This window comes from Oncorhynchus gorbuscha, linkage group LG01 (assembly GCF_021184085.1).
Source record: "Oncorhynchus gorbuscha isolate QuinsamMale2020 ecotype Even-year linkage group LG01, OgorEven_v1.0, whole genome shotgun sequence".
Lineage (NCBI taxonomy): Eukaryota > Metazoa > Chordata > Actinopteri > Salmoniformes > Salmonidae > Oncorhynchus > Oncorhynchus gorbuscha.
This window is the reverse complement of record NC_060173.1, coordinates 997,500-1,101,238: the sequence shown is the minus strand read 5'-3', so window position 1 is coordinate 1,101,238 and position 103,739 is coordinate 997,500. Positions and strand designations below refer to the sequence as shown.

The 103,739-nt window shown below is 46.2% G+C and overlaps 1 protein-coding gene across 1 annotated transcript; it reads left to right on the top strand.

Annotated features, from left to right (window-relative positions):
- Positions 1 to 31,377: 31,377 nt before the first annotated feature.
- hexa (hexosaminidase A (alpha polypeptide)) lies at positions 31,378 to 91,984 on the top strand. Its single transcript, XM_046342797.1, has 15 exons — positions 31,378 to 31,763; positions 32,217 to 32,324; positions 42,495 to 42,560; positions 42,647 to 42,693; positions 43,582 to 43,692; positions 45,650 to 45,751; positions 56,698 to 56,830; positions 65,344 to 65,362; positions 65,580 to 65,741; positions 69,244 to 69,330; positions 69,511 to 69,583; positions 79,763 to 79,943; positions 84,964 to 85,054; positions 85,805 to 85,912; positions 91,680 to 91,984. The coding sequence occupies exons 1-15, from the start codon at positions 31,496 to 31,498 to the stop codon at positions 91,741 to 91,743; spliced, it is 1,620 nt and encodes a 539-aa protein (XP_046198753.1). The 5' UTR covers positions 31,378 to 31,495; the 3' UTR covers positions 91,744 to 91,984.
- Positions 91,985 to 103,739: the final 11,755 nt, after the last annotated feature.

Sequence of the window (103,739 nt, the reverse complement as noted above, 5' to 3'; positions counted from 1 at the left end):
CCTATCCCCGTACCTATCCCCCCCTAGCTAACACCACCCCTAACCCTGCACCTATCCCCCCTACCTAACCCCGTACCTATCCCCCTACCTAACACCACCCCTAACCCTGCACCTATCCCCCTACCTAACACTATCCCTAACCCCATACCTAACACCATCCCTAACCCCGTACCTATCCCCCCTACCTAACCATCCCTAACCCCGTACCTAACACCACCCCTAACACCATGCCTATTCCACCACCATGCCTATTCCCCCACCATGCCTATTCCCCCACCATGCCTATTCCCCCACCATGCCTATTCCCCCACCATGCCTATTCCCCCACCATGCCTATTCCCCCACCATGCCTATTCCCCCACCATGCCTATTCCACCACCATGCCTATTCCACCACCATGCCTATTCACCCACCATGCCTATTCCCCCACCATGCTCTACCACAGTTTCCAGCACCCAGCTTTGACCTACTACTGGAGCTATGTTGGTATTGTTCTTCAGACTATGTGTAGGCAGGTTGCTAGGGATTCAAACCTTCTCAAACAGCCTCATTCATACTGTTAGAGGGGCTTCCACAATAATGTGATTTGTACCACATACAAGGTAAAGTATTGGGTTCTTCACACACCACAGTAAGACATCATCCCATTACCTTTTTCAAGGTGTTTTATTAAATGCAATCCAGCTTTGCTTTTATATTTACAAGACCATCAGACTTGATTGAGATGTTTTGTAGTAATGTGTTTGGCTGCCTGTATTATAAGGTCCTTTGTTGGTCAGTACGTACCAACATAACAGCAGGTGGGGGTGTGTTGGGACACAGCAGCTCCGAGCCCGTCTGCATTCATGATTTCTATAACTGGTAGCCAACCGGTGAAATGTTGAATTAAACTCAGAACCACTTGTGTTTCAAACATGGTCCTGTTTTATCAATTGCTATGCTGATCAATGGGCAGTTCTTGACTTCCTGTCAAAATAATGTGTACCGGTAGCTTAAAGTTAAGTTTGTACATGTGCTGACTTTTTTTTTTTTGCAATGAAGATGTTGACTTACCAATATTACACATTTACAAATTATTTACTTACCTCATTTTAATAGCAGGACACTGTAAAATCTATTATTCCTCTAAAGAGTATGAATCGAGCTGTTTGAGAAGGTTTGAATCCTAAGCAACCTGCCTACACATAGTCTGAAGAACAATACCAACATCATACTTTCGGAATGCACGGTATAGTTTAAAACCCCTTGACTTTTTCGACATGTAGGTATGTTACAGCCTTATTCTAAAATGGATTCAATAAAACATGTTCCTCATCAATCTATACACAATAAATACCCTGTAAACCAGTCAGGATTGAGGGGGAGATGAATGGAGCAAAGTACAGAGAGCTCCTTGATGAAAACCTGCTCCAAAGCGCTCAGGACCTCAAACTGGGGGCGAATGTTCACCTTCCAACAGGACAACGACCCTAAGCACACAGCCAAGACAATGCAGGAGTGGCTTCGGGACAAGTCTGAATGTCCTTGAGTGGCACAGCCAGATTACGGATTCTCTGGAGAGACCTGAAAATAGCTGTACAGCAACGCTCCCCATCCAACCTGACAAGAGATTGGGAGGATCTGCAGAGAAGAATGGGAGAAACTCCCCTAATACAGGTGTGCCAAGCTTGTAGCGTCATACCCAAGAAGACTCAAGGCTGTAATCGCTGCCAAAGGTGCTTCAACAAAGTTCTGAGTAAAGGGTCTGAATACTTATGTAAATGTGATTTATTTTTATTTTTTGCAAACATTTCTCAACCTGTTTTTGCTTTGTCATTATGGGGTATTGTGTGTAGATTGAGGAATAAAAATAATTTCATCAATTTTAGAACAAGGTTGTAACAAAATGTGGAAAAAGTCAAGGGGTCTGAATACTTCCCGAATGCACTCTATATACAAAAGTACATGGACACCCCTTCAAATTAGTGGATCTGGCTAACACTGGAGAGATCCGTGACTCCCTGACAATGCCCCTGTGCACCAAACGAGGTTCATACAGAAATGTTTTGTCGAGATCGGTGTGGAAGAACTTGACTGGCCTGCACAGTCAACCCCGTCGAACACCTTTGGGATGAATTGAAAAGCTGAACACGAGCCAGGCCTACTCGCCCAACATTAGTACCCGACCTCACTAATGTTCTTGTGGCTGAATGGAAGCAAGTCCACTGCAATAATCCAACATCTAGTGGAAAGCCTTCCCAGAAGAGTGGAGGCTGTTATAGCAGCAATGTTCCATCATCTAGTGGAAAGCCTTCCCAGAAGAGTGGAGGCTGTTATAGCAGCAATGTTCCAACATCTAGTGGAAAGCCTTCCCAGAAGAGTGGAGGCTGTTATAGCAGCAATGTTCCATCATCTAGTGGAAAGCCTTCCCAGAAGAATGGAGGCTGTTATAGCAGCAAAGGGAGGACCAACTCCATATGAATGATTTTGGAATGAGATGTAGTGTAGCTAACCTAACATTACCTAAAAATGTAACGAAAGCAATCCAATGTTATTTGTTGCCTAGACTTTACTGCAAATGAGAAAGAACAATACACTAATATTGCAGTTAGTCATGACAGCCTTGATAATAGAACGCTTGTGACCACATAAATATTGCATTTGGGGGGGAAAAAAAACGTCTTAATGTAGAAATAGAATTAAACAAACAGGCCTTCTATTGTTGCTCTATTATAGTGGCCACTATAGTAGGCATCAATCAAGTGCACAAGGCTTCATGTGTGCAAAGATAACGTTCACTGAGTTAAAATATTTACATTTACATTTAAGTCATTTAGCAGACGCTCTTATCCAGAGCGACTTACAAATTGGTGCATTCACCTTATGACATCCAGTGGAACAGCCACTTTACAATAGTGCATCTAAATCTTTTAAGGGGGGTGAGAAGGATTACTTTATCCTATCCTAGGTATTCCTTAAAGAGGTGGGGTTTCAGGTGTCTCCGGAAGGTGGTGATTGACTCCGCTGTCCTGGCGTCGTGAGGGAGTTTGTTCCATCATTGGGGGGCCAGAGCAGCGAACAGTTTTGACTGGGCTGAGCGGGAACTGTACTTCCTCAGTGGTAGGGAGGCGAGCAGGCCAGAGGTGGATGAACGCAGTGCCCTTGTTTGGGTGTAGGGCCTGATCAGAGCCTGGAGGTACTGAGGTGCCGTTCCCCTCACAGCTCCGTAGGCAAGCACCATGGTCTTGTAGCGGATGCGAGCTTCAACTGGAAGCCAGTGGAGAGAGCGGAGGAACGGGGTGACGTGAGAGAACTTGGGAAGGTTGAACACCAGACGGGCTGCGGCGTTCTGGATGAGTTGTAGGGGTTTAATGGCACAGGCAGGGAGCCCAGCCAACAGCGAGTTGCAGTAATCCAGACGGGAGATGACAAGTGCCTGGATTAGGACCTGCGCCGCTTCCTGTGTGAGGCAGGGTCGTACTCTGCGGATGTTGTAGAGCATGAACCTACAGGAACGGGCCACCGCCTTGATGTTAGTTGAGAACGACAGAGTGTTGTCAAGGATCACGCCAAGGTTCTTAGCGCTCTGGGAGGAGGACACAATGGAGTTGTCAACCGTGATGGCGAGGTCATGGAACGGGCAGTCCTTCCCCGGGAGGAAGAGCAGCTCCGTCTTGCCGAGGTTCAGCTTGAGGTATGTATATATATATATATATAATCCCCCCCTCACTCACTCACACACACAGGTGTTATTGTCAAGTTCAACACAACAAAAACAATATCTTAGGGCTACACTGCACATTATACACTTTCTGCCTGTGGACATCTGTTCTACAATGTGCCAGCAAAGGTGAGAAAGAGGGAAAGTGTGTGGTGTTTTTTTCACCTCTATAGTGGCATCCAGTTTAAACCAGGTCCAGGTCCAGCTACAGCTACACTTAAACCCTCAATCCACTTGTTTAACAAGCAATGCCTCATTTTCACCTCATTCTGAAAATTAACCACATACTGTAGAGGGAAACAGATAGTGGTTAGTTTGTTAGCTAGTTAACATTTCACACAGGTCCAGTAAGCAACTAACTCGTTATTACTTGAACGGCTAAGGAGTCGTAATACCAGTTAATACTATAGCGAATTGGTGAGGTTACTAATGTTAGCTAGCTAGCGTTACAACATCAGATGAGCTAACGTTAACTCTGACTTTATTAGCCAGCTAATTTTCACACCATAAACTGCTTACAGCCAGTAGGGATCTTTTCTCATCGGATCCACACGAATCACGTAGGTCATCTATTTTGGATTCAAAACGGCAAATTTCGCCAAAAGGTGAAGTTTGCATCCCTGAACAGGATAATGACCCAACACACCTCCAGGCTGTGTAAGGGCTATTTGACCAAGAAGGAGAGTGATGAATCTGATGCTGCATCAGATGATTTGGCCACAATCACCCGACTTCAACCCAATTGAGACGGTTTGGTTTGAGTTGGACTCCTTCAAGACTGTTGGAAAAGCATTCCAGGTGAAGCTGGTTGAGAGAATGCCAAGAGTGTGCAAAGCTGTCATCAAGTCAAATGGAGGCTACATAGAATAATCTCAAATAGATTTGGATTTGTTTAACACTTTTTTTGGTTACTACATGATTCCATATGTGTTATTTCATAGTTTGATGTCTTTGATTCTACAATGTAGAAAATAGTGAAACATAAAGGAAAAACCCTTGAATGAGTAGATGTGTCCAAACTTTTGACTGGTTCTGTAAGTATTCGACCCTTTACTCAGTACTTTGTTGAGGCGCCTTTACCAGCGATTACAGCCTTCTTGGGTATGACGGTACAAGCTTGGCCCAAGTCCTACTATATGTAGTAGGTCTGGTTCCAAGTCCTGCCACAAACAACTAAACTTGTCCACATTATATACTATGTAAATAAGACATAAACTATATGTAGAAAACTATTAAAGGGCCAACGTCGTCAAATGTGATATTCCTGTGTTTTTATATGTTTTCACACTGAGGATGGAATAATACCGTGAAAATGATAATGCCCCATTGAACAGTAAGGTACTTAATTGTTACCCAGAAAACCACTGCATTGGACACTTTAAAAGTTTCAACCAAATGTTTTTAATATTTTTTTTTATTTCACCTTTATTTAACCAGGTAGGCTAGTTGAGAACAGGTTCTCATTTGCAACTGCGACCTGGCCAAGATAAAGCATAGCAGTGTGAACAGACAACACAGAGTTACACATGGAGTAAACAATTAACAAGTCAATAACACAGAGAAAAAAAGGAGTCTATATACAATGTGTGCAAAAGGAATGAGGAGGTAGGCGAATAATTACAATATTGCAGATTAACACTGGAGTGATAAATGATCAGATGATCATGTACAGGTAGAGATATTGGTGTGCAAAAGAGCAGAAAAGTAAATAAATAAAAACTGTGGGGATGAGGTAGGTGAAAATGGGTGTGCTATTTACCAATAGATTATGTACAGCTGCAGCGATCGGTTAGCTGCTCAGCTAGCTGATGTTTGAAGTTGGTGAGGGAGATAAAAGTCTCCAACTTCAGCGATTTTGCAATTGTTCCAGTCACAGGCAGCAGAGTACTGGAACGAAAGGCGGCCGAATGAGGTGTTGGCTTTAGGGATGATCAATGAGATACACCTACTGGAGCGCGTGCTACGGATGGGTGTTGCCATCGTGACCAGTGAGCTGAGATAAGGCGGAGCTTTGCCTAGCATGGCCTTGTAGATGACCTGAAGCCAGTGGGTCTGGTGACGAATATGTAGCTAGGGCCAGCCGACTAGAGCATACAAGTCGCAGTGGTGGGTAGTATAAGGTGCTTTAGTGACAAAACGGATGGCACTGTGATAAACTGCATCCAGTTTGCTGAGTAGAGTGTTGGAAGCAATTTTGTAGATGACGTCGCCGAAGTCGAGGATCGGTAGGATAGTCAGTTTTACTAGGGTAAGCTTGGCAGCGTGAGTGAAGGAGGCTTTGTTGCGGAATAGAAAGCCGATTCTTGATTTGATTTTCGACTGGAGATGTTTGATATGGGTCTGGAAGGAGAGTTTGCAGTCTAGCCAGACACCTAGGTACTTATAGGTGTCCACATATTCAAGGTCGGAGCCATCCAGTGTGGTGATCCTAGTCGGGCATGCGGGTGCAGGTAGCGATCGGTTGAAAAGCATGCATTTGGTTTTACTAGCGTTTAAGAGCAGTTGGAGGCCATGGAAGGAGTGTTGTATGGCATTGAAGCTCGATTGGAGGTTAGATAGCACAGTGTCCAATGACGGGCCGAAAGTGTATACAATGGTGTCGTCTGCGTAGAGGTGGATCAGGGAATCGCCCGCAGCAAGAGCAACATCATTGATATATACAGAGAAAAGAGTCGGCCCGAGAATTGAACCCTGTGGCACTCCCATAGAGACTGCCAGAGGACCGGACAACATGCCCTCCGATTTGACACACTGAACTCTGTCTGCAAAGTAATTGGTGAACCAGGCAAGGCAGTCATCCGAAAAACCGAGGCTACTGAGTCTGCCGATAAGAATATGGTGATTGACAGAGTCGAAAGCCTTGGCAAGGTCGATGAAGACTGCTGCACAGTACTGTCTTTTATCGATGTCGTTTAGTACCTTGAGTGTGGCTGAGGTGCACCCGTGACCGGCTCGGAAACCGGATTGCATAGCGGAGAAGGTACGGTGGGATTCGAGATGGTCAGTCACCTGTTTGTTGACTTGGCTTTCGAAGACCTTAGATAGGCAGGGCAGGATGGATATAGGTCTGTAACAGTTTGGGTCCAGGGTGTCACCCCCTTTGAAGAGGGGGATGACTGCGGCAGCTTTCCAGTCCTTGGGGATCTAAGACGATATGAAAGAGAGGTTGAACAGGCTGGTAATAGGGGTTGCGACAATGGCGGCGGATAGTTTCAGAAATAGAGGGTCCAGATTGTCAAGCCCAGCTGATTTATACGGGTCCAGGTTTTGCAGCTCTTTCAGAACATCTGCTATCTGGATTTGGGTAAAGGAGAACCTGGAGAGGCTTGGGCGAGGAGCTGCGGGGGGGCCGGGCTGTTGGCCGAGGTAGGAGTAGCCAGGCGGAAGGCATGGCCAGCCGTTGAGAAATGCTTGTTGAAGTTTTCGATAATCATGGATTTGTCGGTGGTGACCGTGTTCCCTAGCCTCAGTGCAGTGGGCAGCTGGGAGGAGGTGCTCTTGTTCTCCATGGACTTCACAGTGTCCCAGAACTTTTGGAGTTGGAGCTACAGGATGCAAACTTCTGCCTGAAGAAGCTGGCCTTAGCTTTCCTGACTGACTGCGTGTATTGGTTCCTGACTTCCCTGAACAGTTGCATATCGCGGGGACTGTTCGATGCTATTGCAGTCCGCCACAGGATGTTTTTGTGCTGGTCGAGGGCAGTCAGATCTGGAGTGAACCAAGGGCTGTATCTGTTCTTAGTTCTGCCTTTTTTGAACGGAGCATGCTTATATAAAATGGTGAGGAAGTTACTCTTAAAGAATGACCAGGCATCCTCAACTGACGGGATGAGGTCAATGTCCTTCCAGGATACCCGGACCAGGTCGATTAGAAAGGCCTGCTCACAGAAGTGTTTTAGGGAGCGTTTGACAGTGATGAGGGGTGGTCGTTTTACTGCGGCACCGTAGCGGATACAGGCAATGAGGCAGTGGTCGCTGAGATCCTGGTTGAAGACAGCGGAGGTGTATTTGGAGGGCCAGTTGGTCAGGATGACGTCTATGAGGGTGCCCTTGCTTACAGAGTTAGGGTTGTACCTGGTGGGTTCTTTGATGATTTGTGTGAGATTGAGGGCATCTAGCTTAGATTGTAGGACTGCCGGGGTGTTAAGCATATCCCAGTTTAGGTCACCTAGCAGAACAAACTCTGAAGCTAGATGGGGGGCAATCAATTCACAAATGGTGTCCAGGGCACAGCTGGGAGCTGAGGGGGGTCGGTAGCAGGCGGCAACAGTGAGAGACTTATTTCTGGAGAGAGTGATTTTCAGAATTAGTAGTTCGAACTGTTTGGGTATGGACCTGGAAAATATGACATTACTTTGCAGGCTATCTCTGCAGTAGACTGCAACTCCTCCCCCTTTAGCAGTTCTATCTTGACGGAAGATGTTGAATGTAGCTGCATTACGGTCACTGAATGTAAAGTTGAAATGTTGACAAGTAGCCAGCATACAGACATGGTTCCCTATCTAGTGCCCTAGCTCTGGTCTAAAGTAGTGCAGCACCCTATCCCCTATCTAGTGCCCTAGCTCTGGTCTAGTAGTGTAGCACCCTATTCCCTATCTAGTGCCCTAGCTCTGGTCTAAAGTAGTGCAGCACCCTATTCCCTATCTAGTGCCCTACCTCTGGTCTAAAGTAGTGCAGCACCCTATTCCCTATCTAGTGCCCTAGCTCTGGTCTAAAGTAGTGCAGCACCCTATTACCTATCTAGTGCCCTAGCTCTGGTCTAAAGTAGTGCAGCACCCTAGCTCTGGTCTAAAGTAGTGCACCTGTAATGGGTGCGTGCCGGTGGCAGGGAAGTTAGGCGTAAGAGAGTGAACTTGGTATAAACAGAGCAGTTTAATGAATATACAAAAACTCAGAAAATCTAAATATACAAAATCAAGTAAGTGTGCAAAACCCATCGCACACCAGAACATAACTAGCACCAATACATACAACCAACAAGGACATGAGGGGAAACAGAGGGTTAAACACACATGTAATTGATGGGATTGGAACCAGGTGTGATAGAAAACAAGACAAAACCAATGGAAAATGAAAATGGATCAATGATGGCTAGAAGGTCGGTGACGTCGACCGCCGAACAAGGAGAGGGACCGACTTTGGCGGAAGTTGTGACTGCAGCACCCTATTCCCTATCTAGTGCCCTAGCTCTGGTCTTAGTGCAGCACCCTATTCCCAATATAGTGCCCTAGCTCTGGTCTAAAGTAGTGCAGCACCCTATTCCCAATATAGTGCCCTAGCTCTGGTCTAAAGTAGTGCAGCACCCTATTCCCAATATAGTGCCCTAGCTCTGGTCTAAAGTAGTGCAGCACCCTATTCCCTATATAGTGCCCTAGCTCTGGTCTAAAGTAGTGTAGCACCCTATTCCCTATCTAGTGCCCTAGCGCTGGTCTAAAGTAGTGCACTACATAAGGGATAGGGTTCCATTTGGGAACTAACCCTAACCCTGCTGCTCCAGTTTCAACTGTTCTCCCTGCGGCTATGGAACCCTGACCTGTTCATCGGATGTGCTACCTGTCCCAGACCCGCTGTTTCCAACTCTCTAGAGACAGCAGGAGCGGTAGAGATACTCTGAATGATCGGCTATGAAAAGCCAACTGACATTTACTCCTGAGGTGCTGACTTGCTGCGTCCTCTACAACCACTGTGATTATTATTATTTGACCATGCTGGTCATTTATGAACATTTGAACATCTTGGCCATGTTCTGTTATAATCTCCACCCGGCACAGCCAGAAGAGGACTGGCCACCCCTCATAGCCTGGTTCCTCTCTAGGTTTCTTCCTAGGTTCTGGCCTTTCTAGGGAGTTTTTCCTAGCCACCGTGCTTCTACACCTGCATTGCTTGCTGTTTGTGGTTTTAGGCTGGGTTTTTGTACAGCACTTTGAGATATCAGCTGATGTAAGAAGGGCTATATAAATATATTTAATTTGAAGAGCCTGTAGGCTAGAGCACATTGGCCTTATGATCAGTCTCATAGACCGCTATAGTCGCAGACACAGTGCTGCAAGACAGCCTTAACAAAATGGCACTTCTTAGTGAAGAGAAATCCATTCAAATCCAAAAATCACCAGTTTGCCACATGGGCAGGGGAACAAAAGAAGCCATTGAAAACACCTTACATTCAATTCAAGTCACAACTACACTGAACAAAAATATAAATTATTGCATGTTGAGTTTTATAAGATTTTACTGAGTTGCAGTTCATATAAGGATATCAGTCAATTTAAAAAAAAATCAATTAGGACCTAATCTATAGATTTCACATAACTGGGAATACAGACATGCATCTGTTGGTCACAAATACCTTGAAAAAAAATAATTGGGGAGTGGATCAGAAAACCAGTCAGTATCTGGTGTGACCACCATTTGCCTCATGCAGCGTGACACATCTCCTTCGTATAGAGTTGATCAGGCTGTTGATTGTGGCCTGTGGAATGTTGTCCCACTTCTCTTCAATGGCTGTGCGAAGGTGATGGATATTGGCAGGAACTGGAACACGCTGTCATACACGTCGATCCAGAGCATTCCAAACATGTCTGGTGAGTATGCAGGCCATGGCAGAATTGGCACATTTTCAGCTTCCAGGAACTTTGTACAGATCTCTGCGATATGGGTCCGTGCATTATCATGCTGAAACATGAGGTGATGGTGGTGGATGACTGGCACGATAATCAGGATCTCATCACGGTATCTCTATGCATTCAAATTGCCATCAATAAAACACAATTGTGTTTGTTGCCCATAGCTTATTCCTGCCCATACCATAACCCCACTGCTTCATGGGGCACTCTGTTCACAAAGTTGACATCAGCAAACCGCCCCCACTCAACGCCATACACGTGGTCTGCGGTTGTGAGGCCAGTTGGATGTACTGCCAAATTCTCTAAAATGATGTTTGAGGCGATTTATGGTAATGAAATTAATATGAAATTATCTGGGAGCAGCTCTGGTGGACATTCCTACAGTCAGAATGATAATTGCACGCTCCCTCAAAGCTTGAGACATCTGTGGCATTGTGTTGTGTGACAAAACTGCACATTTTAGAGTGGCCATTTATTGTACCAAGCAGAAGGTGCATCTGTGTAATGATCATGCTGTTTAATCAGCTTCTTGCTATGACACACCTGTCAGGTGGATGGATTATCTTGTCAAGGAGAAATGATTACTAACAGGGATGTCAACTAATTAACACTTGAGAGACAGAAGCTTTTTGTGCGTGTGGATCTTTATTCTAGCTCATGAGACAATTAGGAGCGTGTTTCACATCTCCATATGCTAGACTAGTATTTATACATTTATTCATTATTTCGACAAATAATAAGTATTTTGGGTTGAGGTCCTATCAACTCCAACTGTCTGGGGAAAAAAATAATCAATTTGGTGTCTTCTGACTCTTGACTGAAGATGTTCTGGCTCTATGTCTAGCAGCTGATCTAAATGTTCTGGCTCTATATGCAGCAGCTGATCTAGATGTTCTGGCCCTGTGTCTAGCAGCTGATCTATATATTCTGTCCCTGTGTCTAGCAGCTGATCTAGATGTTATGTCCCTGTGTCTAGCAGCTGATCTATATGTTCTGTCCCTGTGTCTAGCAGCTGATCTAGATGTTCTGACTCTATGTCTAGCAGCTGATCTAGATGTTCTGTCCCTGTGTCTAGCAGCTGATCTAGATGTTCTGGCTCTATGTCTAGCAGCTGATCTAGATGTTCTGGCCCTGTGTCTAGCAGCTGATCTAGATGTTCTGGCTCTATGTCTAGCAGCTGATCTAGATGTTCTGGCCCTGTGTCTAGCAGCTGATCTAGATGTTCTGTCCCTGTGTCTAGCAGCTGAGCTATATGTTCTGTCCCTGTGTCTAGCAGCTGATCTAGATGTTCTGTCCCTGTGTCTAGCAGCTGATCTAGATGTTCTGTCCCTGTGTCTAGCAGCTGATCTAGATGTTCTGGCTCTATGTCTAGCAGCTGATCTAGATGTTCTGGCTCTATGTCTAGCAGCTGATCTAGATGTTCTGGCCCTGTGTCTAGCAGCTGATCTAGATGTTCTGGCTCTATGTCTAGCAGCTGATCTAGATGTTCTGGCCCTGTGTCTAGCAGCTGATCTAGCTGTTCTGGCTCTATGTCTAGCAGCTGATCTAGATGTTCTGGCTCTATGTGCAGCAGCTGATCTAGATGTTCTGGCCCTGTGTCTAGCAGCTGATCTAGATGTTCTGTCCCTGTGTCTAGCAGCTGATCTAGATGTTCTGTCCCTGTGTCTAGCAGCTGATCTAGATGTTCTGTCCCTGTGTCTAGCAGCTGATCTAGATGTTCTGTCCCTGTGTCTAGCAGCTGATCTAGATGTTCTGGCTCTATGTCTAGCAGTTGATCTAGATGTTCTGGCTCTATGTCTAGCAGCTGATCTAGATGTTCTGTCCCTGTGTCTAGCAGCTGATCTAGATGTTCTGTCCCTGTGTCTAGCAGTTGATCTAGATGTTCTGGCTCTATGTGCAGCAGCTGATCTAGATGTTCTGGCCCTGTGTCTAGCAGCTGATCTAGATGTTCTGGCTCTATGTCTAGCAGCTGATCTAGATGTTCTGTCCCTGTGTCTAGCAGCTGATCTAGATGTTCTGTCCCTGTGTCTAGCAGCTGATCTAGGTGCTCCATGGCTCCAGTCAGTCAGACTGTCAGTCAGTCTTATGAAGGCTTCAGACTGTTGTGGTTCAGAAACGCAGGCCTAGCCTGGTCCATCAGTTTGTGCTGTCTTGTGAACTCCTATGGTCAATGTCGTGTGCACAACCAGATCTGCCACCAGGCTAACATGGGCCAGGGTTGACAGGCACCAGGCTAACACGGGCCAGGGTTGACAGGCACCAGGCTAACACGGGCCAGGGTTGACAGGCACCAGGCTAACACGGGCCAGGGTTGACAGGCACCAGGCTAACACGGGCCAGGGTTGACAAGCACCAGGCTAACACGGGCCAGGGTTGACAGGAACCAGGCTAACACTGGCCAGGGTTGACAAGCAGACAGCCACATCCAGGGCCCTTACACAGGAATAAACCGTGCAAACTTTTGACCAGAGCCCAATGGGGAATTAGGTGCCATTTTGGATGCGGACATGTATTCTCCTTCAGCCAGAGTGATGGTAACGCCCTGACCCTGTTGCACAGGAAGTGGTCTGTGCAGTCAGGACGTTCTATCACCAAGGTGTTGAATTCAGGCGGACCACCAAATCCTCCAAGCCAGGTCAGGGAAGAGCAAGACAACACAACAAGATGGCTGAATGTCACTCAATCAGTAGTGTGGTTAAACATCTCTAAAAACAACTTAAGGGTCGGGGACAGAGAGAGAGAGAGAGAAAGAGAGAACGTTTAAAAAGGTCATGTTCCTGTGTTGGCGGACACCACATTCACAGTAAACGCTGATGGCTAAATCAGAAATGACCATTAAATGGCGTATTGTCCAAATACAAAGTCTTAAGACTAAAGGGTCCATTATCAGAAGCCAGTATGTTAGGGTCCATTATCAGAAGCCAGTATGTTAGGGTCCATTATCAGAAGCCAGTATGTTAGGGTCCATTATCAGAAGCCAGTATGTTAGGGTCCATTATCAGAAGCCAGTATGTTAGGGTCCATTATCAGAAGCCAGTATGTTAGGGTCCATTATCAGAAGCCAGTATGTTAGGGTCCATTATCAGAAGCCAGTATGTTAGGGTCCATTATCAGAAGCCAGTATGTTAGGGTCCATTATCAGAAGCCAGTATGTTAGGGTCCATTATCAGAAGCCAGTATGTTAGGGTCCATTATCAGAAGCCAGTATGTTAGGGTCCATTATCAGAAGCCAGTATGTTAGGGTCCATTATCAGAAGCCAGTATGTTAGGGTCCATTATCAGAAGCCAGTATGTTAGGGTCCATTATCAGAAGCCAGTATGTTAGCCAGTATGTTAGGGTCCATTATCAGAAGCCAGTATGTTAGGGTCCATTATCAGAAGCCAGTATGTTAGGGTCCATTATCAGAAGCCAGTATGTTAGGGTCCATTATCAGAAGCCAGTATGTTACGGTCCATCCCCCCATAACTCACTAGAGAGGCAGGGAACAACATATCACTACTCCATCCCCCCATAACTCACTAGAGAGGCAGGAAACAACAGATCACTACTCCATCCCCCCATAACTCACTAGAGAGGCAGGAAACAACAGATCACTACTCCATCCCCCCATAACTCACTAGAGAGGCAGGAAACAACAGATCACTACTCCATCCCCCATAACTCACTAGAGAGGCAGGGAACAATAGATCACTACTCCATCCCCCATAACTCACTAGAGAGGCAGGGAACAATAGATCACTACTCCATCCCCCATAACTCACTAGAGAGGCAGGGAACCACATATCACTACTCCATCCCCCATAACTCACTAGAGAGGCAGGGAACAACAGATCACTACTCCATCCCCCATAACTCACTAGAGAGGCAGGAAACAACAGATCACTACTCCATCCCCCCATAACTCACTAGAGAGGCAGGGAACAACATATCACTACTCCATCCCCCATAACTCACTAGAGAGGCAGGGAACAACAGATCACTACTCCATCCCCCATAACTCACTAGAGAGGCAGGGAACAACAGATCACTACTCCATCCCCCCATAACTCACTAGAGAGGCAGGGAACAACAGATCACTACTCCATCCCCCCATAACTCACTAGAGAGGCAGGGAACAACAGATCACTACTCCATCCCCCCATAACTCACTAGAGAGGCAGGGAACAATAGATCACTACTCCATCCCCTGTGACGACCCTCCCACTCTGTCTACCGTATTCTCTCTGTTATTTCCTTATTAGGATGCTGGTGGGCGGAGTTGGGAGGATCGTCAGCTGCATGGGAAACACCTGGGCCCGGTGTCTCCCAGGATAAATACACCACTTCCCCATTCATGGAGGAGACTCTCTCCATGCAGACACCCGTTGTAGATTCTGTTGTGGTTCTTGGTGGCCTTTTGTTTGTTTGCTTTGGCACCTTTCATCACCCTGCATTATCACATTCATGCAAAACACTCACTTACACTACTGATTACTGATTACACACACCATTGTATATTATACTTAGTTACTTATTTAATAAATATATATTTTGCTAATCCTTATCTCCACGTTGTCTCCCTTTGTTACGGGCTTTGAGCCGGTTCGTGACACCCCCCATAACTCACTAGAGAGGCAGGGAACAATATATAACTACTCCATCCACCCATAACTCACTAGAGAGGCAGGGAACAACAGATCACTACTCCATCCCCCCATAAGTCACGAGAGGCAGGGAACGCACCCCTCCTAGGGACGGCATGAAAGAGCACCAGTAAGCCAGTGACTCAGCCCCTGTAATAGGGTTAGAGGCAGAGAATGCGAGAGATGAGTCTTCAGTAAAGACTTAAATGTTGAGACAGAGTCTGCGTCTCTCACATGGGTAGGCAGACCATTCCATAATAATAATAATAATAATATATGCCATTTAAAAATGGAGCTCTATAGGAGAAAGCCCTGCCTCCAGCTGTTTGCTTAGAAATTCTAGGGACAATTAGGAGGCCTGCGTCTTGTGACCGTAGCGTATGTGTAGGTATGTACGGCAGGACCAAATCAGAGAGAGAGGTAGGACCAAGCCCATGTAATGCTTTATAGGTTAACAGTGAAACCTTGTAATCAGGCCATGCCTTGACAGGAAGCCACTGTAGGGAGGCTAGCACTGGAGTAATATGATCAATTTTTGGGGTTCTAGCAGCTGTATTTAGCACTAACGGAAGTTTATTTAGTGCTTTATCCGGGTAGCTGGAAAGTAGAGCATTGCAGTAGTCTAACCTAGAAGTAACAAAAGCATGGATACATTTTTCTGCATCATTTTTGGACAGAAAGTTTCTGATTTTTGCAATGTTACGTAGATGGAAATAATCTGTCCTTGAAACAGTCTTGATATGTTCGTCAAAAGAGAGATCAGGGTCCAGAGTAACACCAAGGTTCTTCAGTTTTATTTGAGACAACTGTACGACTACAACTATTAATTGTCAGATTCAAAAGAATATCTCTTTGTTTCTTGGGACCTAGAACAAGCATCTCTGTTTTGTCCGAGTTTAAAAGTAGAAAGTTTGCAGCCATCCACTTCCTTTTGTCTGAAACACATGCTTCTAGCGAGGGCAATTTTGGGGCTTCACCATGTTTCATTGAAATGTACAGCTGTGTGTCATCCGCATAGCAGTGAAAGTTAACATTATGTTTTCGAATGACATCCCCAAGAGGTAAAATATATCGTGAAAACAATAGTGGTCCTAAAACGGAACCTTGAGGAACACTGGAATTTACAGTTGATTTGTCAGAGGACAAACCATTCACAGAGACAAACTGATATCTTTCCGACAGATAAGAACTTGTCTGTGTAGACCAATTTGGGTTTCCAATCTCTCCAAAAGAATGTGGTGATCGATGGTATCAAAAGCAGCACTAAGGTCTAGGAGCATGAGGACAGATGCAGAGCCTCGGTCTGATGCCATTAAAAGGTCATTTACCACCTTCACAAGTGCAGTCTCAGTGCTATGATGGGGTCTAAAACCAGACTGAAGCATTTCGTATACATTGTTTGTCTTCTGGAAGGCAGTGAGTTGCTGCGCAACAGCCTTTTCTAAAACTTGAGAGAAATGGGATATTCGATATAGGCCGATGGTTTTATATATTTTCTGGGTCAAGGTTTGGCTTTTTCAAGAGAGGCTTTATTACTGCCACTTTTAGTGAGTTTGGTACACATCCGGTGGATAGAGAGTCTATTATGTTCAACATAGGAGGGCCAAGGACAGGAAGCAGCTCTTTCAGTAGTTTAGTTGGAATAGGGTCCAGTATGCAGCTTGAAGGTTTAGAGGCCATGATTATTTTCATCATTGTGTCAAGAGATATAGTACTAAAACACTTGAGCGTCTCTCTTGATCCTAGGTCCTGGCAGAGTTGTGCAGACTCAGGACAACTGAACTGTTAAGGAATACGCAGATTTAAAGAGGAGTCCGTAATTTGCTTTCTAATAATCATGATCTTTTCCTCAGAGGTCCCTGAATGTATTACTGCTGAAGTGAAAGCCATCCTCACTTGGGGAATGCTGCTTTTTATTTAGCTTTGCGATAGTATCAAAAATACATTTAGGATTGTTCTTATTTTCCTCAATTAAGTTGGAAAAATAGGATGATCGAGCAGCAGTGAAGGCTCTTCAATACTGCACAGTACTGTCTTTCCAAGCTAGTCGGAAGACTTCTAGTTTGGTGTGGTGCCATTTCCGTTCCAATTTTCTGGAAGCTTGCTTCAGAGCTCGGGTATTTTCTATTTACCAGGGAGCTAATTTCTTATGAGAATTGTTTTTAGTTTTTAGGGGTGCAACTGCATCTAGGGTATTGCACAAGGTTAAATTGAGTTCCTCAGTTAGGTGGTTAACTGATTTTTGTCCTCTGACGTCCTTGGGTAGACAGAGGGAGTCTGGAAGGGCATCAAGGAATCTTTGTGTTGTCTGTGAATTTATAGCACGACTTTTGATGCTCCTTGGTTGGGGTCTGAGCAGATTATTTGTTGCAAATGTAATAAAATGGTTGTCCGATAGTCCATGATTATGAGGAAAAACATTAAAGATCCACAACATTTATTCCATGGGACAAAACTAGGTCCAGAGTATGACTGACAGTGAGTAGGTCCAGAGACATGTTGGACAAAACCCACTGAGTCGATGATGGCTCCGAAAATCTTTTGGAGTGGGTCTGTGGACTTTTCCATGTGAATATTAAAGTCATCAAACATGTGAATATTATCTGCTATGACTACAAGGTCCGATAGGAATTCAGGGAACTCAATGAGGAACACTGTATATGGCCCAGGAGGCCTGTAAACAGTAGCTGCATAGTAGGCTGCATAGATTTCATGACTAGAAGCTAAAAAGACAAACATTTAATTTCCTTTATTGTAAATTTAAATTTGCTATCGTAAATGTTAGCAACACCTCCGCCTTTGCGGGATGCACAGGGGATATGGTCACTAGTGTAGCCAGGAGGTGAGGCCTCATTTAAAACAGTAAATTCATCAAGCTTAAGCCATGTTTCAGTCAGGCCAATCGCATCAAGATTAAGATCAGTGATTAGTTCATTGACTATAACTGCCTTGGAAGTAAGGGATCTAACATTAAGTAGCCCTATTTTGAGATGTGAGGTATCACCATCTCTTTCAAAAATGGTAGGAATGGAGGAGGTCTTTATTCCAGTGAGATTGCTAAGGTGAACACCGCCATGTTTAGTTTTGCCCAACCTAGATCGAGGCAAAGAGACGGTCTGAATAGCTGAGCTGACTACACTGACTGTGCTAGTGGCAGACTTCACTAAGCTGGCAGGCTGCCTGGCCTGCACCCTATTTCATTGTGGAGCTATAGAAGTTAGAGCCCTGTCTATGTTGGTAGATAAGAGGAGAGCACCTCTCCAGCTAGGATGGAGTCCGTCCTGTTTGTGGGTGAGTCCCAGAAAGAGGGCCAATTATCTACAAATTCTATCTTCTGGGAGGGGCAGAAAACAGTTTTCAACCAGCGATTGAGTTGTGAGGCTCTGCTGTAGAGCTCATCACTCCCCCTAACTGGGAGGGGGCCAGAGACAAATACTCGATGCGACACGTCTTTCTAGCTGATTTAGATGCTGAAGCTATGTTGCGCTTGGTGATCTCTGACTGTTTCATCCTAACATCGTTGGTGCCAACGTGGATAACAATATCTCTATACTCGCCAGTTTTAGCTTTAGCCAGCACCATCTTCAGATTAGCCTTAATGTCGGTAGCCCTGCCCCCTGGTAAACAGTGTATGATCGCTGGATGATCAGGCCCTACACCCAAACAAGGGCACTGCGTTCATCCACCTCTGGCCTGCTCGCCTCCCTACCACTGAGGAAGTACAGCTCCCGCTTAGCCCAGTCAAAACTGTTCGCTGCTCTGGCCCCCCAATGGTGGAACAAACTCCCTCACGACGCCAGGACAGCGGAGTCAATCACCACCTTCCGGAGACACCTGAAACCCCACCTCTTTAAGGAATACCTAGGATAGGATAAGTATTCCCTCTCCCCTCCCCCCTTTAAGATTTAGATGCACTATTGTAAAGTGACTGTTCCACTGGATGTCATAAGGTGAATGCACCAATTTGTAAGTCGCTCTGGATAAGAGCGTCTGCTAAATGACTTAAATGTAAATGTAAATGGATGATTCGTTTTAAGCCTAATACTGCAGGTAATGGAGTCGCCAATGACTAGAGTTTTCAATTTGTCAGAGCTAATGGTGGGAAGCTTCGGTGAGTGACACCGGTTGAGCATTCCTACAGCATTTCCCTCCAGAAACCATGAGAAAAATGTCCGGCTGCGGGGACCATGCGAGGGGATTTATACTAACGTTATTATCTGTACTTACTGGTGGCACAGACGTTGTTTCATCCTTTCCTACACTGAAATTACCCTTGCCTAACGATTGCGTCTGAAGCTGGACTTGCAACACAGCTATCCTCTCCGCAAGGCGATCGTTCTCCTGTATATTATAACAATGTTAATGTTACTACTTAGCTTCGGCTGTTGGAGGTCCTGACAAACCACGTCCAGATAAAGCGTCCGGAGTGAAAAAGTTGAAGGAAGAAAGGTTGAGTGAGGGAAAAACCAAAAATATAAACAGTAATTAAAAAGTAAAAACTGTCACTCTGGGAGAGCTCCAGAGTTCCTCTGTGGTGATGGGAGAACTTTCCAGAAGGACAACCATCTCTGCAGCACTCCACCAATCATGTCTTTATGGTAGAGTGGCCAAATAGAAGCCACTTCTCAGTAAAAGGCACAACAGCTCACTTGGAGTTTACCAAAAGGAACCTGAGGGACTCTCAGACCATGAGAAACAAGATTCTCTGGTCTGATGAAACCAAGATTGGCCTGAATTGGCCTGAAATCTTTGAACTGAATGCCAAGCGTCACGTCTGGAGGAAACCTGGCGTCACCCCTATGGGGAAGCATGCTGGTGGCAGCATCATGCTGTGCGGAAGACTAGTCAGGATCGAGGGAAAGATAAACGGAACAAAGTACAGATAGATCCTTGATGAAAACCTGCTGCAGAGCGCTCAGGGCCTCAGACTGGGGCAAAGGTTCACTTGAACCCAATCGAACATCTCTGGAGAGACCTGAAAATAGCTTTGCAGTGACCATCCCCATCCAGCCTGACAGAAATGGAGAGGATCTGCAGAGAAGAATGGGAGAAGATCCCCAAATACAGGTGTGCCAAGCTTGCAGCGTCATACCCAAGAAGACTCGAGGCTGTAATCGCTGCCAAAGTTGCTTCAGCAAAGTACTGAGTAAAGGTTCTGAATACTTATGTAAATGTCATATTTTAAAAAAAAATTGTGGGTGGAACAGTTCTCTTTGTCACTATGGGGTATTGGGGGTAGATTGATGAGGGTGAAAAAGCAATGTAATCCGTTTTAGAATAAGGCTGTAACATAACAAAATGTGGAATAAGTCAAGGGGTCTGATTACTTTCTGAAATCACTTTATGTATTTGTCGTTTTACATGGATTTGTTGGTCTGTTGTACAGTTAATATTCTACCTGCTGTATTGAAATAGGATGTAAATTTAGAAGTGAGGGAGGAGAGGATGAAACAGTGGCTGGTGCCAGAGGCAGGTAGCCTAGTGGTTAGAGCAGGGTAGCCTAGTGGTTAGAGCAGGGTAGCCTAGTGGTTAGAGCAGGGTAGCCTAGTGATAGAGCGTTGGACTAGTAACCAGCAGGTAGCCTAGTGGTTAGAGCAGGGTAGCCTAGTGGTTAGAGCCTTGAAATTTCTGTCTGCCTTGAAATTTCAAGGCAGACAGGGATTTTCAGATGGGCTGTCCAAGCTCATAGGGTTGGTGATGTTGAAGTGACGTGGCCCGGGCCTTGCTGAACACCTCCCGGAGGTCCTGGTGCTCCGCGGGAATGGCAGAAATGTCCGGGGCACCTTCCGAGCCCCCGGAAGACGTCCCGGGGCAGGTTGTTCTGACTTCAGGCAATGGGCATTGCAGAACGGGCCCCAGCCTGTGATGGCACCAGTAGACCAGTTAATGAGGGGATTGTGTCGTTGGAACCAGGAGAATCCCAATACCACAGGAATCAGGGTAGTGTCCAAAAAGCTCTCATCGGCCCCAGAGTCAATGAGAACCTGGAGAGATTTGTACTGGTCTCCCCACAGCAGAATGACATGAAAAGGGGTGCGAGCAGGGGAAGCAGGAACGTTCGGGCCATCTTCGGCAGCCCTCGGGCAGGTCGGGAAGCCTCGGGTTCTCTCGGCAAATGTACATTATACCAGGGGCATCAGTAGACACAATATAAGTAACCTGAATGCCTCTACCTCTAGCTTTCATCAAGCTGCCCACTCAAGAAAACGCTTCAAACTGTAATCAGAACCTGCAACCTGGTTCAGGTTATCAGTCAACCTACCAGGGTAGTTACGAACAGCACAGGAATGATATCATCAAAATGTATTGATCATATCTTTACTGATGATGCAGATATTTGCTTTAAAGCAGTATCCAGATCCATAGAATGTAGTGATCACAATATAAAAGCCATATCTAGGAAAACCAAAGTTCCAAAGGCTGGGTCTAATATAGTGTATAAGAGGTCAGGTTGGGCCTAATATAGTGTATAAGAGGTCAGGCTGGGCCTAATATAGTGTATAAGAGGTCAGGATGGGCCTAATATAGTGTATAAGAGGTCAGGATGGGCCTAATATAGTGTATAAGAGGTCAGGATGGGCCTAATATAGTGTATAAGAGGTCAGGCTGGGCCTAATATAGTGTATAAGAGGTCAGGCTGGGCCTAATATAGTGTATAAGAGGTCAGGCTGGGCCTAATATAGTGTATAAGAGGTCAGGCTGGGCCTAATATAGTGTATAAGAGGTCAGGCTGGGCCTAATATAGTGTATAAGAGGTCAGGCTGGGCCTAATATAGTGTATAAGAGGTCAGGCTGGGCCTAATATAGTGTATAAGAGGTCAAGCTGGGCCTAATATAGTGTATAAGAGGTCAGGTTGGGCCTAATATAGTGTATAAGAGGTCAGGCTGGGCCTAATATAGTGTATAAGAGGTCAGGCTGGGTCTAATATAGTGTATAAGAGGTCAGGCTGGGTCTAATATAGTGTATAAGAGGTCAGGCTGGGCCTAATATAGTGTATAAGAGGTCATTCAATAAGTTTTGTAGTGAATCATATGTTGATGATGTAAAGAATATCTGTTGGTCCGTGGTGTGTAATGAGGAGCAACCAGACGCTGCTGGTCTGTGGTGTGTAATGAGGAGCAACCAGACTCTGCTGGTCTGTGGTGTGTAATGAGGAGCAACCAGACGCTGCTGGTCTGTGGTGTGTAATGAGGAGCAACCAGATGCTGTTGGTCTGTGGTGTGTAATGAGGAGCAACCAGACGCTGCTGGTCTGTGATGTGTAATGAGGAGCAACCAGGCGCTGTTGGTCTGTGGTGTGTAATGAGGAGCAACCAGGCGCTGCTGGTCTGTAGTGTGTATTGAGGAGCAACCAGATGCTGCTGGTCTGTGATGTGTAATGAGGAGCAACCAGACGCTGCTGGTCTGTGGTGTGTAATGAGGAGCAACCAGATGCTGCTGGTCTGTGATGTGTAATGAGGAGCAACCAGACGCTGTTGGTCTGTGGTGTGTAATGAGGAGCAACCAGATGCTGCTGGTCTGTGATGTGTAATGAGGAGCAACTAGACGCTGCTGGTCTGTGATGTGTAATGAGGAGCAACCAGACGCTGCTGGTCTGTGGTGTGTAATGAGGAGCAACCAGACGCTGCTGGTCTGTGATGTGTAATGAGGAGCAACCAGACGCTGCTGGTCTGTGGTGTGTAATGAGGAGCAACCAGACGATGCTGGTCTGTGATGTGTAATGAGGAGCAACCAGACGCTGCTGGTCTGTGGTGTGTAATGAGGAGCAACCAGACGCTGCTGGTCTGTGGTGTGTAATGAGGAGCAACCAGACGCTGCTTGTCTGTGGTGTGTAATGAGGAGCAACCAGACACTGCTGGTCTGTGGTGTGTAATGAGGAGCAACCAGACACTGCTGGTCTGTGGTGTGTAATGAGGAGCAACCAGACACTGCTGGTCTGTGGTGTGTAATGAGGAGCAACCAGACGCTGCTGGTCTGTGGTGTGTAATGAGGAGAAATCAGATGCTGCACTTGACACATTTATGAAATTGCATATTCCAGTTGCTAATAAGCATTTACACATTAATAAAATCAACTAAAAACTGTTAAATCCCTGTGGATTGATGAGGAATTTAGAAGTTGTACAGTTGAGGGGGATGATGCAAAAGGATTGGCAAATAAGTGTGGATGCACAACCGATTGGCAAACTTATTGCAAATTGAGAAATCATGTGACTAAACTTAATAAAAAGATGAAACTACACTATGAAAGAAAGTTACGCGAAATAAAGAATGATAGTAAAAAGATTTGGAGCACATACAATTAAATTCTGGGAAAAATGGCAAACTCAAGTCCATCATTCATTGAAACAGATTGATAATTCATCACAAAACCAACTGATATTGCCAACTACTTTTTTTTCATTGGCAAGGTTAGAAAATGTTGGCATAACATGCCAGCAACAAACACAGACACTACACATCCAAGTATATCTGACCAAATTGTGAAAGACAAGCATTGAAATTGTGGAAGAGATTAAAAAATTGTCTATCAGCAATGACAAGCCACCGGGGTCTGACAACTTGGATGGAAAATGACTGAGAATAATAGCAGACGATATTGCCACTCCTATTTGCCACATCTTCAACTTAAGCCTACTAGAAAGTGTGTGCCCTCACGATTGGACGGAAGTAAAAGTCGTTCTGTTACTTAAGAATAGTAAGGCCCCCTTTACTGGCTCAAATAGCCGACCAACCAGCCTGTTACCAACCCTTAGTAAACTTCTGGAAAACATTGTGGGGCTCACATTGCCATTTTACAGTCAACAAATTGACAAAAGTTCAGCATGCATAGAGGACATTCAACAAGCACAGCACTTACACAAATGACTGATGATTGGCTGAGAGAAAATTATAAGATTGTGGGGGCTGTTAGACTTCAGTGCGGCTGAAGTAACTTTCGATTTGCCTGATATAGTAGGATGGCTAACATGTCTGCGAATGCGTCGTCTTCTAGCCAAGATATGAAAAGCATCATAATTGACTGTAGCGTGCACACACAACAGTCCCATGATGACTGAAAACACGAACGTGGGATGAACTAGTGACAAATTTCCAGGCAAAAGAGGTCCATTTAAAATGAATTCATTCTTCCCTTGCCCTGCAAGTGTCAACTCATCTGACATTATCAAAAGGGAGAGGGTGTGTCTTTTAAGTGTTTGGAATGCAGCCTATGACCCTAGTTTGCAACACAATCTATAGATAACATTGATTTTACTCCCAAGCATATATTATCATTGTCTGTTTTTGTACTTCTTGTATGTATACTGTTTTTTTACAATAAAAAATGTAATTGGATACCTATTTTTTTTTAAAGTTCAATACATCATACGCAATTCAACTGACATATGCAATACAATAAAGTGAAATAATTCAAAATAAAACATTTATTTTAGTGTTGGCAAGTGGGAATGACCCTCAAATTGGCTTAGTCTCGTAGTGAGGTGCTATAAAACGTAGCTAGCGTCATAGCTAAATGTATGTTTTGGGTATATTCTGACATGGAATACATGATGTGACGACCCTCCCACTCTGTCTGCCGTATTCTGTCTTTGTTCTTGTTTTCTTATTAGGATGCCGGTGGGCGGAGTTGAGAGGGTCGTCAGCTACATGGGAAACACCTGGGCCAGGTGTCTCCCAGGATAAATAGACCTCTTCAACATTCATGGAGAGAGTCTCCTCCATGAATGTTGAAGAGGTCTATTTATCCTGGGAGACACCTGGCCCAGGTGTTTCCCATGTAGCTGACGACCCTCTCAACTCCGCCCACCGGCATCCTAATAAGAAAACAAGAACAAAGACAGAATACGGCAGACAGAGTGGGAGGGTCGTCACATTCCCCCCATAAAACCGGGGACCAACAAGGACCCCGGAACAACATACCAGCCTCCCGCGTCCCAAATTGACACAGGCCTCTGCGTCCCAAATTGACACAGGCCTCTGCGTCCCAAATTGACACAGGCCTCTGCGTCCCAAATTGACACAGGCCTCTGCGTCCCAAATTGACACAGGCCTCTGCGTCCCAAATTGACACAGGCCTCTGCGCCCCAAATTGACACAGGCCTCTGCGCCCAAATTGACACAGGCCTCTGCGCCCCAAATTGACACAGGCCTCTGTGCCCCAAATTGATGAGGGTTTACGTGTTCACACTTACAATTTGCCCCAGCCAACCTCCTCCCCAGACCTCAGCAACCTTCGCACAGGAAGCAACATTTAAGAGGAAAGAAAACAAGACCAGGAGGGAGCAGACAGGACAGAGAGAACATGACAATACGAAACAATGGTTAGTCACGTAAACATTAGGAACAGGGCGCACGAGAGAGCGCATCAGCAATCACGTTTTCAGTCCCCCGGATGTGCCTCACATCGAGATGGAATGATTGTAAAAATAAACACCATCGCATTATCCTCTGGTTTGGACACATCATGGACCTCAAAAAAGTGAGGGGTTATGGTCGGTGTAGACCACAATAGGTACTACCCCGACCCGACATACACTTCGAAGTGTTGTAGCGCCCAAATGAGTGCTAGCGCTTCCTTTTCAATAACCGAATAGTTCAACTGATAATCGTTAAACTTTTTAGAAAAGAAACTAACAGGCTTCTCAATCCCAGACACATCTGCTTGCAGCAAAACTGCACCTGCCCCCACATGACTAGCATCCACCTGCAAGGTAAATGACAAATCCATGCGAGGAGCAGCCAGCACTGGAGTTGAGGTAAGCAACCTCTTTGAATCTTCAAAAGCGTGTTGACAACGAGTAGACCAAACGTAAACAGCCTTAGCTTTCAGCATATCTGTCAAGGGAGCGACCACAGTAGAGAAGTTATTACAAAAACTACGGTAATAACCAATCATGCCCAAGAAACGCATCAGTTCCTTTTTAGTAGTTGGTGGTGGAAAAGCATCAATAGCCACCACTTTAGCCCGAACAGGACGCACTTCACCCTGCCCAACCACTTTTCCAAGGTATGTAACGGTCGCCTGAGCAAACTCACATTTTGCCAGATTGATTGTGAGGCGACCTGCAGCCAGACGTTCAAACAAGGCTTGAATACGGGACAGATGTTCTTCCCAAGTATCTGCATAGATCACTACATCGTCCAAATAAACAGCGCACCCGGTCAGACCGGCGACAACCCTGTTCATAAGTCGCTGAAAAGTGGCAGGTGCATTGCGCAGACCGAAACTCATAACTGAATACGAGTACAGACCAAAGGGTGTAATAAAGGCAGAGATTTCACGTGCCCTACTCGTCAGTGGCACCTGCCAATAGCCTTTTAACAGGTCAAATTTGCTCACAAACTTAGCTGCACCGACTTGATCAACACAGTCCTCCATCCGAGGAAGAGGAAATGAATCTGGCTTTGTGACACTGTTTACCTTACGGTAGTCCGTACAAAACGGTTTGTTCCATCCGGTTTACTGACCAAGATACAGGGAGAAGCCCAACTGGAGAAAGAAGGCTCTGCTATCTTACTCTCCAGCATGTACTTGACCTCAGCATCCAGACAACGTAGTTTCTCTGAAGAAACTCTATAGAACCGCTGACGAATGGGGTCAGCACCTCCAATGTCAATATCATGTTCTATTAAGTTTGTACGTGTAGGTGTATCAGAAAATAAACCTGGAAATCTCTGAATCAGACCAACCATCTCTTTCCGCTCATCAACAGGTAGGTGAGTGAGAAGACTGTCTAAAATATCCAGTGTTTCTGAATTTTTCAATCTACCCTGCAATATACAATCGTCAGGACCAGGAACATCTTCCTCCTCATGCACAGATCTAGCACGACAAGAACCCAAGGAAACAACGGTATCAGCCAAAAGAACAGGTTTACCGTCCTCTGTAGAATCCCACTGTTCAGTCTCAGAGGAACGTGCATAATAGGGTTTTAACAGATTTACATGGCACAGCTGGTGTGCTTTCCTCCGTTCTGGAGTGGCAACTAGATAATTTTGCTCAGTGTACTGGCGCACCACTGTATATGGACCTTGAAACTTGGCTTGAAAAGGAGAACCAACAATTGGCAGCAGAGCAAGAACCTGGTCACCTGGACTAAAGTGACGAGGCTCAGTTCGGCGATCAAATATGCCCTTCATCCTATCCTGTGAAGATGATAACTTCTCTTTAGCCATTTCACCAGCGGCATACAGCCGTCGCCGGAAATCACACACATACGAACACAGGGACTGAGGAGGCTCGGGAGACTTCCAGTCATCCTGGAGAACAGATAAAAGTCCACGCACCCTATGTCCAAACACAAGGTCATTTGGACTGAAACCTGTGCTCTCCTGTGAAACTTCCCTAGCGGCTAACAGTAACCAAGGCAACCCCTCCTCCCAATCCTTATCCATCTCAGTACAATAAGCTCTCAACAAAGACTTAAGTGTTTGATGGAAACGTTCCAGTGCTCCTTGACTTTGCGCGTGATAGGCGCTAGACACATTGTGTTTAATATGAAGCTGTTGAAGAACCTGACCAAACAGATTAGAGGTAAAATTAGATCCTTGATCACTCTGAATGACCTTAGGGATTCCAAACAATGAGAGAAACTGAGTCAAAGCTTTTAACACCGATTTAGTCGTGATAGATCGGAGAGGATAGGCAGCAGGAAACCTAGTGGTCTGACACATCACAGTGAACAGGTAACTGCTACCCTTTTTAGAATGAGGCAGAGGACCCACACAGTCAATAATTAGATACTCAAAAGGTTGGCTGAGTACAGGAATAGGAAACAATGGTACTGGTTTAATAGCTTGATTAGGCTTACCAGTTAATTGACAGGTGTGACAAGTTTTGATAAAATCAGAAACATCCCTCTTTAATCTAGGCCAAAAGAAATGTCTTAATATGCGATTGTAGGTTTTCCTCACCCCCATATGTCCAGCAACGTCACTGTGAGAAGTTTCCAACACCAACTCACGAAGCTTAACTGGTACAACAACCTGACTAATTGCCTCCCCCAGAAAAACACTATCATGAGACACCCACTTTCTCATCAGGACATCCTCTTGGAGAAAATAGCCATGGGCGACATCTCCCAACTGTTCTATAGGCACAATTTGATCACGCAACTCTTCCAACGTGGGGTCATCCCGTTGAGCATTGATTAGATCTGAGCGGGTTACAGATAACGGGATAACAGGGAAAACAGTGACATACTTTGTATTATTATCATTAGTCGGCGCAGTGACTAGTTCGCCACGGCTCATAGAACGTGTCACTGCACACGCAGAGAACACCTCTGGGAAACTCTGTACACTCTCATCAGGAATCCCAACAAATGACGGCTTAGTGGAAACCACTAGAGATGGAAACACAACTGGCCATACCCGCTCACCTGCTAAGTTATTCCCAAGGATAACGTCGATACCCTCAATAGGCAATGAAGGACGCACCCCCACAACAACTTCACCCTTCACCAGCCCACAATCCAACATCAGTTTATGCAATGGAACTGACAGAGTGTTCAAACCTATTCCCCTAATTAGAACACTATTCCCCGAATCAGTCTCAGCAGAAAAGGGTAACACAGACTCCAACACAAATGATTCAGAGGCACCTGTGTCTCTCAGGATCTTCACTGGCACTAGGTCTTTACTTCCTAACATAGACACAAAACCTTCTGTAATGAAAGGTAAATAGTCTGGATCAATATGGACTTTCACATTCTCCTGGGCCTGAGGAAATGAGTCAAGAATGAACTGATGTGGAACAGGTGCAGCTAACGCAGCAGGCTTAGATTTAGCGTAAGCACCCTTTGACCTGAGAAGTGGACATTCGTTTTTCCAATGACCTGAACCTTGACAGTAGTGACACTCCTGCCCAAAGTCAGCCTTACCATGGGAGTCAGGTTCAACCCTAGTTGAATAGAACTCTGCCCGAGAATCAAAGTATCTCGGTGAGCGAAGCCCAAATCTATCCGAACACCCCCACTCTTTCCGAATACGGGGTTTTGCAAAGACACTTTTGTGAGTCAACACATACTCGTCCGCCAAAACCGCAGCTTCAGCAACATTCTTTACTTTCTGTTCATTAATATAAGTGGCAATACGATCAGGAATTGTGTCCTTAAATTGCTCTAACATAATCAGATCACACAGCCCTTGGAAAGTCACAACTGCAGAGGCAGAACACCAGCGATTAAACTGTAAAGATAACTGTCGCGCAAACTCAACATGAGTCTGGTTATCGTCCCTTTTTAAAGTTCTAAATCGTTGGCGGTAAGCCTCAGGGACCAATTCATAAATCTGTAACACAGCTGTTTTAACTTTATCATAACTGGCACTGTCGTGTACACTAAGAGCTGAATATGCTTCCTGCGCTTTACCAGTCAGCACACACTGCAACATTAAAGTGCGGTCAGAATCAGGCCAACTCCTAGCGTCAGCAACCCGCTCAAACAACGAAAAGAATGTCTCGGGGTCCCTTTCATTAAACCGAGGCAATAACCGCAAGTTCCCAACAATATCAAATGTCTCTGGGGCACGACCAAAAGCGGAACTACCCCTAGGTAAATCTGGGTCACCTTCCCAAAACAAACTCTCCCCTGAGATCTTTCCTTCCCTAACCAACTCTATACGTTCTTGTTGCAACTTGATTTTAGCACGCTCCATATCTTGTTTAAATGCCAATTCCTTTTCATATTTCACACGATCATGCTCTAGCTTCTCACGATCATGCTCTAGCTTCTCACGATCATGCTCTAGCTGTAACAAAAGCAGTTCTTTCTGCTGTTCAAAAAGAAGGCTACTAGGACTAACCGATGGAATGGCCATTGTAACGTTATGGGGAGACAACAAATCCTCAGCAGAGGCTGGCCCGGTGGTAACTTCAAGAATACCACTATCCATCAGATTGGCTTTCAATATCAACCTAATAGAATTCTTTAGACGTTTATCACTAATCTCAACCTTGTAGTGTTCCGCGACCTTCAACAGCTGTTCTTTAGTACCTAAATCTAACAATTCCTCTGATGGAGAGCGAATGAACTTATCTACATAAGACGCCATAATCACACAAAAAACAATTCTCGCTCTTCCCTTCTGCTGAGCACACCAGAACACAACCCGAGAATTGACAATCACCCTGAGCACCACAGAAGAGAGATGAGATATGGAGCTTCCCCAAAACCTACAATAACTCAACCCTAGTCTTCGTGCAGATTTGCGGTGGGAATTTACGCACTGTAGCCCGCTGGCAAGGAAATAGAACTCCCCAGCATGCTGGCAAATTCCACCAAGCCACGGATGTGCCCCGAGACAACTGCTCAGTCCACAGACACCACACAAAAATAACAAACATTAACCATGCCCAACATATTCCAAAAAATGAAACACGTCGCTAAACCTATCAGGGGAAAAAGGCTATAGCTCCGGGTAGCAAGTTCCACTACCCTACCCAAATCTCCCACCGAGGTACACAGCAGATTACTCACTTCAGACTGACGTCCCAACAGAAAGTAGAACAAGAGTTCAGGCTAGGCAGGGCCTGGAAACTAACCATTATACTCTCTCCAACGCAGCACACAAACCAAACAACAAAGGCAACCAATACTGGGCCGATCACACTCAAACACTATTCAAACCAAACACGTACCTCCACGGTCTCCCAAACCAATAGTTCAAAGATCCCGGATGAGCCCCCACTTGTCACGAACCGGCTCAAAGCCCGTAACAAAGGGAGACAACGTGGAGATAAGGAGTAACAAAAGATATATTTATTAACTAAAGCAACTAAGGAAAATATCCAATGGTGTGTGTAATCAGTAGTCCGTAGTGTAAGTGAGTGTTTTGCATGCATGAATGTGATAATGCAGGGTGTTGAAAGGTGCCAAAGCAAACAAACAAAAGGCCACCAAGAACCACACCACAATCTACAACAGGTGTCTGCATGGAGAGAGTCTCCTCCATGAATGTTGAAGAGGTCTATTTATCCTGGGAGACACCTGGCCCAGGTGTTTCCCATGTAGCTGACGACCCTCTCAACTCCGCCCACCGGCATCCTAATAAGAAAACAAGAACAAAGACAGAATACGGCAGACAGAGTGGGAGGGTCGTCACAATGAGTAAACTATACAACTAGCTAGCCAGAGATGGGTAACGTTACCTGACAGGAGCGCTAGCTAGCTACGTTAGCTTGCCAGGTACATTCATAGTTTTTAGTATGGCTGTTTTTAAGCTCAACTTCAACATTTCCACTAAGGACGTTGCCTCTCAGATCATCATTCTCCCTTTCTTGGGCAAGGAACATTTTAAAGTAGACTTGGATCTGACGAGGTAAAAACGTAATTTAAGTGCTGGGGGTTTTAGGACTGTTTACTTTGCGTTTGGACCGGAACTCGAACGTGGGATTCACACCTGATCACGTGATTTGTTTGAGTCTAAAGCGTCTGCCTATATCACGTGACTCTTTTCCAGTTCAGTCTTCCTCCTTTGAACGCCAGGACCGTCCAGCAGACTGTACATCCGCAAGAACACCAATTTGACATTATAGACTCACGTGATACAATGGAAGAGAAAACTATCTCCAACTCCAGGCGTTGTTATAAACAATGGCTTTGGTTCATGGTTTTGTTCATGTCCTTCTCTGTAGTCTACGTGGATGCGGTGTGGCCGATGCCTCAGAAGATCAGCTCTTCCATGGCCCGATACACACTAAATCCACGGGAGTTTATTTTTCAGTACTCTAGTGGATCATCCGCTCAACCCGGTTGTTCTCTTCTGGACTCGGCTTTCGAGAGATACTTCCCGCTCATCTTCACGGATTATAGGGCAGGTAATAACAAAACATTTGAAATAAATGGATAACAGTTTTAAGTTATGTGAATCAGTCCTCATCATTCATTGGTCATGGTCAGTTGTTGGGAGTATTCTGTTTTTTGAAAACCATGTTGCCAACCATTGTAGAGCAAAACAAAAGGTACCTTTGGTTTGGTACCTATTCATTGTGGCATGTGACTTTTAGTTCAATGAACACTGCAGAGCCCCAGCAACACTGCATAACACCTGTGATTTAAAAGTAATTCATTTAAGAATATGCCTGCTTAATGACCTAACCTTTATTAGAGGCAGCGTTTATTTGGTTATATTTGAGAGTAACGAATTTGCATGACTTGCAAAGTTGTTTTCACATATTTTATGACTATTTTAGATTTTTGAGTTGTACAGGTGAGCTATTTCACATAATTCATCATGTTCATTGATGTTTATGTTCATGTGTTTGTTTCAGCCAGACCCAGACAGCACGATGAATGGTTTAGGTTCCCTTTCACCGTTGTGGTCCATGTGGAGAGAGCAGAATGTGAGGGCTATCCAGACGCAGACTCTTCAGAAAGCTGTAAGTGATGAAACACTAAAACACACTCTGTCCTGAAACTTCCACTGTGCAGCCCCTGCAGAGTAAAGACACGTAGTGGTGAAAGACTACTGAAATATCCTTCTCCAGTAGAAGTAAAATTACTGGTTTAAAAAAAGACTCAAGTAAAAAGTAGCTAATGTAAAAAAGTATTCAGAGTAAAAGTAATTTGGTTACTTTTAAAGAGTACTTACATAAATCAAATCTAATTTTAATAATAATAATAATAATAATGTTCTGTAGCTCAGTTGGTAGAGCATGGCGCTTGTAACGCCAGGGTAGTGGGTTCGATCCCCGGGACCACCCATACGTAGAATGTATGCACACATGACTGTAAGTCGCTTTGGATAAAAGCGTCTGCTAAATGGCTTATTATTATTATTATTATTATTAATTTTATTTGTCACATACACATGGTTAGTAAATGTTAATGCGAGTGTAGCGATATGCTTGTACTTCTAGTTCCGACAATGCAGTAATATTTAACAAATAATCTAATAAATTCACAACAACTACCTAATACACACAAATCTAAAGGGGTGAATGAGAATAAGTAAATGGATGAGCCGTGGCCGAGCGGCATAGGCAAGGTGCAGTAGATGGTATAAAATACAGTATATACAGTGGGAAGAGCAAGTATTTGATACACTACCGATTTTGCAGGTTTTCCTACTTACAAAGCATGTAGAGGTCTGTCATTTTTATCATGGGTACACTTGCTTTGTAAGTGGGAAACACTGCTGATTTTGCAGGTTATCAAATACTTGTTCTCCCCACTGTACATGTGATATGAGTAATGCAAGATATTTAAACACTATTAAAGTGTCATTATTTAGAGTGCATTGTATAAAGTGACTAGTGATCCGGTGACTAGAGACCCGGTGATTGGGTCTCAATGTAGGCAGCAGCCTCTCTGAGTTAGTGATTGCTGTTTAGCAGTCTGGTGGCCTTAAGATAAACTATTTTTTCAGTCTCTCATTCCCAGCTTTGATGCACCTGTACTGACCTCGCCTTCTGGATGATAGCGGGGTGAACAGGCAGTGTCTTGGGTGGTTGATGTCCTTGATGATCTTTTTGGCCTTCCTGTGACATCGGGTGGTGTAGGTGTCTTGGAGGGCAGGTAGTTTGCCGTCTCCACTGCTGTTCCATCGATGTGGATAGGGGTGCTCCCTCTGCTGTTTCCTGAAGTTCACAATCGTCTCCTTAGTTTTGTTGACTAGTCTCTCAAAGCACTTCATGATGACAGAAGTAAGTGATACGGGGTGGTAGTCTTTTTGTTCAGTTATCTTTTCATTCTTTGGTACAGGAACAATGGTGGCCATCTTGAAGCATGTGGGGACAACAGACTGGGATAGGGATTGATTGAATGTCCGTAAACACACCAGCCAGCTAATCTGTGCATGCTCTGAGGGCGCGGCTGGGGTTGCCATCTGGGCTGGCAGCCTTGTTCGGGTTAACACATTTAAATGTTTTACTAATATCTTGACAATCTGGACCCTCCTATTTCTGAAACTATCCGCCACCATTGAACCCCTATTACCAGCCTGTTCAACCTCTCTTTCATATCGTCTGAGATCCCCAAGGATTGGAAAGCTACCACAGTCATCCCCCTCTTCAAAGGGGGACACACCCTGGACCCAAACTGTTACACACCTATATCCATCCTGCCCTGCCTATCTAAGGTCTTCGAAAGCCTAGTCAACAAACAGATCACTGACCATCTCGAATCCCATCATACCTTCTCCGCTCTGCAATCTAGTTTCCGAGCCGGTCACGGGTGCACCTCAGCCACGCTCAAGGTACTAAAGGATATCATAACTGCCATCGATAAAAGACAGTACTGTGCAGCCGTCTTCATCGACCTCGCCAAGGCTTTCGACTCTGTCAATCACCATATTCTTATCGGCAGACTCAGTAGCCTCGGTTTTTCTAATGACTGCCTTTCCTGGTTCACCAACTACTTTGCAGACAGAGTTCAGTGTGTCAAATCGGAGGGCATGTTGTCTGGTCCTCTGGCAGTCTCTATGGGGGTGCCACAGGGTTCAATTCTCGGGCCGACTCTTTTCTCTGTATATATCAATGATGTTGCTCTTGCTGCGGGCGATTCCCTGATCCACCTCTACGCAGCGAACACCATTCTGTATACTTCTGGCCCTTCCTTGGACACTGTGCTATCTAACCTCCAAACGAGCTTCCGTGGCCTCCAACTGCTCTTACTTATTCGTCGCAAGACCCACTGGCTCCAGGTCATCTACAAGTCCATGCAGGTAAAGCTCCGCCTTATCTCAGTTCACTGGTCACGATGGCAACACCCACCCATAGCATGCGGTCCAGCAGGTGTATCTCACTGATCATCCCTAAAGCCAACACCTCATTTTTCCGCCTTTCCTTCCAGTTCTCTGCTGCCTGTGACTGGAATGAATTGCAAAAATCATTGAAGTTGGAGACTTATCTCCCTCACCAACTTCAAACATCTGCTATCTGAGTAGCTAACCGATCGCTGCAGCTGTACATAGTCCATCGGTAAATAGCCCACCAATTTTACCTACCTCATCCCCATACTGTTTTTATTAATTTACTTTTCTGCTCTTTTGCACATCAGTATCTCTACCTGTACATGACAATCTGATCATTTCACTCCAGTGTTAATCTGCAAAATTGTAATTATTCGCCTACCTCCTCATGCCTTTTGCACACAATGTATATAGACTATTTTTTTTCTACTGTGTTATTGACTTGTCTGTTTACTCCATGTGTAACTCTGTGTTGTCTGTTCACACTGCTATGCTTTATCTTGGCCAGGTCGCAGTTGTAAATAAGAGCTTGTTCTCAACTAGCCTACCTGGTTAAATAAAGGTGTTCTCAACTAGCCTACCTGGTTAAATAAAGGTGTTCTCAACTAGCCTACCTGGTTAAATAAAGGTGTTCTCAACTAGCCTACCTAGTTAAATAAAGGTGAAATAAAAAATGTATAAAAAATAAATGTTACACGTAATGATGAATATACAGGGGGGCAATATACAGGGGGGCAAAAAAGTATTTAGTCAGCCACCAATTGTGCAAGTTCTCTCACTTAAAGACGAGAGAGGCCTGTAATTTTTATCATAGGTACACTTCAACTATGACAGACAAAATGAGAAAAAAAATCCAGAAAATCATATTGTAGGATTTTTTATGAATTTATTTGCAAATTATCGAATAATACTCACTTTCCTTTCAATATTTTACCCAGATTTTTGCAGAGAAGTAACAGTCAAAAGTTTGGACACGTACTCATTCCAGGGGTTTTCTTTATTTTATATATATTTATCTATTTGTGAAGACACAAACTATGAAATAACACATATGGATATGTAGTAACCAAAAGTGTTAAACAAATTAAAATATTTTTGAGATTCTTCAAAGTAGCCACCCTTTGCCTTGAGGACAGCTTTGCACACTCTTGACATTATCTCAACCACCTTCATGAGGTTGTCACCTGGAATGCATTTCAATTCACAGGTGTGCCTTGTTAAAAGTTAATTTGTGGAATTTCTTTCCTTAATGCGTTTGAACCAATCAGTTGTGTTGTGACAAGGTAGGGGTGGTATACAGAAGATAGCCCTCTTTGGTAAAATACCAAGTCCATATTATGGCAAGAACAGCTCAAATAAGCAAAGAGAAACAACAGTCCATCATTACTTTAAGACATGAAGGTCAGTCAATCTGGAAAATTTGTGCAGTTGCAAAAACCATCAAGCGCTATGATGAAACTGGCTCTCATGAGGACTGCCACAGGAAAGGAAGACCCAGAGTTACCTCTGCTGCAGAGGATAAGTTCATTAGTTACCCGCCTCAGAAATTGCAGCCCAAATAAATGCCTCGAGTTCAAGTAACAGACATATCTCAACGTCAACTGTTCAGAGGAGACTGTGTGAACCAGGCCTTCATGGTCAAATTGCTGCAAAGAAACCACTACTAAAGGACACCAATAAGAAGAAGACTTGCTTGGGCCAAGAAACACAAGCAATGGACATTAGACCGGTTGAATTCTGTCCTTTTTGTCTGAGTCCACATTTCAGAGTTTAGGTATCAACCTCCGTGTCTTTGAGAGTAAGTGAACGGATGACCTCCACGTGTGGTTCACACCCTGAAGCATGGAGGAGATGGTGTGAGGTTCACACCCTGAAAGCATGGAGGAGATGGTTTGAGGTTCACACCCTGAAGCATGGAGGAGATGGTGTGAGGTTCACACCCTGAAGCATGGAGGAGATGGTGTGAGGTTCACACCCTGAAGCATGGAGGAGATGGTGTGAGGTTCACACCCTGAAGCATGGAGGAGATGGTGTGAGGTTCACACCCTGAAGCATGGAGGAGATGGTGTGTGGTTCACACCCTGAAGCATGGAGGAGATGGTGTGGGGGTCCATGGCTGGTGACTGTCATTTATTTAGAATTCAAGGCACACGTTACCAGCATGGCTACCACAGCATTCTGCAGCGATACGCCATCCCATCTGGTTTTGCGATTAGTGGAACTATCATTTGTTTTTCAACAGGACAATGACCCAACATACCTCCAGGCTGTGTAATTGCTATTTGACCAAGAAGGAGAGTGATGGAGTGCTGCATCAGATGACCTGGCCTCCAGAATCACCTGACCTCAACCAAATTTAGATGGACCACAGAGTGAAGGAAAAGCAGCCAACAAGTGCTCAGCATATGTGGGAACTCCTTCAAGACTGTTGGAAAAGCATTCCAGGTGAAGCTGGTTGAGAGAATGACAAGATTTTGCAAAGCTGTCATCAAAGCAAAGGGTGTTTACAGTTACACATGGAGTAAACAATAAACAAGCCAATAACACAAACAAGTCAATGACACAGTAGAAAAAAGAAAGTCTATATACAGTGTGTGCAAAAGGCATGAGGAGGTAGGCAATACATGGGCCATAGGAGCAAATAATTACAATTTAGCAGATAGTTAGCATTAGTTTTGATGTCCTCACTATTATTCTACAATGTAGAAATAGTAAAAAAATAAACTCATGAGTAGGTGTTCAAAAACCTTTGACTGGTATTGTACCTTAAATTAATCTGCTGATGTTATTACTAATATGTCCAACATGCTGTAAACTATTGTCTTAGCAATTAATTATCTTAGCAATCATCATCTTGATAACTATGAGACACCCCTCACTATTGTCATTGGTTGCATTCATTGCACTGTACATAACCTGGTTCAAGCATTCATTCACCCTGAAGAAGGCACAGCGATGGATAGTTTGTATACAGTGTCCTACTCTCCTTATTTATTTTCATAACCTACACTTTTACTGCCCTTAGTCAGCACCTCTACCAACTGTTTTGGGGCGTGTGCGCCAGCTCATGCTTTTTATTAGTTTAAAACCATCAAATACTATTTCACACATCCTCCAATTGCTACATTTGCACTCAAGCCAGGTGTTCCTCATGCGTGCTCAACTAAAATATATAACAATAAACATTATGTAACAAAGTTAAAACAATTCACACAATTAAACAATGATGGTGCACAAATGAGCTGGAGACAGAGCGTATTCTGGAGAGAGACGTACCTATACCCCCACACCCCTTCCCTTCTTCTTGTGTCTCCATATGACGTTGAGAAATAGTGCATTATGGGTAGTGTAGAAGATATCCGGATATAAATTAATAAATATGCACAAAAATTATGTTTGTAGTTATAGGTAACCAGATTGCTATTACAACTAAGTTACTAACACACACTTAGTGGTGAGTAAAAACTCATGCTTCTGAAGGATTCAAATGGATTATGGGGTTCTTCTGAAGACCCCCTCCATTGATTATGGGGGTCTTCTGAAGAACCCCTCCATTGATTATGTTTTTGTTAATTTGCTTACATGCCATTGTACTTATGCTCACCGTATAGCTGAATATTGAGGCCTCTGTCTGTGTCTAGCTCTCTGCCAAAACGCGCAGCCCTGCGTCTGTGAGAAAAGGGACAGAGTGAGAGCGAGACAGTGTCTGTTTTTCTCTGAAATAAGGGCAGATTTGCACGCCACTGAGACAGGTTCTCAGACACCTTGTGTTAAGAATAACTTGTTCTTTGAGCTGCACATGCAGGGTTTGACATAGGAGATGGCACCATAAGGTGTGACCTCGGGTATATAAGATCCAGTCTTTTGTTCGGGGCAGAACTCTGGAGAGACATCAGTTGTATGTCTGATGTTTGATCTTTGACTTCTGTCTACAGCTGTATTTTGATTAAGATCTGACTTATAAGTGCACATTTTGAGTATTCCTTATTTGTTCAGTAAATAACAGAGCCCAGAAAAGTGGAACCAACACGTCCTACCCTTTAAAACAGGGGTGGCAAACTCATTCCATGGAGGGAGGAGTGTTTGCGGGTTTTTGTTTTTTTAGAACCTAGACAACCAGGTGTGGTGAGTTCCTTACTAATTAGTGACCATAATTAATCAATCAAGTACAAGGGTGGAGCGAAAACCCACAGACACTCAGCCCTCTGTGGAATGAGTTTGACATGTTCTTTAAAATAAAAACAACTTTATATTGATAATAAGTGAATTGGTATGTCTGAACCTGAACGTCGTTAATCATCACATTGAAAAAGGAAGAGAGGAAATGAATGAAGTTCCCTCACCCACCCCCTCGGCTCACCCACCCCCTCGGCTCACCCACCCACCCCCTCGGCTCACCCACCCACCCCCTCGGCTCACTCACCCACCCCCTCGGCTCACTCACCCACCCCCTCGGCTCACTCACCCACCCCCTCGGCTCACTCACCCACCCCCTCGGCTCACTCACCCACCCCCTGGGCTCACCCACCCACCCCCTGGGCTCACCCACCCACCCCTGGGCTCACCCACCCCCTGGGCTCACCCACCCCTGGGCTCACCCACCCCTTGGGCTCACCCACCCCTTGGGCTCACCCACCCCTTGGGCTCACCCACCCCTTGGGCTCACCCACCCACCCCTCGGCTCACCCACCCCATCCCCTCACTCACCCACCCCTTGACTCACCCACCCCTCGCTCACCCACCCCTTGACTCACCCACCCCTGGGCTCACCCACCCCTGGGCTCACCCACCCCCTGGGCTCACCCCTCGGCTCACCCACCCCCTTACTCACTCACCCACCCCCTTACTCACTCACCCACCCCATCCCCTCACTCACCCACCCCATCCCCTCACTCACCCACCCCTTGACTCACCCACCCCTTGACTCACCCATCCCTTGACTCACCCATCCCCTCGCTCACCCACCCCTTGACTCACCCATCCCCTCACTCACCCACCCCTTGACTCACCCACCCCTTGGCTCACCCACCCCCTCACTGGCTCACCCACCCCCTCACTGGCTCACCCACCCCTCACTGGCTCACCCACCCCTCACTGGCTCACCCACCCCTCACTGGCTCACCCACCCCCTCACTGGCTCACCCACCCCCTCACTGGCTCACCCACCCCTCGCTCACCCACCCCTTGGCTCACCCACCCCTTGGCTCACCCACCCCTTGACTCACCCACCCCTTGACTCACCCACCCCTTGGCTCACCCACCCCTTGACTCACCCACCCCTTGGCTCACCCACCCCTTGACTCACCCACCCCTTGACTCACCCACCCCTTGACTCACCCACCCCTTGACTCACCCACCCCTTGACTCACCCACCCCTTGACTCACCCACCCCTTGACTCACCCACCCCTTGACTCACCCACCCCTTGACTCACCCACCCCTTGACTCACCCACCCCTTGACTCACCCACCCCCTCACTGGCTCACCCACCCCTCACTGGCTCACCCACCCCCTCACTGGCTCACCCACCCCCCCTCACTGGCTCACCCACCCCCTCACTGGCTCACCCACCCCTCACTGGCTCACCCACCCCCTCACTGGCTCACCCACCCCTCACTGGCTCACCCACCCCCTCGCTCACCCCCCTCGCTCACCCCCTCGCTCACCCCCCCGCTCACCCCCTCGCTCACCCACCCCTCGCTCACCCACCCCCTCGCTCACCCACCCCCTCGCTCACCCACCCCCTCGCTCACCCATCCCTCGCTCGCTCACCCATCCCCTCGCTCGCTCACCCATCCCCTCGCTCGCTCACCCATCCCCTCGCTCGCTCACCCATCCCTCGCTCGCTCACCCATCCCCTCGCTCGCTCACCCATCCCCTCGCTCGCTCACCCATCCCCTCGCTCACTCACCCATCCCTCGACTCTCCCCTCGGCTCACCCCACCCCCTCGGCTCACCCCACCCCCTCGGCTCACCCCACCCCCTCGGTTCACCCACCCCCTCGGTTCACCCACCCCCTCACTCAAACTCCCCTTTTCACTGAAATGAATGTAGGAACTAAGTTCATTCACTCACCCCCTCACTCAAAGTCCTTCTCATAGTACCCTCCAAGCTCGTCATCAAGCTCGAGACCCTGGGTCTCGACCCCGCCCTGTGCAACTGGGTACTGGACTTCCTGACGGGCCGCCCCCAGGTGGTGAGGGTAGGCAACATCATCTCCTCCCCGCTGATCCTCATTTAACATTTACATTTAAGTCATTTAGCAGACGCTCTTATCCAGAGCGACTTACAAATTGGTGCATTCACCTTATGACATCCAGTGGAACAGTCACTTTACAATTACAACACGGGGGCCCCACAAGGGTGCGTTCTGAGCCCTCTCCTGTACTCCCTGTTCACCCACGACTGCGTGGCCACGCACGCCTCCAACTCAATCGTCAAGTTTGCGGACGACACAACAGTGGTAGGCATGATTACCAACAACGACGAGACGGCCTTCAGGGAGGAGGTGAGGGCCCTCGGAGTGTGGTGTCAGGAAAATAACCTCACACTCAACGTCAACAAAACTAAGGAGATGATTGTGGACTTCAGGAAACAGCAGAAGGAACACCCCCCTATCCACATCGATGGAACAGTAGTGGAGAGGGTAGCTAGTTTTAAGTTCCTCGGCATACACATCACAGACAAACTGAATTGGTCCACTCACACTGACAGCGTCGTGAAGAAGGCGCAGCAGCGCCTCTTCAACCTCAGGAGGCTGAAGAAATTTGGCTTGTCACCAAAAGCACTCACAAACTTCTACAGATGCACAATCGAGAGCATCCTGGCGGGCTGTATCACCGCCTGGTACGGCAACTGCTCCGCCCTCAACCGTAAGGCTCTCCAGAGGGTAGTGAGGAATGCACAACGCATCACCGGGGGCAAACTACCTGCCCTCCAGGACACCTACACCACCCGTTGTTACAGGAAGGCCATAAAGATCATCAAGGACATCAACCACCCGAACCACTGCCTGTTCACCCCGCTATCATCCAGAAGGCGAGGTCAGTACAGGTGCATCAAAGCTGGGACCGAGAGACTGAAAAACGGCTTTTATCTCAAGGCCATCAGACTGTTAAACAGCCACCACTAACATTGAGTGGCTGCTGCCAACACACTGTCATTGACACTGACCCAACTCCAGCCATTTTAATAATGGGAATTGATGGGAAATGATGTAAATATATCACTAGCCACTTTAAACAATGCTACCTTATATAATGTTACTTACCATACATTATTCATCTCATATGCATACGTATATACTGTACTCTACATCATCGACTGCATCCTTATGTAATACATGTATCACTAGCCACTTTAACTATGCCACTTTGTTTACTTTGTCTACACACTCATCTCATATGTATATACTGTACTCGATACCATCTACTGTATGCTGCTCTGTACCATCACTCATTCATTTATCCTTATGTACATATTCCTTATCCCCTTACACTGTGTATAAGACAGTAGTTTTGGAATTGTTAGTTAGATTACTTGTTGGTTATCACTGCATTGTCGGAACTAGAAGCACAAGCATTTCGCTACACTCGCATTAACATCTGCTAACCATGTGTGTGACAAATAAATTTGATTTGACTCACATTGTTCAGAAAGAGTACTGAAATATCCTACTTCAGTAGAAGTACTTCTACTTTAATTAGATTTTATTCCAGTAGTAGTAAAAATGACTGACTTTGAAAAATACGAGTACTCTGAAAAGTTACTAAATTACAGTAACGTGAGTATTTGTAATGAGTTACTTTACACTTCTGAATACACAAGGCTGATTTGAATCTTTCTTTCTTGTGTTATAGACAAGCTGAGTGTGTGTTCGGGCCAGGCAGCACTGAGGGCTGAGACGGTATGGGGAGCACTCAGAGGTAGAAACACAAGTGTTTAGAAATCAGTGATCAATATGATCAATGATGTCCTTTGATGTAACCACATGTCCTCTGGTAAATAACAGGTTTGGAGTCATTCAGTCAGCTGGTCTACCAAGATGACTTTGGGGAGGTAAGTCATAACTGAACAGTCAACATTGTGTGTTTTATTTTATTTTACCTTTATTTCACTGGGCAAGTCGGTTAAGAACAAATTCTTAGCCCAATGTTCCTAGGCTGTCATTGAAAATAACTACCTTGTTCAGGGGCAGCACTACAGATTTTTACCTTGTCAGCTCAGGGAATCGATCTTGCAACCTTTCGGTAACGTCCAACTCACTAACCACTAGCCTACCTGCCGCCCAGGTAGCCTACCTGCCGCCCAGGTAGCCTACCTGCCGCCCAGGTAGCCTACCTGCCGCCCAGGTAGCCTACCTGCCGCCCAGGTAGCCTACCTGCCGCCCAGGTAGCCTACCTGCCGCCCAGGTAGCCTACCTGCCGCCCAGGTAGCCTACCTGCCGCCCAGGTAGCCTACCTGCCGCCCAGGTAGCCTACCTGCCGCCCAGGTAGCCTACCTGCCGCCCAGGTAGCCTACCTGCCGCCCAGGTAGCCTACCTGCCGCCCAGGTAGCCTACCTGCCGCCCAGGTAGCCTACCTGCCGCCCAGGTAGCCTACCTGCCGCCCAGGTAGCCTACTGTGTGTGTACTTGTACTACTGAATACCAGAAGTCCTCACAAGTAGGGGGAAAAAAACTCACTAGTGAGGACATTGTGGTCGTTCTTCACTTTTAAAAAGTTTATTAGGGTTGGAATTAGGGTTATAATTAGGGTTAAGGATTTTGGTGGTAAGGTTAGGGGTTATAGGGTTTTCAATCTGAATCAATTTTTACTCACCAAAAGGTGTGTGTGTGTGTGTGCGCGTGTGTGTGAACTGAACAGTCAACATGCTGCCAACAATATGATTTGCATAAATGGATCAAACTTGATGTGATCATTTCAGTTCTCTATCAATCTGATTTCAGTATTTTGTGAATGAGACTGAGATAGAAGACTTTCCCCGCTTCCAGTTCCGAGGGATATTATTGGATACGTCACGTCACTACCTTCCTTTACACGCTATTCTGAAGACCCTGGTAAAGATATATATATTTACACATACAGTACCAGTCAAAAGTTTGGACACATCTACTCCTTCCAAGGTTTTTCTTTATTTGGACTATTTTCTACATTGTAGAATAATAGTGAAGACATCAAACCTATGAAATAACACATATGGAATCATGTAGTAACCAAAAAAGTGTTAAACAAATCAAAATACATTTTAGATTCCTCAAAGTAGCCACCCTTTGCCTTGATGACAGATTTGCACACTCTTAGCATTCTCTCAACCAGCTTCATGAGGTAGTGACATGGAGTGCATTTCAATTGACAGGTGTGCCTTGTTAAAAGTTAATTTGTGGAATTTCTTTCCTTAATGAGTTTGAGCCAATCAGTTGTGTTGTGACAAGGTAGAGTTGCTCTAGTCGGCTGGCCCTCGCTACATATTCATCGCCAGACCCACGCTATTTGCACACACTGTATATAGACTTTTTCTATTGTGTTATTGACTGTATGTTTGTTTATTCCATGTGTAACTCTGTTGTTTGTGTCACACTGCTTTGCTTTATCTTGGCCAGGTCGCAGTTGTAAATGAGAACTTGTTCTCAACTAGCTTACCTAGTAAAATAAAATAAAAACCAGCCCTATTTGGTAAGAGGCCAAGTCCATATTATGGCATGAACAGCTCAAATAAGCAAAGAGAAACGACAGTCCATCATCACTTTAAGACATGAAGGTCAGTCAATACAGAACATTTCCAAGAACTTTGAAAGTTTCTTTAAGTGTAGTCGCAAAAATCATCAAGCACTATGATGAAACTGGCTCTCACGAGGACCGCCAAGCAATGGAAGACCCAGAGTTATCTCTGCTGCAGAGGATAAGTTCATTAGTTACCAGCCTCAGAAATTGTAGCCCAAATAAATGTTTCACAGAGTTCAAGTAACAGACACATCTTAACATCAACTGTTCAGAGGAGACTGCATGAATCAGGCCTTCATGGTCAAATTGCTGCAAAGAAACCACTACTAAAGGACACCAATAAGAAGACTTGCTTGGGCCAAGAAACACGAGTAATGGACATTAGACTGGTGGAATTCTGTCCTTTTGGTCTGATGAGATTTTTGGTTCCAACTGCCTTGTCTTTGTGAGACGAAGAGTAGCCGCATGTGTGGTTCCCACCGTGAAGCATGGAGGAGAAGGTGTGAGGATGCTTTGCTGGTGACACTGTCTGTGATTTATTTAGAATTCAAGACACACTTAATGAGCATGGATACCACATCATTCTGCAGCGATACGCCATCCCATCTGGTTTGCGATTAGTGGAACTATCATTTGTTTTTCAACAGGACAATGACCCAACATACCTCCAGGCTGTGTAAGAGCTATTTGACCAAGAAGGAGAGTGATGGAGTGGTGCATCAGATGACCTGGCCTCTACAATCACCTGACCTCAACCCAATGAGATGGTTTGGGATGAGTTGGACCGCAGAGTGAAGGAAAAGCAGCCAACAAGTGTTCAGCATATGTAAGAACTCCTTCCAAACTGTTGGAAAAGCATTCCAGGTGAAGCTGGTTGAGAGAATACCAAGAGCATTGAAAGCTCTCAAGGCAAAGGGTGGCTACTTTGAAGAATCTAAAATATATTTTGATTTGTTTAACACTTGTTTTGGTTACTACATGATTCCATATGTGTTGTTATTCTATAATTTTGACGTCTTCAATATTATTCTACAATGTGAAAAATAGTACAAATAAAGAAAAACCCTTGAATGAGTAGGTGTGTCCAAACTTTTGACTGGTTCTGTATATACATTTGAGTTATAACATTGAGGTCCAGTTTCTCAGCTCACGTTATGCGTTCTCCTAGACTACAAAGCACTTTGAATGGTGAATTTCCATTGAATGATTTTTAGTCCTGGACTAGGCTTAATCTGACACGGACTGGGTATATATAAATGATACTCACTTCAGATCCTTATCCTTGTTTACTAGGATGCGATGTCCTACAACAAGTTCAATGTTTTCCACTGGCACATCGTGGACGACCCCTCCTTCCCCTACCAGAGTAACACCTTCCCTGACCTCAGTAGAAAGGTGAGATGAGAGAACCTGTAATGGAGCTGAACATTAGTAATGCCTTATGATGCTGTTATAAAACATAAAGTCTTATGACATGTTAAACCAGCAAGGTGAGAGGACTGGAACTGGAGCTCTCTGGCCTGGGATATGGTAAAGCATTAGTAATGCATTATGATGTTATAATACAATATAAAGGCACATTATAAACATGCTTAACCAGTAATAAAGCTGTACAATGTGTAGAACTGCAGGACTTAAGTAAAGTGTTGAAGGAAAATGTAGAGTGCAATGTTAAGCTGTCTCTTTTTTAATGTGTTTTATTTCACTTGGAAAGTGGAAGAATCATAATGAGTTGGGTAACTTAGATCATTAAGAGGTCCTATCTGCATAATATGCTGATGTGAGATACTTATTAGAATGTATCCCTTTGGACTCTGGTGCTGGTAGTTGCACTTCTTCCCTCAGCTGGGACTCAGTCACCTGGGGCCCAGAGAGGGGAGAGGTCAGGCTGGTCTTTCACATGTTCCTGGTGCTATGCAGAATATCATTCTTAAACCACGTGAAGGGAGGGTGTGATTAATGGGGAACCAATTACTGGATTCCACAATGGCTGTGCGCCAGTCACTCCCTCCTTCGGCCTTGGGGGAGATAAGGTATGAGACTAGATGTGTGGGGTAGTGTCTGGAGTTGACAATTGATTTATGCCATTGGTCGAGTTGGTGTTTTTGTGCTCTGAAGTACCAGGAACCATTTCGCTTTCTGGCCCTTGGCTCTAACCACTAGGCTACCTGCCGCCCCTCCACTCTAACCACTAGGCTACCTGCCGCCCCTCCACTCTAACCACTAGGCTACCTGCCGCCCCTCCACTCTAACCACTAGGCTACCTGCCGCCTCTCCACTCTAACCACTAGGCTACCTGCCGCCCCTCCACTCTAACCACTAGGCTACCTGCCGCCCCTCCACTCTAACCACTAGGCTACCTGCCGCCCCTCCACTCTAACCACTAGGCTACCTGCCGCCCCTCCACTCTAACCACTAGGCTACCTGCCGCCCCTCCACTCTAACCACTAGGCTACCTGCCGCCCCTCCACTCTAACCACTAGGCTACCTGCCGCCCCTCCACTCTAACCACTAGGCTACCTGCCGCCCCTACACTCTAACCACTAGGCTACCTGCCGCCCCTACGCTCTAACCACTAGGCTACCTGCCGCCCCTCCGCTCTAATCACTAGGCTACCTGCCGCCTCTAACCACTAGGCTACCTGCCGCCTCTAACCACTAGGCTACCTGCCGCCTCTAACCACTAGGCTACCTGCCGCCTCTAACCACTAGGCTACCTGCCGCCCCTACACTCTAACCACTAGGCTACCTGCCGCCCCTCCACTCTAACCACTAGGCTACCTGCCGCCCCTCCACTCTAACCACTAGGCTACCTGCCGCCCCTACACTCTAACCACTAGGCTACCTGCCGCCCCTCCACTCTAACCACTAGGCTACCTGCCGCCCCTACACTCTAACCACTAGGCTACCTGCCGCCCCTACACTCTAACCACTAATATATATATAATAATATATAATAATATATGCCATTTAGCAGACGCTTTTATCCAAAGAGACTTACAGTCATGTGTGCATACATTCTACGTATGGGTGGTCCCGGGAATCGAACCCACTACCCTGGCGTTACAAGCGCCATGCTCTACCAACTGAGCTACAGAAGGACACTAGGCTACCTGCCGCCACTGTAGGTTTCCCTTCCACTTGAGGAAACTGGATAGACACAGGTGGTTCTGATAATGAGTTGCTGAAAAGATGTTCTGCAGCTGAACTGTTAACTGTAAGCCTGGTCCCAGTTCTGTTTCACAATTCTATAAGGATTTGGCAGGTGAACAGAAACAGGTTTTGTTCAGCTGACGTTGTGATTGGCTCTTTGTCCCAGGGTGTGCTTTACCTTACCTGCGTGTGCCTCTCAATGTCTGTGTGTAACGTTTGGAGTCAGGAAGCCGGTGCAGAAGGTGAGTTTAATACACCTGAACAAGGCAACAAAACAGGAGACGTGTACAAACGTGAACAAAACCAATACTGCCTGATGATTTAGGCTTCTGACGGATAAATAAAGGGAAGGTAATCAAGGTGATGATGAAGTCCAGGTGTGTGTCATGATTGGGAGCAGAGGTGTGACCTCACCTTTATACATTGGATAAAACTAGAGACTTAGAGCTACAAAATGGTATATCATACACTGCATCTTTGAGGACCAATGGGAAAGTAGTTCTGCTTTGAAAGTTGATAAATGTGTAAACTCACCTTTCAGAAAATGTCCCTTGAATATTTTTGTAAACCTCCTGGAGAGCTCTCCTTTGTCTACACCCGTTCAGCATTGTTCACACCCTCTTAAACCAGCCCCACCCGTTCACAGCATTGTTCACACCCTCTTAAACCAGCCTCACCCGTTCAGCATTGTTCACACCCTCTTAAACCAGCCCCACCCGTTCAGCATTGTTCACACCCTCTTAAACCAGCCCCACCCGTTCAGCATTGTTCACACCCTCTTAAACCAGCCCCACCCGTTCAGCATTGTTCACACCCTCTTAAACCAGCCCCGCCCATTCAGCATTGTTCACACCCTCTTAAACCAGCCCCGCCCATTCAGCATTGTTCACACCCTCTTAAACCAGCCCCACCCGTTCAGCATTGTTCATGGTAAATAACCACTAGAGAAGCTTTAACCAAGTTTAATTCTGCCCAAAGGTTCTGTAATTCAGACATTTGTCTCATCCAGGTATTTATATCCCACTTAAGACATTTCTCCTTCTCTCCAATCCTTCTTATGATTTAACAGGAAAAGAGTAACAAGATCCCAAACCCTTATTACTCCCTTCGGGTGACCTGTCCTCACCTCCTGACCTCAACCCCTCCTTCACCTAATCTACAGATGTCCATCTGTCTCCCCTGTATCAACACATCTCTGTCCTCACCTCCTGACCTCAACCCCTCCTTCCCCTAATCCACAGATGTCCATCTGTCTCCCCTGTATCAACACATCTCTGTCCTCACCTCCTGACCTCAACCCCTCCTTCCCCTAATCCACAGATGTCCATCTGTCTCCCCTGTATCAACACATCTCTGTCCTCACCTCCTGACCTCAACCCCTCCTTCCCCTAATCCACAGATGTCCATCTGTCTCCCTGTATCAACACATCTCTGTCCTGACCTCAACCCCTCCTTCACCTAATCCACAGATGTCCATCTGTCTCCCCTGTATCAACACATCTCTGTCCTGACCTCAACCCCTCCTTCACCTAATCCACAGATGTCCATCTGTCTCCCTGTATCAACACGGTGCCCTGCTCCCGTCCCCCAACACATTCCACAGCTATCTGTCCTCCTACAGAGACATTTACATTTAAGTCATTTAGCAGACGCTCTTATCCAGAGCGACTTACAAATTGGTGCATTCACCTTATGACATCCAGTGGAACACATAAAACCCAGTCTCTTTCATTTCCTGTCATTCATTTACTATCTCAATGTTCAAAGTTTAGCCGATTACAACAATACAATCAGGGTTAAAGTGGCTGAGCAGCAGGATAAAAAATAAATAGATAGTAGCAGCAATGCATGGCGTGTGTGTGTTAGTGGAGAGTGATTTGAATAGAGGCACTGCAGATAGTGCTGATGACTGGTCCGTCTGAACCAATCATGAACAAGGGAATCTATATTCAGGGAGAGTCTGTTTCTGTCCTGCCCTTGACTTTGATGCAGGGCATGTGATGTCCATAGCCTCTTTGTTGTAAAACTCCCTGATCTTCTCAAAGATCCGTTTGTCAAGCTGTGTCCAGTCCAGGTGGTGCCTGTACAGGCAGACCATCTTTTATTTTTTATTTTAGCTTTATTTAACCAGGTAGGCTAGTTGAGAACAAGTTCTCATTTGCAACTGCGACCTGGCCAAGATAAAGCATAGCAGTGTGAACAGACAACACAGAGTTACACATGGAGTAAACAATTAACAAATCAATAACACAGTAGAAAAAAATGGGCAGTCTTTATACAATGTGTGCAAAAGGCATGAGGAGGTAGGCGAATAATACAATTTTGCAGATTAACACTGGAGTGATAAATGATCAGATGATCATGTACAGGTAGAGATATTGGTGTGCAAAAGAGCAGAAAAGTAAATAAATAAAAAAAACAGTATAAAAACAGTATGGGAATGAGGTAGGTGAAAATGGGTGGGCTATTTACCAATGGACTATGTACAGCTGCAGCGATCGGTTAGCTGCTTGGATAGCTGATGTTTGAAGTTGGTGAGGGAGATAAAAGTCTCCAACTTCAGCGATTTTTGCAGTTCGTTCCAGTCACAGGCAGCAGAGTACTGGAACGAAAGGCGGCCAAATGAGGTGTTGGCTTTAGGGATGATCAGTGAGATACACCTGCTGGAGCGCGTGCTACGGATGGGTGTTGCCATCGTGACCAGTGAACTGAGATAAGGCGGAGCTTTACCTAGCATGGACTTGTAGATGACCTGGAGCCAGTGGGTCTGGCGACGAATATGTAGTGAGGGCCAGCCGACTAGAGCATACAAGTCGCAGTGGTGGGTGGTATAAGGTTCTTTAGTGACAAAACGGATGGCACTGTGATAGACTGCATCCAGTTGGCTGAGTAGAGTGTTGGAAGCCATTTTGTAGATGACATCACCGAAGTCGAGGATCGGTAGGATAGTCAGTTTTACTAGGGTAAGCTTGGCGGCGTGAGTGAAGGAGGCTTTGTTGCGGAATAGAAAGCCGACTCTTGATTTGATTTTCGATTGGAGATGTTTGATATAAGTCTGGAAGGAGAGTTTACAGTCTAGCCAGACACCTAGGTACTTATAGATGTCCACATATTCAAGGCCGGAACCATCCAGGGTGGTGATGCTAGTCGGGCATGCGGGTGCAGGCAGCGATCGGTTGAAAAGCATGCATTTGGTTTTACTCGCGTTTAAGAGCAGTTGGAGGCCATGGAAGGAGTGCTTTATGGCATTGAAGCTCGTTTGGGAGGAATGATGTCAGTGTTGCGCAGCAGCTGAAACCTGGTCCCTACTGAGTCCCAACGCTCCCTGGTGACAACAACACTAGGCTCCAGAGCATCGAAGCTGTAAAACAGGAAATGACTAAATAATTGAGAAGATATTACAACCTTGCATAACAAGAATAATGACCTCATACAATGCAAGGGAAATTATATTCACCTGAAGTGCTGGTCCTGCTTCATCAGGTGTTGTTGCCAGCAACACCGTACCATCCTCCAGTCCAACCAGCTGTGGGATGTTGATCCCTGTCACAGTGCTGTCCTTCACAATACCATCAATCTCAGACAAAGCGTTCACTCTGGTCTTTCTGAAGAGCTGCTCGATGAGGCCGAAGCACCAGTAGGGGGCAAACTTGGTGTGGCCTGTGATCAGGAAGTGAAGGTCCAGACTGTGGTGGAGCTTGTGCATGGTCCACCAGGCACAATAGCAGAGCACAAACGTGTTCTGGGTTTGGCCACTGCAGTTGTGAGGAGTTAAAAAGTCGATGGGACCAGGCTACATAGGGTCAGAAGGATAGATGGGACCTGGCTACATAGGGTCAGAAGGATAGTAGATGGGACCTGGCTACATAGGGTCAGGAGGATAGTAGATGGGACCTGGGTCAAAAGGATAGTAGATGGGACCTGGGTCAGAAGGATAGTAGATGGGACCTGGCTACATAGGGTCAGGAGGATAGTAGATGGGATCTGGCTACATAGGGTCAGGAGGATAGTAGATGGGACCTGGCTACATAGGGTCAGGAGGATAGTAGATGGGACCTGGCTACATAGGGTCAGGAGGATAGTAGATGGACCTGGGTCAGAAGGATAGTAGATGGACCTGGCTACATAGGGTCAGGAGGATAGTAGATGGACCTGGCTACATAGGGTCAGGAGGATAGTAGATGATGGGACGGAGATTTGTCTTCCAACAAGACAATGATCCAAAACATAAAGGAAAATCTACAATGGAATGTTTCAAAAATAAACATATCCAGGTGTTAGAATGGCCAAGTCAAAGTCCAGACCTGAATCCAATCGAGAATCTGTGGAAAGAACTGAAAACTGCTGTTCAAATGCTCTCCATCCAACCTCACTGAGCTCGAGCTGTTTTGCAAGGAGGAATGGGAAAAAATGTCAGTCTCTCGATGTGCAAAACTGATAGAGACATACCCCAAGCGATTTACAGCTGTAATCGCAGCAAAAGGTGGCGCTAAAGTATTAACTTAAGGGGGCTGAATAATTTTTGCACGCCCAATTTTTCCGTTTTTGATTTGTTAAAAAAGTTTGAAATATCCAATAAATGTCCTTCCACTTCATGATTGTGTCCCACTTGTTGTTGATTCTTCACAAAAAATACAGTTTTATATCTTTATGTTTGAAGCCTGAAATGTGGCAAAGGTCGCAAAGTTCAAGGGGGCCGAATACTTTCGCAAGGCACTGTATGAGGAGAGACAGGTGTGTTCTACAGGTCTTTCTGATGGGAAGCATTAGACCATTCTCCTTGTGTGACTGGTGGAGGAGAGACAGGTGTGTTCTACAGGTCTTTCAGATGGGAGGCATTAGACCATTCTCCTTGTATGAGGAGAGACCGGTGTGTTCTACAGGTCTTTCTGATGGGAGGCATTAGACCATTCTCCTTGTATGAGGAGAGACAGGTGTGTTCTACAGGTCTTTCAGATGGGAGGCATTAGACCATTCTCCTTGTGTGACTGGTGGAGGAGAGACAGGTGTGTTCTACAGGTCTTTCAGATGGGAGGCATTAGACCATTCTCCTTGTATGAGGAGAGACCGGTGTGTTCTACAGGTCTTTCTGATGGGAGGCATTAGACCATTCTCCTTGTATGAGGAGAGACAGGTGTGTTCTACAGGTCTTTCAGATGGGAGGCATTAGACCATTCTCCTTGTGTGACTGGTGGAGGAGAGACAGGTGTGTTCTACAGGTCTTTCAGATGGGAGGCATTAGACCATTCTCCTTGTATGAGGAGAGACCGGTGTGTTCTACAGGTCTTTCTGATGGGAGGCATTAGACCATTCTCCTTGTATGAGGAGAGACAGGTGTGTTCTACAGGTCTTTCAGATGGGAGGCATTAGACCATTCTCCTTGTGTGACTGGTGGAGGAGAGACAGGTGTGTTCTACAGGTCTTTCAGATGGGAGGCATTAGACCATTCTCCTTGTATGAGGAGAGACCGGTGTGTTCTACAGGTCTTTCTGATGGGAGGCATTAGACCATTCTCCTTGTATGAGGAGAGACAGGTGTGTTCTACAGGTCTTTCAGATGGGAGGCATTAGACCATTCTCCTTGTGTGACTGGTGGAGGAGAGACAGGTGTGTTCTACAGGTCTTTCAGATGGGAGGCATTAGACCATTCTCCTTGTATGAGGAGAGACCGGTGTGTTCTACAGGTCTTTCTGATGGGAGGCATTAGACCATTCTCCTTGTATGAGGAGAGACAGGTGTGTTCTACAGGTCTTTCAGATGGGAGGCATTAGACCATTCTCCTTGTGTGACTGGTGGAGGAGAGACAGGTGTGTTCTACAGGTCTTTCAGATGGGAGGCATTAGACCATTCTCCTTGTATGAGGAGAGACCGGTGTGTTCTACAGGTCTTTCTGATGGGAGGCATTAGACCATTCTCCTTGTATGAGGAGAGACAGGTGTGTTCTACAGGTCTTTCTGATGGGAGGCATTAGACTATTCTCCTTTGTGACTGGTGGAGGAGAGTCAGGTGTGTTCTACTGATACTGATCCAGATATTTTGTCTTATTATACAGTAGATAGCCGTAATCACCGTCAGACACACTTGGTTAACTTGATGAGTCGTGTAATCATCAGACATACTACGTGAACAATGACCCTTAATCCTAATCCATAGAGTACTAGCAATTCAAACCGATTGTCATAGCTTGCTAAAGTTAGTCTACATTAGGAAATAACTAGCAACGTGAAATCGCATTCTGAGATAACATTACTACACACGGATCATAAATGCATTGTTAGCTAGCTGGCTAACAGTAAACTTTATTTTGCGATTAAAAACAACTTTGGCAAAATTAGAAATGTATAATATCTGAAACTATAGCTAGACTCTTACCCATATACAGTTGAAGTCGGAAGTTTACATACACTTGTTAACAAACTATAGTTTTGGAAAGTCTGTTAGGACATCTACTTTGTGCATGACACAAGTAATGTTTCCAACAATTGTTTACAGACAGATTATTTCACTTATAATTCACTGTATCACAATTCCAGTGGGTCAGAAGTTTACATACACTAAGTTGACTGTGCCTTTAAACAGCTTGGAAAATTCCAGAAAATGTCATGGCTTTAGAAGCTTCTGGTAGGCGAATTAACATAATTTGAGTCAATTGGAGGTGTACCTGTGGATGTATTTCAAGGCCTACCTTCAAACTCGGTGCCTCTTTGCTTGACATCATGGGAAAATCTAAATAAATCTGCCAAGACCTCAGAATAGAAATAGTAGACCTCCACAAGTCTGGTTCATCTTTGGGAGCAATTTACAAACGCCTGAAGTTACCACGTTCACCTGTACAAACAATAGTATGCAAGTATAAACACCACGGGACCATGCAGCCGTCATACCACTCAGGAAGGAGACGCGTTCTGTCTCCTAGAGATGAACGTACCTTGGTGCGAAAAGTGCAAATCAATCTCAGAACAACAGCAAAGGACCTTGGAAACAGTACAAGAGTATCTATATCCACAGTGAAATGAGTCCTATATCAACATAACCTGAAAGGCCGCTCAGCAAGGAACACATGGGAGAAAGATTGTACTTTTTGGAGAAATGTCCTCTGGTCTGATGAAACAAAAATAGAACTGTTTGGCCATAATGACAATTGTTATGTTTGGAGGAAAAAGGGGGAGGCTTGCAAAACGAAGAACACCATCCCAACAGCGAAGCATGGGGGTGGCAGCATCATGTTGTGGGGGTGCTTTGCTGCAGGAGGGTCTGGTGCACTTCACGAAATAGATGGCATTATGAGGCAGGAAAATGATGTGGATATATTGAAACAACATCTCAAGACATCAGTCAGGAAGTTAATGCTTGGTCGCAAATGGGTCTTACAAATGGAAAATGACCCCAAGCATGCTTCCAAAGTTGTGGCAAAATGGCTCAAGGACCAGAAAGTCAATGTATTGTAGTGGCCATCACAAAGCCCTGACCTTTAAATCATATAGAAAATGTGTGGGCAGAACTGAAATAGCATGTGCGAGCAAAGAGGCCTACATACCTGACTCAGTTACACCAATCCAAACTCATCGTTTGGCATGTTCAGCCCACTCATTGTCTCAGCTAATCATGGCTAGTGGGAAGGTTGCTGACTTTTTCTGTGGCTTAACCAACTAAGCTCGTAATTTATTTTATTCGTATTTACAGATGGCATAAACCATTATTAAGGCACATGAAAGTTCACATGTTCGAGAAGGCATTTCTGCAAAAAAAAAAACGTTTTATACAAAAATAAAATACTTCCACGTTCAAAACGCACTCTTCCCGCTAGGCTACCTGCCTCCCTCTTCCCGCTAGGCTACCTGCCTCCCTCTTCCCGCTAGGCTACCTGCCTCCCTCTTCCCGCTAGGCTACCTGCCTCCCTCTTACCGCTAGGCTACCTGCCTCCCTCTTCCCGCTAGGCTACCTGCCTCCCTCTTCCCGCTAGGCTACCTTCCTCCCTCTTCCCGCTAGGCTACCTGCCTCCCTCCTACCGCTAGGCTACCTGCCTCCCTCTTCCCGCTAGGCTACCTGCCTCCCTCTTCCCGCTAGGCTACCTGCCTCCCTCCTACCGCTAGACTACCTGCCTCCCTCTTCCCGCTAGGCTACCTGCCTCCCTCTTACCGCTAGGCTACCTGCCTCCCTCTTACCGCTAGGCTACCTGCCTCCCTCTTCCCGCTAGGCTACCTGCCTCCCTCTTCCCGCTAGGCTACCTGCCTCCCTCTTCCCGCTAGGCTACCTACCTCCCTCTTCCCGCTAGGCTACCTGCCTCCCTCTTCCCGCTAGGCTACCTGCCTCCCTCTTCCCGCTAGGCTACCTGCCTCCCTCTTCCCGCTAGGCTACCTGCCTCCCTCTTCCCGCTAGGCTACCTGCCTCCCTCTTCCCGCTAGGCTACCTGCCTCCCTCTTACCGCTAGGCTACCTGCCTCCCTCTTACCGCTAGGCTACCTGCCTCCCTCTTCCCGCTAGGCTACCTGCCTCCCTCTTACCGCTAGGCTAACTGCCTCCCTCTTACCGCTAGGCTACCTGCCTCCCGCAACAATATTCTATTACCGCTAGGCTACATGCCTCCCTCCTACCGCTAGGCTACCTGCCTCCCTCCTACCGCTAGGCTACCTGCCTCCCTCCTACCGCTAGGCTACCTGCCTCCTCCTACCGCTAGGCTACCTGCCTCCCTCCTACCGCTAGGCTACCTGCCTCCCTCCTACCGCTAGGCTACCTGCCTCCTCCTACCGCTAGGCTACCTGCCTCCTCCTACCGCTAGGCTACCTGCCTCCCTCTTACAGCTAGGCTACCTGCCTCCCTCTTACCGCTAGGCTACCTGCCTCCCTCCTACCGCTAGGCTACCTGCCTCCCTCCTACCGCTAGGCTACCTGCCTCCCTCCTACCGCTAGGCTACCTGCCTCCCTCCTACCGCTAGGCTACCTGCCTCCCTCCTACCGCTAGGCTACCTGCCTCCCTCCTACCGCTAGGCTACCTGCCTCCCTCTTACCGCTAGGCTACCTGCCTCCCGCAACAATATTCTATTACCGCTAGGCTACCTGCTGCCCTCCTACCGCTAGGCTACCTGCCGCCATCAACAATGTTCTATTACTGCTAGGCTACCTGCCGCCTTCAATATTCAATTATCTGATGTTGTGCTTGGCTGATATTCTGCTCGGCTCTGTTTGTCCTAGGGGGCGTTCCATCCGTCGACCCATGTGTACACCCAGATAGACGTGAAGAGGGTTATCGCCCACGCCAGACTCAGAGGCATCAGGGTCCTGGCTGAATTTGACTCCCCGGGACACACCCAGTCATGGGGCAAAGGTAGCACACGCACCCACAGTCATGGGGCAAAGGTAGCACACACACCCTCAGTCATGAGGCAAAGGTAACACACACACACACACACACACACACCCTCAGTCATGGGGCAAAGGTAGCACACACACCCTCAGTCATGGGGCAAGGGTAGCATACACACCCTCAGTCATGAGGCAAAGGTAACACACACACACACACACCCTCAGTCATGGGGCAAAGGTCACACACACACACACACCCCTCAGTCATGGGGCAAAGGTCACACACACACACACACACACACACACACACCTCAGTCATGGGGCAAAGGTCACACACACACACACACACACACACACTCAGTCATGGGGCAAAGGTCACACACACACACACGCACACACACCCTCAGTCATGGGGCAAAGGTCACACACACACACACACACACACACACACCCTCAGTCATGGGGCAAAGGTCACACACACACACACACACCCTCAGTCATGGGGCAAAGGTCACACACACACACACACACCCTCAGTCATGGGGCAAAGGTCACACACACACACACACACCCTCAGTCATGGGGCAAAGGTCACACACACACACACACACACCCTCAGTCATGGGGCAAAGGTCACACACACACACACACCCTCAGTCATGGGGCAAAGGTCACACACACACACACACACACCCCCAGTCATGGGGCAAAGGTCACACACACACACACACACACCCTCAGTCATGGGGCAAAGGTCACACACACACACACACACACCCTCAGTCATGGGGCAAAGGTCACACACACACACACACACACCCTCAGTCATGGGGCAAAGGTCACACACACACACACACACACACACCCTCAGTCATGGGGCAAAGGTCACACACACACACACACCCTCAGTCATGGGGCAAAGGTCACACACACACACACACCCTCAGTCATGGGGCAAAGGTCACACACACACACCCTCAGTCATGGGGCAAAGGTCACACACACACACCCTCAGTCATGGGGCAAAGGTCACACACACACACACACCCTCAGTCATGGGGCAAAGGTCACACACACACACACACCCTCAGTCATGGGGCAAAGGTCACACACACACACACACCCTCAGTCATGGGGCAAAGGTCACACACACACACACCCTCAGTCATGGGGCAAAGGTCACACACACACACACACACCCTCAGTCATGGGGCAAAGGTCACACACACACACACACACACACACACACACACACACACACACACACACACACACCCTCAGTCATGGGGCAAAGGTAACACACACACACACCCTCAGTCATGGGGCAAAGGTAACACACACACACACACACACACCCTCAGTCATGGGGCAAAGGTAACACACACACACACACACACACACACCCTCAGTCATGGGGCAAAGGTAACACACACACACACACACACACACACACACACACACACCCTCAGTCATGGGGCAAAGGTAACACACACACACACACACACACACACCCTCAGTCATGGGGCAAAGGTAACACACACACACACACACACACACACCCTCAGTCATGGGGCAAAGGTAACACACACACACACACACAGTCATGGGGCAAAGGTAACACACACACACACACACAGTCATGGGGCAAAGGTCACACACACACACACACACAGTCATGGGGCAAAGGTCACACACACACACACACACACACACACACACACACACACACACACACACACACATACACACCCTCAGTCATGGGGCAAAGGTCACACACACACACACACACACACACACACATACACACCCTCAGTCATGGGGCAAAGGTAACACACACACACACACATACACACCCTCAGTCATGGGGCTAAGGTAACACACACACACACACACACACATACACACCCTCAGTCATGGGGCTAAGGTAACACACACACACACACACACACACACATACACACCCTCAGTCATGGGGCAAAGGTAACACACACACACACACACACATACACACCCTCAGTCATGGGGCAAAGGTAACACACACACACACACACACCCTCAGTCATGGGGCAAAGGTCACACACACACACACACCCTCAGTCATGGGGCAAAGGTCACACACACACACACACACCCTCAGTCATGGGGCAAAGGTCACACACACACACACACACACACACACACACACACACACACACACCCTCAGTCATGGGGCAAAGGTCACACACACACACACACCCTCAGTCATGGGGCAAAGGTCACACACACACACACACCCTCAGTCATGGGGCAAAGGTCACACACACACACACCCTCAGTCATGGGGCAAAGGTCACACACACACACACACCCTCAGTCATGGGGCAAAGGTCACACACACACACACACACACACACACACACACACACACACACACACACACACCCCTCAGTCATGGGGCAAAGGTAACACACACACACACCCTCAGTCATGGGGCAAAGGTAACACACACACACACACACACCCTCAGTCATGGGGCAAAGGTAACACACACACACACACACACACACACCCTCAGTCATGGGGCAAAGGTAACACACACACACACACACACACACACACACACACACCCCTCAGTCATGGGGCAAAGGTAACACACACACACACACACACACACACCCTCAGTCATGGGGCAAAGGTAACACACACACACACACACACACACACCCTCAGTCATGGGGCAAAGGTAACACACACACACACACACAGTCATGGGGCAAAGGTAACACACACACACACACACAGTCATGGGGCAAAGGTCACACACACACACACACACAGTCATGGGGCAAAGGTCACACACACACACACACACACACACACACACACACACACACACACACACACACACATACACACCCTCAGTCATGGGGCAAAGGTCACACACACACACACACACACACACACACATACACACCCTCAGTCATGGGGCAAAGGTAACACACACACACACACATACACACCCTCAGTCATGGGGCTAAGGTAACACACACACACACACACACACACATACACACCCTCAGTCATGGGGCTAAGGTAACACACACACACACACACACACACACATACACACCCTCAGTCATGGGGCAAAGGTAACACACACACACACACACACATACACACCCTCAGTCATGGGGCAAAGGTAACACACACACACACACACACCCTCAGTCATGGGGCAAAGGTAACACACACACACACACACACACACACACACACAGACATGGGGCAAAGGTCACACACACACACACACACAGTCATGGGGCAAAGGTCACACACACACACACACACACACACACACACACACACACACACACACACACACACACACACACACATACACACCCTCAGTCATGGGGCAAAGGTAACACACACACACACACACATACACACCCTCAGTCATGGGGCAAAGGTAACACACACACACACACACACATACACACCCTCAGTCATGGGGCAAAGGTAACACACACACACACACACACATACACACCCTCAGTCATGGGGCAAAGGTAACACACACACACACACACACATACACACCCTCAGTCATGGGGCAAAGGTAACACACACACACACACACACATACACACCCTCAGTCATGGGGCAAAGGTAACACACACACACACACACACCCTCAGTCATGGGGCAAAGGTAACACACACCCTCAGTCATGGGGCAAAGGTCACACACACACACACACTCAGTCATGGGGCAAAGGTCACACACACACACACACACACACACCCACCCTCAGTCATGGGGCAAAGGTCACACACACACACCCTCAGTCATGGGGCAAAGGTAACACACACACACACCCTCAGTCATGGGGCAAAGGTAACACACACACACACCCTCAGTCATGGGGCAAAGGTAACACACACACACACCCTCAGTCATGGGGCAAAGGTAACACACACACACACACCCTCAGTCATGGGGCAAAGGTAACACACACACACCCACCCTCAGTCATGGGGCAAAGGTAACACACACACACACACCCTCAGTCATGGGGCAAAGGTAACACACACACACACCCTCAGTCATGGGGCAAAGGTAACACACACACACACACCCTCAGTCATGGGGCAAAGGTAACACACACACACACACACCCTCAGTCATGGGGCAAAGGTAACACACACACACACACACCCTCAGTCATGGGACAAAGGTAACACACACACACACACACACACCCTCAGTCATGGGACAAAGGTAACACACACACACACACACACCCTCAGTCATGGGACAAAGGTAACACACACACACACACACACACCCTCAGTCATGGGGCAAAGGTAACACACACACACACACACACACCCTCAGTCATGGGGCAAAGGTAACACACACACACACACACACACACCCTCAGTCATGGGGCAAAGGTAACACACACACACACACACACACACACACACACCCTCAGTCATGGGGCAAAGGTAACACACACACACACACACCGTCAGTCATGGGGCAAAGGTAACACACACACACACACACACACCCTCAGTCATGGGGCAAAGGTAACACACACACACACACACAGTCATGGGGCAAAGGTCACACACACACACACACACAGTCATGGGGCAAAGGTCACACACACACACACACACACACACACACACACACACACACACACATACACACCCTCAGTCATGGGGCAAAGGTAACACACACACACACATACACACCCCCAGTCATGGGGCAAAGGTAACACACACACACACACACACACACATACACACCCTCAGTCATGGGGCAAAGGTAACACACACACACACACACACATACACACCCTCAGTCATGGGGCAAAGGTAACACACACACACACACACACATACACACCCTCAGTCATGGGGCAAAGGTAACACACACACACACACACACCCTCAGTCATGGGGCAAAGGTAACACACACACACACACACACCCTCAGTCATGGGGCAAAGGTAACACACACCCTCAGTCATGGGGCAAAGGTCACACACACACACACACTCAGTCATGGGGCAAAGGTCACACACACACACACACACACACCCACCCTCAGTCATGGGGCAAAGGTCACACACACACACCCTCAGTCATGGGGCAAAGGTAACACACACACACACCCTCAGTCATGGGGCAAAGGTAACACACACACACACCCTCAGTCATGGGGCAAAGGTAACACACACACACACACACACATACACACCCTCAGTCATGGGGCAAAGGTAACACACACACACACACACACCCTCAGTCATGGGGCAAAGGTAACACACACACACACCCTCAGTCATGGGGCAAAGGTAACACACACCCTCAGTCATGGGGCAAAGGTCACACACACACACACACTCAGTCATGGGGCAAAGGTCACACACACACACCCTCAGTCATGGGGCAAAGGTAACACACACACACACCCTCAGTCATGGGGCAAAGGTAACACACACACACACCCTCAGTCATGGGGCAAAGGTAACACACACACACACCCTCAGTCATGGGGCAAAGGTAACACACACACACACCCTCAGTCATGGGGCAAAGGTAACACACACACACACCCTCAGTCATGGGGCAAAGGTAACACACACACACACCCTCAGTCATGGGGCAAAGGTAACACACACACCCCACCCTCAGTCATGGGGCAAAGGTAACACACACACACACACCCTCAGTCATGGGGCAAAGGTAACACACACACACCCACCCTCAGTCATGGGGCAAAGGTAACACACACACACACACCCTCAGTCATGGGGCAAAGGTAACACACACACACACCCTCAGTCATGGGGCAAAGGTAACACACACACACACCCTCAGTCATGGGGCAAAGGTAACACACACACACACACACCCTCAGTCATGGGGCAAAGGTAACACACACACACACACACCCTCAGTCATGGGGCAAAGGTAACACACACACACACACACACCCTCAGTCATGGGGCAAAGGTAACACACACACACACACACACCCTCAGTCATGGGGCAAAGGTAACACACACACACACACACCCTCAGTCATGGGGCAAAGGTAACACACACACACACACACCCTCAGTCATGGGGCAAAGGTAACACACACACACACACACACCCTCAGTCATGGGGCAAAGGTAACACACACACACACACACACCGTCAGTCATGGGGCAAAGGTAACACACACACACACACACCGTCAGTCATGGGGCAAAGGTAACACACACACACACACACCCTCGGTCATGGGGCAAAGGTCACACACACACACACACACCCTCGGTCATGGGGCAAAGGTCACACACACACACACACCCTCGGTCATGGGGCAAAGGTCACACACACACACCCCCAGTCATGGGGCAAAGGTCACACACACCCTCAGTCATGGGGCAAAGGTAACACACACACACACACACACCCTCAGTCATGGGGTAAAGCTCACACACACCCTCAGTCATGGGGCAAAGGTAACACACACACACACACCCTCAGTCATGGGGTAAAGCTCACACACACCCTCAGTCATGGGGCAAAGGTAACACACACACACACACACCCTCAGTCATGGGGCAAAGGTAACACACACACACACCCTCAGTCATGGGGCAAAGGTAACACACACACACACCCTCAGTCATGGGGCAAAGATAACACACACACACACACCCTCAGTCATGGGGCAAAGGTAACACACACACACACACACACACACACCCCTCAGTCATGGGGCAAAGGTAACACACACACACACACACTCAGTCATGGGGCAAAGGTAACACACACACACACACACCCTCAGTCATGGGGCAAAGGTAACACACACACACCCTCAGTCATGGGGCAAAGGTAACACACACACACACACACACACACACACCCTCAGTCATGGGGCAAAGGTAATACACACCCTCAGTCATGGGGCAAAGGTAATACACACACACACAGTCATGGACTCTGCTTCTTTTTAAAATGTTTATTTTTATTTTACCTTTATTTAACCAGGTAGGCTAGTTGAGAACAAGGTCTCATTTACAACTGTGACCTGGCCAAGATAAAGCAAAGCAGTGTGACACAGACAACAATGCAGAGTTACACATGGAGTAAACAATTAACAAGTCAATAACACAGTAGAAGGAAAAAGACTCTATATACATTGTGTGCAAAAGGCATGAGGAGGTAGGCGAATAATTTCAATTTAGCAGATTAACACTGGAGTGATGAATGATCAGATGGTCATGTGCAGGTAGATACTGGTGTGCAAAAGAGCAGAAAAGTAAATAAATAAAAACAGTATGGGGATGAGGTAGGTAAAGTGGGTGGGCTATTTACCGATGGAATATGAATTGCTAACTAGATTCATAACATTTTATGTTCTATGACAGAGGTTATAATGTCTTATATAGCCGTTATAAAGGTTTTATGACCGCACTCCCCATGACAGCACAGTCTCCTGACCCATCTCTCCCGACCCATAACCCCCTGACCCCTCTCTCCCCGGGACAGCCCGGTCTCCCGACCCCTCTCTCCTCGTGACAGCCCGGTCTCCCGACCCCTTTCTCCTCGTGACAGCCCGGTCTCCCGACCCCTTTCTCCTCGTGACAGCCCGGTCTCCCGACCCCTTTCTCCTCGTGACAGCCCGGTCTCCCGACCCCTTTCTCCTCGTGACAGCCCGGTCTCCCGACCCCTTTCTCCTCGGGACAGCCCGGTCTCCCGACCCCTTTCTCCTCGGGACAGCCCGGTCTCCCGACCCCTTTCTCCTCGGGACAGCCCGGTACTTTTTCCCCCACTTGTTCTAACTAACCATATTTTAGCAATTACATTTACTTTTGATACATAATTATATGTTGTTAGGATCTAATCCTCAGAGTAAAACACTCAAAGGACACTATGAAAGCTTAACCAAGTTTATTTTGCCCAGAGGATCGATACAGCTGCATTAAACAAAACATGTTTCCACCACAAGTATATATACTCCAATTTAGGCACTCCTTCTCTCCAATCCTTACATCTATTATGATTTGACAGGATGACGAAGTAATAGGGTAGGTAATAAACCATAATGTCTCCCTTAAGGGGATCTGACCTGACCTCAACCCCTCATTTGCCTAATCCACAGATCTCCATCCTTATCCCCCATAGCAATCATGTGACTTCCTCCCATCCACCCAACACATTCCAAAGCCATCTGGCTTCAACAGATAACCATTCACTTCTGATGTAAAAACCAGTCTCTATCACCCCTCAGATACTATAGTCTTACATCTGATATGTCATGTCTCTAGGATAGCAATGTTCCAAGTTTAACCCAGAATCCAACAATTTAAAACCAAATACTTTTAGACCTTTACTCTAGTATTTTACTGGGTGTATTTTACTGGGTGTATTTTACTTCTAATGAAGTTATCTTTTACTTTTACTCAAGTATGATAACTGGGTACTTTTTCCACCACTTGTTCTAACTAACCATAACCCCTGACCCCTCTCTTCTCAGGACAGCCCGGTCTCCTGACCCATCTCTCCTCAGGACAGCCCGGTCTCCTGACCCATCTCTCCCCACCCATAACCCCCTGACCCCTCTCTCCCCGGGACAGCCCAGTCTCCTGACCCCTCTCTCCCCACCCATAACCCCTGACCCTCTCTTCTCAGGACAGCCCGGTCTCCTGACCCATCTCTCCCCCACCCATAACCCCCTGACCCCTCTCTTCTCAGGACAGCCCGGTCTCCTGACCCCTGCTATAAGGGCACAGTTCCCTCTGGGACGTTCGGTCCAGTGAACCCAGCCAACTCCTCCAGCTACCAGTTCATGACCCGCCTGTTTAAAGAGGTCACCTCAGTGTTTCCTGACTCTTACGTCCATCTGGGAGGGGACGAGGTAGACTTCACCTGCTGGTAGGTTGATGTTAAGGCTATACAAACTTGATTAACTGTTGCCATTTTTTGAATAGTGAAGAAAGTGTGTATATATATCCAAAAGTAGTGTATCTCTTGATGCTGTGAGGACATAATTGTTGCTACTGTTCCGTTTGTTTTGTCGAGAGATGTCAAGAGGGTTGTCCGTTACAGTACATCTACTTTGTATGGTCTAACTTCCAATGTGTCAATACACACTGACTATACGAAACATTTGTATTGATATTTATCAGGGATCACCATTAGTTCATGCCCACGCAGCAGCTACTCTTCCTGTGGTCCAAAAACACATTGAGGCACTTTCTGTACACAACACAAAATATAAAACATCATGTAACAATATTACACCACTACATATCTACAATACTAAATGTATTGTACCACCATACCACATTATCAGAATGTACAGTACGTGTGTGTGTGCTAGCACTTAAGAGCCCTGCTCTTTCCATGACAGACTGACCAGGTGAAAGCTATGATCCCTTATTTATGTCACTTGTTAAATCCACTTCAATCAGTGTAGATGAAGGGGAGGAGACGGGTTAAAGAAGGATTTTTAAGGCGTGAGACAATTGAGACATGGATTGTGTATTTGTGCCATTCAGAGGGTGAATGGGCAAGACAAGATATTTCAGTGCCTTTGAACGGGGTACGGTAGTAGGTGTCTTTGAACGGGGTATGGTAGTAGGTGTCTTTGAACGGGGTATGGTGGTAGGTGGTAGTATGGTATGGTAGTAGGTCCCTTTGAGAACGGGGTACGGTAGTAGGTGTCTTTGAACGGGTACGGTAGTAGGTGGTAGTATGGTCTGGTAGTAGGTACCTTTGAACGGGGTATGGTGGTAGGTGGTGGTATGGTATGGTAGTAGGTGCCTTTGAACGGGGTACGGTAGTAGGTGCCTTTGAACGGGGTACGGTAGTAGGTGTCTTTGAACGGGGTACGGTAGTAGGTGCCTTTGAACGGGGTATGGTAGTAGGTGCCTTTGAACGGGGTATGGTAGTAGGTGCCTTTGAACGGGGTATGGTAGTAGGTGTCTTTGAACGGGGTATGGTAGTAGGTGCCTTTGAACGGGGTCTGGTAGTAGGTGGTAGTATGGTATGGTAGTAGGTGTCTTTGAACGGGGTATGGTAGTAGGTGGTAGTATGGTATGGTAGTAGGTGTCTTTGAACGGGGTATGGTAGTAGGTGCCTTTGAACGGGGTATGGTAGTAGGTGCCTTTGAACGGGGTATGGTAGTAGGTGCCTTTGAACAGGGTATGGTAGTAGGTGCCTTTGAACAGGGTATGGTAGTAGGTGGTAGTATGGTAGTAGGTGGTAGTATGGTATGGTAGTAGGTGCCTTTGAACGGGGTATGGTAGTAGGTGGTAGTATGGTATGGTAGTAGGTGGTGGTATGGTAGTAGGTGCCTTTGAACGGGGTATGGTAGTAGGTGGTAGTATGGTATGGTAGTAGGTGGTAGTATGGTATGGTAGTAGGTGCCTTTGAACGGGGGTACGGTAGTAGGTGCCTTTGAACGGGGTACGGTAGTAGGTGGTAGTATGGTATGGTAGTAGGTGGTAGTATGGTATGGTAGTAGGTGCCTTTGAACGGGGTGGTAGTAGGTGCCTTTGAACGGGGGTACGGTAGTAGGTGGTAGTAGTATGGTATGGTAGTAGGTGCCTTTGAACGGGGTATGGTAGTAGGTGCCTTTGAACGGGGTATGGTAGTAGGTGCCTTTGAACAGGGTATGGTAGTAGGTGCCTTTGAACAGGGTATGGTAGTAGGTGGTAGTATGGTAGTAGGTGGTAGTATGGTATGGTAGTAGGTGCCTTTGAACGGGGTATGGTAGTAGGTGGTAGTATGGTATGGTAGTAGGTGGTAGTATGGTATGGTAGTAGGTGCCTTTGAACGGGGTATGGTAGTAGGTGGTAGTATGGTATGGTAGTAGGTGGTAGTATGGTATGGTAGTAGGTGCCTTTGAACGGGGTACGGTAGTAGGTGCCTTTGAACGGGGTACGGTAGTAGGTGGTAGTATGGTATGGTAGTAGGTGGTAGTATGGTATGGTAGTAGGTGCCTTTGAACGGGTACGGTAGTAGGTGCCTTTGAACGGGGTACGGTAGTAGGTGGTAGTATGGTATGGTAGTAGGTGGTAGTATGGTATGGTAGTAGGTGCCTTTGAACGGGTACGGTAGTAGGTGCCTTTGAACGGGGTATGGTAGTGCCAGGCGCACTGGTTTGAGTATCTCAGAACTTGATTTGCTGGGTTTTTCATGCTCAACAGTTTCCCATGTGTATTAATTTTAAGAATGGTGCACCACCTAAAAGAACACCCAGCTAACTTGAGAACAACTGTGAGAAGCATTGGAGTCAGCATGAGCCTGCATCCCTTTTGAACGCTTTGGACACCTTGCTGAGTCCATGCCCCGACACATTGAGGCAGTTCTGAGGGCAGGAATGGGGGGGGGGGGGGTTAATTCTCGGTGTATGTCCATATAATAAAGCGGCACATTGAATACATAACCTTCAGATGTACTATAGCGTGAATACATAACCTTCAGATGTACTATAGCTTGAATACATAACCTTCAGATGTACTATAGCTTGAATACATAACCTTCAGATGTACTATAGCTTGAATACATAACTGTCAGATGTACTATATCTTGAATACATAACCTTCAGATGTACTATAGCTTGAATACATAACCTTCAGATGTACTATATCTTGAATACATAACTGTCAGATGTACTATAGCTTGAATACATAACCTTCAGATGTACTATATCTTGAATACATAACTGTCAGATGTACTATAGCTTGAATACATAACCTTCAGATGTACTATATCTTGAATACATAACTGTCAGATGTACTATAGCTTGAATACATAACCTTCAGATGTACTATATCTTGAATACATAACCTTCAGATGTACTATAGCTTGAATACATAACCTTCAGATGTACTATAGCTTGAATACATAACCTTCAGATGTACTATAGCTTGAATACATAACCTTCAGATGTACTATAGCTTGAATACATAACCTTCAGATGTACTATAGCTTGAATACATAACCTTCAGATGTACTATATCTTGAATACATAACTGTCAGATGTACTATAGCTTGAATACATAACCTTCAGATGTACTATAGCTTGAATACATAACCTTCAGATGTACTATAGCTTGAATACATAACCTTCAGATGTACTATAGCTTGAATACATAACCTTCAGATGTACTATAGCTTGAATACATAACCTTCAGATGTATTGTACGTTAGCTTGCACAAACTTCCAAGGGTGTATTCATTCTGCCGTGTCTGTTGCAAAATGTTTTGTGAAAACGGAAGGCAAATGGAACGAAACAGGGAGGGACTTACCTGAATTTGTCCAATAGAAACTCTTGTTTTAGTTCCTTTTGCATCAGAATTGGCAGAATAAATACACCCCAGTACTTGACCCGAGAATGATCATATTGTAATGTGTTGTTTCTCACAGGAAGTCCAACCCTGATGTCCGAGGCTTCATGCTGAAGATGGGGTTTGGAACTGACTACACAAAACTGGAATCCTACTACATGGAAAAGTTAGTGGACAAAAAAGGACCAAAATGGAGACCTGTATGGTGCAGAAATACACCTAAAAAATGGACACAATTTATTTTGAAGATGATGAAATGAAAATATGACATAGTGGTGGGCTACTGTGGGACTGGCTCGGTTTAAGTTGGGGATACTACAGAGGTCTGTGTGTTTGTATCTTCCAGTATGGTGAACATTACGAAGGGACTCAACAAGACAGCCATAGTCTGGCAGGACGTGTTTGACTACCATGAAAAAGTAAGTATAATGTAAACACCCAGATCATACGGTCCTTACCTGTATCACCTAATGTAAACACCCAGATCATGTGGCCCTTACCTGTATCACCCTAATGTAAACACCCAGATCATACAGTCTGTACCTGTATCACCCTAATGTAAACACCCAGATCATACAGTCTGTACCTGTATCACCCTAATGTAAACACCCAGATCATACAGTCTGTACCTGTATCACCCTAATGTAAACACCCAGATCATACAGTCTGTACCTGTATCACCTAATGTAAACACCCAGATCATACAGTCTGTACCTGTATCACCCTAATGTAAACACCCAGATCATACAGTCTGTACCTGTATCATCCTAATGTAAACACCCAGATCATACAGTCTGTACCTGTATCATCCTAATGTAAACACCCAGATCATACAGTCTGTACCTGTATCACCCTAATGTAAACACCCAGATCATATGGTCCTTACCTGTATCACCCTAATGTAAACACCCAGATCATACAGTCTGTACCTGTATCACCCTAATGTAAACACCCAGATCATACAGTCCGTACCTGTATCACCTAATGTAAACACCCAGATCATACAGTCTGTACCTGTGTCACCCTAATGTAAACACCCAGATCATATGGCCCTTACCTGTATCACCCTAATGTAAACACCCAGATCATACAGTCTGTACCTGTATCACCCTAATGTAAACACCCAGATCATATGGTCCTTACCTGTATCACCCTAATGTAAACACCCAGATCATATGGTCCTTACCTGTATCACCCTAATGTAAACACCCAGATCATACAGTCTGTACCTGTATCACCCTAATGTAAACACCCAGATCATATGGTCCTTACCTGTATCACCCTAATGTAAACACCCAGATCATACAGTCTGTACCTGTATCACCCTAATGTAAACACCCAGATCATATGGTCCTTACCTGTATCACCCTAATGTAAACACCCAGATCATACAGTCTGTACCTGTATCACCCTAATGTAAACACCCAGATCATATGGCCCTTACCTGTATCACCCTAATGTAAACACCCAGATCATACAGTCTGTACCTGTATCACCCTAATGTAAACACCCAGATCATATGGTCCTAATGTAAACACCCAGATCATATGGTCCTTACCTGTATCACCCTAATGTAAACACCCAGATCATACAGTCTGTACCTGTATCACCCTAATGTAAACACCCAGATCATACAGTCTGTACCTGTATCACCCTAATGTAAACACTCAGATCATATGGTCCTTACCTGTATCACCCTAATGTAAACACCCAGATCATATGGTCCTTACCTGTATCACCCTAATGTAAACACCCAGATCATACAGTCTGTACCTGTATCACCCTAATGTAAACACCCAGATCATACAGTGTGTACCTGTATCACCCTAATGTAAACACCCAGATCATACAGTCTGTACCTGTATCACCCTAATGTAAACACCCAGATCATACAGTCCGTACCTGTATCACCCTAATGTAAACACCCAGATCATATGGTCCGTACCTGTATCACCCTAATGTAAACACCCAGATCATACGGTCCTTACCTGTATCACCCTAATGTAAACACCCAGATCATACAGTCTGTACCTGTATCACCCTAATGTAAACACCCAGATCATACAGTCTGTACCTGTATCACCCTAATGTAAACACCCAGATCATATGGCCCTTACCTGTATCACCCTAATGTAAACACCCAGATCATACGGTCTGTACCTGTATCACCCTAATGTAAACACCCAGATCATATGGTCCTAATGTAAACACCCAGATCATGTGGCCCTTACCTGTATCACCCTAATGTAAACACCCAGATCATACAGTCTGTACCTGTATCACCCTAATGTAAACACCCAGATCATATGGTCCTTACCTGTATCACCCTAATGTAAACACCCAGATCATACAGTCTGTACCTGTATCACCTAATGTAAACACCCAGATCATATGGTCCTTACCTGTATCACCCTAATGTAAACACCCAGATCATACAGTCTGTACCTGTATCACCCTAATGTAAACACCCAGATCATACAGTCTGTACCTGTATCACCCTAATGTAAACACCCAGATCATATGGTCCTTACCTGTATCACCCTAATGTAAACACCCAGATCATACAGTCTGTACCTGTATCACCCTAATGTAAACACTCAGATCATATGGTCCTTACCTGTATCACCCTAATGTAAACACCCAGATCATATGGTCCTTACCTGTATCACCCTAATGTAAACACCCAGATCATACAGTCTGTACCTGTATCACCCTAATGTAAACACCCAGATCATACAGTCCGTACCTGTATCACCCTAATGTAAACACCCAGATCATACAGTCCGTACCTATATCACCCTAATGTAAACACCCAGATCATACAGTCTGTACCTGTATCACCCTAATGTAAACACCCAGATCATACAGTGTGTACCTGTATCACCCTAATGTAAACACCCAGATCATACGGTCCTTACCTGTATCACCCTAATGTAAACACCCAGATCATACAGTCTGTACCTGTATCACCCTAATGTAAACACCCAGATCATATGGTCCTAATGTAAACACCCAGATCATACAGTCTGTACCTGTTTCACCCTAATGTAAACACCCAGATCATATGGTCCTAATGTAAACACCCAGATCATATGGTCCGTACCTGTATCACCCTAATGTAAACACCTAGATCATAGTCTGTACCTGTATCACCCTAATGTAAACACCCAGATCATATGGTCCTTACCTGTATCACCCTAATGTAAACACCCAGATCATGTGGCCCTTACCTGTATCACCCTAATGTAAACACCCAGATCATACAGTCTGTACCTGTATCACCCTAATGTAAACACCCAGATCATATGGTCCTTACCTGTATCACCCTAATGTAAACACCCAGATCATAGTCTGTACCTGTATCACCCTAATGTAAACACCCAGATCATACAGTCTGTACCTGTATCACCCTAATGTAAACACCCAGATCATATGGTCCTTACCTGTATCACCCTAATGTAAACACCCAGATCATACAGTCTGTACCTGTTTCACCCTAATGTAAACACCCAGATCATATGGTCCTAATGTAAACACCCAGATCATGTGGCCCTTACCTGTATCACCCTAATGTAAACACCCAGATCATACAGTCTGTACCTGTTTCACCCTAATGTAAACACCCAGATCATATGGTCCTAATGTAAACACCCAGATCATACAGTGTGTACCTGTATCACCCTAATGTAAACACCCAGATCATACAGTGTGTACCTGTATCACCCTAATGTAAACACCCAGATCATACAGTCTGTACCTGTATCACCTAATGTAAACACCCAGATCATACAGTGTGTACCTGTATCACCCTAATGTAAACACCCAGATCATACAGTCTGTACCTGTATCACCCTAATGTAAACACCCAGATCATATGGTCCTTACCTGTATCACCCTAATGTAAACACCCAGATCATACAGTCTGTACCTGTATCACCCTAATGTAAACACCCAGATCATACAGTCTGTACCTGTATCACCCTAATGTAAACACCCAGATCATATGGTCTGTACCTGTATCACCCTAATGTAAACACCCAGATCATATGGTCCTTACCTGTATCACCCTAATGTAAACACCCAGATCATACAGTCTGTACCTGTATGACCCTAATGTAAACACCCAGATCATATGGCCCTTACCTGTATCACCCTAATGTAAACACCCAGATCATACAGTGTGTACCTGTATCACCCTAATGTAAACACCCAGATCATACAGTCTGTACCTGTATCACCCTAATGTAAACACCCAGATCATATGGTCCTTACCTGTATCACCCTAATGTAAACACCCAGATCATACAGTCTGTACCTGTATCACCCTAATGTAAACACCCAGATCATATGGCCCTTACCTGTATCACCCTAATGTAAACACCCAGATCATACAGTCTGTACCTGTATCACCCTAATGTAAACACCCAGATCATATGGTCTGTACCTGTATCACCCTAATGTAAACACCCAGATCATATGGTCCTTACCTGTATCACCCTAATGTAAACACCCAGATCATACAGTCTGTACCTGTATGACCCTAATGTAAACACCCAGATCATATGGTCCTTACCTGTATCACCCTAATGTAAACACCCAGATCATACAGTCTGTACCTGTTTCACCCTAATGTAAACACCCAGATCATATGGTCCTAATGTAAACACCCAGATCATGTGGCCCTTACCTGTATCACCCTAATGTAAACACCCAGATCATACAGTCTGTACCTGTTTCACCCTAATGTAAACACCCAGATCATATGGTCCTAATGTAAACACCCAGATCATACAGTCCGTACCTGTATCACCCTAATGTAAACACCCAGATCATACAGTCTGTACCTGTATCACCCTAATGTAAACACCCAGATCATATGGCCCTTACCTGTATCACCCTAATGTAAACACCCAGATCATATGGCCCTTACCTGTATCACCCTAATGTAAACACCCAAACACATTCCAGGTCTAAATACACATGATTTGACTAGGGTCCTCTGTGCCGGGTCCTCTCACTGTGATATTACCTAGATCCTTCTATTTTGATAAAACATCAGAGGCTGTCTCTAGACTGAGGGTGGTCTTCATGCAGTAGGCTGTTTCCCCTGCTGCGCTAGAGCAGGGTTCTACAGATTGGTTGTGTTTCAGCTGTGTTGCAGCTCTCTGTCAGTGGTAGAGGTGTGGAAGGGAGGGTGCTACCTGTGTGAGGTCCGCAGGGTGACCAAGGCAGGCCTCAGGGTCGTCCTGGCCTCTCCTTGGTACCTCGACCAGCCTGGACCTACTCATGACTGGGCTAGATACTATACTGTCTGGCCCCTTGCTTTCAAGGGTTAGAACCGCTCAACTAGTGTGGAGTGAAACAGAGTGGAGTGGCCAGTGGAGTGGGGTGGGTGGAGTGAATAGAGTTGATGGAGTGGGGTGAATAGAGTGGATGGAGTGGATAGAGTGGGGTGGATGGAGTGGGGTGGATGGAGTGGATAGAGTGGAGTGGATGGAGTGGATAGAGTGGGGTGGATAGAGTGGGGTGGATGGAGTGGATAGAGTGGGGTGGATGGAGTGGATAGAGTGGGGTGGATGGAGTGGATAGAGTGGAGTGGATAGAGTGGGGTGGATGGAGTGGATAGAGTGGGGTGGATGGAGTGGATAGAGTGGGGTGGATGGAGTGGATAGTGGGGTGGATGGAGTGGATAGAGTGGGGTGGATGGAGTGGATAGAGTGGGGTGGATGGAGTGGATAGAGTGGGGTGGATGGAGTGGATAGAGTGGGGTGGGGTGGAGTGGATAGAGTGGGGTGGAGTGGATAGAGTGGGGTGGGGTGGATAGAGTGGGGTGGGGTGGATAGAGTGGGGTGGAGTGGATAGAGTGGGGTGGGGTGGATAGAGTGGGGTGGGGTGGAGTGGATAGGGTGGGGTGGATAGAGTGGGGTGGAGTGGATAGAGTGGGGTGGGGTGGATAGAGTGGGGTGGGGTGGATAGAGTGGGGTGGGGTGGAGTGGATAGAGTGGGGTGGAGTGGATAGAGTGGATAGAGTGGGGTGGAGTGGATAGAGTGGATAGAGTGGGGTGGAGTGGATAGAGTGGGGTGGAGTGGATAGAGTGGGGTGGGGTGGATAGAGTGGGGTGGAGTGGATAGAGTGGGGTGGGGTGGAGTGGATAGAGTGGGGTGGGGTGGAGTGGATAGAGTGGGGTGGAGTGGATAGAGTGGGGTGGGGTGGAGTGGATAGAGTGGGGTGGGGTGGAGTGGATAGAGTGGGGTGGGGTGGAGTGGATAGAGTGGGGTGGGGTGGAGTGGATAGAGTGGGGTGGAGTGGATAGAGTGGGGTGGGGTGGAGTGGATAGAGTGGGGTGGAGTGGATAGAGTGGGGTGGGGTGGATAGAGTGGGGTGGAGTGGATAGAGTGGGGTGGGGTGGATAGAGTGGGGTGGGGTGGAGTGGATAGAGTGGGGTGGGGTGGATAGAGTGGGGTGGAGTGGATAGAGTGGGGTGGGGTGGATAGAGTGGGGTGGGGTGGAGTGGATAGAGTGGGGTGGGGTGGATAGAGTGGGGTGGAGTGGATAGAGTGGGGTGGGGTGGAGTGGATAGAGTGGGGTGGAGTGGATAGAGTGGGGTGGGGTGGATAGAGTGGGGTGGGGTGGAGTGGATAGAGTGGGGTGGAGTGGATAGAGTGGATAGAGTGGGGTGGAGTGGATAGAGTGGGGTGGGGTGGAGTGGATAGAGTGGGGTGGAGTGGATAGAGTGGGGGTGGGGTGGAGTGGATAGAGTGGGGTGGAGTGGATAGAGTGGGGTGGGGTGGATAGAGTGGGGTGGGGTGGATAGAGTGGGGTGGAGTGGATAGAGTGGGGTGGGGTGGAGTGGATAGAGTGGGGTGGGGTGGAGTGGATAGAGTGGGGTGGGGTGGAGTGGATAGAGTGGGGTGGGGTGGAGTGGATAGAGTGGGGTGGGGTGGAGTGGATAGAGTGGGGTGGGGTGGGGTGGATAGAGTGGGGTGGGGTGGATAGAGTGGGGTGGGGTGGAGTGGATAGAGTGGGGTGGGGTGGAGTGGATAGAGTGGGGTGGGGTGGAGTGGATAGAGTGGGGTGGGGTGGAGTGGATAGAGTGGGGTGGGGTGGAGTGGATAGAGTGGGGTGGGGTGGATAGAGTGGGGTGGGTGGAGTGGAGTGAAGAGTGGGGTGGATGGAGTGGGGTGGATGGAGTGGATAGAGTGGGGTGGATGGAGTGGATAGAGTGGGGTGGATGGAGTGGATAGAGTGGGGTGGATGGAGTGGGGTGGATGGAGTGGATGGAGTGGGTAGAGTGGGGTGGGTGGAGTGGATAGAGTGGAGTGGATGGAGTGGATAGAGTGGGGTGAATAGAGTGGGGTGAATAGTGGGGTGAGTGGATTTGATAGAGTGGGGTGGGTGGAGTGCATAGAGTAGGGTGGGTGGAGTGCATAGAGTAGGGTGGGTGGAGTGCATAGAGTGGGGTGGATAGAGTAGGGTGGATAGAGTGGGGTGGATAGAGTGGGGTGGATAGAGTGGGGTGGATAGAGTGGGGTGGATAGAGTGGGGTGGATAGAGTGGGGTGGATAGAGTGGGGTGGATAGAGTAGAGTGGATAGAGTGGGGTGGGTGGAGTGGATAGAGTGGGGTGGATAGAGTGGGGTGGGTGGAGTGGATAGAGTGGGGTGGGTGGAGTGGATAGAGTGGGGTGGATGGAGTGGGGTGGATGGAGTGGATAGAGTGGGGTGGGTGGGTGGGTGGGTGGAGTGGATAGAGTGGAGTGGATGGAGTGGATAGAGTGGGGTGAATAGAGTGGGGTGGGTGGAGTGGATAGAGTGGGGTGAGTGGATAGAGTGGGGTGGATAGAGTGGGGTGGGTGGAGTGGATAGAGTGGGGTGAGTGGATAGAGTGGGGTGGGTGGAGTGCATAGAGTAGGGTGGGTGGAGTGCATAGAGTAGGGTGGGTGGAGTGCATAGAGTAGGGTGGATAGAGTAGGGTGGATAGAGTGGGGTGGATAGAGTGGGGTGGATAGAGTGGGGTGGATAGAGTGGGGTGGGTGGGGTGGATAGAGTGGGGTGGGTGGGGTGGATAGAGTGGGGTGGGTGGAGTGGATAGAGTGGAGTGGAGTGAATAGTGTGGAGTGGAGTGAATAGTGTGGAGTGGAGTGAATAGTGTGGAGTGGAGTGAATAGTGTGGAGTGGAGTGAATAGTGTGGAGTGGAGTGAATAGTGTGGAGTGGAGTGAATAGTGTGGAGTGGAGTGAATAGTGTGGAGTGGAGTGAATAGTGTGGAGTGAATAGTGTGGAGTGAATAGTGTGGAGTGAATAGTGTGGAGTGAATAGTGTGGAGTGAATAGTGTGGAGTGGAGTGAATAGTGTGGAGTGGAGTGAATAGTGTGGAGTGGAGTGAATAGTGTGGAGTGGAGTGAATAGTGTGGAGTGAATAGTGTGGAGTGAATAGTGTGGAGTGAATAGTGTGGAGTGAATAGTGTGGAGTGAATAGTGTGGAGTGAATAGTGTGGAGTGAATAGTGTGGAGTGAAGAAAAGTGCTATGTGCGGTTAACTATTAGATGTCTGTGATTATATGGTTTTCATTGTCATCCACTCAGACCTAAGGGATGACATTAAATAAACATACAAGGATCAGAAAAACAACATGACACCGTGTTTTAGCGGCAAGCAGCCATCTGCACAATCTGTTAACTTTGCAGTGAATAGTGTGTCTAGTTGGAATATGTATAGGGGAGAGTGGGGAAACCTGAGCCTTACGGGTAAGTTGAGCCACCCTTGTTTCTAGGAAACCATACAAAAAATGAATTATTTTAGGAAATATTTAGGAATTGGTGATCATTTCATGGAGTCTGAAGGAAGAAACCACATGGTAAAAGTGGTAAACAAGTTAGGTCCAAAAAACAGATTTTCAACAAGTCAAATTCATTTACCAAATCAATTGTGTTACAGGTTTCATGATGCTTGTATCTAAAGTAAATAATTGTAAGATTGTTTTATACATCAGTTGGGGTCTCTATCAGCTTCAATATGAGGTCCTAAACCTAGAATGAAAAGGCATCCTTCTAGCTGTGGGCTAATATAATCAACATGTTGGCCTTGGGATAAGTTGAGCCAATGGCCTTGGGGTAAGTTGAGCCAATGGCCTTGGGGTAAGTTGAGCCAATGGCCTTGGGGTAAGTTGAGCCAATGGCCTTGGGGTAAGTTGAGCCAATGACAAGTTGAGCAAATTGAAATGTGTTCTGACCAAGCGTGTTGTAGGCATTATGGGATATGAGGTAACAACAGGGCCTGGCCTATATTAAGTGTTTTAATAAAGATAGACATGGTTTTTAAAGGTGGCAGTAGTAGTATTTAATTCAATACAGAAATGTTTAGGCAGCTCAACGTACCCTGTACAACGTACCGTGTTGTACCAAGAGACCACTTTTTTTTGGACAAGGTATGTTTTCAAAACTTATATTTACATTAATTCTGATTTATTTCCAGGGATACACCACATCCTGAAATATAGGTAGATCTCTTTGTTAGAAGGAATACTATATTTTCCTTGACAGAGTGATGCTGAATGTAAATGTCTCCACTTACCCCACTCACCCCTACTTGTGGTTGTCAACCATGGACCAGCACTCAGGCTGATGTAGTTATTGTTCCCACCGGGTGGGATTAAATACTTTTGATTTTGTTGTTACAAGTACTTTCAAAACAAAAAAGAGGAGACCAGTCTCAACGTCAACAGTGAAGAGGTGACTCTGGGATGCTGGCCTTCTAGGCAGAGTTGCAAAGATAAAACCATATCTCAGACTGCCCATCTAAATCTATTATTTTTATTAGCCAAAAGAACACAGACACTGGACAGAGCAACTCCCGGAGTCACCTCTTCACTGTTGACGTTGAGACTGGTGTTTAGCGGGTACTATTTAATGAAGCTGCCAGTTGAGGACTTGTGAGGTGTCTGTTTCTCAAACTAGACACTCTAATGTACTTGTCCTCTCGCTCAGCTGTGCACCGGGGCCTCCCACTCCCCTTTCTATTCTGGTTAGTGACAGTTTGTGCTGTTCTGTGAAGGGAGTAGGACACAATGTTGTACGAGAGCTTCAGTTTCTTGGAAATTTCTTGCATGGAATAGCCTTCATTTCTCAGAACAAGAAGAGACTGATGAGTTTCAGAAAAGTCTTTGTTGCTGGCCATTTTGAGCTTGTAATCAAATCTACAAATGCTGATGCTCCAGATACCAGTCTAAAGAAGACCAGTTGTATTGCTTCTTTATTGCTTCTTTAATCAATATTTGCAAAATGGTTTTCTAATGTTCAATTAGCCTTTTAAAATGATAAACTTGGATTAGCTAACACAACGTGCCATTGGAACACAGGAGTGATGGTTGCTGATAATGGGCCTCTGTACGCCTATGCAGATATTCCATTAAAAATCTGATTTTTCCAGCTACAATAGTCATTTACAACATTAACAATGTCTACACTGTATTTCTGATCAATTTGATGTTATTTTAATGGACAAAAAAAGTGATTTTCTTTCCAAAGCAAGGACATTTCTAAGCGACCCCAAACTTTTGAACCGCGGTGTACTGGAACTTGTTTTCTACCCTGCCTCAGATCCCAGTGGACACTGTGCTCCACATCTGGAAGGGGAGCCCTGGTCAGATACAACAGGAGCTGAGTAGCATCACCCTGGCTGGGTACAGGGTCATACTGGCTGCCCCCTGGTACATCAACCACATCGACTACGGACAGGACTGGGAAAAATACTACACCATACAGCCACTCAACTTCACTGGTGTGTTCAGAAGCTGGTGTCACTTTAAAATTGGTGAACAGGTTTCATGTAATGGTGGGAATGACATTAATGGAACGGTATCAAATCGATGTGTTCAAAAGGCAGCAAATACAGTAAAACGGAAAACACATTGATACCTTTCCATTTGTTCAATTTCAGCCAATGGGCTCGTCCTCTGATTGGTTCCTCCAGCAGCCTCCACTACTGCAGCATACTGGGGCTGGGGCAGGGCTTCCCTGGGACTGTATATAGTCTAGGACTATAATTATTATTATTATAGTAGGAGACTAGTCTAAAGGTCTATGGGTCCTTCTGTAGCTCAGTTGGTAGAGCATGGCGCTTGTAACGCCAGGGTAGTGGGTTCAATCCCCGGGACCACCCATACGTAGAATGTATGCACACATGACTGTAAGTCGCTTTGGATAAAAGCGTCTGCTAAATGGCATATATTATTATTATTATTATATAATATACAGTGAGGCAAAAAAGTATCTAGTCAGCCACCAATTGTGCATGTTCTCCCACTTAAAAAGATGAGAGGCCTGTAATTTATCATAGGTACACTTGAACTAAAACAAAATGAGAAAAAAAATCCAGAAAATCACATTGTAGGATTTTTAATTAATTTATTTACAAATTATGATGGAAATTAAGTATTTGGTCACCTACAAACAAGCAAGATTTCTGGCTCTCACAGACCTGTAACTTCTTCCTCCACTCGTTACCTGTATTAATGGCACCTGTTTGAACTTGTTATCAGTATAAAAGACACCTGTCCACAACCTCAAAAAGTCACACTCCAAACTCCACTATAGCCAAGACCAAAGAGCTGTCAAAGGACACCAGAAACAAAATTGTAGACCTGCACCAGGCTGGGAAGACCGACTCTGCATTACGTAAGCAGCTTGGTTTGAAGAAATCAACTGTGGGAGCAATTATTAGGAAATGGAAGACATACAAGACCACTGATAATCTCCCTCGATCTTGGGCTCCACGCAAGATCTCACCCTGTGGGGTCAAAATGATCACAAATGAACCACACGGACCTAGTGAATGACCTGCAGAGAGCTGGGACCAAAGTAACAAAGCCTACCATCAGTAACACACTACGCCACCGGGGACTCCTGCAGTGCCAGACGTGTCCCCCTGCTTAAGCCAGTACATGTCCAGGCCCGTCTGAAGTATGGATCATTTGGATGATCCAGAAGAAGATTGGGAGAATGTCATATCGTCAGATGAAACCAAAATATAACTTTTTGGTAAAAACTCAACTCGTCGTGTTTGGAGGACAAAGAATGCTGAGTTGCATCCAAAGAACACCATACCTATGGTGAAGCATGGGGCTGTTTTTCTTCAAAGGGACCAGGACGACTGATCCGTGTAAAGGAAAGAATGAATGGGGCCATGTATCGTGCAAATTTGAGTGAAAACCTCCTTCCATCCGCAAGGGCATTGAAGATGAAACGTGGCTGGGTCTTTCAGCATGACAATGATCCCAAACACACCGCCAGGGCAACGAAGGAGTGGCTTCGTAAGAAGCATTTCAAGGTCCTGGAGTGGCCTAGCCAGTCTCCAGATCACAACCCCATAGAAAGTCTTTGGAGGGAGTTGAAAGTCCGTGTTGCCCCCAAAACATCACTGCTCTGGAGGAGATCTGCATGGAGGAATGGGCCAAAATACCAGCAACTGTGTGTGAAAACCTTGTGAAGACTTACAGAAAACGTATGACCTCTGTCATTGCCAACAAAGGGTATATAACAAAGTATTGAGATTAAATTTTGTTATTGACCAAATACGTATTTTCCACCATAATTTGCAAATAAATTCATTAAAAATCCTACAATGTGATTTTCTGGATTTTTTTTCTCATTTTGTCTGCCATAGTCGAAGTGTACCTATGATGAAAATTACAGGCCTCTCATCTTTTTAAGTGGGAGAACTTGCACAATTGGTGGCTGGCTAAATACTTTTTTTGCCCCACTGTAATGTGGTTATTATTATAGTAGGAGACTGGTCTAAAGGTCTGTGGGTAATATAATATAGCACAAGTACGCTTTTGGTCATGTAGTCTGTGGACACCAGCTGGTCCAACATCTCATTCCAAAATCATGGGCATTAATATTGAGTTGGTCCCCACCCTTTGCTGCTATAACAGCCTGTACTGTTCTGGGAAGCCATTAATATGGAGTTGGTCCCCACCCTTTGCTGCTATAACAGCCTGTACTGTTCTGGGAAGCAATTAATATGGAGTTGGACCTCCCTTTGCTGCTGTAACAGCCTCCATTCTTCTGGGAAACCATTAATATGGAGTTGGTCCCCACCCTTTGCTGCTATAACAGCCTCCATTCTTCTGGGAAGCCATTAATATGGAGTTGGTTCCCCTTTGCTGCTATAACAGCCTCCATTCTTCTGGGAAGCCATTAATATGGAGTTGGTCCCCACCCTTTGCTGCTATAACAGCGTCCACTCTTCTGGGAATTGCTTTCCACTAGATGTAGGAACATTGCTGCTATAATTTTTACTTTATTTCACCTTTATTTAACCAGGTAGGCAAGTTGAGAACAAGTTCTCATTTACAATTGCGACCTGGCCAAGTTAAAGCAAAGCAGTTCGACAGATACAATGACACAGAGTTAGACATGGAGTAAAAAATAATAGCCTCCACTCTTCTGGGAAGGCTTTCCACTAGATGTTAGAACATAGCTGCCATAACAGCCTCCACTCTTCTGGGAAGGCTTTCCACTAGATGTAGGAACATTACTGCTATAACAGCCTCCACTCTTCTGGGAAGGCTTTCCACTAGATGTTGGAACATTACTGCTATAACAGCCTCCACTCTTCTGGGAAGGCTTTCCACTAGATGTAGGAACATTGCTGCTATAACAGCCTCCACTCTTCTGGGAAGGCTTTCCACTAGATGTAGGAACATTGCTGCTATAACAGCCTCCACTCTTCTGGGAAGGCTTTCCACTAGATGTTGGAACATTGCTGCAGGGACTTGCTTCCATTCAGCCACAAGAGCATTAGTGAGGTCGGGCACCGATCTCGACAAACCATTTCTGTATGGACCTTGCTTTGTGCACGGGGGCATTGTCATGCTGAGAAAGGAAAGGACCTTCACCAACCTGTTGCCACGAAGTTGGAAGCACAGAATTGTCTAGAATGTCATTGTATGTTGTAGCATTAACATTTCCCTTCACTGGAACTAAGGGGCCCAGCCTGAACCTCCTCCCAACAAACTTTACAGTTGACTCTATGCATTCCAGCAGGTAATGTTCTCCTGGCATCCGCCGAACCCAGATTCATCTGTCGGGCTGCCAGATGGTGAAGCGTGATTCATTACTCCAGAGAACGCATTTCCACTGCTCTCATGGCAGCGAGCTTTACACCACTGAAGTCGACGCTTGGCATTGCGCATGGTGACCTTAGGCTTGTGTGTGTGGCTGCTCAGCCATGGAAACCCATTTCATGAAGTTCCCGACAAACAGTTCTTATGCTGACGTTGCTTCCAGAGGCAGTTTCTAATTCGGTAGTGAGTCTGGCAACTGAGGACAGACTAGTTTTATGTGCTACGCACTTCAGCACTGGGCGGTCCCGTTCTGTGAGCTTGTGTGGTCTTCCACTTTTCTGCTGAGCCGTTGTTGCTCCTTGACGTTTTTACTTCACAATAACATTTACGTTTTGGCCGGGGTAGCTCTAGTAGGGCAGAAATATGATGAACTGATTTGTTGGAAAAGTGACACCCTATTACGGTGCCACGTTGAAAGTCACTGAACACTTCAGTAAGGCCATTCTACTGCCAATGTTTGTCTATGGAGATTGCATGGCCGTGTGCTCGATATTATACACCTGTCAGCAACGGGTGTGGCTGAAATAGTATGTATGTGTGTGTGTGTCTCATGACGTTTTGTTGCCGTGCCATGACGTGTTGTGCCATGTTGTGATGTTGTGTTGTGATGTGTTGTGCCGTGATGTGGTGTTGTGATGTGTTGCTGTGTTGTGTTGTTGTGATGTGTTGTGATGTGTTGTTGTGTTGTGTTGTTGTGATGTGTTGTTGTGTGTGTTGTTGTGATGTGTTGATGTGTTGTGATGTGTTGTTGTGATGTGTTGTTGTGTTGTTGTTGTGATGTGTTGTTGTGATGTGTTGTTGTGTTGTTGTTGTGATGTGTTGTTGTTGTGATGTGTTGTTGTGGTGTTGTGCCGTGTTGTTGTGTTGTTGTTGTGATGTGTTGTTGTGTTGTGATGTGTTGTTGTGGTGTGGTGGTGTTGTTGCTGTGATGTGTTGTGATGTGTTGATGTGTTGTTGTGTTGTGATGTGTTGTGATGTGCCGTGTTGTGATGTGTTGTGCCGTGATGTGGTGTTGTGTTGCTGTGTTGTGTGATGTGTTGTGTTGTGATGTGTTGTTGTGATGTGTTGTTGTGATGTGTTGTGATGTGTTGTTGTTGTGTTGTGATGTGATGTTGTGATGTATTGTTATGTGTTGTGATGTGTTGTTGTTGTGATGTGTTGTTGTGTTGTTGTGATGTGTTGTTGTGATGTGCCGTGTTGTTGTGCTGTGATGTGTTGTGGTGGTGTTGTGCCGTGTTGTTGTGGTGGTGTTGTTGTGGTGGTGTTGTTGTGCCGTGTTGTTGTGGTGGTGTTGTTGTGATGTGCTGTGTTGCTGTGTTGTTGTGATGTGATGTGCCGTGTTGTTGTGATGTTGTGCTGTTGTGTTGTGCTGTGTTGCTGTGTTGTTGTGATGATGTGATGTGCCGTGTTGTTGTGATGTTGTGCTGTTGTGTTGTGCTGTGTTGTTGTGTTGCTGTGTTGTTGTGATGATGTGATGTGTTGTTGTGTTGTTGTGATGTGTTGTGGTGGTGTTGTGCCGTGTTGTTGTGGTGGTGTTGTTGTGTTGTGTTGTGATGTTGTTGTGTTGTGCTGTGTTGTTGTGATGTGCTGTATTGTGATGTGTTGTGTTGTTGTGCTGTGTTGTTGTGGGCAGGTGCAGTATGTACTATCCTATGTACTTTACCTCCACAGGTACAGAGCAGCAGAAGAAACTGGTGATTGGTGGAGAGGTGTGCATGTGGGGAGAGTATGTTGATGCTACCAACCTCTCTCCTCGTCTCTGGTAAATAGAAAAGAGTCCCAAATATAACCCTATTCCCTGTATAGTACACTACTGTTGACCAGGGTCCTATAGAACCCTATTCCCTGTATAGTACACTACTTTAGACCAGGGCCCTATAGAACCCTATTCCCTGTATAGTACACTACTGTTGACCAGGGCCCTATAGAACCCTATTCCCTGTATAGTACACTACTGTTGACCAGGGTCCTATAGAACCCTATTCCCTGTATAGTACACTACTTTAGACCAGGGCCCTATAGAACCCTATTCCCTGTATAGTACACTACTGTTGACCAGGGCCCTATAGAACCCTATTCCCTGTATAGTACACTACTGTTGACCAGGGTCCTATAGAACCCTATTCCCTATATAGTACACTACTGTTGACCAGGGTCCTATAGAACCCTATTTCCTATATAGTACACTACTTTAGACCAGAGCCCTATAGAACCGTATTCCCTATATAGTGCACTACTTTAGACCAGGGCCCTATAGAACCATATTCCCTATATAGTACACTACTTCTGACCAGGGCCCCTCGGGACATTTTTTCAAACAGAAATAATAACAGGCAAAAATCTAAATACAGTAACAGAAGGGGTGTGTGTGTGTGTGTGTGTGTGTGTGTGTGTGTGTGTGTGTGTGTGTGTGTGTGTGTGTGTGTGTGTGTGTGTGTGTGTGTGTGTGTGTGTGTGTGTGTGTGTGTGTGTGTGTGTGTGTGTGTGTGTGTGTGTGTGTGTGTGCGCGCAGGCCGAGGGCGAGTGCTGCTGGAGAGCGATTGTGGAGTGATGAGAGGATGACCTCCAGTGTGATCGACGCCTTCCCTCGCCTCGTGGACTTCCGCTGCAGGCTACTGAGGTACAGGGTTATGTTAATATGATGACTCTCCTCTCTAGCCCAGCTAGCCTGTATACGTTTCCCTATTAGACAGCTCTGCAAGCGTTATAATGTCAAACTATATGGTTACACACCAAATGTAGCGTATCTTTATGTACTTCAGTTACTTTAAAGAAATCTAAATGAAAATCTACACTGAACAAAAATATAAACGCAACATGTGAAGTGTTGGTCCCAATGTTTCATGAGTTGAAAAAGTAAAAGATCCCAGAAATGTTCCATACGTTCTAAAAGCTGATTTCTCTCAATTGTTTTGCACAAATGAGTTACATCCCTGTTAGTGAGCATTTCTCCTTTGCCAAGAGAATCAATCCACCTGACTGCTGGCATTTTAAGAAGATTATTAAACAGCATTACACAGGGGCACCTTGTGCTGGGGACAATAAAAGGTCACTCTAAAATGTGCAGTTTTGTCACACAACACAATGCCACAGATGTCTCTGATGCGCCCCTGCCCACTCATGTAAAATCCATGCTCCAAATCCTCTTAGACGCCTCCAGAGGCATCGTTCCTATAGGGGGCACGTGCCTCCTCATTTGTCATGTTAAAAAATGTATTTCAATGTGTTTCTCTGTGATACCACTATCCACCTAGCAATTTTACGAAGTTGTCTTTAGCCCAGTTAGCTAGTGTAACAATATAGCTTCCGTCCCTCTCCTCGCCCCAACCTGGGCCCGAACCAGGGACCCTCTGCATACATCAACAACTATCTCCCACGAAGCATCGTTACCCATCACTCCACAAAAGCCACAGCCCTTGCAGAGCAAAGGGGAACAACTACTTCAATGTCTCAGAGCGAGTGACGTCACTGATTGAAGCGCTATTAGCTAGCCATTTCACATCGGTTACACTAGCCCAGATTGGGAACCTATCTCCCATCCTCATAACTAGATACCAAGAAACCATGTCAGCCTATCAATCAAGTTAGAGTAGCAAGGTTGGTAGACTTTACAAAAGCAAGCAATAACTAATGCACTGAATAAGACTATTCCTTTCAATCCTTTTCACATATTTTAGCATAGATGACGTGAAGCATATTTCATTTCTTTACAAAAGAACCACCAGTCGGGAGGATACAGTCAGCTCAAGAGGTATGGTTAGATATATATATATATATATTTATTTTACTTTGGATTAAGCATAATGATTATGGCTATAGATTGCTGGAAAAAGCTGTTCGGGTGTTCGAAAATGCTACATTCTCCGATTTATGGTTGAGTGGCCTTGCACCCCTGTAGACCTTGCACCCCTGGCCATCCTCACGTTGTGTCCCCTGATATGTTTGGGTACATGATGTCCCTGGGACGTCCAATAAAATCACTCATTACTGCCAGGTGCAGAAGAGGTGGATTTGGCGCATGCGCACTTATTCAATAACAGTACATTATTTGGGTTGTTTGTTCAATTTTATTTAGACCTTTTTTGGAAGTATATACCTGGCGTGACGGCATTAAATAGGTATTTGCTACAGGTATTACATTTGTATTTTGACAATATAATCCTTGCGGAGCTGTGAATTGGGGAAATGCATGCTCCCTACCTGGGCTAGAGAGGAGAGTCGTTATTCATCATGCTAGCTAACTGGGCTAGAGAGGAGAGGCGTTATTCATCATGCTAGCTACCTGGGCTAGAGAGGAGAGTCGTTATTCATCATGCTAGCTAACTGGGCTAGAGAGGAGAGGCGTTATTCATCATGCTAGCTAACTGGGCTAGAGAGAAGAGGCATTATTCATCATGCTAGCTACCTGGGCTAGAGAGAGGCGTTATTCATCATGCTACCTAACTGGGCTAGAGAGGAGAGTCGTTATTCATCATGCTAGCTAACTGGGCTAGAGAGGAGAGTCGTTATTCATCATGCTAGCTAACTGGACTAGAGAGAGGCGTTATTCATCATGCTAGCTACCTGGGCTAGAGAGAGGCGTTATTCATCATGCTAGCTAATTGGGCTAGACAGGAGAGGCGTTATTCATCATGCTAGCTACCTGGGCTAGAGAGGAGAGTCGTTATTCATCATGCTAGCTAACTGGGCTAGAGAGAAGAGGCGTTATTCATCATGCTAGCTACCTGGGCTAGAGAGGAGAGGCGTTATTCATCATGCTAGCTAACTGGGCTAGAGAGAAGAGGCGTTATTCATCATGCTAGCTACCTGGGCTACAGAGGAGAGGTGTTATTCATCCTTTGTCACATGCACCGAATACAACAGCTGTAGACCTTACAGTGAAATGCTTACTTTACAAGCCCTTAACCAACAATGCAGTTTTAAGAAAATATCCCCCAAAAAAGTAAGAGATAAGAATAGCAAATAATTAAAGAGCAGCAGCAGTAAATAACAATAGCGGAGCTATATACAGGGGGTACTGGTACAGATTCAATGTGGAGGTTATATACAGGGGGTACTGGTACAGATTCAATGTGGAGGCTATATACAGGGGGGTACTGGTACAGATTCAATTTGTCAATGTGGAGGCTATACACAGGGGGGTACTGGTACAGATTCAATGTGTCAATGTGGAGGCTATATACAGGGGGTACTGGTACAGATTCAATGTGTCAATGTGGAGGCTATATACAGGGGGGTACTGGTACAGATTCAATTTGTCAATGTGGAGGCTATATACAGGGGGGTACTGGTACAGATTCAATGTGTCAATGTGGAGGCTATATACAGGGGGTACTGGTACAGATTCAATGTGTCAATGTGGAGGCTATATACAGGGGGGTACTGGTACAGATTCAATTTGTCAATGTGGAGGCTATATACAGGGGTTACTGGTACAGATTCAATTTGTCAATGTGGAGGCTATATACAGGGGGGTACTGGTACAGATTCAATTTGTCAATGGGGAGGCTATATACAGGGGTTACTGGTACAGATTCAATTTGTCAATGTGGAGGCTATATACAGGGGGGTACTGGTACAGAGTCAATGTGGAGGCTATATACAGGGGGGTACTGGTACAGATTCAATGTGTCAATGTGGAGGCTATATACAGGGGGTACCAGTACAGAGTCAATGTGGAGGCTATATACAGGGGGTACCGGTACAGGGTCAATGTGGAGGCTATATACAGGGGGTACCAGTACAGAGTCTATGTGCGGGGGCATTGGTTACTCGAGGTAATATGTACATGTAGGTAGAGTTATTAAAGTGACTATGCATGGGGGGGGGGGTGCAAATAGTCTGGGTAGCCATTTGATTAGATGTTCAGGAGTCTTATGTCTTGGGGGTAGAAGCTGTTTAGAAGCCTCTTGGACCTAGACTTGGTGCTCCAGTACCGCTTGCCGTGCGGTAGCAGAGAGAACAGTCTATGACAAGGGTGGCTGGAGTCTGACAATTTTTAGGGCCTTCCTCTGACACATCCTGATATAGAGGTCCTGTATGGCAGGAAGCTTGGCCCCGGTGATATACTTGGCCGTATGCACGACCCTCTGTAGTTCCTTGCAGGCAGAGCAGTTGCCATATCAGGCAGTGATGCACCCATCAGGATGCTCTTGACGGTGCTGTAGAACCTTTTGAGGATCTGAGGACCCATGACAAATCTTTTCAGTCTCCTGAGGGGGAAGGGGTTTTTGTCGTGCCCTCTTCACGACTGTCTTGGTGTTCTTGGACCAAGTTTGTTGGTAATGTGGACACCAAGGAACTTGAAGGGAGAGGTTGTTGTCCTTGGACCACACGTCTCTGACCTCCTCCCTATAGGCTGTCTCGTCGTTGTTGGTGATCAGGCCTACCACTGTGTCATCAGCAAACTTAATGATGGTGTTGGAGTCATGCCTGGTTGTGCAGTTATGAGTGAACAGTGAGTACAGGAGCAGACTGATCACGCACCCATGAGGGGCCCCCGTTTTGAGGATCAGTGTGGCAGATGTGTTGTTACCTACCCTTACCACCTGGGGGCGGCCCGTCAGGAAGTCCAGGATCCAGTTGCAGAGGGAAGTGTTTAGTCCCAGGGCACTATGGTGTTGAATGCTGAGCTGTAGTCAATGAATAGCATTCTCACATAGGTGTTCCTTTTGTCCAGGTGGGAAAGGGTAGTGCGATTGAGATTGCATCATCTGTGGATCTGTTGGTGCCGAATGCAAATTGGACTGGGTCTAGGGTTTCTGGGAGGATGGTATTGATGTGAGCCATGACCAGTGTTTCAAAGCTTTTCATGGCTACAGACGTGAGTGCTACGGGTCCATAGTCATTTAGGCAGGTTACCTTAGTGTTCTTGGGCACAGTACTAGGGCGGTCTGCTTGAAACATGTTGGTATTACAGACTCAGACAGGTAGAGGTTGAAAATGTCAGTGAAGACACTGCCAATTGGTCAGCGCATACTAAGTACACGTCCTGGTAATCCGTCTGGCCCAGCGGCCTTGTAAATGTTGACCTGTTTAAAGATTACTCACATCGGCTGCAGAGTGTGATCAGAGTTGTCCAGAACAGCTGATGCTCTCATGCATGTTTCAGTGTTACTTACCCCCTCGGGCCCCACTCTAGCCACTTCCCCTATCAAAACTGGATGCAGTTTGATTGCCATCTTACGTGAAGATCTAATTAACTAACGTTGCCTCTGCAGGCCCTTGATTTAGCTTGAGGGAGCGAGTGAATAACTTTGATCACTTGTGGGTTCAATGCAAACTGTAGTCACGTGTCGAACTCTGGTGGAAGTGTCCAATTTAATCAACATGGCTACATTTTCGATATGTGAGTCAGAATTATATATTGACTCACATATCACATATTTTTAGCAAAATTATATGCTAAAAATATATATATATAGAGGACATTGATTTTAGCGTTGTCAAATGGGAATCACACTCAAATTGGCTTAGTCTCGTATTGAGGTGTCATTAAAACATAGCTAGCTTCATAAACATATTTTGGGGAATTCTGAAATGTATTGGAATAAGTGACCTAATTATAAAACTAGCTAGCCAGCTATAGGTAACTGTATATAGCTACCTGATAGGAGTGCTAGCTAGCTAACCCTAACCCGAACCCTAGCTACATTAGCCTGCTAGGTACATCAATAGCTTTAAGTTGCTTGTTTTTAAGCTCAACTTCAAGATTTTTGCATATCTGATCAGCATTCTCCCTAGCTTGGGAAAGGGCCATTTTAAGGTACACTCAGATGGGATGATTTAAAAAGTCATTCAAGGGCTGAGGGTTTAGGGCTGTCTACTTTGAGTTGACTGCAGCCGTAGTCTCCTCTGCCCAGACACTGTTTCGGGGTTACGTTACTTTGAGTAAAGTAAGATGTTAATCAAAGTAGGCTACACAAGATGTTTATCAAATGTGTTTAGCCATACAGACACAATACAGTACTAGCTGTTTTGTAATAGTCATTAAGGCAACTAAATCTCCCTTTCCATCTCTTCTCCTCCCTCTCTCCTCTCTCCCTTTCCATCTCTTCTCCTCCCTCTCTCCTCTCTCCCTTTCCATCTCTTCTGCTCCCTCTCTCCTCTCTCCCTTTCCATATCTTCTGCTCCCTCTCTCCTCTCTCCCTTTCCATCTCTTCTGCTCCCTCTCTCCTCTCTCCCTTTCCATCTCTTCTGCCTCCCTCTCTCCTCTCTCCCTTTCCATCTCTTCTGCTCTCTCTCTCCTCTCTCCCTTTCCATCTCTTCTCCTCCCTCTCTCCTCTCTCCCTTTCCATCTCTTCTCCCTCTCTCCTCTCTCTCCCTTTCCATATCTTCTGCTCCCTCTCTCCTCTCTCCCTTTCCATATCTTCTCCCTCTCTCTCCAGGCGCGGTATCCAGGCAGAGCCTCTGTTTGTGGGTCACTGCAGACATGAGTATCAGGGTATCTGAAACATGGCTGGTTGTGTGTCACCAGTCATGGCTTTAAATGGACTTTTCTTCATTGGTACCACAGAAAGTAAGGAGCACAAGACAGAATTTTGGAGCACCAGATGATATATATATTTTTTACTGTGGTAATGAATAACAGTTTTGCAGTTGTATTTTTAAATATAATAAGGGTTGTTTTTAATCACCTGTATAATTATGTTTGCTGTTCCACTTTTGAATAAAATCAATGTTTTGTTTTGTATATCACATTTGTTTGTCCAAAACAAATTACCGATATAAATACTGTATGTTTGCCATTGCACTTTCAAATACAATTATTGAAAGTTGTTTTTATTTTAACGTCTGGCCAACTCTCTAGTAATGTGTTCTACATCATCAAGGAAACAACTGATGATAATTAACAATGATAGGACAGCCATTTGCATTCAGCTGACAGACCATAGGAATGTTGTAACCAGGCAACATGATGATAATTAACAATGATAGGACAACCATTTGCATTCAGCTGACAGACCATAGGAATGTTGTAACCAGGCAACATGATTATAATTAACAATGATAGGACAGGCATCAGCTAACAGACAATAATAATGTAACCAGGGAACAGGCTGACAATTAAGAATGATAGGACAGTGTCGTGGAAATTTCCTCTATTTACCAAATCATGGGAGCAAACCACACACACACACGTCAGAGTTAGTTATAAAAGTCCATCTTTAATTATATGAGCTCTTATCACAATCCTGTGACTCTCAGATAAATTCAGTGTCTCCCCAGTGAATTCTCTGAGAGTCCCCTTACAATGCAACTGAGTTCCTTTAATAGCAAAGACACACATAGTCAGACAGCATAGACATAACTCATCGTTCAGCTCTGTCTCCTTTCATAAACCAAATCCTCCTTATCAACAGGCATATATCAAATTGTCATTTATATACAACCCACTCTAAACACAAACTCCTGGACAAACTCACAGATAGGAGAGTGACCCTACAGGTCAACAAAGAGGGAGCATAGAATGATTCCAGACACTGCAACCCCTCCTTTCCCCACTGGGAAAGGTAGGGAGTATAAGATATGTTTACACATGATGACACTTTGACCTCTCCCCTCTCATGTGGCCCAGGCAACTTAGTCCTGACATAGAACAGATTACTGCCAGTGGCCACCACTATAGTACAACAAAATACATTCTTATGAGAACAGTCATCAGCTAACAGACCATAGGAATGTTGTAGCCAGGCAACATGCTGACAATTAACAATGATAGGACAACCATTTGCATTCAGCTGACAGACAATAATAATGTAACCAGGCAACATGATGATAATTAACAATGATAGGACAACCATTTGCATTCAGCTAACAGACAATAATAATGTAACCAGGCAACATGATGATAATTAACAATGATAGGACAACCATTTGCATTCAGCTGACAGACCATAGGAATGTTGTAACCAGGCAACATGATGATAATTAACAATGATAAGACAACCATTTGCATTCAGCTGACAGACCATAGGAATGTTGTAACCAGGCAACATGATTATAATTAACAATGATAGGACAGTCATCAGCTGACAGACCATAGGAATGTTGTAACCAGGCAACATGATTATAATTAACAATGATAGGACAACCATTTGCATTCAGCTAACAGACAATAATAATGTAACCAGGCAACATGATGATAATTAACAATGATAGGACAACCATTTGCATTCAGCTGACAGACAATAATAATGTAACCAGGCAACATGATGATAATTAACAATGATAAGACAACCATTTGCATTCAGCTGACAGACCATAGGAATGTTGTAACCAGGCAACATGATGATAATTAACAATGATAGGACAACCATTTGCATTCAGCTGACAGACCATAGGAATGTTGTAACCAGGCAACATGATTATAATTAACAATGATAGGACAGTCATCAGCTGACAGACCATAGGAATGTTGTAACCAGGCAACATGATTATAATTAACAATGATAGGACAGTCATCAGCTGACAGACCATAGGAATGTTGTAACCAGGCAACATGATTATAATTAACAATGATAGGACAGTCATCAGCTGACAGACCATAGGAATGTTGTAACCAGGCAACATGATTATAATTAACAATGATAGGACAGGCATCAGCTAACAGACAATAATAATGTTGTAACATGCTGCCTGTCAACTGATACGTGGATTATGTAATACATGTTTAGTCTCCTCTCACAACTACTAATCAATTTCTTAATCTACAATCTAGCTAATTAATCAACTTGCTTTTAGGGTAGAGACATCCCAAGGATCCCTTATAGCACTGTCTTCCTGATGGTGCCAATAAGGTTTGCACAGGACACAACATTTCCATATGTCGGGTTTATTTGTAATCCATTATTTTTCTGAGTGAGTAAAATGGGTGTGAATTTGGTAAAAGCCATCTCCTCGTTGGCAGTAAGTGGTGTTGGATTTCATCAGTAGCTCAGTTAGCTATGCCTGTTGACCGGCTGGGGCTGCCACCTGTTGTCTGTCTAATACGTCTGGTAGGCAGTAGGCCTAGTGGTGTTGCTGTAGTCAGTAGGCCTAGTGGTGTTGCTGTAGTCAGTAGGCCTAGTGGTGTTGCTGTAGTCAGTAGGCCTAGTGGTGTTGCTGTAGTCAGTAGGCCTAGTGGTGTTGCTGTAGTCAGTAGGTCTAGTGGTGTTGCTGTAGTCAGTAGGCCTAGTGGTGTTGCTGTAGTCAGTAGGCCTAGTGGTGTTGCTGTAGTCAGTAGGTCTAGTGGTGTTGCTGTAGTCAGTAGGTCTAGTGGTGTTGCTGTAGTTAGTAGGTCTAGTGGTGTTGCTGTAGTCAGTAGGTCTAGTGGTGTTGCTGTAGTCAGTAGGTCTAGTGGTGTTGCTGTAGTCAGTAGGCCTAGTGGTGTTGCTGTAGTCAGTAGGCCTAGTGGTGTTGCTGTAGTCAGTAGGTCTAGTGGTGTTGCTGTAGTCAGTAGGCCTAGTGGTGTTGCTGTAGTCAGTAGGCCTAGTGGTGTTGCTGTAGTCAGTAGGCCTAGTGGTGTTGCTGTAGTCAGTAGGCCTAGTGGTGTTGCTGTAGTCAGTAGGCCTAAATGGTGTTGCTGTAGTCAAATGTAGGTCTAGTGGTGTTGCTGTAGTCAGTATCTCAAAGGCGTGCTGTAGTCAGTAGGCCTAGTGGCGTTGCTGTAGTCCCCAACAGGCCTAGTGGTGTTGCTGTAGTCAGTAGGTCTAGTGGCGTTGCCATGTCCTCAGTAGGCCTAGTGGTGTTGCTTTCATCAGTAGCCTAGTTAGCTATGCTGTTGTAGGCCTAGTGGCTGCCACCTGTTGTCAGTAGGCCTAGTGGCGTTGCTGGTAGTCAGTAGGCCTAGTGGTGTTGCTGTAGTCAGTAGGCCTAGTGGTGTTGCTGTAGTCAGTAGGCCTAGTGGTGTTGCTGTAGTCAGTAGGCCTAGTGGTGTTGCTGTAGTCAGTAGGCCTAGTGGTGTTGCTGTAGTCAGTAGGCCTAGTGGTGTTGCTGTAGTCAGTAGGCCTAGTGGTGTTGCTGTAGTCAGTAGGCCTAGTGGTGTTGCTGTAGTCAGTAGGTCTAGTGGTGTTGCTGTAGTCAGTAGGTCTAGTGGTGTTGCTGTAGTCAGTAGGTCTAGTGGTGTTGCTGTAGTCAGTAGGCCTAGTGGTGTTGCTGTAGTCAGTAGGTCTAGTGGTGTTGCTGTAGTCAGTAGGCCTAGTGGTGTTGCTGTAGTCAGTAGGCCTAGTGGTGTTGCTGTAGTCAGTAGGCCTAGTGGTGTTGCTGTAGTCAGTAGGCCTAATGGTGTTGCTGTAGTCAGTAGGCCTAGTGGTGTTGCTGTAGTCAGTAAGTCTAGTGGTGTTGCTGTAGTCAGTAGACCTAGTGGTGTTGCTGTAGTCAGTAGGCCTAGTGGTGTTGCTGTAGTCAGTAGGCCTAGTGGTGTTGCTGTAGTCAGTAGGTCTAGTGGTGTTGCTGTAGTCATTAGGTCTAGTGGTGTTGCTGTAGTCAGTAGGTCTAGTGTGACACGTTTCGTCACATGTGCTTTAGAGCCCTGGTACCATACTATCTGATGGTAGTATGGTGGATGGTTAAGTACCAGGGTATCATGGCTGGTTGAGTACCAGGGTATCATGGCTGGTTGAGTACCAGGGTATCATGGCTGGTTGAGTACCAGGGTATCATGGCTGGTTGAGTACCAGGGTATCATGGCTGGTTGAGTACCAGTGTATCATGGCTGGTTGAGTACCAGGGTATCATGGCTGGTTGAGTACCAGGGTATCATGGCAGGTTTTGTATGAAGAGGGTGTGAGGAGAGAACTGTCTGGAAGAGCAGTATTATATGTACTGTGGGACAGGACATTTAGAGCAGTATTATGTGTACTGTGGGATAGGACATTTAGAGCAGTATTATGTGTACTGTGGGACAGGACATTTAGAGCAGTATTATGTGTACTGTGGGACAGGAGATCATTTAGAGCAGTATTATGTGTACTGTGGGACAGGAGATCATTTAGAGCAGTATTATGTGTACTGTGGGACAGGACATTTAGAGCAGTATTATGTGTACTGTGGGACAGGACATTTAGAGCAGTATTATGTGTACTGTGGGACAGGACATTTAGAGCAGTATTATGTGTACTGTGGGACAGGAAGACATTTAGAGCAGTATTATGTTTAGAGCAGTATTATGTGTACTGTGGGACAGGACATTTAGAGCAGTATTATTTGTGGGACAGGAGCATTTAGAGCAGTATTATGTGTACTGTGGGACAGGAGGACATTTAGAGCAGTATTATCTGTACTGTGGGACAGGAGGACATTTAGAGCAGTATTATCTGTACTGTGGGACAGGAGGACATTTAGAGCAGTATTATGTGTACTGTGGGACAGGAGGACATTTAGAGCAGTATTATGTGTACATTTAGAGCAGTATTATCTGTACTGTGGGACAGGACATTTAGAGCAGTATTATGTGTACTGTGGGACAGGAGGACATTTAGAGCAGTATTATGTGTACTGTGGGACAGGAGGACATTTAGAGCAGTATTATGTGTACTGTGGGACAGGAGGACATTTAGAGCAGTATTATCTGTACTGTGGGACAGGAGGACATTTAGAGCAGTATTATGTGTACTGTGGGACAGGAGGACATTTAGAGCAGTATTATGTGTACTGTGGGACAGGACACCTGCCAGTTGGTCCACGCATGCTTTGAGTACACATTAGCAGATATAGCTAGCTAAGATCCATTACTACAGCTAATAGTCAATAACTAACGTTACTAGCTAGCTAGTAACAACAAACATAGTTAACATGATCATGTTACATGGATTTTAGTTGTAAGAGTAAGAAATGGAACATTGCTGTTTTGACTAAAACCAACGTTAGCTTGCGTAACTAGCTACCAAAGCATAATTGGCTAACGTCAGCTACCCAACTTTTGTGGAAAAACGGATAGCTTAGTAGCTAGCTATTCTTACAAGCCTAGTAATATACAGCAAAGGAGACAAGCGGCCATTGATTGTTTTATTTTTTTTCATTGATACAAGTCATTTGTGAGGCCCGCCAGGAGTCTTTCCATGTGAGGGAATGATGCATCACCAAACGAGAGCATGGATTTCCAACAACTCATGGCCAGGCAGAATCAGATGCCGGAATACAACACAGTGTCTGATATGAACCAAAGGCTGGCACATGTAGCTCAACTATTCCAACAGCAGCAGTAGCTACAGCAGAGCATTCCTCCAGTGCATGCACCGTAAAGAGAATATGCTTACTTCGATTTTGACCTTCGCCAGATTAAGATAAGCAGAGTAAGGCGTTTCCATTACTATTGCATAATCTGCCTACTGCCATAATCAGTTCAATATCGAATTATTAGTGTGCATGTAAATGTATTCACTGTAACACAATTCTACATTTTACAATTTTCTCAAGGATTTTGATGCATAATAATTTCTGATACACCACACTGACTCGTCAGGTGCAGCTGGGTATTGGACTGAAATAGAGACATAAATCAGACACCCCAGACGGAGCAACGTAATGGGACATAAAAAAGTAAAGGCTGCGTTGCCAGAGAAAGGTTACTTTCTAAATGTAAACCAATCCTTACATTTTAAATGCAGTACTGAATTTAGAAAAGTTGACACTAGTTCCACAGATTTTAGAGTTTTTTTAGCTTTGAGATTCCACTGTTAAAAACTGTTTGTTTATTGGGCAGAATAATCCACATTTTCTTATGTCTCCCAGCAAGAAACCAAATAATGTCACTTTAACAGAAAGGGGAACTAACAGAGTCACTGACAAACAAAACCGGTGGGGTTTTAGAAGGGGTTCAGGGTGTCCACGGAAAGTTCCAGCAACATTAACTGGAACCTAAAACACACCCACCATGAACGGCCACTAAATTTGCCCACTAAGAGGCAAACAAAAGAAAAGCCTACAAGACTACTAAAGGTGTTGACCCTCCACATCTAGAGACAACTAAAGGAGATGACCCTCCACATCTATCCAGACAACTAAAGGTGTTGACCCTCCACATCTATCCAGACAACTAAAGGAGATGACCCTCCACATCTATCCAGACAACTAAAGGAGATGACCCTCCACATCTATCCAGACAACTAAAGGAGATGACCCTCCACATCTATCCAGACAACTAAAGGTGTTGACCCTCCACATCTATCCAGACAACTAAAGGAGATGACCCTCCACATCTATCCAGACAACTAAAGGTGTTGACCCTCCACATCTATCCAGACAACTAAAGGAGATGACCCTCCACATCTATCCAGACAACTAAAGGAGATGACCCTCCACATCTATCCAGACAACTAAAGTGGCTAGTGATATATTTACATCATTTCCCATCAATTCCCATTATTAAAGTGGCTGGAGTTGGGTCAGTGTCAATGACAGTGTGTTGGCAGCAGCCACTCAATGTTAGTGGTGGCTGTTTAACAGTCTGATGGCCTTGAGATAGAAGCTGTTTTTCAGTCTCTCGGTCCCAGCTTTGATGCACCTGTACTGACCTCGCCTTCTGGATGATAGCGGGGTGAACAGGCAGTGGTTCGGGTGGTTGATGTCCTTGATGATCTTTATGGCCTTCCTGTAACATCGGGTGGTGTAGGTGTCCTGGAGGGCAGGTAGTTTGCCCCTGGTGATGCTTGTGCAGACCTTACTACCCTCTGGAGAGCCTTACGGTTGATGGCGGAGCAGACAACGTACCAGGCGGTGATACAGCCCGCCAGGATGCTATCGATTGTGCATCTGTAAAGTTTGTTGAGTGCTTTTGGTGACGAGCCAAATTTCTTCAGCCTCCTGAGACAACTAAGAGGCGCTGTTGATCCTTCTTCACATCTGTCAGTGTGAGTGGACCAACTTAAAACTTGCTACCCTCTCCACTACTCTCCACTACTGTTCCATCGATGTGGATAGGGGGGTGTTCCCTCTGCTGTTTCCTGAAGTCCACAATCATCTCCTTAGTTTTGTTGACGTTGAGTGTGAGGTTATTTTCCTGACACCACACTCCGAGGGCCCTCACCTCCTCCCTGTAGGCCGTCTCGTCGTTGTTGGTAATCAAGCCTACCACTGTTGTGTCGTCCGCAAACTTGATGATTGAGTTGGAGGCGTGCGTGGCCACGCAGTCGTGGGTGAACAGGGAGTACAGGAGAGGGCTCAGAACGCACTCTTGTGGGGCCCCGTGTTGAGGATCAGCGGGGAGGAGATGTTGTGCCTACCCTCACCACCTGGGGCGGCCCGAGGAAGTCCAGTACCCAGTTGCTAACTAACCATAGTTCAAGCTCGAGATTGATGACGAGTTGGAGGGTACTAATATGTACATGGTGTTGAATGCCGAGCTGTAGTCGATGAACAGCATTCTCACATAGGTATTCCTCTTGTCCAGGTGGGTTAGGGCAGTGTGCAGTGTGGTTGAGATTGCATCGTCTGTGGACCTATTTGGGCGGTAAGCAAATTGGAGTGGGTCTAGGGTGTCAGGTAGGCTGGAGGTGATATGGTCCTTGACTAGTCTCTCAAAGCACTTCATGATGACGGAAGTGAGTGCTACGGGGCGGTAGTCGTTTTTTTAGCTCAGTTACCTTAGCTTTCTTGGGAACAGGAACAATGGTGGCCCTCTTGAAGCATGTGGGAACAGCAGACTGGTATAGGGATTGATTGAATATGTCCGTAAACACACCGGCCAGCTGGTCTGCGCATGCTCTGAGGACGCGGCTGGGGATGCCGTCTGGGCCTGCAGCCTTGCGGGGTTAACACGTTTAAATGTCTTACTCACCTCGGCTGCAGTGAAGGAGAGACCACATGTTTTCGTTGCAGGCCGTGTCAGTGGCACTGTATTGTCCTCAAAGCGGGCAAAAAAGTTATTTAGTCTGCCTGGGAGCAAGACATCCTGGTCCGTGACTGGGCTGGGTTTCTTCTTGTAGTCCGTGATTGACTGTAGACCCTGCCACATGCCTCTTGTGTCTGAGCCATTGAATTGAGATTCCACTTTGTCTCTGTACTGACGCTTAGCTTGTTTAATAGCCTTGCGGAGGGAATAGCTGCACTGTTTGTATTCGGTCATGCTGCCTTAATATAATAATAATATATGCCATTTAGCAGACGCTTTTATCCAAAGCGACTTACCCTGATTAAAATGTTGCCTTGCCCTGACACCTTGCCCTGATTAAAAGCAGTGGTTCGCGCTTTCAGTTTCACGCGAATGCTGCCATCAATCCACGGTTTCTGGTTAGGGAATGTTTTTATCGTTGCTATGGGAACGACATCTTCAACGCACGTTCTAATGAACTCGCACACCGAATCAGCGTATTCGTCAATATTTTTATCTGACGCAATACGAAACATGTCCCAGTCCACGTATCCCTTGCCAGTTAGTGGGACGACACTCATGGGGGTGTTCACTGAAAGTTGAATAGCAACAACAACTGGGACCTAAAGGACGCCCACCATGAGCTGGGACCTATAGGACGCCCACCATGAGCTGGGACCTAAAAGAAACCAACCATTAACTGGGACCTAAAGGACGCCCACCATGAGCTGGGACCTAAAGGACGCCCACCATGAGCTGGGACCTAAAGGACGCCCACCATGAGCTGGGACCTATAGGACGCCCACCATGAACTGGGACCTATAGGACGCCCACCATGAGCTGGGACCTATAGGACGCCCACCATGAGCTGGGACCTAAAAGAAACCAACCATTAACTGGGACCTAAAGGACGCCCACCATGAGCTGGGACCTAAAGGACGCCCACCATGAGCTGGGACCTATAGGACGCCCACCATGAACTGGGACCTATAGGACGCCCACCATGAGCTGGGACCTAAAAGAAACCAACCATTAACTGGGACCTATAGGACGCCCACCATGAGCTGGGACCTAAAGGACGCCCACCATGAACTGGGACCTATAGGACGCCCACCATGAGCTGGGACCTAAAAGAAACCAACCATTGACTGGGACCTATAGGACGCCCACCATGAGCTGGGACCTAAAAGAAACCAACCATTAACTGGGACCTATAGGACGCCCACCATGAGCTGGGACCTAAAAGAAACCAACCATTAATTGGGACCTATAGGACACCCACCATGAACTGGGACCTTGAAAAGACGCCCACCATGAGCTGGGACCTAAAAGAAACCAACCATTAACTGGGACCTATAGGACGCCCACCATGAGCTGGGACCTAAAAGAAACCAACCATTAATTGGGACCTATAGGACACCCACCATGAACTGGGACCTAAAAGACGCCCACCATGAGCTGGGACCTAAAAGAAACCAACCATTAACTGGGACCTATAGGACGCCCACCATGAGCTGGGACCTAAAAGAAACCAACCATTAATTGGGACCTATAGGACACCCACCATGAACTGGGACCTAAAAGACGCCCACCATGAGCTGGGTCCTAAAGGACGCCCACCATGAGCTGGGACCTAAAGGACGCCCACCATGAGCTGGGACCTAAAGGACGCCCACCATGAGCTGGGACCTAAAGGACGCCCACCATGAACTGGGACCTAAAAGAAACCAACCATTAACAGGGACCTATAGGACACCCACCATGAACTGGGACCTAAAAGACGCCCACCATGAGCTGGGACCTAAAAGAAACCAACCATGAGCTGGGACCTAAAAGACGCCCACCATGAACTGGGACCTAAAAGACAAGTTTGCTCACCACCAACAGAAAACAACTTCCATCTCACAACATGATCAAAAGTTGAGAAAAGTTTTTTAAAAATGACCCCTCTCACTCTGTACGGTAAATTGTGACCTGTCATGCCGTAACGTACAGCACCCATAATGCAAGTCATTCTGTGTCGTACAGCCTCTCTCCACCAGGTGTAGTGCTCTAGCAGATTAAAAACAAGGGAGAGGGTAATGGGACAGGGGACTGGGACAGGGTAAGGGGACAGGGACAAGCTAAGGGGACAGGGTAAGGAGACAGGGTAAGGGGACAGGGACAAGGTAAGGAGACAGGGTGGGGGGACAGGGTAAGGGGACAAGGGTAAGGGGACAAGGGACAGGATAAGGCGGGACTGGGTAAGGAGGACAGGGACAGGGTAAGGAGACAAGGTAAGGGGACAGGGTAAGGAGACAGGGTGGGGGGACAAGAGACAGGGTAAGGGGAGAGTGGGTAAGGAGATGTAAACCAATCGGGGTTTAGTCCTGGACATAGTACTATTACAGAAGCGCGACAGTCAGGGTTTAGTCCTGGACAACAACCACTACAGTCAGGGTTTAGTCCTCAACAACAACCACTACAGTCAGGGTTTAGTCCTGGACAACAACCACTACAGTCAGGCTTTAGTCCTCAACAACAACCACTACAGTCAGGGTTTAGTCCTGGACAACAACCACTACAGTCAGGGTTTAGTCCTGGACAACAACCACTACAGTCAGGGTTTAGTCCTGAACAACAACCACTACACTCAGGGTTTAGTCCTGGACAACAACCACTACAGTCAGGGTTTAGTCCTCAACAACAACCACTACAGTCAGGGTTTAGTCCTGGACAACAACCACTACAGTCAGGGTTTAGTCCTGGACAACAACCACTACAGTCAGGGTTTAGTCCTCAACAACAACCACTACAGTCAGGGTTTAGTCCTGGACAACAACCACTACAGTCAGGGTTTAGTCCTCAACAACAACCACTACAGTCAGGGTTTAGTCCTGGACAACAACCACTACAGTCAGGGTTTACCTCAACAACAACCACTACAGTCAGGGTTTAGTCCTGGACAACAACCACTACAGTCAGGGTTTAGTCCTGGACAACAACCACTACAGTCAGGGTTTAGTCCTCAACAACAACCACTACAGTCAGGGTTTAGTCCTCAACAACAACTACTACAGTCAGGGTTTACATTTACATTTAAGTCATTTAGCAGACGCTCTTATCCAGAGCGACTTACAAATTGGTTAGTCCTGGACAACAACCACTACAGTCAGGGTTTAGTCCTCAACAACAACCACTACAGTCAGGGTTTAGTCCTGGACAACAACCACTACAGTCAGGGTTTAGTCCTGGACAACAACCACTACAGTCAGGGTTTAGTCCTGGACAACAACCACTACAGTCAGGGTTTTGTCTCCAGATATAACAAACTGACCCTAGCCCCCCGACACAAACTACTGGAGCATAAATACTGGAGGCTGAGACACAATCACGTTATACAGGTATGCACGTGGTCCTTCTGTAGCTCAGTTGGTAGAGCATGGCGCTTGTAACGCCAGGGTAGTGGGTTCGATCCCCAGGACCACCCATACATAGAATGTATGCACACATGACTGTAAGTCGCTTTGGATAAAAGCGTCTGCTAAATGGCATATATTATTATTATTATAATATTATATTATTATATATATTATTATATATTATCTACCTACGTTATACAGGTATGCACCTCATCTACCTACGTTATACAGGTATGCACCTCATCTACCTACGTTAT

What these genes read in the sequence shown, in the direction of transcription:
- hexa (XM_046342797.1), top strand. Translation starts at nt 31,496, where the DNA reads ATGGAAGAGAAAACTATCTCCAACTCCAGGCGTTGTTATAAACAATGG. An exon ending in CGCAGACTCTTCAGAAAGCT is followed by an intron (nt 32,325 to 42,494) that starts GTAAGTGATGAA and finishes CTTGTGTTATAG; the next exon opens with ACAAGCTGAGTGTGTGTTCG. An exon ending in GGTATGGGGAGCACTCAGAG is followed by an intron (nt 42,561 to 42,646) that starts GTAGAAACACAA and finishes GGTAAATAACAG; the next exon opens with GTTTGGAGTCATTCAGTCAG.